A 144,179-nucleotide genomic window follows, 5' to 3' on the forward strand; every position below is an offset into this window, starting at 1 on the left:
CTTTGAAATTAAAAGCTAATTATGCATATACAAATAAGATCCATATTCATCAACCACTGTTAATGTTTCATTATTGATCTCTAGCAAATGTTTCAAACAGACAGAAGGCTAAAAGTGACCTCATGAAAATAAAGTTAATTTCTGGAGAAAAGAGGGCAGCCTGAAACATAGTCTAGCCAATTCTAGAAAGCACGGAAGAAGACTTAAGTATGAGTTTTTCAGAATTATCCCCTGAAAGGTGAACTGCAAACAGGGTGTAATAGCAGTTGAAATCACAAGGGCAACCGTAAGAATATGTAGTATTTAAGGAGCCACTTGCCTTTGCATCCATGAAGGTAGAGTGAATAGAAATTGGATATAAATGATTGTAACTTGTGTAACACTCCATTACCTCAACCACAAACAGAATGACCCTACAGAAAACTGTTAAGGATTTCCTGATGTTCACAAGGATTTTGATATCGCCCATATTGCCACATACACACTTTAAAATAAATGATTTCCCAAATTGCCAATGGTTAGGGCTGAGAGGCAGGGGAAACAAAAGCATTAGTTAAAGCTTTGTATCACCTTATGTTGCCATGTAAAGTGGAACAGAGGTCTTGACATAAGAGATAAGAGAAAAAGTGAAAAAAAATGGGGTTTTAATTTATTGTACAATTTTATAAATGATAAAACAATAACATCCAATTGCTATACATAAACAATAGGGAAACAGTGTTGAACAGAATGAACTTGACAGAATAAACCTTTCACTTCCACAAAGGATATAAGAAATACTCAGTAGCAATTATCCTGTGCAGCAATGCTATCTCTGTAAACTCTTTTTTTTCCTGCTATATACAGTTGAAACACTTGTGCTTTTGCCTACACAAAGAAACAGTATTTATTAAAAGGTGCTACTTAAATGGGGAGACACAGGGTCTGGAGCCACAATCTGAAAACTATAATTCAAATACATTGCCAGCTTGAAGACTTTTTTTTAAATTTTCACTTTTTTTTTTTTTTTTTTAAGATCTGGATAATACACTAGACCCTTACTGTAATTCTAGATATGAACAACGTAGGATTCAGTTATAAAGTAGATCCTTTTAAAGCAGGTTAGTAACTGAAGTCTCAGAAGAACTTCTTTATTCTAAAATGGTCTTATCTCCGAGGGCTCCACAGGGAAGCTCCTGAAGATGTTAGCATAACACAAATCTAGTGTGTGTATATTAGAGACTCACTGTGTATACACATAGACTCACATATATAACATTGTATATATGCATCACACATGTCTATCTGTACTATGTAGATATATCTATAGCACATATATAATAAAATATCTATTTCTAGGTGGGCCTTATTTGGATTTTCTTTCATCAAATATGAACAATAACCCTCTCTCACTCAATTTGTAAAACATTGGTATATTGATAATGTCTGATGGGGAAACTCTCAAACCTGTAGAGGTAACAACTAACTATACATAACTCTTCCTACACCCCTTCCATGGTTATAGAAACTCCCAACAACAGCCACATGAAAACAACTCTTTTAAGAACCAAATACCACACTGTGTGCATTGTGACTAACTGGCGCAAATGATTACTTTGTTCACTTTTTTTTCCTGTGTAGTAGCTTAATAACTAGTTGGTATGTACACTGCCTATAGCATTATTTAAATAAATTGCTTCTGTGAGCATACATGTAGAAATTCCCATTAGCAACAGATATACATTTCATATGATGTACAATACATAAAGACATTTGAATGTCCAACACCTTCTTTCAGACAGAAAAGCTTCCACAGTCATTTCATCAGTCCTGTAGGCTGAATCATTAGATTTGCCCAGAAAAATCTGGTACCAATTTATTTTTTCTTTCTAGCAATTTTATATTAAGTATAGAACAGGCTGGGTAATAAAGATGAAAATGTGTCCATGGCCTATTCATGTTAACAGCACAGTAACAGCCCTGTTCAAAGGACAGGTGTATTTCACCATCAGCTGCCTGAACAGTGCCAGGTACAGGTTTCAATCGTGAAAAAGAAATAAAATATTAAAGCTATGAACATATGATAGTCTCAAAAGAAAAAAACCCTAGATATTTCCATTAGGTATGAATAATTTGATTTCTTCATTATGCCTTTTTGCCCCCTTAGTGGTTAAATCTCAATCCTTTTTCTTTTTCTTGCTGTTAGCCTTCTGTGATTTCCTTGCCCTATCCCTATGAGGAGGCCACAGTGGATCGTGAAGGGGGAGGGAAGATGAAAAGGAATACAATAGGGAATGAATTGGTCTTGTACAGTTTGTCTTCTTTGAACACTAAATGCCTTTAATTGAATTCATTCTTGAGTATTGAAAGTTCCCTGAGATGAACAAAAGTAGTCTCAGTCGATGCTGAAGCCCTTTTTATATGCTGAGCATTTTCAGAACTGGGCAATGTATTTAGAGAACACAAAGCATAGGGTAACAAAGCAATGCGAAGCTAAAAAGGCACTACTCAATGCATCCATGGGATAAACAGCAATGTGCAGAACAGTGAATGTCTGGGATGCTTTTGCTGTGGCCTTAAAATTGGTTAAATATGTTTGTTGCAAATGCAGTGAAAACGGCAAGGTACCTTGCTGCTGCTTTTTAAGACATACTTTCAATGAATTCTGCAGTGGATTTTATCTAGGAGAATTTACTTGTGACTTCAAAATTTCTATTGAATTCAAATTAAAGGCTACTCAAACAACTTGTCTGCAAATAGTTGAAATTAAGTAATTACCTACTTTTGATTCATTAAGTAAATCACTTTTCCACTTTAAATTCAAAATATGTACCTAATCCTTGAAAAACTTCCAATAAATAAGAGGTTCAATGATAAAAGTACATCATGCTCTATCCGTTTTTAGCTATGCATCTCTTTTATGGATTCTATTTTGTTTTCTTAGAGATACATGAATTCTCAGAAAATAAAATCTTCTGTATCCCAAAGAGCTATCATATTTTTAAAAGAATACCATATATTATTAATATATTGAGAACTGTACTACTGTGAATATCCTTTTCCTTGATTATATATATATTCTCCATGCTAACATATACATACATATACATATATATGTATATATATGTATATATGCTCCATGCTATTTATTCTTTCTTCAGACTGTCTTCCTTAAGAACCAAAACACATATTCCTCACACAATTTCTTCTTTCCTCAGACTGGCTTCCCTAAGAAACAAGAAGTAATCTATGTTGTTTCAGGTTAAGAGTAGAAGTGGGAACACAGAACTTCTGCTTTCTAAAGAAACAATTTATCATCAGAATTACCTACCAGCCTAGTAGTAATTACCAGAAATTGGCCTATTGGTCAATTCTGTGATATGTTAAAATTAAAAAAAAAATCAGTATTAATTATTTCATGTGCTTCCTTGAAAACACATTGTGATAACATGAATAAATTTAATTACAGAAAAAATATTGCTCAATTTAATTAATTTGAAGTGCAAAATACTGGTATATATTTTTGTTGTTAAACCTCTTAATTTTTTTTCACCATCTCTGTGATGAAAACAACACTGTAGTAATTGTATTTTTTTCTGCACTAAGAAAACTGAACAACAATCTAGAGAGCATGCCAATCTTCCCATTTGAATAACAAGAACTGGAAGTCACGTTTCAGCCCTACCGGTCAAACATTTATTCTAAAGGGCAAAATGCTTCCACAAATTATGAAATATAAAAGCTATGGAATCTTCCCTCAAATAAAAACAAAGTTAGAATTTGGAAAATTTAAAATACCTAGAGATAACTTTCATATTAGTAGCATATTTTCATGAAAGGAGAATGGTCTATTGTGTAGAGATATCAATATAATCTTTGGTACCAAAAGTACTTTTTTTTTTTCCTGTTAATTTTACCATCTTAGATTACAAAGAGTAATCCTATAGAATGGCTCAAGATTACTGAGTGATACAGTTTAGTTGGTACCTTCTACATCAGTGGCATAAAATCTAGAGGTTTAGAGTTATGCAAAATAAAACTTTTAAAAAAAGTCATTGTGTGGTAACCCGTAAAAAATAGAACTTTAAAAATGATCATTTGAATGTTATTTATCTCATTCATATTTATCTCAGAAAGGATTTCTAAGCACCCCAACACCCAAAGCAAAAGAGATTCCAAAAGGCAAACGAGAACAGAAACAAAAACATAATATTCATGATCACACTCGGAGTCCTGACTGAAGGCATTTACTTGAGTTGTTTCATCTTATGGATTTCACTGCTCAAACTGTTTCCATCTTGATCTCTGCTGACAGGACGGTTCACTTTCCCCAAGGGCTGAGCTGTGTTCCCGGGTTGCTCTTCTCATGTGCTTGGCGTTGCAGGGGCAGCCCAACAGTGATGAACATATTTGCTTGGTTAACTAATGACGAGGGCATTGTTGGATCTTGTAAACACTACTGATTATACATTCAAACTGTGTTCTTAGTGGAAGTGGCACTTACTAGGACCCTTGAAGTCAAAATACGTAATTTTTTAGAGCACTTCGCAGGTATTTCATCGGCTGGTAGTGGATTTCTCATGAATGTCCTTTATCACCTTTCAGATAAGTGGTGGATGCTGAAACCCAGTCTTGTTTTGGATCCTATTTTCAAATCTTAGGAAGCATCTTCAGAAAAGAAGTGCATATCCAGTTTGTATGTTTCGGATGTGCTTTATTGCTTTACGCACTTTCCTGTTGTCAGTTTCAGAGCGCCTCTATTATGCAGCACATTTAATGTTTTGAATTCTAATGGCATTCTATGAGGACTTGCATTGGAAAAGTACCTGTATTTTAAGTCATCATAGTAATGATATTTGACAGCTTTTCCATTCAAATCCTTAGGGAACGGCCAGAATCCATACAGGTGAATTTCATCACAGAATCTCGTGGCAAGTGTATACATGAGCAGACCGGTGCTGGGTCGTTTGATAGGAACTTTGTTTGTCAGCCAGTAACTGGGGAAAAAAACACACACACACACAAGAGAAGAACTTAGAGAAACATTCAACATACCCTGTAGCAAGTATACTACGTATTATTAAAGTAAATGAAATTTGAAAAGTAATTATACGAATGACATTCAAAAGATTGCTGAATAAATATCTCATAAGCACTTAGAAAACTGCATGCATTTATCCTTTATTTTTGTGCTTATTTGTGAGGTCATATGAATGTCCAAGGGACCTGGATCATAGATAAATATTACTGAGGAATCTCTCATTCAAAATGAACTAGCAGCAAACATTTATATAATCTACAGAGTAGAATCTTCTAAGAAAGTGTTAAATATAATTGCAAGAGGGACACTAATTGGACAGTGATTAAGTAATTTTCCTAGAAAAAGAGGATTTGAAACTATGCCTATAGGTTTTTAAAATCTTTAATATTTCAAATAAAAATATAAATAAATGCTTTGCCTATATTATGCTGATTCAACTCCAAATTCCAAATCACATTTATTAAAGCTAATTAAGAATATTGCCTCAACCCACAGAACAACAACATAAAACAAATAACATAATGTACATTTGGTAAATAGTTCACCATTTACGCAGTTTAAAATTCTGTTAAACAGGTAAAATATATTTCAATGCTGGTAAATATATTCTACTATTCAGTAAAAAGGCAAAAAATTACTCCAAAATGTTCGCTTCACCATTGTTGCCAAACTTTGGGGAAAACACACACACACACACACACACACACATGCTTTTTCACCTGAAAAGCATGCACACTCACAAGTTAATCATCACTTTTGGCAAGGAAGGAGGTTTCTAATACTTCTTGCCATATTCATTATCTTAAGTGGAATCAGCTAAAAGATGAAGAATGTGGACTCTGTCTTACCTTCAGAGTTGTCCAATTGTAAATAAAGTCAGTGAACTGGATTTTTATTTTTTTTATTATTATCTCCTATTCAGGGAAATATATGCCTTAACCATACAAATACGGGGTGGCGGGGGAAGATTGCTAGACTCTGGTCATTCTGTGTTTAAACACTTGCCTTAGATTTTGCACTATATTATTTCCTTTTTCTTTATTAAAAAAAATTTTGTGAACCTTTCTAGGGTAGATCATATACATCTTGACTACTGAATATGCAAACAAAATTGTTTTATTTCATTTGGTTAAAGAACTATTAGTCTTTCAAACTTCACTGCAAACATCCACAACAGGGAAAATATACTTAGCCATTATTAATGTTTTTTCCTTCTTTTTTCCCCCCTCCTTTAAACTAGGATTGACCTTTCACATTTTTTTATTTTTCTTGTCGAGGAAGGCTACATGCTGAATGTTGACAGCAATGTGAAGTGCATCATAAACCTTTTGTTATTACAAGTGTTTGGAGAAAGCATATTCTCAGTAAAGAAGATTCATAAGAAATTTTCAGAGAAGAACATCTAAGAATTTTCTTATAACCCAAAGATATGAGCAAAAACTATAGCACGAATATCATGAAGAAACCACAGACAAAGATTTCATGCAAGGACCATAGTTAAACTACAGTTTGAAGGCTTTGAAGAAACTCTGGTATAGACTGAAGCTCTTGCAGCTCTGAGAAAGCAGGTGTTCTTAACATGATTATTATAGGAAAGTTTTGTGAGCACAATCTGTGCGTGGTTACAAATGTCAGCTGATACAGTTGGTTAGTTTAAAAACTGTTTTTATTTATAAGTATTTTTTGGCCACACCCGCAGCATGCAGAATTTCCTGGCCAGGGATCAACCCATGCCACAGCTGTAACCAGAACCACAGCATTGACGATGAGGGAACTCCAATTTATTTATAAATTAAAGTGGGTGAAGCCAATTCAAACTCAGTCAAAAGAATGATTATTTCCATTAGGAATGACAATTATCGGGAATAGTCATGAAGGTCATGCTGAATTATCTTGTTTCTAAAATGAGGTGAAAAATAGCTAGAAGAAAATAATATCATGCTATATTATTTTATGGGATTCCAAGGTCACATTATTTATAATTACAAGATGACACTATAAAGAAGTTTTGTAATGTTTGGCTTAAAATAATTTGAATAATTTCACAGGGAAATAAACTACCCATTCGTCAGGATATTTTTGGAGAAACAATGCAACATAAATGAGTCATTAATTTCTAAAAAGAAATCACAGAAAAACAGGCCTTAATAAATGGTATCAATATGTAACGGGTAAATTAAAACAAAACCTTAAAGCAGGTCAAGAACTAAGGCCACAAGTAGTAACATTCTATGAAATTAAGAGAGACAGGAGCTAATCCAAATACAACCAGTAAGAGCTTACTATGTGCTTTATATAACTCTTATGTCACGCTTGAAATTTTTAGGCCAACCTATCAAGATTCAGTATGCCCAGGAACATACGTTTTATTTATTTATTTATTTATTTATTTATTTATTTATTTATTTATTTATTTATCTTTTTGCCTTTTCTAGGGCTGCTCCTGCGGCACATGGAGATTCCCAGGCTAGGGGTCCAATCAGAGCTGTAGCCACCGGTCTATGCCACAGCCACAGCAACGCGGGATCCGAGCTGCATCTGGGACCTACACTGCAGCTCACGGAAACGCCGGATCGTTAACCCACTGAGCAAGACCAGGGATCAAACCCGCAACCTCATGGTTCCCAGTTGGATTTGTTAATCACTGAGCCACGACGGGAACTCAGAACAATTTTAAAGTATCTGAAAATATCTGCTTATATACAAGCTGATATTTAAAAATGACAAATGTCTTGTTAAGGGTTTATCAAAAATATACTAATAAGGAGTTCCCTTACATCACAGTGGGTTAAGGATCCAGCATTATCACTGCAGTAGCTTGGGTCATTGCTGTGGTGCAAGTTTGATCCCTGGCCCAGGGGAATTTCTACATGCTGAGAGGAGATGGCAAAAAACAACAACAACAAAAAAATAGACTATTATTAACCCTGATTAGGAAAAGAAAAATAATGCACTGATAAAATAGTGAACTATTCATACTCTAATTCAGTATCAATTGCTGTAATTTTTATCTCAAATTCATATGTTCATAAAATTCAGCAATGTTTTCAATTTAGAAAGTAATCTAGTTTCCACGTATGTATTTCTTTTTATGGAAATTGATTTTTTTAAATTATAAAATCAATGCAGGCTCTTTGAATAAGATTTGAAGGAAAAAAATAGGGAAGAAAAATATTGCCTATAATCCAACCACATAGAGATAATTAGTGCCATAATGTGCAGTTTCCTCTTGTTTCCCTAGTAGTTTTGGATCTTAATATAAATATTTCAATCATTCACAGATATACCTATAATATTTTCTATCAGCTAGGCTAAATTTTCTTTCAGTATTATTAATTTCCTCTCCCCCTCCCTTCCTTTCTACTTCAATATTCTAATACTCTGTCTCGTATGAAACAAACTCACCTTGCATTTGCTATATACGTTTTCAAATATTTCTAATTTTTTTTAACAGATGCAATACTCTCCACGAGTCTCACTACTTCTCATATGGAAACTCTGTTCTTGCTAATGAGCAAGGCGTCTTACCTATGCCTTCAACATATCTGTCCCATTTCTTACTTCAAACACACTCAACTTGGAATGCCTTTACTCACCAAATCAGTGTGCTATAGAAGGCCATATTTACGATCATACAATGTGAGTTTGAACCTGTCATATAATGCTTATGAGTCCTTGGGAAAGCTACTTCACCTCTTTGGACCTTGGGGTTAATAATATTTCACATACAAGATTGTTATGATAAAGTAAAAGAGGTAGTAAGTATGTAAGAATATAGTGTAAGTCTCGACATGTAGTGAGTAAGTAACAGCAGATCAATTTTAACATATCCCACGCAATCCATTCTTCAGTGCCATTCACACATCCTACTTTTCTCCTGGCACTTTCTGTAACTGCATATTGGCTGGACAATTGTGGTCATGTCATTATACCTCAGTGGTATGTTTCCTTAGTTTAGAAACAAAACCGCCTGACTGTTTGGCTTTGGGGTTTCCTCTAAGACTCTACTGCTGTTTCAAATCCAGTACAAAGGACCCATTTTTCCTACGAACACTCTCAAAACTGTTTGAAGCTAGAAAATGATTTTGTAGTTTCGATATGTAACTTACTTAACCACATTGCAAATGCCAAAGGCAGTGACATTGAATCAAAGGGTAGGGATTCCCATGCAGATGTGAATAAGGCTTCTTAAGGTATTTTGAAATGTCGCTAAAGTGAAAGCAGGAATTTGTAACCTCAAGAGGTCAAATTTATCAATACTTTTTTTCTGTCTGTCCTTTATCTGCAGAGCTCTGTATTAAGTAGGTGATAAAAAGAAAATAGAAAATTCTTTCTGCTGAGGCCCTTCATAGTATACATATAGAAAATGTTTTACCCACCTTCATAAGCCTAATTCATTAGAGGCATAGAGGACTCAAGGCATGGGAAAAGGATCTAGTGATCTCTACAGTCTCCCTGATGTCTACTCTAGGAATCAGAGTTTGACCTTAACTCTGAATTTTACCCTTGTTTTCATCTGGCCAGGTACATAGTCAGGTTGAGTGCAAATACATTATTAAGAAACTCTAGATCTGTTTACGCTACATTGCTTTTGCTGAGAGTCTCATATTTTACAAGTGAATATATAACTTTCACTATTGTGATATTAGTAATTTCACTCATACTCACAATTTCAAAATACTGTTACACAATCTTCATACAATCCTGTGATGTATGCCCTAGTAAATATTACCATCTCTACTTCACGGAAGGTACAGTTAATAGCTCAAGAAGTAAAATAACTTGTCCGGTTTTGCTCAGGCAATGTTGGTGTTGTACATTGGTGTGTTAGTGTGTAAGTAAATGTTTCAAAGCAGACACTGGCTTGGGGAAAGAGAAAGTTGCATTTTTGTAGCATTTGCCAATTTCTATAGTGTAAACATTTCCATCAGGGCTGATTTAGAATGACTAACTTGACAGTAAGCACTGAGCTTGAGGAGAGAAGGCAAAATCAGCTCTGGCAAGCAAACACAACCCAACTTCAATACATCACTGGCTATAGAACAGAAAATATTCCTTTTGACCTGTAGCCCCATTCAGTGTGTACAATAAAACTCAACATTAAAGAACTTTGCCTTAGAAATATTCCCAGGTAGTTTATTCATATCTTATTTGCAAAGTGAGAAGATGGGGGTATAACTTGTGTCTGTGTAAAGATAACTTCACTACATACTAAGAGAGAAGTTTAATATTATGTAATGAAAATAGAGAAGAATGTTGCTTCGATTTTTGTCATAAAATTTAGCTCAGTGCTAGATACCCAGTAGGTATTTAATAAGTACTTATTTAATTTATTCTTGCTGGCATCTTAGAGATTTGTAGTGATAATGAGACGGCTCATGGCTTAGCAATCTCTGAGGGACAAGTCAACAGTGGCAAAGCACTAGATAAGCTGGAGTCTTGACTGTGCTTTACCTTTAGTGAACTATGTGGTCTTGGCCAAACCACTTAAAATTATTCAGCCTCAGTTTATTCATGAATAAAATGGGATTCTAAATATGGTTTCTACTATACTTAAAACTGTCATTTATAAAAGGTCGCAAAGAATCTGAATTCAAGTGAGTATTTATCCAGTTGTAGCAGTGGTCCAATTTTGATGTTTTGTGACTATTAAACACTCCCACTTTTATAATGTATCATCTAACATAACATGCAGCCTTCCTCTTCAATAACATTATAGAGCTGTTTGATAAAAACCACTGCTGATGAAAAATATCATTTCTAGCTTCTCCTAATAGTTGTGACTATTACATAAGATTGTTTCATAAGATTTTCCTTATGTTAAAAATCATAACAAACTGATAATTGGTTATCTAAAATTATAAAAAAAACTCTTCATAATTTCAAAGATATAGCTAATCAAAAAGAATGATATCACAGGAAAAATAAAATCTTGTGGAGAAGTGAGAACAATTGAACAGAAAGAAATAGAAGGAATCCCTTTGACTTTATATACTATATCAGAAACCTGAGTTTCACTCCACATATACATCATCATACAACATACATCAAAAGTGGGTTAGATTTTGGCAGCAGAATTTAAAAAATAATTATGTAGGTGGATTCTACCTGGATTTAATAAAATCTCTTTGGGGACTTCCTGAAAAAACATGTACTGGTGCCTGGAGGCTCTCACATACACACGAATAAATAAAGTAGATGCAATGACATAGACTTTATTGAGTTTCTCATTTAACCTCACTGAATTCTGAAAGACAACTGAAGTTTATAATCTGTAACATGATAATGAAGAAGTGGTGACCTCCAAAAGGTGAAATACTGGAAATAAAGTAGGGGGATGGTCCCTTAAAGAATGATGGAGGAATTAGATGAGGTTAACACTGAAGTACCTTGTGAATGATCCTTTTTATGAGATCGGGTTACTTTTTGAAAATAAAAAATTATGGAACCATTACATTTTTTCTTCCTAAGGTTAAAAGAAAGTAGTGAAAATCATTTATTGTAAGACATGAAGTCCTACAAAAGAAGAAAGAATTAAGGTAGGATATCAAAAAATGACTTAGATATTGGAAGATGATAGCAGTGTTTTATCCTTGCAGTTTTTTTCCTTTACATAAACATTTATTCTAAGGAGGCACTTACATGATATTCTTTCACATTCCCCAGCCAACATAAGGACAGTTTCCCAATAAAAGTCCATTTTACTATAGTAACAAAATGTAAACAACTCTTCTAATGGCCTGATGATCTTATTTTAGCTTCTTTTGGACTATTTACAAATGGATATGCCCAGTTTACATCAATAAGTCAAGTTACATTAACTTTCCAGATCGGAGTTGTGCTAAAAATCTATTTCATGAGGAGCAGAACCAGCAAATGCAATCTATAATCCATTCAATAACAATGTGATCTACAACCCATTCAATAATGAAAAATGCTTGCTAGCAAAGAGTACAAACTAAACATCAGTCAAAGATCAGAGTTCTTCTCAGAGCCCAGTGAAGACACAGAATCAAGGCAGTCAGAAGTAAATTAAAAATAGTTCTTTTACGCTTTCTCAGCAAGTATTAAAACAATAATATTTGGGGAAGTTAGTCACATATAGATCATTATTCTCCATTTTTATTCTTGTCATAAAGTGTGTGATGCTGAAGATACTGCCCATTTAGAAAGTAGCTTTGTCCTTGGTGTGAATTTAAAACTCAATAAAGGGCTCTCTGAGCAAGAAGTTGAGAAAGGGGAGCAGAGGAGTTGAGAAATGGCTTTAAGCTGAGAGAAAAGCCTCACGAAGAAATATCCCTGAGGCAATGCCAAGGATGCAGGTTTTAGGATCTAGATCATATGATAAAGCTGTCACTAGAAATACTATTGGTGTAATTCTGTTCCACAGAATTAAGATTAAGGGATAATTTAATTTTTTTCAATCTTTAAAACATGGAAAGACCATAAGGTGATAAATAATATTTTTCACTATGTCAAATGTTAATATATAATTGTTCTTTTTCCTCTTCCAGATGTCAATCTCCAGTTGATGAAAGTCCAACCTAATGGAATCAATGCTAATTTTCTTGCCTTTTCTTTTTCTTAGTCTCACCTAATGCTGATAACTCTCAATATATTTGTAGGCAGAATCATTTAATTTATATGATTTATTCACATTTATTAAGTAGTTTCTGAATGGAAGATGATTAGTAGATATTAAAAAAATAATATTCTTCTGAGGAGACAAAACAATAAAAAGCTAGCTATAAGCTTACAATTATATTATGTAAATACTATTCTTTATTATGGACAATATGAAGGTAAAAACAGTATTACAAAATCAGACTACTGTGTAACAAATTATACTTTGCCTAAGATTTTCCCCTACTATGATGTTTGTCATAATATTCAGTTAAAGTGCAATGTTGAAAAAATGAAGTTGGACCTCTCCATTTTCATCAACCAATTAATGGATAAGTAAAATGTGGGTATATCCATACAATGATAATTAAAATGAAATGCTAGTACATGCCACAAGGATGAACCTTGAACACATTATAGTAAGTGAGAGAAGCTAGTCAAATAAGAGCAAATGTTACATGATTCCATTTATATGAAAGTCTGGAATAGACTAATCCATAAGGACAGGAAGTAGATGAGTGGTTGCCAAGACCCGGAGGTGAGGGCTTGTGGGGGGCGGGGGGAGGAATAAGGAGTGACTGCTAATGAATATGGGGCTTCTTCTTGGGTGAAGAAAATATTCCAAAATTGATGGTGATAAAAGTTGCCCAACTCTGTCAATATACTGATTTAACTGTATACTTTAAAGAGTGCATTCTATGGTAGGTGACTTATGTAGCAGTAAAGTTGTTACATGTTAAAAAATGTAATACTGAACGTTTATACCTCACATTGGTAAGAAGATAAATTCCTAAGTCAAACATATTATTTTCTTTTAACATTACACATTATTGACGACTCAAAAATTAGAGAGAATTATAACTCTATAGAAACTAAACAAATAATTTTAAAATTAGGCTATCTCTCATCTAATTATCTATCCATATAATCTATTATATACATAGTTGTATGAATTACTTTAATATTATGTTTTTCTCCAAAAAAGAAATGGAAAAAAATAATTCAGAAGCAAGTATGAAATTGGCTTTACCATGCTGTACAACTGAGCAGTTTAGGTACAATGGAAAATCCTAGGATTTAGAGTGGAGTCAGCTATCAGAGTGAGCTCTGCTCAAATTAGAATTTGCTTTGTGAGACTTGGCTGCTCCTCCTCACATCTGTGTTTAGTTTCCTGATCTATAAACGTGAACTGAAACATCTTATCTTCTGGGAGGAATTTAAAGATGCGATACAAATAAGAGTTCACTGTGAACTAATGAATTTACACACAAATAAAATTTAATGTATTATGTTGATGCAATTGTATTAGGTAAGGTCAATCACATTACCTATGCACATGTCTATATAATACTCAACTGGTGAATTTGAGTTCAGTTTAGTTCTTTTTTTTTCTTGTTGAAAGAACTTGTTGAATTATTGCCTGCATTACACAAGTAGGGCTTAAAAATCATCTAACAAAACAAAACAAAAAACAAGTGAACAAACAAACAAAAAACCCAGTAGTTACTTCTTTTAAACTTGATAAATTTTAAGAGGCAGAGAGAAATGATCATTAGGTTTTCATCTAGAATATAAACTATACAATTCAACTGAATATAGCAATCATGAAATTCACATAAATTTAGAGGCACTAAGACAAACATTTATTTCATAAGATTTGTTTTCTTTTACCCATACTGATATAATACAAATTAAAAAATGAGTCACAAAACTTTCTTTCCAGACTCTTTGAACAGAATATAAGTTGATGGAGATAATTAGCTCAGACTTCATAACAATAAACTTATCAAGAGGGTGAAACATAACTCTCTTTAAAATGAAAATGTAATTGAGATGGCTTTTTGTTGCTGTTGTTGTTCAAGAGGAATATTTCCATAATAAAGCATCTCAAATCACTTGCCTGATGATTGATTCTACTTGGGGAAAAAAAGTCTGAAGATAAGCAATCTGTGGGAGTTGGCTTACAAAGCATGTGTACCGTATTCTTGACCATCTGTTTCTCTTTGTGTTAGTATATTCACGTTATTATTGTTTTGTATGCTGACTCATATAAACTTCCTTAATGCATGAAACACAGTGCAGAAAACAAGAGATGGATCTGGGGGATACAGAGGTTCAGAAAGGGACTATACCCTGCTGGAGAATAAATTACATTTAAATTTTGGAATAAGAGTGGCCAGGCTTAAAATATTGAGAAATCTCACACTGAATCTCTAATGGTCTTGCTTAACATCTCTGAAATGTCTCAGCTGCTATCTTACTATTCATCCTTTCAAATATAGAGGCTAAGTGAAATGCAACACCAAAAAGGCTGAAAATCATTAAAATTCATGGGCACTCTGTAAGAGCTGTCCAGAGGGTCCTTCATTTTGTACAACATGAAAACAAACCTTTTCGTCTCTGGCCTAACAACTGTGTATGAAAGCAAACTCAGGAACTCAGGGACTGAGTGATGTATCTGAGGAACGTTAAATTATAAATGCTAAGAGAAAAAAAGAAGTCAATGGAGGCTATTCTGGAGACTTCCTCAATTAAATAAGAAAAAATAACTACTGAGTTTTTCAAAATGGCTGCCTACATGAGACACTTGGTAAATAAGATCTCTAACCAGCTTATCAGAACCAGTGATTGTTCACTGAGGAAGGGGAAACAGGTAGATTTCTGGAGTGAAGTGGAAATAGAAGCTTAATAAATATTATTGTTGATTTGATTGGGTTTAAGTCACACTATTTTGAAATTCCACATATAATTAAAGAGGCGCATGAAATGTGATGATTTTCATGAGGGGACATGGTTTAAAAATGCTTTGAGATGGCTTATAAATTCTACTTAAACATATTTAATAACATTAAACTTTCTAAGTCAGTGATGCTGAAGTGTAATAAGCACGGACACAAAAAAGCACTGATAACTGTCTTTCATAGTTACATTTTGGTTATTAAATTCTGTCACATATGGAGTTCCCAAATTCTTAAGTGTTTCAGTATTCTTAATTCTGAATTTTCTAATCTAGGACAACTGCTAATTAATTTAGTCTCACAGGCCTTCAAGAAAGCTAAATATACTCATTATGATTGTTCTTCCTGTGGCAAGAATTATCAGGTCAGAGACAGGCTCTGGAAGTACATGGAAGTGACTAAAGAAATTAAAATAACTTTTTAAGCCTGGCAACTGATATGGTAAGAAAAATAAGTTGCATTGTTTGCAAATAGATTATTAATGTATAGATAAACATGCATTTTATTATTTATTTATTTATTTATTGCCTCTTTAGGGCCATACCTGTAGCTATAGAGGTTCCCAGGCTAGGGGTTGAATTGGAGCTGCAGCCACTGGCCCACACCACAGCCCAGCAATGAGGGATCTGAGCTGCTCCTGAGACCCCTACCACAGCACACCACAACGCTGGATCCTTAACACACTGAGCAAGGCCAGGGATCAAACCTGTGTCCTCATGGATACTAGTCAGATTCTTTTCCACTGAGTCATGATGGGAACTCCTAACATGCGTTTTATAGCTATAGAATTAAGATCTACTTGTCTTAGGTAGATTTTTGAATGTAATGTTTTAAAAACAAAAGTGTATTTAACTAATTTACAGTTTGTAGATAGCTTTCCCGGAAACTTAATTGCCTGTAATTGCCAATTTAAATTGACTATATTAAGGTCAAAAATATAATTTTAATTTGTACAATTTACATCAAATATAATTTGTCAGAACAAATCCTTGCCAGAATAATTCATTTCCTTTTCTCTTAACATTTCAACAGCACTTTCTGCATTTCTAGAACTCTAGTTCTTTGAAGAGTATTTTGTCCAGAGAGCAAAACAGTCAATCAGATAATTACACTAGTTAAAAACCCTCTATTCAAAATGTAATGGAGGAGTTCCTGTTATAGCTCCAGTGTAAAAAACCTGACTAGTATTCATGAGAATGTGGGTTTGATCCCTGGCCTGGCTCAATGGGTTAAGGATTTGGCATTGCTGCGGCTGTGGCAGAGGCCAGCAGCTGCTGCTCTAATTCAACCCCTACACTGGGAACTTCTATATGCCACAGGTGTGGCCCCAAAAAGCAAATTAAAAAAAAAATTTTTTTTAAAAAGGTAATGGAAGTTTGTTTGGTTCAGAATGACCTAAAACTACATTTTACATGTGGTTCTACTGACTAAAGAAATTGGGACTGCAATGTAATGTTGAGTGACGATCTTCCAGGGTTTATTGTCAGATGCTCTGGCCAGTTTCTGACTGTCTCTTCTCTTGTCCATATTTAAGAAATGACTACATATTTTGATGTGGGAAAACATTACTCCTGTTCAAACTGAAGTTCTACGTTAAGTTTCAATTTCTTATTGATTCATCAAAACAAAGCTGGTTCAAAAAGGAAAAAAAAATTATAATTTGGTTACATCTGTCCATTATTCATAATTTGAAGCTGATGATGGCTAAGCCATTGGGGAACATGACGGATATTTGGGGGAAAAAATCTGTCACAGTGCAATGAAGAAAGAACAAGTGTATAAGTCACAGTGTTATTCCATAGTTCAGTGATAGTTTTCAAGAATTTTGAAAAGACAAGTTCTGAATTTTTATACTTACAAACTACAAACATTTATCTACTAAATAATTGTACACAGTAAACACTGGAATATGGTTAAATAAAACAATGAGTTATTGGATGCAAGAGTTTCTGGAATAAATAAAAGAAATGACTACAGGTTATGATTAGAAAATAAAACATTTCATTCTAATTAATAAAGTGAATCTCTATATGAGATTAAGTATGTCTCTATAACATGTAGTAATATGTTACATACCACATTTATATATGTAGTTATATATATTAATATGTAGAAATACATATTTGAACACATATAATGTATATGTTATCACTAATTTGCTATGCAAATATATAGACACACAAATATCTCACAGACTTGGTCAATATCAGAATACACAGTTGACAAAATTGCCTTAAAATCTCAAAAATAGTTTGGGATAGCAAGATTTTTTTAACTGTAGTGTTAGTTGAATCAAATGTTTCTCTCTCATTTCCTTTTTGCTATTAGAATGAAGTTTTGGGTTGACAATGAAGATCTGTACAATTCATGATAAAACTCTACCTAAAATGAGGTAGTTTTGTTATAAGACTTACTTCAGCTAGTTTGATCAAGAACGTACCAAATTCACCTGATCCTATTTCCTACTTTTCAAAAACTTTAAAAATGAAATTAAAAAGAAATTTGCTCTAAAACTGATTTACTGCCAGTCTATTTGTCATACCTGAGGGACTCTATATGTTAATTTCTCTATTAGGAAAATGCTTATATAATCACTAATCTCATTCACCGAACTTCTCTTGACATAATAGTATAAGTCAGAAGTTTTCAAACTCAATTATAAATTTTGGTTTTAGTGCTATAAATTGATAAAAAATGACTAGAATAAGTTCAGTATCAAGGAAGAAATATGAAATAATTCTTTTAAATCTGCGTTATGGAACCATCTTTTCTTCAAACACCTTAAAAAATACCTTGGGGATCTTAGAAATTTTGCCTTCATCAAAGAAAGAGAAGGCCAATGTTGCATGTTTAAAATCTTTCTGGCTTCCATACAGCCCCTACCCCTCTCAAATATGGACCAAGAGAAATACTGAACAAGTGTGCCTTCAGAAAATGCTCAGCAATCAAAAATGAGAAGAGGTACTGGGGTCACTTCTCCGTTATTTAGTGTAGACCTTCCTGTTGTGGAAAAAAAAAAAATCACACACACACACATATTCAAATGTGACTGGTGCTGTGCATTTGTATTCATTCCACCATGGAAACAGCTTGAATGCCTTTCTCTGGAGACTTATGTATCTCACTGACAGCTGCATCGCCACAATATGCTGAAGTGGCTCATCTTGACAGGTCATATCCTGGATTTCACATTCTGAATGGCAGCTGGGATACCAGAGAGCTTTCTCACAGTGGGGAGGCCCTGTATTTAATCAGGCTCTGCCAGGCTTCAGAGGCAAGCTGCACGTGTGACTACAGGCCATTCTAAGAAGTTCAAGATGTACCTTTGTCACTTCTTAAATAGCAGTGACATTCACGGCAGCAATTTCTGCGGCTCTGTAAGAACAGTGCTAAGTGCCTTTTCAGATCACAGATTTCCTGTGTCCTGTTGTGGCACTTTTCCCTGATTCCACCACATGCAACATCAGCCTCATGGACACTGTTGGTAAACACCGGATGAATGATTCAAGTTTCAAACTGAAATCTATATTGACATCATTCATCTGTGTCGGTACAGATGTATGAACTGAAATGAAAAATAAAACAACTTAATCTAGTTCTGGGACATCTCGTCTGTGATTGTAACAACAAAACATGAGTCCCCTCCCCTTTCACCCCTGCTCGGGGTGAATTTTCACTCCTTGAATCCATTATCAACTGGAGCCTCCATAAACCAGCCACTTTCTGCAAAATCCTACACTTAATATGTGCTGACATAAGGTGTATTTCCCTCGGCTTTTTAGTCCCTTTGTGCCAGACAAGCAGATTTCCAGGGCATTTGCCCAGAGCACCCGAGAGGGCAGCTCTCTGCTACTCCTTTTTTATTTCCTGAGACCTCAAAAAGAAGTGCCTCTTTGACAACTTTCCTGAAAGTGGCTTGTAATGGAGTAAAAAAGTTTTGTGTTCAATGGGAACATAGGTTGAACGGCGGATTTCTAAGCACATCTTCGCAACAGGACTCCTGTCAAGCCAAAAGCCTATGTTGTGCCCTAGAATTTCTTACCTCTGGGACTCCAGAGACATCTAGGGCTATGCTTCAAGATTAAGCATGCAGTTTGCCTGTGAAAACCTAGGTAGAAAGTATTCTAAGAGAGGAGGATCAGCGGTTTGCATGGGGTGTGGAAGATCCTTAATTCACAGTTGTCAGTTCAAGTCAGAAGAGGAAGAGGCCTTCTGTTAAATATGACTCCCTCATTGAGGAAGGGCTGAGAGCTTGGGAACCAACAGCTCTGGCCCAAGACTGTCTCTTCCCCTCTCAAAACAGTTACTTTAGACTAGATGCCTTTCCTGTCTGGTTTTCCTCTTACAGCTTAGAAATTAAACCTTCATATTTTTTCAAATATAAGCACATATATCCTTTTTGATCCATTTTCCTTAACTCCTCCCAGATATTGCCTAAATGCTTTGATAAATCTTTTCATGTACATCATTTTTTCTTTGCCTTAATGCTATTGTAGAGTAATAAAGAAAAGGCTGAAAAACAAAGAACACTGAAAGTGATACATCTCTAATAGGGAAAGTCAAGTCATAAGTTCAATAGAAAACGGACATAATAAATTACTTGTACTCCTAACCTCTAAAACATTAACTCAAACATATCTTTTAGAATCACTGCAGTGTTTCTATCTAGCAACCTATTCTCTTCTAAGCAAAAGTGATTTTTCTGAAGTACTATAAATAGCATAAAGAGATATAAAATCTTATTATTTATGCTGTACTATTACGAGTGCACTAGTGATATTTTTGCATTCTTTGGCCATGCATGTGCTACATTAAAGATAAGGGCTTGTGTGGTTCAATCTGAGTGCTTGGTTCTTTATAAAAATTTTAAAAACATCTAAAACCTGTTCCAAGGAACAAACAAGTGAAAGGCAGCAGAGTTTAGCAAGAGGTATCACTGTGCAGTAGTTATGGGCACACTGGAGCCAGACTGATGGGGTTCAATACCCATTGCTACCACTTACCTTGTGAGCCTGTATAAGTTATTTAACTTTGTTATGCCTCACTCTGTCATCCATTAAATGGGAAAAATATTTATCTTATGATTTGTTATAGAGACTAAAATAAGTTAAATAATTTGTAAAGTAGTGCAAACAATGGCTGGCACATAGTACTATACCATTTATCATTTAATATAACATCCAATAAGAAAGCAATTTCTTAAAGCTCAACCCATTCTAAGTTAGAAACGGTGACTATGCAGCAAATATCTATATAAAAGAAAGATTTGATTCTTCTGAAAGTAAGGAACCTCTTCAAAGCCTCAACAGACCTATTTTATGTCTTATAATATCTCTGGGTGGTAATATAATAATGCTTGTGAGTTTAGGCAAAGAGACAAGGACAGTTCACCAAGAATGATATGGCAATACTGCTACGTTATTTAGGCAAAGATACCCTTTAGAATGGTTGTGCCATATTTGTCTAGGTATGTGTACGTGTGTGTGTGCATATGTGTATAGACATGCAGAAAGCATATGTCTCCAATACAACTACAATGAATTTTAAACAACGATACAGATCAATGATTTCTACAAAGTACACAGTCATATCTTTTTATATAACTATACTTGCATGTCTTCAAATCTAAATATTATTTTTATTACATTTGCTTAGGTTGTAATTCTAAGTACAGTATTTTAATAACAAATTGCTAAAATCTACTATGACCAACACAGTAATTCTTAAAATGTAGACCCACAGTTTCTCAGAATAGGTATTACTGTGAATACATATAGGACTTGCTTTGAGGATCCACAGACAACTTTCTTAAATAATATAAACTGAAATTGAGGTTGCCGATTTTACCAGTGGATCATTAGTTACATTATATAATTATATTTATCTACATAAAGTACTTCTGGAAAAGTTACTGTTTTTTTGCATTTATGCTCCACTTCTTCAGCAATCACCTAGTTTTGAGGGACTACTATCTGCCAGGCATTCTGCTGGGGAACAAGTGCAGAACAGGACATGCTCTTGTCTTTAAAAGAGACTTGTAACACCCACCTATTATGAGGATTCAATGAGAAAATAAATGTTCGGTAAGTGGAGTTATTCTTTTTGCCTTTGTCCTTCCTCCCATGCAGAGACATACAACTCTTCTCAAGCGTATTTCCCCATCTCCATCCTGCTTCACTGTATTCATATTTCCTTTATTCTCCACTACTTCTGTTTTACCACTTAACCTTTCATTGGAGGTGGAGTCCAGTTCTTAGCTAGGTGAAGTACTCCTAGATGGGTCAGGTGGGATACTTTATGAAGGGACCCCCAAAATAATTTTATTTAAAAATTTTTCATCTGACATTTTTTTTTTGGAAGCACCTGTGACATATGCAAGTTCCCAGGCCAAGGATCGAATCTGAGCCACAGCTGCAATCTATGCCACAGCTGCAGCAATGCTGGATCCTTAACCCACTGTACCACAGCAGGAACTCCTCATTGATCTATTGATTTAACTTTTCTACATTTTTTTTGGAGGGGGCTATGGATGGGTGACATAGAAACTGAGATATAGTAGGGATCTACAGGTGCAAGTGAAAAATATTTGAGTTAATTCTCAGGTTCTAGAACCATAATTTTATTTAAAACGTTGATTCTTGAAAAGACAGAATTTATCTATGAGTTCTAAACAGAAACTACTTTGGCTTAAACACAACATTACTTATATTGGTGTAAGAAGATACTAAGTTTCAATAACAGAGAATTCCTATGTAGATAAGTTAAATGTGCTGTGTTCATTTATAGTTAGAGCAAGAGTTCTGATACAAATCAGTCATGCTTTGGGTTTTATCATTTTTTTCTACTTAACTCCACATGGACCTAAAATGTGCTACTGTATATCTGGGACATATGCCTGAGGGAAGCCTTCCCAACTCTTAAAAAATATTGAGGATATTTCTGTATCACAGATGTTTCATTATTGAAGATATTTCAGTATCACAGATGTTTCATTTTCAAACATGCTTCGGACCATGGCAACTATAAAAATAAGAAGAAAGATTTGCTATTCCCATCAATGAAGTGAAGGAAATTGTTCTTATTTTCAAAGTATGACTCTCCTTCTTCCAGTTAATGTAGGTTAGTGCACTAAAACTTGTCACAACATTCTAAAAATGCAATATACCCTAACTTCCATGTCTTTCGGCTTCCTTCTCATCTTGTTTTTATTTGCCTGCTTTAGACCATCAGTAACTTGCACACAGTCTAACAAATCAACCTTTAAGATATTCTTATAGGCTCCAGTTACCTAATACAAGACTAATACAAATACAGTCCTGATCTTATCACTTCTTGTTCACAGACCTCTCTTGATACTTCACTTTCAAAAGAATAAAGTTCCTTGTTACATCATTCAAGGCGTTCTAGAATCTTACACTAGTCAAACGCTTTAGGAAATTGTCTCACTCTCTTAATTGTTCTCTGTTTTAAATCAGTTATTTCTCCTCTAATGATGTTGTTCATCTTCTCTGAATTGCCCTGGTGATCAATGGGACGACAGATGTCAGAGCCAGACTGCCCTCACATCCTCATCTTCTCCTCTCCGTGTCAAGCAAGTTTCTTTTACCCAGTTTATCTTCTATCTTCGATTACGGAAATCCAATCCACATTTCACAGCTCCAAATGCCCCCTCTAAATGAAACAACTCACAATTTATACTGATGAAAGTAATTTTTCCCTTTATAACATACTGTTATATTCGTTCATTCCATGTTAAACAATCATTAGACACGGCCCAATGAAATCAAAGGTGAACAAGAAAAATTCTTTATGCTCATATCACAGAGGCGATTATTTGGTTGTATTTGTTGTAAGTTTTATATACTGTTTTTGGTTAACATCTCACCTCAACAGCAAAATTGAGAACCCCTCGAGGGGAGAAATTAAACTAATTGATTTTTATGTCCATGGGTTCCAGCAGGGAACTTTGCATGTAGAGGAAGACAGCTAATCTTTGTTGCACTGCAGTGAATTTCTGGTCTGTTGTGGACTTCGGATTCATGGTAAATGACATGCAGGGTTTCTGGTAAACCATGTTATTTCAGCTATTGTGAGTTTGTCTCTAAAATTATTTTACTTTTATTAGACTCCAAAATGAATACCTAGCATAATAAAATTTTACATGAATACATTTCCAATGTAAAAGGCACTAAAGAGTACTGATTATGGAATCAATGTGCATGGCTTTGATTCTGTCTTTGTCTTTCACTAGTTGTGTAAACTTGGGCAAGTTACTTACTTCCTCAGTTTCTTTATGTGGAAAATAAAAGTAGCAACAGAACTAGCTCACTGGGTTATTCACATAGTGTGAAAATCATTTGTAATAATGACTGGCACATAGTGTTACATGAGTGTTGTAATATTATACAATGAAATGACGACAAAAAGGCATCTGTCTTTACACATGCCATTTTGTCTGCCAGAAACACTTCTTCCCCATTCTTTGCATTAACTAAAACACCAATTTCTCTAGCAGGTCTTTTTCTTTTAATCAAGCAACCATTCTCACTTCTTTTAGAAGTCTCCTCAGCATTCTTTCCTCCCCCATCATAGCACTTGTTAAACTGTCTTATAATTTCCTACTATTAACATAATCAACCAGTGAAAGTGATAACTGTGTCTATTTAATCCTAGTTTGCACCCCAGACATAGCAAAGTGCCTGGCACATGGCATATGTTCAAGAAAAGCTGAATGAATAGATGAAATTACTAAAGAAAACTGAAGTTTAGGGAATTATCTTCCGTAAAACTGTAAGTCACGATAGTATAAAATGAAATCTAAATGTATAAACATACATAAAATGTATGTGTGTATATGATATTGAGGCCTATTTTTAATAGAATTATAAAAGGAAAAAAAAGAATAGTAAAAAATAAAACATGAAATCCTACAGTGACAAGGGAGCGATTGTTAATTTGTGAGGTACACAAAGAGAAGAACAATTTAGGATTTAACATTTCTTAAAAGTTTATCTGGATAGTAAAGACAGTGACCTCATGGTTATCCATCTTACATTAAAAAAGTCTTTACTATTTTTTTGGCTGCACCTGTGGCATGCAGAAGTTTTCAGGCCAGGCAATGAACCCATGCCACAACAGTGACCCAAGGCTCAACAGTGACAAATTCAGATCCTTAACCTGCTGGGCCACAAGGGAACTCTGGAATGTCCTTACTTTTGATGATGCTTGTAATCTGGTACCTAACAGGGACATTAAAACATATTTGTTGGAAGAAATTATTGTGTGACTGACTTTAATTTGATGGTTTTGAATTTCTGAATGCTTAAAAAACTTTTTTTTCTTATTCTCAGGTTGTCACTCCAGGTTGCTGTTGTTGCTTGTTTTTGTTTAATTCAATTTAATTGAATTAAATTGTTGGACATATAGTTGGTGTCTAGAGAATTAGAGAACTGGCTGTTGGGATCAGAAAATACTGAAATTGATCTATTCTCTTTTTTTTTTTTTTTTTTTTTTTTGGTCTTTTTGTCTTTTTTTAGGGCCACACCTGCGGCATATGGAGATTCTTAGGCTAGGGATCCAATTGGTACTGTAGCCGCTGACCTACACCACAGCTCACAGCAACGCCGAATCCTTAACCGACTAAGCAAGGCCAGGGATCGAATCTGCCTCCTCATGGATGCTAGTCAGGTTCACTAATCGCTGAGCCACAACAGGAACTCTGACCTATTCTTCTTGAATTAATTTTTTCAAAGCCATAAACAAAGAAAAAAATGGGAAGAAGTCTTCCAGTTTATATTCTTACATTTATAGCTTCTGCATCCTCAAAGTGATACTAATGATACTAATTCAGACTTTTCAATTTGTACACAAAGTTCTCATCACATATTCTAAAGAGACCCAGAGATTCAGCTCTATTAGCAAGAGGTCATTTCATTAACTACAAAGTGACATCTCTCCCTTTGATTATATAGCACAATAAGAAATATATTTGGTCTCTGCCTCCCAGTTCCAGGTATAGAGCTCCTAACCTTTGGAATTTCCTCAGTGATAGGAGTGTCTTTTGTTCTTCATGAGGTTCCTATCCAATAACACCTAACTTTATATGAATGAGGTGACTAGTGCTGGTGATGAGAAAGATCAACTGATTACAGGGTGAAAACTTTCAGCTCACTCCCAGTCTCCAGAAAGGGGAGGGAGACCGCCAACTAGGGTAAAAGGCCCCTCTTCAGAGAGCTCCCTGACTGATATAATCCAAGGTGCTGAAAGCTTCCAGTTGTCCCAGTTTCCCCGCTCCCCACTTCATGCCTTGCATGTGTATCTCTTCCATTGAGCAGTTCCTGAGTTATATCCCTTACAGTAAACCAGGAATAGTAAGTAAAGTGCTTTCCTGAGCTACATAAGTTGTTTGAGCAAATTATTAAACCCAAGGAAGGGGTTGTGGGAACTCTTGATTTACAGTGAGTCTGTCAGAAATACACCTGCCCAAGGACTTGCACTTGATGGCTATAGTGGGGCAGGCATATGGAATTGAGCCCTTCAACTTGAGGGATTTGATGCTAACTCCAGGTAGGTGTGGTCAAAATTGAATTAAATTGTTGGACATATAGTTGGTGTCTAGAGAATTAGAGAACTGGCTGTTGGGATCAGAAAATACTACAAAGATTATCATGTGGGAAGTTAACAAATTGTTTATGGAAATGTTAGATATTTGACAGCTAAGCGTGGTTCTCTAGTTATCTTGAAAGATGTTTCCATTTCCCCAAATATAACGAGAAATAGGAAAATCCATGGGAAAAGCATTAATTAAAAAAAAATTTTTTTTCAGTCACAAAAATGTGGCCACCTGAAATTGAAACATGAATGATGTTCCTGAAGGGAAACAGTGGACAATTTGTTTCCTGCAGTATTTAAATTACTGGCAGTTGAAGTATGTTTCATATTGATTCTTACAAATTTCTCATCAGAAGTTGTACTTGTCACTCATGTGAAATGTTTAGGATGAAGTTTAGCATGGAAAAAGACATTATGGATGCTGTGGTTGCCAATTAGTATTTCAGCAATAACATAGTAAAATATAACAGAGATTTACTAACAACTAATGCAGATCTGTTTCATCTGCCAAGTTTAGAATAGACATATTTCCCATTTTAGTGATGCAGGAGACATATTCATCCATTATTAATATTGACCAGTATGGAAAGATAAACATCAGTTGACTTCAAACCAAATTGAGGGAGATGGCAAAGTGGAGAGGAAGATAAACTCAGACATCTGGAGTACATTCTGTGATCTGAGTAAGGCATAAGGTCTAACTACTGCTCTCCCATTAATTTTTCTAGCCAAAGTTTTTATTTATTTCAATATATCTTACTAGAAGCAATGTCTATTAATTTAAACCAGCTGAAAGAAGGGGAAGTTGAAAGAGGAATATCTGAAGAAAGAAATAAGCTTTTTTTAATTACCCAAAGCATAAGTTATTGAACCTGTTTTTCAATGATGCATTAATTCAGCTCAACTTTGTTTAGCCCTATAACTCAAATGATCCTCTCAGCAACCCTACGAAGTGTATATTCTTTTGCTGTTGTTGCTTGTTTTTGTTTTTTAGGGCGGCATCCGAGGCATGTGGAGGTTCCCAGGCTAGGGGTTGAATTTGGAGCTACAGCCGCCAGCCTACACCACAGCAAAGCGGGATGCCAGCCATGTCTGTGACCTACACCAAAGCTCAAGGAATTGCCACATCCCCCACCCACTGAGCAAGTCCAGGGATGGAACCTGCATCCTCATGGATCCTAGTTAGGTTCATTAACCACTGAGCCGCGAAGATAACTTCTGAAGGGTATATTCTTAATAATCCCATTGTACAGATCAGAAACCTAAAACATGATGAGAAAAAAGTGGCCTAAAGTCAAAGAGTTGGTAAATTGTAGAACTGGGAAATAATAAAGGATCTTCTCCAGGGTCTATGCCCTAAAAATTATGCTGAACTGAATCTCAGTAATGCTATTAATTTGGCAATGTCATTTTAGTTGGAATTACATCAATCAATTTCAAATTAAAAAATCAAATTACTAAAAAGTAAAATGCAACCAAGGGTCCAATAATCCATGTTATAACTTTCTCGGGTATTATTCTGAGATTAGTTATTAGGCATGTTGTATTAACTGGAAAAAAATGCAGAGAAATAGAAATACTTCTAAAATCTAATGTAGAAAATAGCATTAGCATGCTTTTCTCAATTAAATATCTGGTACTCCTTATTAAGTGTAACCTGAAATTAAGCAGCTTCCACTTTTCTATGGCAATCATTAAATCCCAAGCTGACTTCTGAACTTGTCATATCAAAGTTATTATTCTATATCTATGAAGGGAACAAATCATTTTAGGAGTAAAAAATAATTTAGAGGAGGGACGGACTGGGAATTTGGGGTTAGCAGGTGCAAACTAGTGTATATAGGTTAGATAAACATCAAGGTCTTATTGTATAGCACAGGGAATTATAGCCAATATCCTATAATAAACCATAATGGAAAAGAATATGAAAAATAATGTATATGTATAACTGAATCACTTTGTTCTACAGCAGAAATTAACACATCATATGTAAATTATACTTCAATAAAATATAAAAATAAACAATTTGAACTATGCACAATTAGAAAAAAATTCTAGAAAAATATTTTATCATCTCTGGATTCTATTTTTACTTACATTTGGCAGAAATAACACTGATACTTGGAAAAGAATAACACCATCAGAGTAAATTGCTGCTGTTCTGTGCTGACATTAAAATGGAATACTTTGGAGACTTAGTTTCCAATTCCCAGGTAAAAATACTTCCATGTTCGTTATTATCACTATTGATTTTACTCGCAGGAGCTCTAATGGAAGTTTTGGGAATTTTCTTATTAGTTCTAAAACACACACGCACAAACACACACACACACACACACACACACACACACACACACACACCCATTGTATCTGAAGGAAATAAGGGGCCATTCTGATTATCAGCTCTACTTTCATTTGTAAAATCTGAGTCACTATAAAGCTCAGAGGTACTTCAGGTAGTCAATGTTGAATTGGTTTACAAAGAGAGAAAGAAAAAGATAAAGACAGGATAGGATAGATAGATTCCTGCAGCTTTATTTTCCATATTTTCTTTAATATGTTATGGGGAGAATGGATAAAATATAATCATAAGCCAATTTATATTTTAGTCGTATGTAACCACTTCTGTACCTAAAGTGTCTTGAAGATAGTTCTAGAATATTAGAACACAGGCAGTTTTACTTTTCTCTTAATTTTTTTATTATTTTTTTATAATTCTTTCACACAGAGCTCATCCCAACTCAAAATCCTCACCTATTCTAAACCATCGGGCAAAAGAGATGGTTTCCTTTATGTGATAGGTGAAGAACTATAAACAGAGGATAGATTTCAATAACCTTGCCAAGTGATATGATTCTCTCAACACAACACACATCCCCCCAACCCCAACCACACACACACTCTCTTCCATTTTGCCAGTCTTCTCACGGACAAACTAAAATATATGGTATTCACAGATTCTATAAGCAGCAGGAACCCTCTACTAAGATTTAAATGTTCATCCTCATATCTTAAATTTCTTTCTTTTCCCAAATCAAATGCTAATTTGCTTGTTTCTTATTGCTTCTCTCACCCAGGTAAGACAATTAATGGAAACAAATGGCATGGATTTGCTGTCTGTAACACTTACTGGTTCTGTGGCATTGGGCAATTTAATTCCTCGCACAGGGGGTGAAAGAGTGTATGAGCAATGGTTAAAATGGAAAAATATTCAACCATGGAATGAATTTAAGAGATATTAAATGAAACATACACTGTATTATTTTGCCAGTAGAGCTCTATAAAATCATTTTTCTTGAAAAAAAATCATCCTGTTCAATTATAAGGTTAAAAGTGCTATAAAACAGATTAATGATGAACTATTAATGTATGATCTGAAGTACCACTGTAAAAGATTTCATTCTAATTCTCTTCGCTGAGACACTTTTATTATGGAATGAGGAGGAAATGATATTTCAGCTTCTTAATCTAAAATATCTCTGAAATAAATAAGAGTTATAGTAAAATACAGGTTAAATTTTTTCCTACAAATCTGAAGTGCTACAGTACATACATATTTTTTCCTATTTAAAAATGAATCTATATTAACAATTAGTTCACTTAGTTCAACAGGTAGGTTATTACCATTTTTATACTTATTATCTTGCTTTTTAGTTTATGTTGTTAAGAAATCAAAATTTTCTAATTATGTGAGGAAACATTTTGAGAATTAATTAATATCTCTGAGAATTAATATCAAAGTTACCAAGTTGCTAGGATAAAAAAGAAAATTTTAACTCCTGCCAAAATGCTTTCAATCATTTATAACAGAGAAATTAGAATATAAGAATTTTCCCATATCACTAACTCTCATCAATAAGATTTAGGAGTTCTTAAATTTTAGAAAAAAGAATAATACATAGGTAAATAATCATACGTTTAGAGTAAAAAGCCACTGCTAACAAACATCATAAAATTGAAAGCCATTCAGATGCATTGGGCCAGAACAAACTCAATAGCAGGGTAAAGAATTTGAGTACTTCTCCTTCAGTCAACAATATTCAGAGACTCCCTGTTAGGGACTATGACATAAATTATCCATTATGCATGCTTATATTTGATTAGAATAATAAACCAAAGGAATAAATTATACAAAAGTGATTGATTTTGCTTTTATATATATATTAGTGCTGTCAGTGTGTTTGCATTAGGTGATCTAAACTCTAATGACAGATATAATTTAAAAAACATTCTAATAAGTTAGAGATATTTATGATAGAATTGCTAGTGTGATAGTAAGGATTTTGTTTAACAAGCATATTAACAGTTTGAATTTCTCTGTAATATGCACAAGAATCTCCCTGAATCATACATGTATTCTGGGGGGTTGGAGCTGGCTCTTAATCATTCACAAGAGCCACTGTTAAATTTTCTTGAATTTTATAATTCATTTTATGACATCTCATCAGTAACTTGAAATTGGACATGGTGGGAATGTTTACACTATATGGAAATTGGCAAATACTATAATCCAGGTTTGTTTGTTTTCCTAAAGAACCGATTATTAAACATTTATTAGCACACACTGCCTGAAAAATAACCTCCACTAGTGAAATGCTGAGTAATTTTCTGCAACTATTTCACAACCAGTTTCTCAAAACAGTGAAAGGAACATGACATCTGGTATCAGAAGATGGATATTTGAGACTAAGCCACTGTATATAGAGTCTTAGAAAGTCACTTAACCTGCCCAAATATGCCTTAATGTCATTATTTTCAATGAGACCTTTGATTAGATGATATGCAAAGTTTTCTCCAGTTCTAAGACTGTTTAAACCAATTACGATATGTGTTCATACTTCACTGTCCTCCCCCAAAGTAGAATAATGAAACTAATGGTTAAGAACTGGATAAAGCAGAAAACTAGGATGAGTGAATCAGGCTAATTACCAGGAAAGAAAAGACAGAGGGGTGTGTGGCTGGGGAAGGACTGGATAATGATGCTTAGACCTAGAAGACAGAACAACTCAGCTCTGCTCACAGTTCTCTTGAAGAAATGAAGGTCCAGGATCACCAGATCTTCTATTTTTTAAAAAAAAGAACCCACAAAAATTAGAAAATTTATTTGAAATCTCTTAAATATTTTTAAATATGGAAAACAAATTTCATTTTCAAATATCTGGGCTGTTAAAACAGGACATTGACCTGGAATCAAATTGTTTGTCATCAGTTTCATAGCCCTGTTCTGTAGTCAGGGAAGAGAAACAGAAACAGCCATAGGGTGTTTCTACCAGAGAAATGAAAGAAATAAGGTATTTTAATGAAAACCAACATTATATTACCTATACTACCATAAGAGACATGCCAAATAGACACTGAAAACAATGTATTTTAAAAATCTGTCCTGATTTACCAGAAATTATATCTAAATTATCCTTCTCTCATTTTAGTCCAAACATTAGTAACTAATTACATATGGAACACTATAGGGAGCACTAGAGAAAAAACCTGTTAAATTAAACATTGAAAAGTCATGGTACAACAAGTTGTTTGCTTATTTATCTATAAGAATGCAATTAGTTTAATCTGAATTTAAAATACTTAGAATAAAGAATTGACTCCAGAGAGTCAAGGATAAGTCATCAACATTGTAGGTACTTAGAATGTATTTTCTGGCATTTTCTCAGGTATATTTTCATGAACATTTGCTTTGTATGGAATGATAAATGTCTACAATAGAAAACACAATTGTCACTAGATAATTTCAGTCAATTGTAAAAGTGATATTCTGATTCTAACCCTGTGTCATCCACATCAAACTTCTCAGCGAAATTGTTTAAACTATGTTGACAAAGCTAGTTTTAAAAACAAGATTATTCTCTATTCTTTTAAGCTTTCACCAATTTTGAATGTGTAGGAATTAATATTTTGTTATGATACAAATTTCACTTGTTCTCTGGTCAAGTAACTTTTAGAGTTCCTTATCGTGTTTCAAATTTGACTTAAAATATTTCAAATTTAGATGGTTTGAGCTTTACAAATAACATGGCACACCATCAATCAATTTTTTAGAAGAGATCTTGATTTTGTTCTGCAGATGTCAGCTGAAAGCCTGAGTAGATAAATGAACTGAAATTTAATGAAATGCTTCAGAACCCAGCTACAGGATTTGTGTTATCTCTTTTAGAGTTGGAAAAAAAAATGAAATTCTATTTTAGAATTACTTAAAAACTTGTGTCTGAAGTTTGGGGTATAAATCCTTAGCTATATAGGCAGTTTATTTAGTTGTTTCCTCTTCTTTTCTATGAAAAATAATCTTCTTTTATCTCTGGCCAGGAAACTCAAACCAGAAACAGCTCAAGATCTGTGATAACTTATAAAAATAGGAATGCATTCACATTCTGAATATTATTTTGGCAAAGAGTACAAAGCTACATAAGATAATAGTTTTATTATACTGAAAAATCATATATCCGAAAGGAATGATAAAATGGCACAAAAACTGTCATCCTAATATAAAGCCACACTCTTCTTTAGAGGTATGATAGAAAGTGAGCTTCTGGAATCAGCAATTCTGGCTCTGCTGAAATTAAACTGAATGTCTAGTCTTGAAAGAGACTAGGCTTTAACGGCCTAAACTGAGGAGGTTAGTTTTATCACATCAAAGGATCACTAACGTCTCTTCTATATACTTTAATTAGCTATGCATAATATATTTGCATATTTAAAAAATCACATCATTTAAATATTTCCCTATATCTCAAATCTTTTTTTAACTATTCCTGATCCTGAATTCTTATATTATATATAGTTTTATCAATGAGACATAGCAAATTTTTTTAATGTACACAAAGACAATCTTCAATGCTTTTCAAATGGGTTAAAATTTTTAAACAGTTATGAATTTCCTTCAGACCTTTTTCAACATTTAAAAATATTTTCTACTTATTTTAGGGAGAAATACAGTGCTATTTATATATATAAAAAATCCAAAGCAGAGGATACAGTTGCTTGATGAACACATATCAATACATGACAATTTTAGAGCTTGCTTTAGGGCAAAAGATGGGGAAGTTCAATGAAACTATAAAACATATTTTCAATATATTAGTATAATGGAATAAGGGCCAAGCTATGAAAATGTTTCCTAATCTCATCAACCCTCAGCTTGTTCAGAAAGTCCCCAGTCAAAGGTAAGTGTTAAAAGGTCCAGAACATCGAGTGAAGATGCCAAATTCCCCAGACAGTTCATGTCATTGTGAGTCACAAGGCTTAGGCAATGCAGAGTCATTTCCTAGCACACTCACTGCTGGAGAGGAAACTGCTTGCCTCCATCATCTCCTGGCCAGTCGGGGCAGCATCACATTTGAATAGTTTGGTCTACCTTTTAGTCTCCTTCCCAGGGAGCCTATGCTTGCTCTTGTAAATTTCCAGTCCTCAGATTTCTTAAGGATAAAACAATCTCCAAAGTTTTCCTATTACATAGATCCAAAAGAATAAAGTGAATGAAAACAGTTTGTCCAGCGGTGTGTCACATTTTTGGGGTAACTGTTTCTTCCTCTTTTATTGTCCAGTAAATCCCTGCCCCTCACTTAATCTCTTTGCAGTCCTGTATGCCTCGTCATCATTGTATTCAGTGTCTCATACACTGTTAGAAATCCAGGGACTTCGTTCCTGTGCACACCAAACAAAGTGAGAAGACTGGAACAAGGGAAATGTCAAACCCACCATGTATCACGGTAAAGAAAGGAGAGAGATTTATAAATCTAGTTGAATATAATTTTGTTCTGTCACCTTGAATTATTTCTAAACAGGTTTACTCATTTTCAGTAGTTATGTAATAGTTTCCTTTTACCAACTTTCACACCTTTCTAGAAGAAATTTTAGGATGTAGAATCACTGGGATCCTGAAACTTTTTGTAAATTGGGAGTCTGATTGATATTCTTTTATTAAAAGTTAGGCCCATAATATATCAAAGCCATTCTATTCAGTTCTTTCACAAAAGGACTATTATGCAGTATTTAGCTATGATGCAACCTGCAAATAGGCCCTACTGTGGATTGTTGGTCTATATTAGCTAACCTTTAATCCTGCTTGAAAACTCTTGCACATCTCTGCTCACACTGGAGGTATTCCAAGCATTTGGTAAATCCTTTGGACTACCATTCCCAAAATACCTTGTCTCTTCCTTATATGAATCTCTGGATTATAAAGGAGGGGATTACATTACTGGAGGAAGCCCATGTTTTTGTTACCTTCTTTGCAACTTCTGATCTAGCCCAGATCCTAGCACAAGATATATCTAGAAGGGTTGAAGGAGTAAACATGCAGAAACATATCTATTCATATTTTCCAAGTGTGGAATTATGTGATTTAAAGTATTCTCAGACAAAAAAAAAAAAAAAAAAAAAAAAAAAAAGTTAAAGTCTTTGGCGCTCCCGTCATGGCTCAGTGGTTAACGAATCTGACTAGGAACCATGAGGTTGTAGGTTCGGTCCCTGGCCTCGCTCAGTGGGTTAAGGATCTGGCGTGGCCATGAGCTGTGGTGTAGGTCGCAGACACAGCTTGGATCTGGTGTTTCTGTGGCTCTGGTACAGGCTCGTGGCTACAGTTCCGACTGGACCCCTAGCCTGGGAACCTCCACATGCCACAGGTGTGGCCCTAGAAAAGACAAAAGATAAAAAAAAAAAAAGTTGAAGTATTCTTGCCACTTTAATATAAACTTTTTTAATGAAAAATTTTATATTTCATTTTTTATCCAGTTTGACAGAAATATCATGCTTTCTACACTACTAAAATATTTGTTTGAAATATATTCTGTGTTAATTGCTTCCCATAAAATAATCAGCTTACTAAGTTTGAAACTGACAGCAATTCTGTTGTAGGCATCTGCTTTAGGGAAAAAAAGAAAGAGAGAAAATATTTGCCAGCTGAATAAACTACAAAAGGTGCTCAGCAGCATTAATTCTTCCCACTAGTGACTTTTATTATTAATGGAGACTTGCTGATGGGTTATCTGATTACACTATGAATTCTACAAAGTATCAATGTCTTTTTTTTAATGGTGATCACAAAGAAATAAAAACAAAGGTGGGAGTTTGGGAAAGTGGTCACCTTCTACTCCAATACTATTTGTTTAATTTTTATTACTTTAAAATATTTACTGTCAATTTGTATGACTGTACAATTTTCCCAAACAGTACCAAGAAACAGATATCTTAATGTAAGACCATGCTGTCATATTGTGAAAATTTTATATATGGCTGTAAAATAATTTCTGAGAAAGTTTATAGAATTCTATTGAGAGGAGTAAGATGATCAATGGAATGAAATGCAGAATTATGAATTTAGCTACATAGGAATGTTACTTTAATTAAGATCCACTGAAGCAAAGAAAAATATGAAGTTAGATCCTATTAGATTAATTATTAAAAATATTAATAGTGTAATATAGAATCCCTTGCACTGTAGATTATGTCAGAATATGCAGATGTCGCATGATTGTTTTAGCTACTTAATTCCATCCAAGTTTGAAACAGGTGGAACTATCACTGGATATCTGAAACAAGGAAGCTCTAAATCTAAACTCAGATGCTTGGTACTAAAGCTTAATTAATTTTGGCAAATTTCTCTAATTTTGTTACTGAGGCCAAGGAACTCAGTCCATATGGAATCTATACAAGCTAAGCACCTATGAATTTCTTATTACTTTATTATATTATCACTTTATTACATTTTATTTTTTTTACAGAAGGAGAAAGGAATTCTTTCACTGACTTGCCTCTCCAGAGTGACATCAAAAGGTGATATTTTTCTTCAAAAGCTTGCTTTAAATGAGTAATTAGAGAATGGGATAAGCAATATGATCTATACTTTCATTATGAAAACAATTTGGTTTTGACAATGAAAATGTATACTGCATGAAACAAAATTTATTTTTGGTAAGAAATTAATGATCAGATGTCAACTGCCAGCCCAATCTCTCTGCAACACATCACTTGACTGCCAACATGGCCGCTGGATGATGGTTTGGAGGATAAAAGTTAAAGCAGGGCAGGAAATGATGACTGATTGTACAGAGTTTTTTTTTTTTTTCTCCTTTTGGCCATGCCTATGGCATGCAAATTGAACCCAAGACCCAACAGTGACAATGCTGAATCCTCTAATGTAGGTCACCAGGGAAATTTAATCAGGGAATACAGTTAAATAATATCATTGTTGAGGTAATGAGATTTTGTGGTGAAATCTACTACAGTTAGAATGGATAAGCAATAAGGACCTACTTACAGCACAGGGAACTATATCTAATCTCTTGGGGTAGAAGATGATGGAAGATAATATGAGAAAAAGAATGTATATATACATATGTACTACTAGGTCACTTTGCTGTACAGCAGAAATTGGCACAACACTGTAAATCAACTATACTTTAACTTTAAAAAATTAAGAAAGCTCATGTAAAAGCAAGAAAGCAGCAGGCATTTACCCAATACAGAGCCATGACTTGTCACCTAGTTTTTTGGTACTGACCTTAACTACGAGACCTAAGCTGATGATCCAGTTGGATAAAGATGTATAGGGTACGAGCAACATGAGTACAGAAACTAGCACTACTGCCGCTCCCAATGCATAGTCATTGGGTTTTTAAGATTGCTTTCCTTTAATCCTGACAACTTATGTGCCATTAAGTAAAAATTAGCTATCAGTTATACATATCTCACTGTTTATCTAAGTTACTCATTCTCCTGAATATTTGAGGTCTAGGTGTCTATTTCTCATTGTGACAAAAACCAGTTCAAATTATATAAAGGTACAGTCTTTTGAGGAATGAAGAATCCTATATGGCATATACAAAACTTTAACTGTATACATGGAACTGTATACTGTATACTACTTATGGACAAGTAGTAACAATGGTGCATTAGAAGCTTAAAGTTCTTAACATATGACAAAATCTACCCTTCCTTAAGAATTGAGAAAATACTTTCAGATTTTACTTTCGCTTAGGCCCATGAAGTAAAAGCCCTAGCATAAAAACCGTTGCAGAAAGTGATTGTGACAATGAACACTGATCAGAAAAAAATAAGTCTAAGAATTTGCAGCTTACGTAATGTGATTTGACTGGTTCCCAAAATAAACTATTGAACAATATTTCTCAAATATATTAACAAACAAACAGTGTGTTTAAATACTGTATTAAGAATACCATATTTAACCACAAATGTCCTATCTTGAAGGGAGAGTACATTCACTTACTAATACATAGAAAGGAATACCATTCAGCATATTAGTGGAGAACAAAGAATGGCCCTGGCTTTTGGGGATGCACAGTGATGAGGACAAACCGGCAGAGGGATCAGACTCAGACCATTGCAATGTGGTTTCCCTTCCTGCCACTGAAGATGAGTTTTTACTAGAGTTCTATAATTTTGATTCTTTTCTTGGCTGAATATTTCCCTTTGCTTATGTCAATGTCATGTCTGAGAAGTCAATCCAAGGTATTTGGCTCCAACTGGAACCCACAGGAAACAGCTTCCAGACAGCCCTTGGCCAATGTGCTTTCCAATTCTTGGTTGATATTTAAACACAAAACTAGAAGGAACTGTTGAAGGGACTTTAAAAATATTTCATAGTCAAAAGTCCTTATTCTCATACAATATCCTTACTTATTCAGATTTTTAAATGATTTGAGGATAAAGCTGTTGAGAAGAAGACAGGCAAAGAAGAGACGCTTTTTTCCTTAATCTCTTGCCAATAGGAATCACAGTGTGCTGGCACTTGAGCCACTGAAAAGTAGAGCAGATTCTATCAACAACTTGTTTCCTACATGACCATTTTAGTAGTCAAGCCCCAAGTTGTCCACCTTATTCTTTTTGTATATATTACTGTTACCTGGAATTGGCGCTTCAAATATCAATAGCCATAAATTTGTAAGTTGTGGTCTAGGCTCTGATCATGCTGATTGACTATGACCAAACAAATGGAAAAAAAAAAAAAAGCCAAGTTAAAATTATTCTCTTTAAGCTAAATCATATCTAAATTATTCTAAGAAGTTAAGAAATGGTGAACTTTTAAAGACTTATGAGATAATTGATTCAATACCTTCCTCAGCAAACTCAGACAGTATTTGGTCATAACCACTGTTCAAATATTTACTATTAAAAATTTGCCTTTTATTTTAAATTCACAACTAATTGTTTTAATGTACATAAATCTCTGAAAACAGTAGTTGCCAGGTCACTTGGACTTAAATTAGAATAGCTTTATGGAGATTAATTCAAGACGTATTTTGCATATTGATCAGTTTTTCTCTTTTTTCCTTAAATGTCAGAGAAACAATGGAATTTCTAAGGCTATTTATGTACTTTCTACCACTTGGTTCTTAAGGGTAGAAAGGCAATAAAGCAACCCAAAATATGTAATGAATATAATCCATGAAATAAATTCATGAATTTTTCTTGCAGTCTTTAAATATAGCAGTATAAACCTTTGTTGTGAACACTAAATGTCAGTATTAGAATTTTTTAAAATGATAAAAATAAATTTCTTTCCTTTGGCTAAAGTTTTTTTTTTTAAATAATCATCTTCTTCTAGAAAGCATCTTAATAAATATTATTTTTTAAAAATTAATATATTCTATATTTTGTGTACAGATACACAGATTTTGAAAGATAACAATCAAGTGATAATGCTAAGTTACTATGTTATGGAACTAAGGCAATTTTCCCAGGTGGCCAGGATAAATCTGCAAGATGTTCAGTGCGGATGTTCCCAAGTGTCACACTTCATTATTATGATCCATTTACTTTTTAATTGGAACTTATTCTCATATTTTTATTCTAGCAATACCTTAGGCAGGTAAAATTTAGTAAGCCTTGCTTTTACAATTTTGTGAATACTGGGCACAAGTTGGTTCTTTATGGGTCAGTTGATTAATTAATTGCTGGAAAGACAAATTATCCACATTCTATCCTTGTCATTTGAGATTCAAACTCTCCTAATCGGCATGTTTTCCTTCTGTTTCAACATAAGCTGAATGGTTACTATGATTTCCAGTGGTATCCAGATTTACAGGAAAAAAACCCTTTCCTACTTGGACAGCTTCATATAAATCAATGAAGTTAGAATACACCCTCGTACCATATTCAAAAATAAACTCAAAGCAGCTTAAAGACTTGAACATTAGACATAACACCATAAAACTCCTAGAAGAAAACACAGGCAAAACATTTATAGGCAAAACATTCTCTGACATAAATTGTACCAATGCTTTCTTAGGTCAGTCTCCTAAGACAACAGAAATAAAAGTAAAATAATCAAACTTAGAAGCTTTTGCAGAGCAAAGGAAATCTTATACAGAAGCAATTGAATGGGTGAAAATATTTGCATATGATGTGACAATAGGGCTTAATTTCCAAAATATACAAACAACTCATACCACTCAACAACAACAAAAGTCCCAGTTGAACAATGGGCAAAAGAACTAAATAGACATTTCTCCAAGACTTACAGATGGTCAATAGGCACATTAAAAACTGCTCAACAGCATTAGTATTAGAGAAATCTAAGGCAAAACTACAATGAGGTACCGCCTCATGGCAGTCAGGATAGCCATCATTTAAAAAGTCTGTATTTTCTCAAATTATCATGCTCCATTTGGGTCATCATGCTGCATAGTAAAAAAAAAAAAAAATCATATTGGGGAAATAACTATTAAAAAGTAATAATAAAAATTTTTTAAAAATTGCTTTAAAAATTTAAAAAATTTTTAAAAACTCTATAAATAACAAATGCTGGGGAGGGTTTGGAGAAAAAGGAACTGTCCTACACTGTTGGTGGGAATATAAATTGGTGTAGCCATTATAGAAAACAGTATGAAATTTCCTCACAAAGCTAAAAATAGAGTTGTCATATGATCCAGTAATCCAAATCCTGGGCATATATCCAAAGAAAACCATAGTTCAAAAAGATACATACACCCTAATGTTCATTGCAGCACTATTCACAATAACCAAGACATGGAAACAACATAAATGTCCATAGATAGATGAGTGGCTAAAGAAGATGTGGTACATATAAACATATATATGGTACATATATACAATGGAATACTACTCAGCCATAAGAAGAATGAAATAATGCCACCTGCAGTAACACAGATAGACCTAGAAATTATCTTACTAAATGAAGTCAAAAAGACAAAGACAAATACCATATGATATCACATACATGTGGAATCTAAATTATAACACAAAATAATTAAGCTATAAAACAGAAAGAGAGTCATAGACATAGAGAACAGACTTACAGTTGCCAAGGGGAAGAAAGGTAGAGGAGGGATGGAGTGGGAGTCTGGGGTTAGCAGATGCAAACTATTATATGTAGAAAGGGTAACAAGGTCCAACTGTATAGTACAGGGAACTATAGTCAAAAATTCTATGATAAACCATAATGGAATACTGAATGAGGTATGAATATATATGTAAAACTGCATCACTTTGCTGTACAGCAGAAATTAACACAAAATTGTAAATCAACTATACTTCAATACAAACAATAAAGTATCTTAAAAAAAAAAATACCTTCTTTCCATTCTGTTTGCTGCCCTACTTCTTTGATTGCTCTAAAAACTAACCCTGGAGTTCCTGTCGTGGCTCAATGGTTAACAAATCTGACTAGGAACCATGAGGTTGCGGGTTCGATCCATGACCTTGCTCAGTGGGTTAAGGATCCGTGTTGCCCTGAGCTGTGGTGTAGGTCGCAGACGTAGCTTGGATCCTGTGTTGCTGTGGCTCTGGTGTAGGCCGGCGGCTACAGCTTCAATTAGACTCCTAGCCTGGGCATCTTCATATGCCACGGAGCGGCCCTAGAAAAGGCAAAAAGACAAATAAATAAATAAATAAATGAAACTAACCCTACCAAGCTTCCAAGTCTTTTTTCATCAGAACTTTGCCCTTTTTTCATGACTCCATTCTCTACCCCCTTCCACCTGGGCCCGAGCCCTTACCCTAACAAGTACCAGGTTTTCATACTTTATTCTTAGGTATATAAAAGGATGAATAAATCTACCTTTTTTTTCTCAAGAAATTTACAATATAAAAAGACAGAAAATAAAATGAACAATAATCATACATTATGATGACTGTTCTATTCAAAACACATCCCTTGTGAAGAGAATATAGAGAATGTATGTTCACAAGGGATATATGTTCTATTCAAATCATATATCACTTGTGGAGGTCAATTTCAGAGAAAGGGGCAAGAGTGAGCAATTGTATCCAACAGGAGCTTAGCTTTAAATGGAAGAAGGAGTAGAAACGATCCAGGTGGAGAAGAGGAAAAAATGCACATCAAGGAGAAAATCCAGGTTATGTCAATGTCAACTGAATGCCAAGAAGTCTTCCCCACTCCTCAGAAGATACTCTAGATACTTAAAGGTTTTTAGTCTCAATGAGAGAAAACCAAGAATTGGAAAACATGTTGGCTAAAGACAGGCTGGCAGCTCTGTTTCCCATGAGGTCCTATTTGACTCATACATCTGTGAATGACTTCTCAGCTATAAGCCATTTATATTTTCACATTCTAGAATGAAATATGAATGATAGGAGCTGCTAGGAAATACTACTATGACTCAAGGTTAACTGGATTAAGATATCTAGAAAAAGTGCAATGCAGAAAGATATCAGAGGCCCCGGTAAGGGAAGAAATATTCCATCATGGAAATATCATGAGGTTTAGAATACCTATTATGCAGCTAGACAGCTACTCAAAAGCATTAAAGAAGGACACATGTTTTATAAAGAAATATTACAGCTGTGTTGCTCATTAGTCAAAATGGAAACCATATGGGAATGTTTTTGGCATAAGACTAAATTTAAAACAAGTAAGCCATTTTCAGAAAGCATTTGGAGTGAATTTGTTCATTTTCAAAGTTGTTCTTTAAAATTGTTTTTCCTTCTGCAACTTTAGTTGATTCAATACTCCAAAACAACCCGTTTGAATAACAGAGATAAACTCAAATTTCCTGAAGTCTATGAGTGGTCTATTTCAGCCTATACTTTTACTGGGGATTCTGTTTGGAGCCTGGTCTTATGCAACCTCTTCTGCAAGCAAATTCCATTCACATGAATTCAGCTTGCAGAGGATCACCTTAATTTTTATAATTCACACTCATTTAAAATTGACAAACTTTCATACCTGAAAGATGAGTCAATTAACTAAGTTCTGAAATATGGTATTTTTGTATTAACCTTAAAACTGGGGGAAAGGCTGATGCTGGAAATGTATGAAAGTAGTCTATTTATTTGTAAGAATCACATGAAAAATTATGTCTTTTCTTTTAATAGAAAGATATACTTGACCAATGAAATATTTTACAACAGACTGACAGTACAGATATAAGAGGTGAGCTAGTGATGTCACTTGATATAATTTCTGTAAGGCTTGGCATTCATTCGTGCATGGAAATACACAACTAGGAATTATGACCTTGATCATGACATTGTGAATTAAGCATACAGTTAGTTTACAGGCTGCATGGCAAAAGAAAATGTCAACGATTCAGCAAAACCCTGGGAAACTTAGGGGGACATAGTAAGTGCTATCTTCATTGTTAAGCATAATTTTACTTAGTGACAAAAACGAAAAAAATAAGTATATTGGGCATGAACTATATAGATTAGAGTATATTATATTTTGAATAAGAGAAAATATTACAAAGGTTACTTAGTCACAGTAATAGTGTAAAGGAATAGTCTCCAAACACAAGATGAAATTACTAGAACTAAATCCAAAATAGCAAAATAAAGTGGGAGAGTTCTGCTGTATAGTAAGCATGGCAAATTTGATTTTTGAAAATCCAAATGAGGACAAGTTGAATATAAATCAACAATGTATCAACATTATAAGTCAATATATTATTGGTACTGTGTTTGACGTGCAAAAGGTCTAGCAAAGCAATTTGCCAACTTGCATGGAATAAATTGTTAAGCATATAATAACAGTGTATTATATTACATTATATTATTTATATATGTGTATTTTACCTTATATAGTTTATAAATATAGATTAGGGTATTAACAGCATAGTAAATGCTGTGTTTTGAGAGTATATATAGCATATATGTACACTACTTTTATTTTTCATATATGCAACAAACTACCCCAGAAATAATTTTACATAATTTGCATTTATAGAAAAATCTATGCTATTTAAAAATTTAATAATTATAGAAATACAAAGAAAGAATAATTCAATAGAATAAATCACCCCATGATATATATACTTATCACTTCTATATATCTTTCTATGTTTGTAAAAATAATATACACATGCAATACACATATTTGTGTGTTTGCATGTGAGTGTCTTCTCCTATGAATAGGAAACATTTAGATGAGGGTGGGTTAGCTTAATAATGGTCTTGAAGTATATCAAAATTCCCAGACAAATGACTTTCAAGCAGGAATATTTTAGTAAGCTGCCTCAGTTATCATGATGATCAAAAGTTAAATGAACCTACTTTAGATTATAGAAAAGATATTCCTGAGGATGTTTATGAAAATTAAGTACAAATATTTGTTGTGATGTTTTGAATATTTATGTAAGAACAATTATAGTACAGAATCAGTGAAACTCAGAGTCCAAAGGAATCTAAATGACTATTTATGTCAATACCCACATTCTAAAGGATACAAATCTGGGACTCAAGGATGTAAACAGTCTTGTCTATGGTCAGAATAAGAGGAGTTTGTTTTTACCTTTGACCTTTGTAAGCCAGTATTCTCAGTTTGGATCAATATAAAAACACATTTTAAAGAAAATAAGAATACTTTTTCTCAGTATCTGCAAAATACATCTGTGACCTCCAGTTTGAGAAACATTGTTATAGGTCATAAGGGTACTGAGCATATCAACTGAAACTTCTTAATTCCAAGCAAATTTAAAGCAGCTGCATATAGTCAACTAATCACAGTCTTGCACATTTCTTTTGCAGCCATTAGATTATCCTTCAAATAAAAAACACTTCAGAAGATCTGTGAAATACAAGGGTAGCACATGCATTCTCAACTAAAAGATAAAGTCAAAAGAAGGACTAAAAAATTTTTAAAACCTATATGAACTGAACTTATATTTCCCTTAAAAATCATTTTGGTGAAAATGTTTGTTTATAAGATTGTTGGACAACTTTAGAATTATTAACTATGAAGGTAATATTACAGAATGCTACATATTTTCATCAGTCTCAATGATCACCAGTAAATCCTCAATCCATGTATATATCTTGATTAATACAAAGTTTATTAGATCATCAATTAAATGAGCATAGTCCCTATTATATGAATATTTATATTAAAACAAATTAATAATTAGAGTGTGATGACAAACTAGGGAAAATACATCATTTTTGTTAAAGTAGAATTAAAATAATAAAACTAATGGATCATAAAAATTTATAAAATGATTAAGGCAGATAGTTTATTTTTGGTTTCAATACTTTAAGAGTAGTTTATTATATTTGCCAAGAGGCAAAGGATTCAATATAAGTGTTTGAATATTTTTTCCAGAGCTAATTACAAACAAATACGAAGTTTAAACCAATTAAGCTTTTGAGTATAAATACTGGGATGGAGAAAAGAGTGTTAGAACATAGATGAGAACTATGAAAACAAAGCCCCCAAAGTATAAACTTCAAAAAAGCATGCATTCTGTGACAAAAGAAGGTACCAATTCAAAGGAAAATGTCAATGGTTTCATTTTAAAATATTACTTTCTATTTTCCTAAATTGATTGTCGTTTTTTTTGATTGACAAGTAGTTCACCCTAATCAAAATGTTAAGTGAGAATACAAGCTGATAAATCAGCCACCCATGAATGTACACTCCTGCAAGCTGCAGTTCTATATGTACACAGTCTACAGAGATTTCGGTGTAACACATCACACTCAGGGAAAGGCACAATCTAGCTCGCACTCACTGAGTCCAAAGACTGGCTTAGAACCAAGAGAGGGTTATGAGATTACTGGATTGAGGTTGAAATCTAAGAATCAACATTTAGAGTTTTGTGCTTTTCTCTCATTCCAACCCCCTGTAGTGCTGATACTCAGCATAAGCAGAGTGAATGACAGGTACTGACAGAATTCAACATTAAGGTACAAATAGCCAGTTGTTTCTTGCCAAGGAACAATAAAACCCTGAGAAATAAAATCAGAATCAAGGTTTAGTAGTGACCCCAGTACTCTCTAGAAAGCTTGATATGCTCTGCTACAAAATACTCTTTCAGGAAAAGGATTCATCAATAAGGTAAGAAAAATCAAGGCCGGTTAAGACAAAATGCTGTGAATTTCAAACTCTCAGATAAACATCAGTTTGGGAGATAGGTCTTCAGGTATTTGAGATAGAGTCTCATGAAAAACCTGAATTCCAGTGATCTTGGGCTAGGTTACCAAAGAAAAAACTAGAGAAGGAAAAAAAAAATTAAAGCTTAAATTCCACCTTTCTTGAGCTCTTGGATTGTAACTATATAATGATCTTGTTGACTTTCATTTCTGTACCCCGGTTCATTTAGAATTTAGTGCCTGCCTTCCCTTGTTCCATTTGGATCCAAAATTCTCTTCCTCCTGTTCAACTATGTTAGAAACTTGTTTCCCCATGTCTGTGGCACCTTATTCTGCTCTTCTTTTCCCTTCCTGTCTTTTAGTTCCTTATCCCATATATTTAGTTAGTTAAATTTTCCTAGCCTTCCTGATGCACTGAGCAGTGCTGTGCAGTGGATGTGGATATAGATACCAACCAGAAGTTGTGAAACTTGATGGAGGACTTAAGCACATTTTGAGGAGCAGTTAGTTGTCCCACTGGAATTTCTATGAGGCTGGGAAAGGGCTATCTGATACTACCAATAAAGTTACAGAATTTTAGGTGCCATCTCTAATCTATGTTGGAGGAACACTCAGCTCCATGTTGCCCACAAAAAGAATCCTCTGTGTCCATCAGGGAATTAGAGATTAAGATTTCTTCATTACTTTTAGCCTATGGGGCATTGGTTTTGATTCTAGCCACAGGGGGTTCCTTGCAAAAGCTGGAGGAGAGGTGGCCAGGAGTATACTTCCATGTTATTTAATGTTGATCTTGCCTCTCCAGCTTTTTCTTTCAGAAGATATATCTAAAGATACAAAGTCTGCCTTTGACATAAGGCTCTAATTATTGGGTCTACAATTAATGTTGACTGTTTTTGATTAAGCTCCAGGGGAGCAGTTCTGGTGTAGCAGGAATGTTTTAACAGTGTCATGTGCAAAAAAAAATCAATAAATATTTTGATTTTGTGATTCTAAAAAAAAAAAAAAAAACATTGTTTTTCAGATTCTTTTCCCATGCTGTACACCTGAAATTAACATGACATTGTAAATCAACCATATGCCATAAAAATAAATATTGTAAAAAGGAAAGGAAAAAATACATAAGAGTACATGGTTCTAATCTAGAACCTACAGTTTACTTATAATATGTTTATGCACATAAAGTATAATTTTAAAATATGCTCATTTATTTATCTATGTCCTAGAAGAATTCTTAAGAAATTATCTATGGTAATTGGTAGTGGAACTGAGGATCTACCTGGTGTGCTGTTTAAATTTTTTTTACTCCATGTTAAAAAAAATGGGAAAATAAAATATAACCATCCCATTATGAAAAATAGCAATGGCTATTATGAGTCAAATTACAGTAAATATAAAAAGAGGATTTTATAAAAATATATTTAATACATCTTATATAATAATTTAAAATTGTTTATTAAATTGCCATGTATTAAATTTTTTTCAGATTTTAGATTATACATTGATAATTTTGTTACTAATGTATAAAGAATAAATATTCATTTTTATATCCTGTAGTTACATTTTTAATGTTTCAGCAAGTCGTTTTAAAGTTCCAAAATTCCATCTTCATTCTTAAAGTCTTATGAAATTTTTTATTTTTCACAAGGAAATTTTAAAAATAATAATAATATTAGACATGCGAGACTTCTGAATAAATACCAACTAAAAGCTAACAATCCCAAGCCAGTGTAATACATTCATGTATTCACTTTAATTTGTAACTATACATTTTATTTGTCCCTGTTAGATTACCTTCTGATTATTTATTAAGATTGTTTTAGAAGTAGAATTAGCAATATTTTACCCTCTTGTTTTAATTAATATGGTTTGGGAAGAATCACCATATACTAAAACATAATTGAGTTTTGTGTTTGATGGTTATATTTTTAGAGTTTAGAAAAACCTACAATTAAATGGATGCTTTAAGTTGGTAAGCCGCCATAATTTTCAGGAGGAAAAACTTTAAATAATGAAGCTTGAGGATATGAAAACTAAAGTATTCTTGTTGTGTTCAAGGACCTTTTTGCTCTCCAAATCATTTAAACTTTCTACCTCTAACTGCAGTATTTGGAAAGGGCTTCACATTTTAACAGTGTGATTATCTGCACCCTAAAACACATGGATTCCATGAAAGCCCTTTCGTGATAGACAACAAACTCTAGTAATCAACAGAGGAGATGAAATTTTCTAAACTATTTTCCTGAATTGTATTAACCACAGGGTTTCAGAGATATGTAAAAAAGACACTTAAAGAATAGATCTTTGGGGAGTTTGCTTTTGTTTTCATATCTTATGAATCTTTGTTTCATCAACATTCCCACTTCCTTATTTTCTTTCTGAGTTGTAGTAACTTTGTACAGTAAAAACATTATGTCAAAATGCTACATTTGCATGCATTACTGTATTAATTTCATTAGTTCCATACATGAAATTACCTTCCACATACACTACGTGTAAAAATTTCCAACATATTTGAAAGGGGAAAGGCAAATCTAGAGCTACTTTTATATCCCGGGCCACAGTTGAGAACTCAATCACTTGACCTTGAGGGGAAATATGTAGAAAACATGGAAAGTAGCAAGTTAAGTTCTCTCTGGAGAATTCAAAGTAAATCTTGTCAAAAACACCTAAAGTACAGTAATCAAGAGAAAGCATATCACTACCCTCACCAGTAGACAGAAGTTTGGCTTTGCTCTTTGGAATAAAATGCTTAGGAAAGAGTAAAGTTGTTTATATTTATAAAGGTCATGGAAGAAAAGACAAAAAAATAAAAGGAGAATATTGATAAACTAATTAGTAAAAGCTTCCGGACTTTCTCTGTTTAAAATAAATGTGAAAAGCCTATATGAGTTAATATATAATACTATCTGGATTCTCATTTATTGAAAATCCTCTATTTCAGCCATGCTTCTTACTACATATTTTGCTATTGTTAGTGAATGGAGAAATATAAACCAGAGTCTAAGGAACAAAAGTACTAATTCCAAAGTTTACATAGAGATATAAAGATCCAGAATAATTAACACAATATTGATGGACAGAAACAAAGAGGACCGACATTACTCAACTTCGAGACTTAGTATAAGGCTACAGTAATCAGGACAATATGGTGTTGGCAGAGAACAGACAAACAGATCAAACAGACAAACAGATCAAACAGATAAAGAGCCCAGAAATAAACCCACATAATGAGTCAACTAATATCTGAGAAAGAAGCAAAGGCAATATAATGCAGCAAAGAGTCTTTTCAACAATTGGTACAGGAACTACTGGTCACTCCCATTAAAAAAAAAAAAACTAGGCACAGATAGTTCACAAACATTAACTCAGAATGGATCACAGATCTAAGTGTAGAATGCAAAACTATACAACACTTAGAAGGTAACATATGAGACACTCAAAACTTTGGGTTTGGTGATGACTTTTTAGATAGAATATTTCAAAGGCACAATCAATGAAAGAAGAAATTGATAAGGTGGGCTTCATTAAGATAATGTCAACAGAATGAAAAGACAAGCCACAGTCTGGGAGAAAATCTTTGCAGAAGACATATCTGTAAATGACAGTAATCCAAAATATACAAAAAAAACCCTCTCCAATACGAAAATCAACAACGTGATTAAAAAAAAAAGAGCCAAAGACTTCAATAGACATCTCACTAAAGAGCTAAAAATGGCAAATAAGCATATTAAAAGATGCTCCAGATCATGTCATCAGAGAAATAAAAAAAAAAAACCCATTAAATATCACTATATACGTATTAGAAGGATCAAAATCCAGAACACTGAAAACCCCAAATGCTGCTGCTGATGTGGAACAATAAGAACTCTTATTCATTACTAGCGGGAATGTAAAATGTTACAGGCACTTTGGAAAATAATTTAATTTTTTTTTTTTTTTTAATTTTCCCACTGTACAGCAAGGGGGTCAGGTTATCCTTACATGTATGCATTACAATTACAGTTTTTCCCCCACCCTTTCTTCTGTTGCAACATGAGTATCTAGATAAAGTTCTCAATGCTATTCAGCAGGATCTCCTTGTAAATCTATTCTAAGTTGTGTCTGATAAGCCCAAGCTCCCAATCCCTCCCACTCCCTCCCCCTCCCATCAGGCAGCCACAAGTCTCTTCTCCAAGTCCATGAATAATTTAATTTCTTACAAAACTAAATATACACTTATCATAGGATCCAGCTATCATATTCCTTGGTATTTACCCAAATAAGCTGAAAACTCCATCCGCCACTAAACCTCCACAGAGATGTTTCTAGCGGCTTTATTCCTAACTGCCAAAACTTGGAAGAAATACGTGAGTGAATAAACTTGTACACTCAAACAATGAAATATTATTCAATTCAACACTAAAAAAGGGAATAGTTCTAAAATATACATGAAGGAAATGAGAAAGAAATTCAAATGTTTCAGCATACACACACATGCACAAAAACCTAAAAAAAAAAAAAAGATAATAATAATATAAGAACAGGAGTGGTTAGACTAACGTCAAACAAAATAAAACATAAGTGGAAAAATACTATAAGAAATAATGAAGGACATTATAACAAGTGAAATAAGCCAATCATAAAAAGATAAATACTGTATGATTCCACTTATATAAAGTACTTAGAGTAGTCAAAACCATAAAGACAGTAGAATGGGGATTGCCAGCAACCTGGGGAAGAAGGGAATGGGGAGTGATTGTTTAATAGGTAGAGAGTTTTGGTTTTTCAAGAGGAAAGAGTTGTGGATATGCATGGAAGTCAATGAGTGGTAGTTAATACCACTAAATTGTACACTAAAAAAATGGTTGAGATGGTAAATTTTATATTAGGTGTGCTTTGCCACAATTTTTAAACATTGAAGAAAAATAGCGACCAATTAGATTTTGTTTAAAATTAAACTCATGCTTATCCAAAGACACCATTAAGAGAGTGAAAAGCAAACTACAGATTGAGAAAAATATTTGCAATACATGTAGTCAAAAAAGAACTAAAAATAAATGAAAAATAAGATGCGTTCCTAGCACAACATGTTATGAAGTTATACTCTAATAAGAATATACCTTTCTTTTTTCAGACTCAAATTGTAATTATCAGGAATCTGTAACTTACAAAATTATTTATCCCCCAAATGAATATTTTTATCTTGCTTTGTTGAAACTTCATGTTAAATGTCAAGAAAATGAATGTTGAATAACCATGATTTAATTATTAGAATGAAATTTGTGTATAGAATAACAGCCCAAAAAACTGTCTCAAGGCTTAAACAAGGAAACGGTAAAATCCCTGAAGGAAAATACCTCAATAATAAAACAAAACAAAATGAAAATATATTAGCCCAGTCCCACTTACAGTATAAGAAGCAAACAATTTATAAGTCTGGGTTTGGAAAGCTTTTTCTTTTAGGACTTCAAGCCATTGTATTTAATCGGTCCCCTTAACGTGTCCATCCTTTCCATGTCCACTGATTTTGCTCTATATCTTTATCATTTTATGAGTTAATTAATCAAAAAGCTCAAATGGTCTTCGTACCTCTCCTTTGTCAATACTATCTGTATTTATAAGATTTACTCTCCTAAATCCACATATCTAATTGTGCTTCATAAAGGACAAAATTGATTATCTTCCTAACCAGATCACAAATTATTTTTTCCCGTGCTCCACAGTGGACTCCATTATTCCACAAATTCACAGTGTACTTAATTATGTCCTTGCCTCAGTTTGCTCTAATGAGGCAAAAACATTTCCTTCTGGTTTCCCCTGTCCCTCTTTTCCCCGACAATCTCTTTGAAATTTTAAAAAATGGCTTTCTGCTTTTAGAGTTTAGTTCAAATATTAGGTTTTTAACATTTCTTTGCCAACCTAAGGAACCAATTTTACACTTCAGGCTATATCCCCTTGTCATTTATTTATGCCTTAGCTAGCTGTTCATGCCTCAGTTTCGATCATAAAGCTTGGGCATTCCTTTAAGGCAATGATCAGCTCTGCTTGGTTTGTGAATCTATAGTATCGACAGTCAGTAGATTACATTATTGCTTACCTTCATGTTATGTATTTTACACAGTCAGTAGATATACATTATTGCTTACCTTCATGTTATGTATTTTACACATTTATATGTATTCATGATGGAATTTGGCGTTTTAGTCACTGCCACTTTTTAAATAAGAGAGTCTATTTCTTAGGTCGTCTCCTTTTTTTTTTTTCTTTTTTTCTTTTTAGGGCTACACCTGCAGCACGTGGAAGTTCCCAGGCTAGGGGTTGAGTCGGACTTGTAGCTGTCAGCCTACACCACAGCCACATTATCGTGGGATCCAAGCCACATCTGGGACCTAGGCTGCAGCTTGTGGAAATGCTAGATCCTTAACCCAGTTAGTGAAGCCAGGGATTGAACCCCCATTCTCATGGATATTAGTCAGGTTCTTAACCTGCTGAGCCAAGATTGGAAGTTCTCTTACATAGGCCTTACTTCTGAGTTTGTTTTAATTTCAGAGAAATGTTAACTTAATCAAAAATGGCACCTGTGGCTCTGTGGGGCAAACATTAAGGATTCTTCCTCAGTCAGCCTTTTTTATCACTAGGAGGCCTCCCAACTACATTAACATCTAATCTTCCATGATATTGTCCACTAGCCATTAATACTTCTATGGGTAGTGTCCTCATCCCAAATTCATCAATTTTACTATAAATTATTACTATTCTTTAACACAGCAAAATATAAAAATCAGGAGTTCATTCCTGAGCAGACATAAGTACCAAGTTCAAATCAAATATTTGCTTAAGAAAGAGAATGAGCTAAAGTAATACAGCACATAAACAAAATTCAAGTTAATGAACAGTGTAGCCATTATAAAGCAACAGAAACATATATCCATTGGGAAATTGCACCGAAGCTTCTCCCTGTCTAAGGAAAATTGTTATGTGTTCCACTGTGCCAAGGACAGACTGGTCCTTTCCAGACACTTACCCTCTGACAGCATGAATAAGTCTCAGTGATGGATAGGCAGTTCGCACTTTCAGTTTATTCTTAAGGATTAATGCATTAACCCACTCCACATGCTTCTCTCCTCCTTTGACCATGAAAGCAGGGATCCAAAGGACACTGTCATTCAGCATGGAAAGTCTGTGCACAAATTTTTCTCTGTCACTTTCATTCCGAAAGCCTCCAAATGCTCTTTGTACAACTGATGGATTCATGGTAATAAAATCTGATTTAGTTCCCACATCTGCAGCAAACTCCACCACAGGGGCTAGATTACACCTAAAGAGGAAAAAATGAATAGACAAAGGAAAAGTAAATATGAAACATTCACTCCTAACATGGTGTGCATGAAAAAAAAGAACAGAGAATGAACATTTTCTTGTATTTTGTTTTTTTTCACCAAGTAGGGGGAAAAAAAGGATAATGCGCCTGGTAAAATTACACTTTCTTTTTACTTTTACTTTTTAGGCCTGCACCTGTGGCATATCAAAGATCCTGGGCTAGGGGTCAAATAGGAATCGTAGCTGAGGCCTGCACCATGGCCACACAGTGCGGGATCTGAGCTGCATCTGCAACCAATGCCACAGCTTGCAGCAATGCCAGATCCTTAACCCACTGAACAAGGCCAGGGATCTAACCCATTTCCTCATGAAGACTACGCTGGGTTCTTAACCTGCTGAGCTACAACAGGAACTCCGGAAAATTACATTTTCAGTAAGTTACCACACATTCAGGAATACTGTCTTCAATAAGGATGTACACTCCTAGGAATGGAGCTCAAATTGGCATCTATATTAATTCAACCTGTTGTCTAAGAATATTCATAGCTGTTATCTTCATAAAAGCACATGATATGAAGTCCTAATAGGTGAATTTATGATGGTAAATTCACAAGAACTCTGCCATGCAGTAAGCAGTCTAAACCACATGCTGTCTTAAAGTAAAACACATTACACCTGATACTCTAATCCACACCATTTGTCAAGCTTAAGTCATTTTGACAAGTTTATAAACATAAGTAAGTGGAGATGGCTTTTTTGTACCCTGAGGTTAAGGGGAAAATAGAATCCATTATAACATTTTCCATTAACATATTTGTAACTGCCTTCCATAATCCTAAATGGGAAAGAAAAGTAAGAAAAGGGAGTTATCAAATTTAATATGCCTCTTTGAGATGCTAACTAATGCACAGAAGCCTTTACCACAGGATCAGATATCTTTCTGTTCCTTTTGAAGACATCCTCAAAAATGCCTGTTTTCCCTATCAATAGGCCGTGTGCCCTCTGTGGTGTGGGGGACAGAATTTGTTGCCCTGTTCTTGCCACTGAAGCTCCAGGGCCTTCCAAAGTACCTGGGTCTGATTTTATTCTTGTAATTTGATTTCATTTCTGTATCACAAGAAAGCTTTGGAAAGCACCTTGAATTTTATCTTCAACTAACTTGTGACACTTCTCGAATTCTGTCACATAGACCTTTGGATTTGACATATAAATAGCTTTTTCATTTTACAATATTTTAATTTGCTAAAAGGCAAATTTAAATTAGTTGGTAGGTGAAAATGAGATTTTTTAATAAACAATAATTTGCTAATTTGGAAAAAATGATTTGAATCTTTTCAATCTATACATTGCTGAAAACACTCACACACACAAGCACGCACACGCATAGAATTTTTTCTTTTCTTTCTCTTTGTCTGTATCAGCCTTTCAAGGGAGGGAAAATAAACCAGTTGCCTCTTTCTGCATTTTTGCAGGTTTGACTGCATTATGAAAGTTTCTCACATTTCTCTTCCTTGTGTATTTTGCCATATTAAATTCTCAAACAAGTTAAATTAGAAAGTAAATGTGCCTTGCTATTAAAATTACTGGCTTAAATATCCTTTCTTATCTCTCTTAATTAATATATCTTATTGCTTCCTAGATCTCTGACAACATTTATCTAACACAACAAATATCTTTCATCTCACACAATTAGGCAAAGTCTATGTTATCGAAGATGAGATAACAAAAATTAACACATCATATTATTGAGAAATGAATAATATCAAGTTATAGGACTTTAATAACACCCACTATATTATATGATAGAGTATTTACTTGTCTATATTCATGATCCATGCACTGATGAAGATTAGTTATTACTCATGCCCCTCATGGTAAGACTATTAGGAACAGTACTGCCCTGGGAAAGAACAGCTACATGTGAACAGAAGCAAAGTGAACATCTGACAGTGGAACACGTGGACGATTGAGGACATAATAATCTTTAAAGTCCTAAAATGTGCTCCACATCACCTTCCAAAAGAGTCTGCAATTATAACCCAGCTGATCACAGGATGAATTTGGATACTGTGAGAAAATGCATTCTGACCAACATTAGTACAGACGCTTCTTCCTTAGGTAAAAAATAGATAACACTTGTTAACATGACAGTTAACATATTCCTGTCATGGGAGACGGTTTCAGATTCATCTCCCAGCTGTAACAATTCCTCAGCAATTCTTTCAGAGGATTTCCACCATAGAAAAACAGTATTTAGGCTTCATTTTCTCTATAACTTCAAAAATAATCAGAGCCAACTCTGTTAAAGAGAGCCAAAATAACATCCTACTGAATATTCTTTTCAGGGAAGAAAACCACTTCATTACTTTATGCATTTTGTCACTTTTCCTTATCACATATTTAAAAGCCCCTCCACACCCATGTTTGCTAACATTTAGGACTGATTCAGCATGCTTCTGAGACAGGGCTGTCTGGCCACATGTCATTTAAGAGCTAATAAGATAGCCATCAATAATGCTGCGTATTGAAAGTCAGGGACTTTCCACCTCAGAAGCAAAAGGAAACTAAGAGACTAACAATATATTTCTGGAGAATAGGGTTGATCCAGGGGAGGAACCAACATATTTGGGGCAAAGCATGCTAAATGGCTGTGATGCAAACTGAAAGAGCACCAGGAGATCAAAGAGTAATCGATCCATCTGAGATTTACTGTAAAGTTTCTATGATATGACCTAAGCATAGCCCAACCAGGCTTTGTGAGGGACAGAAATAGAGGTATTGAAAATAGCACAACAGAAGGACACACTATAAAATATAAACTATGCTGGTTCCACAAGCCTCCCTGTTCATTTTCCTTGGAGTGACTATGGCTCCTTTTTCACTAGAAGGAAAGATTAACATCATGTCCACATGTGGCCAGTAAATTAACTTCTCTGTGGTTGAGTTAGATATTTAGTCATATAATTAGCTGAATGTCACATAATCAGGGCAAGCATTAAGGAAGCCAAAATAGCCAACCAGCTGTGTTGCACTCCAGCAATTCAGTAAATTTGTTGTGAACTTCATAGCATTACTAGCAGCAATAGTGCTGATTGAGCAAGATTATGAATAGATTTGCAATCACATATTCTTCATCTTCCTTTAAAAAAAAATCTTCTGAAGGATTATAATACGCAAAAGTAGCCACAATGTGTAGCAAGAATTTATGAAGTAATACATTATTTCACATGTTATTCTAAATCTCATAAAATTGAAGACTGCTCAGCTTTTAAATGGTGGATTTTTATGAGACAAAACTTCAGAGCGCATGAGAATATTTAATATACTCAAGTTTTGCTTCTTTAGCCAAATTAAATTTTTCGTACTGTCCAACTATTTTGACATATCAAAAACATGAAAACATATACACAGAATTAAGCATGTTGGCCAAACTTCCTGTCTACTCTGAGCTGCTCGATTTTCAGTTTGTGTTTATTTTCCATCGCTGATTAAAAACCTTTGGGACTGCAGCTAGCTCTGCTCCACTTGCACTCTAGACCTCTGAAATGTCTTCTCTGTTCTCAAACCAGCTGCAGTTGCCTCTCAACACTCTTGTTATGCAGAACTGACGGTACTTACATTTACTTCACAGCTGTATACAATGGGGTTTTTTTGAAAAAAAAAAAAACGTTCAATTTTATTTCAATTAATTTTTAAGGAGAGAAGTGTCTATTATCTATGTAAAATACCTCAAGATCACTGAATTCCTCAGTAAGACATACCCCTTAGATTTGCCAACATTCTCCACATTTCCCTAAAGTTATGGCTCAATAGTCCAAGAAACTAGGAGGACCCTCTTTGAGTAGCTCAGCAGATATGCCTTCAGAGTTCATTGTTTAAATATGACACTAAGTGCTCAGAACATTTTCCCAGCTATCTTACTATGTGCTATTTTACAGTGATACAATATGACCAGACTATAATCTTGACAGTTATTATCAGTAACAGAAATAATGCCCTTTCAATTAACCACATGGTTATTCACGTCATGGTGTGTGTTATATGGTGTGTGTTTTACATTTGTGCTATCTATGGAACTAGTCATCTGTGCTACTACGGTTAAAGAGCATGTATTATGATACAGGAGGTTATTGATAACTTCTTTACACATATAACATAGATTAAATGAAAAGGAAACAACACCGAGTGGATTATAGACTAACCGCTCTTCTTTCTCACCATTAATGTTCCGACAAGTTCCAATCACATGATTTTTCCAAACACGTCCTTTCTCTTCATGTATTTATCTGCACTAACGCTGAAATCCCTCAGTCCAAACCGTCATTACCAATGGAACCACATTTGTCAACTGACCATGAAATAGCAGATAACCTCTTTTCTGCCCCCAGAGGAAGCTCATGGATGCTATCTGCTCCTCTCTTGTTTTTGAGCTTGAAAAGCTGAGAGAGCAAAGAATCTCTAATACCAGGGTTTGCCTTAGGCTTTGTGGTTACCCTCACAAAATTTCTAGGGGAAGCTGAGACACGCAACCTCTCAGTCTCTCTGACTTTCTTGAGGCGAGGACAGCAGGCCCCAAACAGACCTGAAACCAATAACTTTTGCAATACTTTGAGATAAACAGTAGCATTATCTCCACTTAGAGGTGAGAAACTAGGTCAAACTTTTAAGAAACATGTCCAAGGACATAGTGCATATAAAAGAAAAGCACAACTATTTTGGAATGACTCCAAGTGTTTGAATTGACACTATGTATACATTGATTTCTTTCAGAATCAGAGAAAATGTCTATGTTCCTCCTTCACCCCAGCATTCCTGTAGGAGAAAGGATGCCTTATCCTTTGGTCTTAAGCGTTATTAATACAGGGCCACTCAGTGATGACACCCCCAAACTCTGAGAAATAATTAAACAAAGAGTTTTAAATGCCTAAAATATAAAAATAATACTTACACCTCAGATCTCTTGAGGGAAATGGTTTTCCAAATGCTGGTAAAAGGATTAAACAGATAATTGATAGGACTTTTTGAAATATGAAGGACAGGGTTAAGCTGATTTATATGTGGTATACCAGTATGTAGTAAAGTGTAAAAATAGAGATGAAGCATCATGTTGAAGATCTGCATTTTTAGTAAGGCACATGAACACAAAAATACACAAACACACATCTTTTCTGCTTGCTGATAACAATAAGATCCTCAACTTGATAGAAATAAATACAAATGACACACGCCATGAAAAAACTAAGTGACTAAACAGAAGAGAGGTTTTTTTTTCTTTTTTCTTTTCTTTTTTTTTTCCACAAACCCATTTTTTTTTTCTTTACTGGCAAGGCTGGAAAGAACAGTGTCATATTATTTCTAGGGAAATCACAGAATGAAAAAAAAAACAAACTCATTCTAGAACACAAAGATCTGAATAACAAGAAATATGCTAGACTATGTCATTCCCACACTTCAGTCAAAATCAAAATACAGTCATTGGGTAAAATTTGCTACAACTGCAAAATATTATTCAGTAACTTAATTTGGAGGGGGGAGTAGGGGAAGATATGCTGAGGAATGGATATATTGTGCTTAAATCAAAAAAACTTGCATGCATGTGACTGTTTTCTTTCTCACAAAAAGTGAATATATATAGTAGCAAGACTAATATTTATGTGAATTATTATAAATGTTAAGTTCCTTGAAAATGCATAGAGAATGAACATTATTAAACAGACCCTCTAAATCCTTCCTTTACAGTAACAAAAAGGATCATTTTAACTTTTCTGAAGGGTGTGTGAAGAAAAAATAATAGCAACTGTTTAGAAATTCCCTGTTTATTCTTTTGGTGTAAAAATTCATTGCTAGCGTATTTAAGATAAGTGGGTGGGAAAACAAGCAAGATTCTTAGAATGTATTTTCAAGTACTCTTGTCCTAGTCAGGGTACTGGATGACTCCACTGATCAGGGCTTGCTGAGCAGTTACTACTCTCTTATAGGGGGAAGAACTGATTCAGCATGGAATTTATGTTCTTAAAAATTATGTTCTGCATTAAAAGAAAAGAAACAGCATTCATGTAATATTTTGGCTTATACCTTAATCTCCCACGCCAGGAAACCAAGGCAGAGAAACCTTAACTTTTTCTCTCTGCAATTCATGGTGTTAATAAACTATGTACGATGTGGTCATTACAGTGGCTGTGGGAAACATGAGAGTTTTCTAACTTTTAGTGATTATATAATCAAACTTTTCACAGCAACAATGCATTGACATTTAATTCTCTTGTTTAATAAAACAAAAATATTTTGATTTATTAGCTATAAATATATTTTCTCTTAATTTTTTGGAAGTACAATGCAAGGCTGAAAAATGATTTTTATCTTAGTATATGTGATTTATTTGACACTTGGTCCTGGAAAGACAGTTGGCATAATGCTCAGAAGAGTTAAGTATTCTGATACCCATCAAGCATTCAGAAAGTATCATATGATGAGTAAATAAAAATGAATGTTTTATCTTCTAGTATTATAAGGTAGGCCAAGGGCAACTTCACATTCATTATATCATATTTATTCTAAGTGGATCTTTCTCATAATCTATTTGACAGAAAGTCACATTTTGACTTGACTGAAAAGCTTGATCTCCATAATTCTTTTATCCTCTATATCTGATTCATCACACAGCGCTGAAAATTCATCTCAAAAAATTTCTCCCAAATGTATTCTCTTTTTTATTTCTATTGATGTTTTCTCAGCTTAGCCACAACCTTTTTTTGTTTTTGTTTTTGTTTTTTGAGCTACCATTGCAATAATTTCATAATTGATTATTTTTCAAACTGTTAGCTAAAACAATTGCTGGATCATAAATTTGGGGACACATCAGCAATTTTTAAAGAATGAAAAAGTATCGATTATAACAGAAAATGAATGCAGTGTTCCATACACAAATTTTTATAGGAACTTGTTTCAAATTTACATGAGTGTGTAGTAATGGTAGCTGGGGAAGAAATGGTAGGAGTATATCATGATGTAAGTCATATTTCTTGCTGTGCATCTTTATTCAATAGCATTGAGGAACATTGCTCTAACCAGTTCTGTGACACAAGGACTCTGGGTTGATCCTTCTGATTCAAGGATAGTATCATTCTGTTAATATTCATATTTGATCACATTATTATTCTAACTAACCAAATCTTCAGTGATATCAGGCCAACTTGACCCTACCCTTACATTCTTAAATTTTTCTCTACACATGTTCCTGTCATAGATCCCAGTGGCATCAGACAATTCCACGTACTTTGCTATGTTTCTTTATTTATGATGATGATGCCTCTGCCTGAAATGACCTCCTCAAGACATCCTAGGCTCCAACATTAAAAAGTCATATTTTTCCCTTAAAACTTAAAGGTTAATACCCACTGCAATGCTTTACATGATTTTTTGGGCAGAACGAATTACTTCTGCTGCAATGTTTTAAATATTTACTTAGATCTTTATTCTAACAGGAATGGAACTTGAGTATATTTAGTTTCTTGTATGGGGCTGATACTTTAATGCAAGCAAACCATAATCATAATGATGGTTACTCTGTGTATGTGAACTGAGGACCTGTTTTAAATGGTACTTGATCTCTCAGTCTTCTTGGGATGCTGCTTAGGCTTCAAAACAAGTCCTAAAAACACATAGGCCTCTAGGCCAGATGTTAACTCTGAAAAATGGATAATTTTGCCTGGCTATTTCCTCGTTAAAAGGAACAGGCTCTCCTGGGCTTGTGATGATAAATATCGAAGAAAAAAAGCAAATCTACCACCTGATTTGGGCCCCCAGGTAGTCAGTTTGTGAGCTCTGCCCCAAATCTTCTCATTCCCTGTACAATCACCTCAATTTTTATTTTTAACTTGTTCATTCTGTTAAACATATTAAAGCTGTATCACTAGAAAGTAGATGTGGTGTGTGCTTTAAATGAAAGAGAAACGTTACTAATAAATACATGTTAAATTAAAAACAGCATTTAAAGCATAGCTGTTAGAATGTTTAACTCTCAGAAGGTAATTACATCAAAATAAAAAAATCATCCTAAAAGTTAAAAAGTTGGAATTATTTAAATTAAAAAAGAAATACAATCTGTTTCAATGATGTCCCTATTGTAGGTGACCAGTACTTTCTGTGAGCAGAGACATGCTCATTTAAAACAAATTAGGGAAGATTAGAGAAGTTTTCATTTGGATTTTTTTGGTCACACTCAAGGCATATGGAAGTTCCTGGGCCAGGGGATGAAACTTTGCCACACCAGAGACCTGAGTCACTGCAGTGACCACACCAGAGACCTGAGTCACTGCAGTGACCACACCAGATCCTTAGCCTGCTGAGCCACATGGGGACTCCTCGTTCTGATTTTTAAAACCACCCATAAGTCAAAAGTCACCCATAAAAGTATTGGTACACCATAAAAGTATGATAAGTAGAAAAAAAGATATAACACTGTTTAGCATTCTTCTAATTGGTAGAAACCCTCCCCTGTTTATGTTACCAAAGTATTACAGTTTCAGTTTGTGGTTTGTATAAATGAAACTCCTAGTTCTTCCTTAACCAAGACAATGTTCTATTTTTGGTCAAACATCATATAAAATATTGAGATATGCTGAAAAGTTTCTTACATATTAAAACTAACTATGACAGAAATCTTCTCAGCAGATAATTAAAGAATAGATCAGAAATATCTTTGTACTGAAGGAACCAAATTAAGTATTCCAAACATTAAAAGTTTTCTTAAGTTACCTCTATAGAGGATCATGTCTAGGAAATTAGAAAAATTAGAGTGAGGAGCAAGGTATGTGTAGTTACATGTTTAAAAGTGAAGTGAGATTATTATAAAGGATTACAATCACTGAGGCTAAAAAGCATGAAAAACACTTCCTCACAATACCATGGTAAGATGATGTAGGCAAAGAATAAGGGTAAAAATATCAGTTAAAAATTCAACAATCCTGGAAAGGGAATTATTTTCCCATCCCAAAATGAACTGCCTTAAAAGTTAGTTCCATTCATTTGAATACTTAATTCCTTCTGTCTTCCTGGCAGTAATGCTTTGTTCTTGATTCTATTATTGTTGTTAATGTACTATTTTGTTGTTACTGTACTGTTTTAGTGTTCCTCTCTCCATGTTTATCTTCTCCATCAGAATGCAAACTCCAAACACAACAGGCCATGCCATTTATCTTTATATCCTAATATCTACTAAAGCCCTCAGAACTTGTCATGTAGTGGCTCTTCGATAAATGTTTGCTGAATGAAAAAACACCTGTTGAATTAATGTGACAACAAATTAATGGAACCACTGTTTCTATTTCCACTTTTAAGTTCCAAATAAGTGTTCTTTTATTTTTAAAATAATCATATCTAGGGGCCATACATTTATGCCAAACGTGATACTAATACTCAACAAATAGTTATGAGACCCTAATTTTGAACTTCTTTCCTAAATAATTTTTAATCATAATAGAAAAATTCCTCTCAGTTCTTTAGAGGATAACCATGCTTTTGATTTGAGACTGTGGTTTTTCAGACGGATCATTTATATAATTCACTAAGTATAATTAGAGCTATCAGTTACTACCTTATGCCAGATACTATACATATCTAACTTATTCAAACTTTAAAGAACATCTATATAATTAATCACAAGTAATCATATTTTACAAATGAGGAAAAAAAGTTTCAGCTTGGACACAAATCTTCGGAGCTGGAATTTAATTCATCTTTGAATCTAAAGCACTAAGAATCCAAAATTTACTTCCCAATATGGCAGGTTCAAATGATTTTGATTATCCAAAATACATATTCATTGCCCTCACACACACTACACCTGACACGAACGGCAGAATACTCTGAACTCTAGACTACAAAACTCTATAAGTTGCATTTTTATGTGTTTGTTAAAAAAACATATTTCATTCTAAATGTCATGTAGGTAGTGCTGGAGCTATAATCTGACCCCACTGTATCACTCTTCCCATTTATACTCCAGATTTTTACTATAACTTTCAAAGCTGAAACTGTTTTCATTCCCAATTTAACAACGGTATGTGTGTTCACGTCAAGGGGAAATACACACACACACACACACACACTCACACACACTGAGATGGTAAGAAAAACAGAAGTTAAGCTCCTTTTCAAATATAAAACACTTGTAAGCCTCCCTCTAAAAAATAATCACTATTAACATTTGGTACTATACTAAATTTCTACATTCTAAAAAAAACGTTTCTAGCAATGGCGTAAGTCAACATGTGGTTCCAAGAATTTTGATCGATGCCAGTGAAGTAGCTATGGGAAGTGGGAGGTCTTTTCTCCAGAAAAATGTCAGAGTCCCTTCCCCAAAACTACTAAATGAGGTTTATGTGAAACGATTTCTCTCCCTTTTGATAATGCTTGCATACACCAGTTCTTCTTTACATATTTTATACATACCAAGGTCTTGACATCATCACACTTACAATAATCTGTAAGAGTCATTAAAATTTAATTTTATTTTTCTTTGGCTAAGAAGTGACACTTTTCCCCTAATTTTAAGACTTAACACCAGCTTGCATACCTCAGGAGGAAAGTCAATGCTCCAGGACTGAAGGAAACAAAAACCATATTAGAAGATACAGTATTAAGTGGAAAATATTATTTCCACAAGTTGACTGATGAGAAGGAAGTTTATTCATACAAGAAGGCAACCAGAAGGAAAAAAAATAATTCAAACAATAATGCAAGTTGACAGGATCTATTCTAAAGTTGTCTACTGAATCATAAGAAAATAGTTATAGAGTTTCAGAACCAGATAAGAGTTTGAGTCCATCTAGTTCAATAACTACATTGGGCACATCAGGAAACTGACACCCAAAATGGTTATATTACTTGTTCAAAATCACACAGCTCTACTTAGTGGCAAAGGCCAGCAAGAGGACCCCAGTTTCTAAATTCTCGGATGAGTATTATATTTTTTTAAGGCCACATCCACGGCATATGGAAGTTCCCAGGCTAGGGTCAAATTGGAGCTGTAAACCACTAGCCTGCACCATAACCACAGCCACACTGTGGGATCCAAGCCGTGTCTGTGACCTACATCATGGCTCACAGCAATGCCAGTTCCTTTAACCCACTGAGCAAGGCCAGGGATCGAATCCATGTCCTCAGTGATACTAGTTGGGTTTGTTACTGCTGAACCATGATAGGAACTCCCTCTGATGAGTGTTATTTCAATTACACTTCAGGGGAGAATACATACTGCTTAGCCAGAAAGACAATTTAATTCCAAATATTATATCTTCTGTGTACCTGGATCACAAGACATAATTTATCACCATGAATGTACTACCAATACGTTAATTCCAAGCCATCAAAAGGAAGAAAGATTTACAATTTACTGGTAACTGATTTGTGTTTGGGTTTATTTCAGACAACTGCACACATACTATTTCTATACCCACAAAAAAGGGAAGCTTGAGATTATTTTCCTTGTGTTACATGTAAAGAAACTGGAGATTAGAGAAGTTAATCACTTAAGAATTAATATATACTAGATGGAAAAGATGGAACTTGAAATCAGATTTACCTGACTTAAAAGCTTATTCATATTGGATTAAGATATCAGCCCCCATTAGGGAAAGATCGCAAGTATCCTGCTTGTTTACCTGTCTTTAGAATATTTTGACATATTTTTGGCACATAATAAGTGCTTAATAAAAGAAAGTTCTCACAGCATGGTCCAAGAACCACAACTGGAGAAAATGCTAAACATCATAAAGTCAGCTTGGTGTTTGCTTGATTTTTAAATTGTTTTTTTCCTTTTAGCTTTATTAAGATATAATTGACAAGTAACAGTGGGTATGTTTAAGGTGCACAGCATGGCTATTTATATATGTACATATTATGAAATGTTTGCCATGACACAGTTACCATTCACATAGTTACCACTGTGTGTTTGTGATTTTGTTATTCAGTGTGCTTTGTTGGTCTATAGTTTGAAGAATGGCTGGTACCTTGTAGAAATGTCACACATTGAAATGACATTCTCTCTTTGGTCTTTCATGCTAAGTCATCAAAATTAGAAATGTAACCTAATTAGACCATTTCTCACTGGTCTTCATGTTTCAGAGTAAACATACAACAACAACAAAAAAAGAGGAGTTCCCGTCGTGGTTCAGTGGTTAACAAATCCAACTAGGAACCATGAGGTTGCGGGTTTGATCCCTGGCCTCATTTAGTGGGTTAAGGATCAGGCGTTGCCATGAGCTGTGGTGTAGGTTGCAGATGCCTCTGGATCCCGCCTTGCTGTGGTTCTGGCGTAGGCCAGTGGCTACAGCTCTTATTAGACCCCTAGCCTGGGAACCTCCATATGCCACATGTGCGGCCCTAGAAAGACAAAAAAGACAAAAAAAGAAAACAACAACAACAACAAAAAACCTCAAGCTCAAGTACAGTACTGATTGTTATTTCTCATCGAAAAAGTTATGTGTTTCCAACCTTCATTTGAAAAATATAGTATTAGAGTTTGAGTATGCAAGAAAAAAAGCTCTGTTGGTGCTTCCTTCTTCAACTTACTGTTTACACTCAGCAGGTCACTCAGACTCTGTTCTATAGAAAACAGTGTTTGTTCATTGAAGGCTTAACGTCCTCAGAGGGACCAATTGGAACCAATCTGAATTATTCAACATTCATTTTCCGTCATCCAAAAACTGCTACATTTTAAAACATGGCGTATTCACATTCACTATCATTTTCCTTTCCATGAATTATACAGCTCATATATTCCTTTATTTTCTCAGACTGCCTTCCATCATCTATCCCCCCATAACTATCTTCATTATCTTTACCTTTAGACTATTTTCAGTATTACCATCTTTGCCCCTGTAATTTATCACCTAGCAATCTTCCTGAAATTGAAATTTGATCATGCCATTCCTCTACTGAGTGGCTCTATGGACTACCTGCTAAATTAAGTCTGATCTCCTTAGCAAGATACAATGGACTCTGCATAACCTGTCAACCTCCGTCTCCAGCCTCACCTGCTTCCATTGACCCACACAACCTTCTCTCCAAGCATACTGAATCTACTCACACATCCATAAAAGCCACTCATTCCTCTGCCCAGGTTCTTTGGCACATCATAGGTCCAGTTTGGACTAGTCTCACTCTCTTTTCTCTCCCTGCTATACTTACCTCTTCAGTTGTTATTAAAACTTAACTCAAGTGTTGCTTCTTTTAGGAAATCATCCTTTATCATCCAGCCTATGTCTCTTATCTGCCTCATTATCAGTGCCTGCTTCTCTGAGTACTTCTAATACAGCATTTTGAATTATCAATTCATTACTTTATTTCCTTTACTAGACTATAATCATCTCAATATAAAGAATTGCTCTCCATTTATCTATCTTCCTGAAAAAACAGGTGAATAAGAAAGTGAAAGAGTTAATAAATAAACTATAAGACCAAAGCTCTGTTATGCATCACTTGAAAACAATAAATACTGAAAAGTTTAGTTGTGTTTGGCTCTGGAGTACATATTTTGGGCCAATGTCCACTTACAGATGAATAGTAAAAAATTACAAATGATTTGAATCCCAAAATAAAGCCGTAGTTTGAAAATCTATGGAATGACCAATTGCTGTTGGCTAATGCTCCTTTGATGTCAGGGGAGAATGATTGCTGTAATATTTTATATTAACATGAACCTTATCATTAAAGCTTGGTTTATCATCTTACTCTGTCCTATGATTTGGATGTCATTGCATTTTGCCTCTTCTAGTATCTTCTTTATTGAGGGCTTTTTCTTCTTTTTATCTTTGATTTATTATTATCATGGTCCTCCATCTGCAATATGTTCATACTTCTATACCACTATGTTCCTTTCCTGCTTATAACAGGAACAACAACAAAAACCCAACATGGAAAAACAAACCAACAAACTATAAGGACCTCTCTTGAATTACAGGATACCATGTAAATCTTTAACATGGAGAAATGATCCTTCATTATTTAATGTCAACATATGTTGCCCTTTCCCCTTCCACATTGTCCCTTGTTATGAATCTAATGGTAGAGTAGTCACAAACTCTGTCTCATCCGAAGACCATTGGAAGAATTTTTTAATAGCATATGATATCACTTATATGTGGAATCTAAAACATGGCACACATGAACCTATCTACAAAACAGAAACAGACTCACAGACATAGAGAATTTGTTGCCAGGGTGGGGGTTGGGGAGGAGTAGGATAGACTAGGAGTTTGGGCTTATAGAGACAAACTACTACATTTAGAATGGATAAGCAATGAATTCCTACTGTACAGCACAGGAAGCTATGTCCAGTTTCCTGGATAGACAATGATGGGATATGGTCTAAGAGAGGAAATGTAAAAAAAATAAAATTAAATATTTCTTGTCCCTAAAAAACAAAACAAAACAAAACAATAAAGAAGTATTTGTCTTTGTGTTTACTGGTCCCTTTGCCTGAGATTCCTCTTTCCCATGTGTTGAATGACTAATCATCCAGATGTGCAGTGATTTACTCATCCTTTCTTGCTGTGTGTTATAAATGCAATTATACTTAAACAATTGTTCACATTTGGACAGATTCCTAGAACTGGAAATGGTGAATAAAAGAATCCACTATGTTTAAGGTTTGGTGGACATTATCAACTTAATTTTTAGAAAAGTTATGTCAATTTACATTTTTTAAAAAGCATTTCACGGAGTGCCAATTATCAATATAACTTTGCACTGATATTAAGGATTTTAAATATCCTTGTTAATTGATAAATGAGACATTGCATTTGCTTATAATACTGCATTTTTAGCAAATGAAGCAGGTATTTTAAAATAATGTTTTAAAATTTAAAATACTTTGTTAAGTCATTGTCATTTCCGTTAAATAAAAGTTTCTTGTAGATAAAATCTTTTTAACCAAGAAGTGATAGTTTTGGAAAATAAAAAGTTAGAGCCTTACCTCACATCACAATCCATAACAAATCCTCTATTTGGTTTTAAGTTAAATTTTAAAAATCATAAATAATTAGAATGAAATAGAAATTCTGATTTCTACCAGAACATGAATTTATGGTTAAAATCAACAGAAGTCACAAAAGATAATTGTTTTCTAAAGCTATAAAATTTCAAAGTTCCAGCAGTGGCGCAGTGATTTAAGAATCCCACTGCAGTGGGTTGGGTCCCTGTGGAGGTGCCAGTTCATACCTGGCCTGGCACAATGGGTTAAAGGATCCAGCATTGCTGTAGCTGAGGCACAGGTCACAGTTGTGGCTTGATTCAGTCCTTGGCCTGGGGGATTTCTATATGCCATGGGTGCAGCCATAAAATAGGAAAGAAAAAAAACGCACAAAATTTTCATAGATCAAAAACTATGAATAAAATACTAAGTAAAAATAAAGTACAAACTAATGCACATATCACATAAGCAATGTTGCTATTTCTAACACAAACTAAAACTTTCTAAAATATAAGATGATTATTTTAATCAATAAGATCTAAAAAAATGTTTATAATGCACTGCTCCAGGCTCCATTACCAGAAATGTAGTTGTTTTCAGTTGAACATTTGAGTTAAGGACAAATAATCTCAGTGAGAATGCAAGGGAAAAAAAATAAGGCCATTTTTTTGTGAACACATAGAAAAGTAAGCATTTTTCTCTCCAGAAAGAGTATATTTTGCTATAAAATTAGCATAGAAGGTCAAAGAGGATGATTTAAAGTTAGTTAAAATTATCCACCAGTGGAGAATCAAACATTGACTGAGTTATAAAAATGCATTGTATCAGTCAAAGTAAGTCAATTCTTCCATTTTTTTCTTTTATGAAATATCTCTTCCCTTCTCTTAGGAAGCTATGTTATCATAAAGTAAACATTTTTATCTTATTATTTTAGTTTCCTGAAGAAATATATCTCTTCACTACAATTATTTCTAATTTTATATACTTAGACATTATAGACACTCTATCTGAGGCATGTTCCTGTGTCTTCCATTCATATTATCTAATATGTTTTCAGTGTCAACTATATGTATATTTGATAAATTTGGGGAAGGTTTTTCTCTTGTTATATAAGACAATGAGAATTAGCATTTTGCATTCTAACCATGGTCATGGCTATCAAAAATGTGTTAAATTAACTTCCAACTACAACATTTAAGCAGATATGCTTAGTATCTTTCATCATTAGTTTCAATTACAGTTTACGCATTTCTTTACTATATTTTCCATGTGATATTTAGAATCATTCAAAATGATGACCTATTATTATTATTATCACTGGATATTTGGAATATATTTAAAAACTAAGCTATTCACCCAACAATGTACTTCCTGGCTTCATATTTTTCATTTTATTTTTTGTCAGTATATAGTTGAATTACGATAGTATATTCGTTTCAGCTCTACAACACAGTGATCCTAGTAATTGTCAGGAATCAGCTTTCGATTCCAATATTAGGACACTCCTCTATACTATTCAGCATAGTATATCATGCAGTATATCATCATAGTCCATATATCATCTGTATTTCTTTCAATGTTAAGGGTTTAAGTGCCATAAATGACCTTACATATGACTCCTCTTACATATTCATCTTGGAATTCAATGTTGTGTAAATTTTAAGAAAACAATACATGAACACAAACTAAACTTCTGAAATCCTACGTTATTTCATTCAATAAATAAATAGCTCATACTTCAATGTATCAATTTGATGCTAGATTCTGAGATACAGACTAAATAAGTGAGACATGTTGGGAGTTCTGGCTTCTCTAGAGCATTCATTCTGAGAAGTCCTGTACTTAGCAAACCTTAAGAATCACCTGGGTACTGTGATTAAAGGCACATTCTAACTCGGCAGGTCTGGTGCAATTTCTGACATTCTGTATTTCTTTCTAACAAGCTCCAGGTGATGTCAATGCTGGTAATTCAGAAACAATCTGAGTAGCAACAAATACACACACACACACACACACACACATACATACACATATATACATATATATTTAAATGTATATTTTAAGTGATCATTCATTGCTGTTCCTGTATTATTTGGGAAAAAATATGAACCAAGAGGAAATTAGAAGGGCATTCATCAAGCATGCAGGAACTAAGGAGGTTAACTAACAAAGAAAAAAATGAGCAAATAGAATATAGTTGTCTTGGCTAGAGGAAGATGAGGACACGATAGAATGGAGAAAAGGAAGGTAGAAAGAAATAAACAAAATTAAATTTTAATTCCAACCAGCCAAAACAATGACCAAAAGTGTTTTGTAGCTCTTAATTAACCATTTCGAATCACTCAAGTCATATTCATTATGTCTAGTATCTCTGTTTAAGCACAGTGGGAAGTGGCATTTGATGGTCAAAAACATCAGTCACCAATTGCAACTGTTAATTCCTCTCCAGTGTCCTCTGTATAATATCAAAGAGAGTACACTGTGGGACCAGGGTGACTTTAGGATCAGGCTGGACATGGTCTTTCTTCTACAGAAAACCAGTACTGACAGGCTGCTTGACACTTCTTACAATTCCAAGTTAGCTCAAAGAATGGAAAGAATGTACTATCACTTTTCCACACCAAGGTGGGGGAAGAGAAGACCAGGGAAGATGGAATGAGGACTTGTTTTTCCACCACTTTCAGCATTAATATCAGGAAATATCTTACTTTTTTTTGTTTTCAATAGAAAAGTACTACTGTTAAGTTTATGAAATTTCTGGAGTTCCCATGGTGGCTCAGCGGAACAAATCTGACTAGGAACCATGAGGTTGTGGGTTTGATCCTGGCCTCACTTGGTGAGTTAAGGATCCAGCATTGCAAGAGCTGTGGTGTAGTCTGCAGATGCAGCTTGGATCTGGCGTTGCTACGGCTGTGGCATGGGCCAGTAGCTGTAGCTCCAATTAGACCCTGAGCCTGGGGATCTCCATATGCTGCAGGTGAGGCCCTATAAACCAAAAAGAAACAAGAAAAAATTTCTGAGTATTGAGAATACAAATATTAGAACATACATTTTTTTTTGTAAATATACATGGGACTAAATTATTCAAAAAACTTAAAAAAATAATGTGGGAAAATTTAGAGAAATTTCAATATCATTTTGCAAAATCCAAAAAATTTTCACCCCTAGTTTTATTATTTAATGTAAGATATACACTGTTATAATAATTTTATTCCTAACAGAAAATTTATAAAAGGCTCAAGTAAGGATTCAGAGATAGTTTTAAAAAGATGCATGAAAGGAGGTTTCTAACCCTGTGTTATTTTACTTCTAGTGATATATAACTTATCTTCTAAACTCTAAATTCTTGAAATTTACAGCATACCTTTAGATAAATAATTATATATTGGGTAAACTTAGGGCTGATTTATAAAGCAATCTATCACTCGTGGTTCTGTGATAGTAACTGTCACATTCTAGAATAGAGAAAAACATACAATAATCTTGTTCTAAAAAACTAGAAAATAAATAGAAAAAGGCATCAACTTTACTCCAATATCACTACAATGAACTCTCTTGACCCTATACTGGTAATGTTTTCTTCTGCACACTGACTACTCTTCCATATTTAACATCTCAGGCCATCCAACTATCAATATAGAATTAGTATCATAGGACAGTGTTCATATGTTACAGATTAGGCAAGGTTTATAACATATCAGTACCAGGTTAAATTAAAATCTTGCTTATTGGAGCTATATGACAAGATCTTTAACATCGCCAGAATTTATCATCTTTTATGAATTTCCCTATAAGAAGATACCAAGTCAAGAGAACCAAATATCTTCAATCTGGAGTGACAGACCACCCGTGTTCTCTATCCTGACCTCCTCGCAACATGTAACTCACAGATTGAGGAAATTGACTAGGTGTCTTAGCGACATGCACATACCATAAAAAAGGATACGGTATCCGAGTGGACATTACACATACTATTGAATTATCAGGCTCCTATTTTGTGTAATATCCTATCAAACCCAGCATTTATTTTAATAGATTAACTTATGATACAAACAGCTACTGGGGAGAATCTCTTTAGAAGAAAAAATGTATGACCGTGTGTGTGTGTTGCTACCATCATATGTGCACTCATACAACATGAACACTTTCCACAGGCTTATTTAAAAACATTGCAAAATATTAAAAATAACATTCTCCAAAACTACACTTCAGAACAATAATGCCATGTATCTGTGCCTTGCCCTTCTCAATAGGGTAACTGTTTGAAGCAAAAGATTCCTGTTTGCATGTAACAATGCAGTCCTCACATCATTAAACAAAGAAGACAGCATTTTATTTCCTTAAAGCACTTTAAAAAAATAAAGTAAAAGTTTACATATAACCAAGGCTGAATGAAGATTTTATCTAAAAATGATGCTTTGCTTAATAAAGTTAGCGGTCAACTTGAATGCTAATACCTGGGTAAATCTGATCCTTGAGGGGTCAAGGAACTAATAGTGCACTCTGTGAGCAGACAGGCTTAAGAATATCTTTCCCATAATAAACATACTATCCAACAAGAAAAACGGGAAGCAAACTGGGAACCATAGGCTATTCATGCAAACAAACAAAACTCTGTATAGTACGCATACACACAATACAGCTCTGGGAAGGTTAGAAAGTTGAAAGATTTTAAAGACTGTTACTAAAATTTGTAACAATTTTAACCATTTTGATATAGAAGAAAAATATTTCAAGGAATGGGCTTTGAGTTTTAAAGCAAAAATCCTTTTTAATGTTCTAAAGTAGAGGAGACATTTGAACAGTTTTTTTTTTTTTTTAAAAAAGGGCACATATACTCAGGGAAAGAAATATTTGGCACACAAACGAAAGCCAGATGCCATGAGAGATGAGAGTTTTAGAAAGGATGGAAGTCTGGTATAATGATATGTCATTGAAGTCCCCTGTGTCCATGAGACTCAAAGGAATGAGTTCACCAAGTAGATATTGTTACAAGAAAAGTTTTTCTGCAGGGATTATTTGGTTTTAATGCTAAGGATGTTCTTGTCAAAGTTTTTTTGTGGAAAATCAAAACCTAATCCTAAACAGCACTTCCCTAGTATATATTTTAAGCTAGAACATTTCAACTTCTACTTTTCGAAACCAGTAAAAGAGAAAAAAACAAAATAATTCTGGCAGTAATTTTCATACCTTCATTAATATGCTTATCCCTCAATGTCTTTAATACTTCTTGGTGTTCTAGACTCTTAGGTTTGGTCACTAATATGTTCCTGTTAAGTAAGTTTTTAAAATAACCGTAGCTTAGAAAAGTATAAAGACCTCTTGGCTTTCTACTGCTAAAAACACTACATTCACTACCAGTGAATGACTGGTAGATAAATAAGTTCTAAAGATCTAACGCATAGCATAGTGATTACAGTCAAAGACACTGTACTATCAACTTCAAAATTTGATGAAATGCTAGATTTTAACTGTCCTCACCACAGGAAAAAGAAGAGAGAATTCTGTGATCTGACTGGTGTGTTAACTGACACAACAATCTTAATTTCAGAGTCAGAGGTGAGGCTGAAACAAATGGGTTCTGTAAATCCCAGTGCTAAAGCTTAAAGGGGTACAGGAACAGAATCAGATCACATTTGGATCCTGTATCCCTCCAGCACTAATCAACTTCACTAATTCTCTCCTTTACATTGCAACTATTTCTACTATGTTCTAAAATGTTTCCTTCTTTATTTCACTGGCCCTCTAATTTTAGTCTCTTCAGAAATTCCAGAAGCCTAACTTTTTCTCCACAACCATACTTCACACAGACCTCAATGTTTGAAGCTCATTACTTCCACTATCATTCTCTTACCAAATATCTTTGCTTCCTTTTTGCACACAATTTTGTTGGTATATCTCTATGCTGACAGGGTCTTTCTCTCAGTTCAATCAATTTAAAAGTTGAGGTTTTCAAAGCCTCAACTGATGTCAATCATCTCTGACCCCATATCCAACTGAGAACAAGGCAAAATGTTTGTAGTTATATTCATTATTATGAACTGTATTCCCTGAGAGTGTTCTCTTATAATTTTTTTGTGGCTACACCATTTATAAAAGCTGTTGCCTGTTATGATTAATACTTATATAATTAATTATATTTATTTTTAAGATTACATTTCAAAAGATTTCTTGAAGATCTATACTTTCCCAGAATAGATTCCAGAATATCTTCAAGATTTAAAATTATTTATCAGCCTGAAAAATCAGTGTTTCATATCTATTTTTATATCATAGTATTCCATATTTCAGTATATACATTAATATATTCAGTAATTTTTTGGATAACTAAATTAAAGTAAAAAAACTACTCAGATAGAAGAATTGAGAATTAAAGGTGCCAACTAATACCTACATTAGTTGCAGTCATCATAGTCATCATAATCCTATGTTTGTGTTTCTTACAGTTAATTAAAATTATCCAAACACATGACTCATCAAATATCTGCTGACCATCAGTGAAAATCAACAGGTATGCTTAATTATGTGAGAAAATTAAAAAACGATATATACTAATATATACAAATACCATGTATAAAGAGTAATGAAGGCAATTTGACCCGATATCAAATAAAACCTATTAAACTGTGTTCTTAATAATATGCTAAGTAGCTGTCATTCCAAAAGTAAACTTACATGTTACATCATATATACAGCAATGTTCATAATTTTATTAATAAGTTAGCATAATTTATTGCATATAAATAGGATTTTTAATATAATTAATTACATGAATTCACTCACCATAGAAAAAATAATTCTTTCTTTTAGTGAATAAAATAGTTTTCTGTGTATTAAATTTAATAAAATTGTCATTTGGCCAAAAAAAAAAAAAAAAGCTGGTGCGAATCTTATTGCCACAAATCACCTTTTTTTTCAACGATACAATAATTTTAATTTTATATTCCAGGGTAAATGTAAATTTGGATACTATACATATAAATAATTACAGAAAAATATTCAGCTTTCAGTAATTCTTGAATAATATTAGATTCAAGACATTTCTGCTAGTTTTCTACTCCTAAGTATAATCTTGACAAAATTACAATCCCCAGGAAAGAAGAAAGCTCACCTTATTCAAATTGTGATTGTCAATCTCTTTTCCCATTCACTATCTAGCAGAATGCAGAATTCCCAACAACTGCGCAGGTCTTAAAATCTGCGATTTTCATTGGTGAAACTTCAGGTAGGAGGCTGTGCAGATCCTGAGAAATATTTAGTGTCCGGCGCCTATCCAGAACATGTGTATGACATCACCAGGCTTAAAACTGCTCTTGACCACAGGACATCGCGTTCTGCATCAAGGAACGAAGAATGTTCTTCCCTATATATGAAATACAAGCAAAGTTTTTCATTACGAGAAACATATTCAAGACTGGTGATATCATTTACAAACTATTCACGATAAAACGCAAGTTGTAAATCTAATGTTTAATTTCAGGTGATAGTTAAACCAATCAATTAAGTATATTCTACAGGAAATATTTTAAAAAAATCATTTGCACATAGTTTCTCAATGGTTTTGTAAACAAATACAGAGCATACATACCAACTTGCAGAATGAAAACCCATCTATCAAAAATAAGCGAGAAGTTCATTTATTAAATAAAATTGCCACAACCTGACTTTGCTTAATTGGATAGTATTCTGCAGCCTTAATTATCAATATCATCTATTTTGTTTCATGTTGTCTAGTTAGGTGAAAGAAAAAAACTTGAAATTGTTGGAATTACACCTTAGTTATAACTCTATTAAAAAGACTGAATTTCCCAATAAATTAACACACTCAAATCGTGTGTATGTTATAATTATTTGAAAAAAAGTGTAAAACTACAGCATGACTTATATGAAGGTTTTCTTCTCCAAGCCCAAGAACCCGCATGTAAGACAGATACAATAGAGGAAAGATGGACAGATAGACCCTGGGCCATGCATGGCAGAGATAACTAATTGTTCCTCAATGTCCTTTCCTCCTTCTGTTTTTCATATTTGAATCTTCTAAGTTTTACCTGGGCACATGGATGCTCAGCTAGAACATTTCCAAATTTCCAACCATGCAGCTGCATTTGGTCATGTGCATTCTTTCGTTTCTTAAACAGGATATGAGTGGATCAGGGCATCGCCATAGAGAAAGAATGAAACTTCCCAACTTGTTTAAACTAATGTATTTATTTTTTTATGAGAACTTACAAATATTAGGCACTATTTTTTAAAATTTTATTATAGTTGATTATACAATGTTGCATTAGTTTCATATGTACAATAAAGTGAATCAATTTATACATATATATCCATTTTATTTCCCTATATAGGTTATTACAGAACACTGAATAGACTTCCCTGTGCTATATGGTAGGTCTGTTAGTTATCTATTTTATTATACATTAGTATGAGTTAATCCATCTTCCCAATTTATCCCCCCCACCACAGTTTCCTCTTTGGCAAACATAGTTGTTTCAAAATCTGTGAGTTTGTTTCTGATTTATTTATTTATTTGTCTTTTGTCCTTTAGACTGCACCTGTGGATATGAAGGTTCCCAGGCTAGGGTCCAATTGAAGCTGTTACTTCCAGCCTAAGCCAGAGCCACAGCAAATGCCAGATCCGAGCCACGTCTGTGACCTACATTACAGCTCACAGCAATGCTGGATCCTTAATCCACTGAGCGAGGTCAGGATCGAACCCGCAACCTCAGGTTCCTAGTTGGATCGTTTCCGCGCACCATGACGGCATCAGTTTTATTACTCTTCACATATAATTAATATCATATGATATTTGTCTTTCTCTGTCTTACTCACTTAGTTGATATAGTCCATCCATGTTGCTTCAAATAGCATTATTTCATTCTTTTTTTATGGCTTGATAAGATTTCCATTGTATAGATATATATCACATCTTCTTTATCCATTCATCTGTCAATGGATATTAGGTTATCCCTATGTCCTGATATTGGATAGTGCTACTATAATTCACAGGTTAATTATCTTGGAATTACAGTTTGTCTGAATATGCCCAGGACTGGGATTCTAGATCATATGGCAACTCTTTCTTAGCTTCCCTAAGGAGCCTCCAAATACGTTCCATAGGGTTACCACCAACTTACCTTCCCATCGACACTGTATGAGAGTTCTTCTCACACCATTCCAGCTTTATTTTATTTATGGACATTTTAATGATGCCATCCTGACTGGGTGTGACATAGGTACTTCATGCAGTTTCATCTAATAATAGTGATCCGAGCATCTTTTATATACTTTGCATCTGTATGTCTTCTTTGGAAGTCTATTTAATTTTTCCGACCATTTTTCAATCGGTTATTCTATAATATATATAAAAGTGTGTAAGTTTGTATATTTGGAGATTAATCCTATGTTGGTGCTCATCATTTGCAAAGATTTTTCTCCTTTCTGTGAGACTCACTTAATTTTAAGTCTCAATGGAAGCTTAGCCTATTCATAACTAATAAATTTATACAAGATGTGAGATACTAATAAACAACATCCATATGCTAAGTTAATAATGGAAAATAAGAAAATTTCTACACTATTATCTACTATATATATATATCAGATAGTAGCTAGAAATAGTGACCCTTGGCTAGTCACTTTTCTAGCCTATCTGATATATATGTATGTATATCAGATGGGCTAGAAAACTAGTGACCCTGCATGACGTGGGATAACAGGATACACCTAATAAAACTGTTGCCTTATAATAATTTGAGGGTCATATCCTATATGTTTAAGCCTATTGTTCTTTTGGAAACTGCTGACAAGTGCTTTATATTGTTTTATGTTGGTTGCCCCTTTATCAACATCCTAAAAGAGGCAAAGTCAAGCATAAACAGCCAATTAGAACCTGAGATGGAGAAAATATCTCTGGCAACAGCCTATAATTTAAACTGTGTGAAAGTCCAGTAATTGGCACTCAAATGTTTCCAATAACCCAATTAGCAAGGATACAACTATAAATCAGGGTCATCTCGGTGCCTTCTCCTTTAGTCTACAGATTCAAATGACTTAAGAGTAGCTGTCAATAAATTGAGGAAAGAAGAATAGACAGAATAATTAGGGAGAATCAGAAGACTAAAGAATTGTATTCAGAGTTCTGTTGTGGTGCAGCAGAAACTTAATCCCACTAGTATTCATGGGATATGAGTTCGATCCCTGCATCACTCATTGGATCAGTGTTGGGGATCTGGTGTTGCCATGTACTATGGTGTGGTCGCAGATGAGGCTTGGATCCCGTGTGCTATGGCTGTGGTGTGAGCTGGTAGCTATAGCTCTGATTTGACCCTCAGCCTGGGAACTCCATATGCCACGGGTGCAGCCCTAAAAAAAAAAAAAAAAGAGAATTGTATTCAGAAGAATTGGGTGTGGTATTTATGTCAAGAACTAACTACAAGGAAATATTCAGGAGCCTAGTTAGGTTTTTGGAGAGAACTTATATTGATATTAACATGTAAATCTATGACCTGCCCTTACAAAAAGTCTGGGACTGCTTGGTTCTCAAGCTAGTAAATATATATATCAACTAGAAGGCAATCTGAAGAAATACTCTCTGTTGGGTTGAAAGTTGGATTATATTATTGAAGTGTTTACTACAAGCTTGTATTTTCAGAGTGCTAAAAACAATGTCATTATTAACATCAAGATGTGATAGACATATTTTTTTCTTCTAATGCCATTATTATTTAGCGTCACCACTATTGTAAATTTCATCACTGAGCACAAACTATCATCTCGTTCCCATCACTCCCACAAAAGTAATTCCCCAAATCATACTTAGAAGCCAGAATTATGACTAGCAAGGAGGGATGTAAAATAACGTATCTTTCCTTTTTTTTTTTTTATTTCAGTTGCTTCAAATAGGTCCCAGTTTAACATGTGATCTAATTAGGAAAACCAGATGACTGAAATTAATTTGATCAGATTTTATACACAAGGAATATGCCTATCAGCCTTCTGAAAAAGAGAATATTTTTTGAATTTTTTTCTCAAATATCTGGAGTATAGGTTTGCAAGGGGGCAATTATACAGGAAATCTATATAAATGCCCTACAAATGAAAGTTTAAATTAATACAGGAGTTCCCACTGTGGCACAGCAGGTTAAGGATCTTTCAGTTGTCTTTGGTGGTGTGGTTCTATCCTTGCCCTGCACAGTGGTTAGGATTTGGCATTGTTGTAGCTGCAGCTTGGATTCCATCCCTCACCCATATGCCCTGGGGGACAGTCAAAAATATACAATAATCAGACAATTAATAGTCATCTCAACAAAGTACAGACTACTAGCAGAGAATTGCTGTGAAATTAGCAAACATATAGTATGAAATGCAGAAAACAGAAGTCTTCATATGTTTAAACACAGAGGTTTTCAAAATTAACAAGTAGGCAAGAGCAGCAATCAACTTTATAATTAACACCGTTTAGTTGTTTGGTGAAAATTTAAGCAGTCCTGACATCTGTATTTCAAAAATTTATTTTCCATTTCCTGTGAAAATGACAAGCCTGACTCTAAAAAAGACTCAGATGTGGTCAAATCACCAAACTAGATGTGTTATCATTTTGAACATGTAACTCACAAGTAGGCAGTTGCAAGCATGAACAAAGATTTAGAGTCCAGATTGAAAACTCTTTAGTTGAATCCAAGAAATCTGTTATTCATAAAAAGTAACTTAAATCTGTCAACTGATAGCAAGAGGACTTTCAATCAGCACCTTGCTTGTATGAAAGTAGCACAAAAATATTTACAAACATAAGTCCTCTAAATCCCTGAGTGTAATAGTACACCTTAATTATTCATTGTTAGGAAAGACTGATATAGCAAAGTGTACTATAAGAGTTCAACAAGAATATAATGCTTTATGAGATAAATAATCATTAAGTGTACATGATACTATTGTATGTATTCTTCCAACGCTGCGTTATAAGCTCAAGAGTAGTTTATTTTTTTATTTTAATTTTTGAAATATTTGGCCATGCCCATAGCATGCTGCTGTAGATCCCAGGCCAGGGATTGAACCCACACCACAGCAGTGACCAGAGCCACAGCAGTGACGACGTTGGGTCCCTAACCCACTAGTCCACCAGGGAACTCTATGAGTAGTTTTATTTTTAAATGGAAGCCATAAAGATAGTAAAAATCTTTCCAAGACAGAATGCAAAATACCAATTCACAGAGACTAATCACAACATAAAAAATGTGAGTTCCTTAGGCAAAACTTAGAACAATTTTAGTGTAGAATTGCCTTTTTAAACTAAAAGAGGGGGAGGGGAAGGAAACCTTGAACATCTCTAGTGTGATCTTTTTCTTACATTTAACCACACTTTAGTTTCTATTTTAGGGCCTAGATCTAGGCATGGAAAATTATCTGAGCTAAGATTCCTGGGTAGGATGTAAGAACAACTGAAAACAATTACTATGAGTGAATAATATTGTGACTTCAATGCTTAATATTTTTCTTTGGAAACAGTAAAGAAAAGTTAGTTTTATTTTTGTTTTTGTTTTTTTTCCTCTAGAGCAGGCTATAGGCATTTTTTAGATTATTGGAATAAAGGACTATAAAAGTTCTATGGATTTGTTTTAGTTGTTGTCCAGACTATAAATCTATGAGAAAAAAACAAAACAAAACTCTAGTGCTTAAAATATAACTAACTAAATGTCATTGGAAGCATGAAAAAATCTTTCTTATGTTGAACTGAAACCACATGTATCTCTAAGGAGCACATATTCATTTTGCTCAGATGATAACTGACACGAATGAAAAGAGTAGGTTAAACAAGATTACTTTACAATGAGAGAGAGAGAAAAAGGAATTTATGGGCTCTCAAGAAACACGAATCAACCCAAAGCCAATGCTTTATACAAAGACTACCAGCATAAGTTTTTCCACTATGTGGTCGTTATTACCAGATATTTAAAGCAGGGGATTTTATTTTGTGTGCGTGACTTAAAAGAACAAATCTAAGATTCTTTACAGGTCTTAACTGTCATTTTGTAAGCGTAAGTGAACTTTTTGAAACCCTATCAGAAAAACAAACACCCATATTCAGCAACTGTTTTAAAGATAAAGATAACTGAAAGAATCAGAAAAAAAGCTTCACTTTTAGTAAGACTAAAAACTTAGTCATAAAGATTATTTTTTGTTAGGCAATGTCAGCTTAAACTGAAAGGTTGGTTTAGACTGTTAAACTGACAGGAACAGATTCTAAATAGAAACTTTTCAACTGAATTTTCAAGTAGAACTTCCCTTTCAACATTGCCCATCCCTTGAAAGAGCAGCTGCAGAGTCCTGGAGAATTAATTTACTAAACATTGTTTTCACTTGTGAAATGTTAAATATAGCTAACCTATCACCAGGTGCCACTCTTTCTTCTCTGTAGGTTTCCTGTCAACAACAAGCACACGTGCAGTGGCAACTAAAACTTAATCTAAATGACATTGTTGACTCCATCAGCAAGTATTATGAGGAAAATTTTATAGCTGGATTGTATCACAAGTTGAGAAACAAATTAGGTAATGATACAGATATTAGGAATCAATTTTTATAAACTTTTGACTCTAGACAAAAATCACTGAATCAATTCAATTGTTATTGACATAATTTGTTTAAAAAAAAAACAGCTTAAGAAATGCCAAGTGTTTCATTATGGCTATAAAAAGCAGAAAGAACACACAATTTTTTGCCTCAAAAGATTATTTCTACAAGGCAATGTGCCTCAAAACACTGGGGGAGAAAAATAAAAAGCCTGTAGTCTTGTTAGGGCTTCTGACCTTAGAATGTTAGCTATTATAAGAAAGATATTCTAGTTAGTATCAAAAGAAAAATCGTAAAGACAACCAAATGAAAAGGCCAAACTGCCTCAAAAAGCTTGAAGAAAAGCACTTTTTGGTTTAATTTACACTTCAGATGGCCATTTGATATTTAGCCCATTTGGTAATAGAGAAATACTACCTTATATTTTCATTAGAGCAAAAAAAATACAACCCCTGTATACTTCATAAAGATGCATTTTAACAGTATGCTTTTTTAGGATTAAAAGATAGTCTTCCAAAAAATTTGTCTAATAAGAGCTTTCGTTCTACAGTCAGACAGGCCTGGCTTTGAGGCCTGACTTTAGGAAAATCAAGCCGTGAGACCCAAGATGTGCTCCACTGAACAAAGTAAGCAGAAGAACTGTTAAGCAGATCTTTTCTAAAGTAAATCAATGCAGGCAACAGCAAATAGTTTTTGATAGGGGAAGTACATATAAATTTGCAATTATGTTTAGTCAACCTGCAAACCTTATTTAAGGACTTTAATATATGATGACACTAAGAGTTAAAAATATGTTTACTGACTAATTAATTATGATGTGCTTAATCTTTCCTTATGAGTAGCTGAGCTCCCATATTTCTATACTTCCATATCTGGTATTGTCGTTCTTTAGGTTTCTATTTAATATATTAAAAATGAGAAAAAAAAAAAAGACCCAAAGATAAAAAACGTCAAGTCACAACTGTTACACATGACTAGATAATCTCTCAGTACAAGGTTCACAAATACACTCACAACATCTCATGTGTCTTAAATGTGTCTTTTTTTAGCTTACAATAATAAAAACAAACTACTACCTATAAAATTAAGGCAAGCTAATTAATTTAATTGTGAAGTTAGCTGTGGAATGCATAAAGTTTCCTAAATCTTTTTTTTTTTCTTTTTAGGGCCAAGTTTCCTAAATCTTGATGAATTTTCAAAGTGCAATGAGCTAACACATAGAACTATCTCTCAAACAACTCCCCACAGGTACAGTTGTTGGATGAATACATATGAATCAATTCTTGATGTGATTGTGAAAGCAGCAGAGTGCATACAGGGCTGGAAGAATTAACAATAAGAAAGAAAATCATTTCTACAAATGGAGGGAAAAATAATTTATCTTCAGGGACTGTTTCACATTTTAATGCAAATAGATAAATAATTTATTAGGAATGTCACAAGAGCATCATAAGTTTAATGCTCATTTTAAAAATGAGAGATTTGTAAGTGTAGTTCAATCATGTAAGATCAAAACTGATTAGTTGTAATGTCTTAATCAAAACTTCAAAGTAGGATTTTGAAAACACTTGTAAAATACACCCATACCCACTCAGTAATATGCTTCTTAATAAATGCTATAGACATATGGGAAAAACAAAGGAAAATAATAACCTGAAATACTTTATGACTAATTTCAAATATAACTTTAAAAAAGGCCAAGCCAGAAGTTCTCTTGTCACTCAGTGAGTTAACCTGGCATTGTCACTATAGCAGTTTGGGTTCCTAATATGGCACAGGTTTGATCTCTGGCCCAGGAATTTTTGCATGCCTGAGCATAGACCAAAAAAATAAGCTAAGCCAATAATCAGATATTCTTATATTCTAATTTTTTTATTATAAATGTCAAATGGATTGATACTTACTGGTCACTACTGCTATAGGCAATAATAATTTTTATGAACTGTTTGTACATTTTACAATGATTGTTTTAGAAATTGTTATTTCCTTGTAAAGAAGTGACCACTTTGGATGTATTATTCAGTATTTGCTCATTATTTTATTGTTTACTTCTTCATCTGTTAAGGAGAACCATATGAAAGGAGTACCAACATTTCATTCATATATATTAGCTATTATAACTGAAAATCAATCACCCTCAAAGATATGAATGCAACCTTCATCAATCTGTGAATGTGCAATAATGAATTCCCTGTGTCAATTTATGTTAAATACACTTAGCTTGAATAGCTTAATAATAGCAGCAGACGTAGCCTCACACACATCTACAATTTTCATTTTTTCATAGATACTAGGAAGGCATGGCTAGTTATATTAATTAAACAATTATCAATTATGTATTTATTTATTAAACTTTATCTAATATATTACCTAGCATAGCTAGATATATTAAACTATTACAACTTCTTATTTGACATTGCTTTCTTGCATTACTTTCCTTTACTTGATCTATGCAGCCTTAACTGACACCTTTTTTGCCAAATCATCCAAACTTGAACATTCTCTTTCTAGGCATCCTTATAGATCTAATATTTTCTTTCTTAATCATCCATATTTCTCTTTTTCCAATCTACTTCTAAGAAACAGTAATCCTGACTCTGTTCTAATCTTAACCATACTGCATTTAACACCATCTAGTCCTACCTTCTGTAGTTTTTTTCCTGATAATTATCTCATCTCTGACAGGGTTTCTAAATTCAACTGTGGGTATAAGAGGTTGAGATACTGAGGAAGATATCAGGTAAGTATCATGAGAAAAGGGAGCCCAAGTGTAAAACTGTCAAACTGGAGAGATCATGGTTAGTGCTGGCAGCAGCCATCGGGTTCTCAGGCAGAATCTGGATCCAGAGTTGTCATGTTTTTCAATTTCTCAAGAGCATATAAAATCTGTACTTTTATAAGGACTCCTAATTTTTACATACTGCTTTAAGTCTCTTTTTGCCCAGTTGAAATAAATATTGTTTGCTAACCATATTCTACTCAGATGATATCAATGTATAAACTCCTTCAGAGGTGCACTACATCGTATGTTACTCTTCTCCTTGTTCTTGTACCCTGCCTACAAGTATACAAAGTTAACCCTAAACCAAAAACAACCATACTCCACCTGATATTGCCATGGTTTGATTTCTGTTTCCATTCCAGACACCTGGAAAGCTTTAAAACAAAGTAGTCTAACCATTCCTTCAGTTTCATGGCACCATTCCTTTTTTTTATTTACATTTTTTTAATTAAAAAAATTATAGTTGAATTACAATGTGCCAATTTCTACCATACAGCAAAGTCAGTCATATATATATATGTTCTCTTTTATATTATTTTTCCACCTCTTTAATTTCCAGACATTCTTTCAAGTATATTTCAACATTCATTTTGCTGCAATGCCTACTATGAATTGCTATGCACACTTTAAAAGAAGTTAGAGATAATTCTCAAAATATATGTCTATCCTGAGTAACAAGGGTAAAGTATGTTAAATATTAGGACTCTGTGGAATATTTTATTCCATTAGTACAAAGATAGTATATTTAAATTCACATACTCATCCTTAAATTTCTGACTATATAATGATTTCAGTTTTATGATTTCACATCCTTCAGTGAGCAATATTAAGTAGAGACGGTTCACTCTTATTATTCATACTTAAACTATAAATCAAGCATTCAATATATTTGCCAAGCCCAACGTATTCTAGAACATAATGTGAAATTTATTATGCCTTATTAAAGAAACTTACCTTATCTCCAGGACCAAAGAGGAATTGATTTTCCAACCTTCTACAGAATGCTGGAAGATTGAAGAGCCAGCCTTTCGAATGATTTTATCTGAACTATTGACAAGTGATCGACTCAAACACAGCTCGCCATCTCTGAAACAAAGCAAAAACGCTAGGTTTGTGAAAGTAAGAAGCATTCTGTATAAGTAGCATAATGCATAACTTGATTGAGATTACTGGTGACAAACCGTAGATACAACTTTTCCACATGTTGGAAGGAGAAGTATGAGCATGATGAAAGGTATTATAAAGATTAGGTAAATACAACTTTATCAGGACAATCATTTGCACTTACTATATTTGAAAAAAACTATTTTCATATAAAGAAAAGACCTTTGTGTTATTTGAAGGAAAAAAAAAAAAAACTCTTCAAAGTTCTGTTCCCCTTTAGTCCCTCCCTCCCTACTGTGTTTGGACAATAGAGACAGGATGTTTGGTCAATTCTCCTGCATCTGTAAAACAGTGACTCCTAAGATTGTAATGTTATTTGCACAGAAAAGGTAGAGAAACAATGGAGATAGCTTTTGTTCTGGAGTAAGAAGACTTTGGATATCAGGTGATCTGGGCAGGTCTGGGATTCTGTCACTTGCTAGCCTACATGTCCTTAGACAGTATTCTCTTTCTGGGCCACCGTGGCCTTATCCTTAGCTTGAAAATTACAAACAAAACAAAACACCCCAAAACAAAAAACAAGTTTATCTAATATGCTTTGACTTTGTGAGGATTACTTGAGACTCTGCATATAAAAGTAATTTATACAGCACAACTGAGGGCTAATTTCTAAAATTACATTGGTTTTAAAACATCTCAATGGCACACGATGCTTTCCTGACAGTGATGGTGGTGAGGTAGAGATAGGAATGGGGAGAAAACTCAGGCAGTAGCCATTATTACTGGTATTTCCTATTATAAAAAAAATTAACTGTGCTACCCCCACCAATCAATATCATCAGGCATCTATATCACGTGGCATCCTAATAGCAGGGGTGCTAGTGGTAGACAGATACCTATGACAGCATTTAGACCATTAGGACCTTTATACAGGAAAGTATTTATTGTTTAACAAACTATTTCTTGGTTTATGGCATTGCACTTTCAATATCTAGATTTCTTTACATGCCACCTTTTAATTTTTTAGACTCTCAAAAACATAGTTAAAAAGTAACTCAGCTATTTCCTCAGTCACAAAGTCTAAATCTATGTCTATTATGTAGGCAATCTTCCTCTACTATCAATGGGAACATTGCCTGTGAAACAGCTGCTAGATGAATTCTGTAATTGGAGGGTTATTGTTTGGTATTTTGGTTTGCATTCGTTTTTAAACATATAGTTCCAATTTGAAGCAATTTAAAGCATCAAATGCAACTACTCCCTGTGAAATTTAGAACTGTATAAAAATTAATACGCTTTAAGCTGCCTACTGATGAAAATGATATACTTGCATACCTATGCATGGTTAATAACAGTCATTTTAGAGAGGTCATTTAGGATGCAAAGAAACATAGGATGCACTTACTACTCAGTGGCCCAGGGTCAATTTTTATACTACATGTCTAATGGTAATAACTACATATGAATGAAAATGTGGACATACACAAAGTTAACCTTCACACTTTTGGAGATGTGTCTTCAAGGATATGGACCCAAACACTCATCCTTTCTAGGGGTAGGGATCTTTCCAATTTTCATCTCACTAATTACTGCCCTGTCAATATTACCTTTTTCTAACACATTGTGATAATTATTTTCACCAACAATAAACTCCAATAGGAGAAATAAACTGGCATTTTAAATATGTGCGGAAGATTGCTTTACTGACAGGTAGATAAAGATACATTTTTATAAGGCAGAATGATTGCTATGATGTATAGAGTGTTTTTAGAAACTCTAAGATTAAAAAAAACTGGTTTAAAAGTTTAAATTAGTTTTATATTAATGAAATACTACCATATTACTCTTCTGCTCTTTGAATTATTTTCATTGAACTGGTGATAAGTCAAATTTCAGACTTTTATCACTGGAAATAATTTTGAATGAAAATAGCTACAACTAGTCACACATCTCCTTGAAGTCAATGGAATTTACATTTACGTGTAAGAAGGCCAGGCTTCCTGAAATCTGAGGCTCTGGGCAAACTTATTTGTACAGAGTTAAAGGGGTCCCGAGGGATCTTTCCCTTGTGACCTTGGTAGTATTCAGTCTTAGAAAAGGTTTTTCCTTCCTGTGAACTCAAGGCATGAAGGATGTTGCCACCGCCTACCAGTTTCTCATTCCAGATCAGACAGGACTGCTCAACAGCTGCACTGAAAAACATTTCTGGCATGAGACTATAGGCACAGGAAGATTCAATACATATTTCTAAAGGAAAAATTACAGCACATATAAAATAAATAATGCAGCATATAGCAATATATAAATTATTGCTCCTTGTGTGGAACTAGGAAAAACCCCACTTAAGTGGTCATCTATGTGAAGCTAATCAGCAGTTATGTTACTAGTCTTCACATATATTTTTCCCTTTGAAATGAGTTGCAAGTCATCACTAAATTTCTTCTATTAATTCTGCAGTATATAATCAGCAGTTATGTTACTAGTCTTCACATGTATTTTTCCCTTTGAAATGAGTTGCAAGTCATCACTAAATTTCTTCTATTAATTCTGCAGTATATAACATATATGATTAGTTTTGTTTCATGAATCAGGTCCCCCAAAGCCCAGCATTCAACCCTACTGCAAACTCTTCTTGACTTGGCTTGGGAATGTAAGTGTTCCCTTAGGTTAAATTTCCTCTTTAATATAAAAATTGAAGTCATTTAAATGAAAAGAACTTACATCAACCTGAGCTAGAACACAAACAGCAGGCAATTTCGTGTTTCATTATCTAAGTGCCAAACAACTAAAAATAAAGATGAGATGTACTACCTTTACTGCCTATGGCTTTTAGTAGAATTCCAAATTTCACCTATGAAATAACATACAGATTCTGGTTTCCTGAGTTTCAAGAGTGGATTCTACCTTAGAACAAACTGGAACTAACTGCTGACAATGAAATACTCTTAAGTATGAGTGCTTATCTCCACTGTCAATTCTATCATAAGTTTCAGAACTAATACTGGTGATCATCTAGTGAGACAACCGAAGTACACAGTCAAATTAAAAAAGATCTCCAGATGATAAGAAAAGTAAGTTGAAGACTCATTTATGGTCAACCATGAAAAGAGTATGTGGCAAGTTTTAAGGAATAACAAAGCAAATGTCTATATGATATTAAAGTTTATGTTACACTTTCACAGACATTATTTCATTACATGAGAATACCCACATATTTTTATCTATAGGTTATCTGAAGGACTCTTAAATTAATACAATTCTAATTATGCCCACACAGAGCCAGTTAAAAATACAGGCCAGTGGTGAGGCAAGTGCCATTCTTTCCATTAAGAAAAAAATATCAGCTATGAATAGACCACTTTATAGCCCCACTGACCTTTGAGTTAAAATTTATTAACCAAACAGATTAGTCAATCTAATTAATAGGTTTGCTTCAAAGGAAATAATTTTAAACGTCCAATAATTACTTGACCTATTACTATTCTCCAGTAATTCTTTATTTAAAAAAAAAACAAAAAAAAAACAAAAAAACATGCCGTTAGTATTCCTCTAGAGAAATGAGATTGTGGATAATTGGTCGGAAAGTTGTGTTGTTCTTTTTTTTTCCTTCCGTGTTGAATGACTGCTCAATGGTGGAGATAAGAACTCTGTTCTACTGACTCTAGCCTGGACCTCCAGTGTTAAATAAGGAGAGAGGTCGCATAGTTGAAGAAACTGCCTGCCTACTGCAAATGGTAGCCAGAAGTTAAATATGAATCTAGGGAGATGCTGTAAGATGCAAGGACTAGGGAAGGCGGCCCCTTAACAGAATCTACTGCCCAGTCACAAGGCACGCAGTGCCCCCCAAAGGTCAGAGACTGCCGGTTACCTCACTGCCGATTACTGGCCTGGGTTCTTGGGGCCAAACTGCCACTCTAGTTTACTCATCTCAAAACAAGCCCCTCCACGTGTGGCTATGGCAGAAAGAGAGTCGCTGAGAAGACGATCGTTTGATGAGTCAATTCCTCCACCAGAAGCACTATTCGGGAGTTGAAACGAAATCATAAACTGGTATTACAAGCTTCTCTCAATGCTTCATCTGAGGGCAGGGGACGGACCAAGTGTCCTCACGTTGCCCCCGGCAGCAGCAACTCCCCAGTCCCAGGCAAGATCCGGCGGTGGCCACAGCAGCCAGGACTCTGCGGGGCACCCAGGGGGCGCGCGACGCCGGCAGCCGCTTCTCCGCCTTGCCCCGCATGGCCGTAATTGCGGGTTTTAATTATGGAGGAGGAGCCCGGTTGCAGACTGAGCAGTAAAAGTTAGTAGGGTTATTATTTGAAAAGGGCCCTGATTCCTGCAATAAAGGCTTCCCCCGTCTCCTCACTCATTCTTCCACCCTGTGGGCCACCTCTCCGGAGCAGGGGGTAGCCCCTCGCGCACCTCTCTTTCTGTTTGATGAACTCTCGCGTCCGCCGCGCGCAATCTCAGAGAAGGAAAAGCTGGTTCAGCCCGAAAAGGGTGCGAGGAACCTAGCCGGGCTAGCCCGATCGCTGCCGCGCCCCGCCTCCTTCCTCCACGCCCGGGGCAGCGCCCACCGGCCGGCTGGCGTCCAGGAAAGGCCACAGAAGAATTGTTACCCAGGAAATGGGGAGCATCCCAGTCTGTTAATTCCCCCGGAGGACTGGGGGTGCGTTCCTCCTCCCGGCCAGCGGTTTAGGGAAGCTCGGCCGCATGTGGCGCCTCCTCTCGCCTCTCTCGTCCCGCCCACTCTCGCTCTCCAGGGTTGCCAGCCAAGGGCCGGAACCTAAGAGTCCTGGCGAGGCTTGGCCGCTTTGTCCTGGCTCGCGCTTATCTTAGGAGCCCACTAGCCCAGAAGGGAACAAAGAACCTCGACCCCCGCGCCCCAACCTCCGCCTCTCCCCCACGCGCCGGATCACCACCTTCCTAAAGACCCCTTTGTCTGCCTGGGAAGCACAGATCTACCGGGTATGCCCACTCCCCCACCCAGAGTCCTTCTTTTCTGACAATCGAGCTAAGCTGAATTCTCAACCCACCCACTCCCTGTGTTAACGACCTCATACAGTTTGGCATTTTCCCTCGAAAATAGACCATTTAGAGATTTGTTGATGCATACCAATCAACCAGCCCATACCGTATTACCTTCTTCATTCTCTTCCAGTCCCTTTCGATTGTCTTAACTTAATCTATAAAATAACAATTTCTTCTGTAAGGATGAGCTAAGAGTCTTGCTCACCTAAATTCTCATTACTCAGGGAGGAGCAGGAATATTAAGAAATGGAGTGCCTGAAGTTTGTGTGTGTGTGTGTGTGTGTGTGTACGCGCACACACGTTTTGGCAGTCCTCTGCCCACCCCCACGCCCCAGAACACAATGGCAAGGGTTCTATCCCCGTTTTCATAAATGTCATCTTTGCCAGCGTGCAGTTTCTGATGGCGATAGCGGACGCCTCGGGATGAGGGAGGATTTCCGAAACAGGACTTTGTACAGAGTTGACAACCGGGTTCACATCCTCAGAAAACGCTTCCAAGCTATGTAAGCAACACAGAGTTACAGCCACCTCCTGGGTAAACTTCAAAGATACAGAGGCCAAAGGGAGGGAGGAAGGAAGTGTGATATTTAGAGAACTTACTGAGGTGGAGGAAGAGTCTGAACTCATCTAGACAAACTAAAGAAAGAGCAGAAATATAGTCTGTGTGAAGCTACAGTTCCCAGTTTCCAAAACTGTAACCATGACGCCCATGCGTTTTACCCACGGAGAGCAAATAAGGAAGTATGGTTGCTTGTGTCGGAGTTTCTAATTCGAATTATGATACACAGATCTACCCAACGCCAAAGAATTGTAAAGAAACAGAGACACATTTCCTGCTTTCTGGGCTTTAATTAACTTCAGCCTTTCAGGAAGCCAGCTTTTTCTAGTTATCTCCCTACCGTGATGGGGCAGGAAAGAAGGAAGGACAATCAGATGGTGAATAAAGACATCTCGATTGAGTTTTGCCTTGGGATTAAAAGGGCAAGGACACCCGTTCTTTGTTGACACTTCTGCAATGACTTGGGCTTATGAGCCCTGGCAGCACCAATACAACCGTCACTATCGCCGCACAGGGCAAGTTGAACTCATACTGGGAACCCACGTAGAGAGCATACACACCTCAACCACAGCCTTTGTTATTTAATTCATGAGACTAAACATTCAGAAGCTGACCCCAACGCACATAATACCCCAACCCTCACTCTATCGTCTATATTCACATTTCATTTATGGCTTGACTTTTTGACATATCCTAAAATGAAGCTTTGCATTTACCCGATGAGTTGCGTCTCCTGGTGCTCCTCAGTTCTTGCTATTTCTTTTGTCTTATAAAAGATCAGGAGCAGACTTATCGTGCAGATCGTCCACCTCTTCCTAATGGAGCGCATCTTGGGTGCCCGGGAAAGTCCTGGTTGCCCCAGCTCCCTCACCTTCTCTTCATATAAAGGCTCCGTTTTGGGGAGATGTAGTCACGGGGAAGGGGAATCTGTAAAACGCGAGGAGAGCGTGGAGCCGGGATCTCAGGGGCAGGTCTCGAGGGTCCTCTGCAGCCCAGCCGAGCTCCCGCTGGTCCTCGAGCAGTGCCCAGCGCACTCCCTCGCGGTTCCCGCCAGCCCTGCCCCGGTCGCTCCGCGCCGCCTCCCTGGGGCTCAGGTTTCTTTTCCGAAGAGACACCTTGTGCATGGGAGGTGGCGGCCGCTTCTGCAGCTGGGTTCGGGGGCGTCACTGGCCCTTCCCTTTTTCTAGCAGGGAAATGATGAGCAAAACCAGCCAATCACGGGACTGAGGGGGCGGAGGCTGCTGCTGCCTTGCGTTGCTGGCTGCTGCTAGGAGAGTAACGTCGCTGGCGCTGTCTGCACTGTGCTGGGAGAGGAAGCTCACAAGCTCACAGTCGTGTGTATACACACACACACACTCGCACGCATCAGGACTCGCATACCGTGGGAAGAGCAGTAGGAGGAAGTCAGGTCGCTCTCTCGGGACACCAAAGCGTTAGCTCTGTGCACAAGGAAGCACCGAGATAGTCCGTCCGCACCAGCGTGGAGAGGATACCTCTGCTGGTGACAGATCAGAGACGCGTCCTGCTCAGATAGAGCTTGGAGTGGGTAGCAAGAGGTGTAGCTTCTTCCACGCGTCTTTGCTAAATATACACACACTCGCACAAACAGGCGCGTGCACACACGCAAATGCGCGCCCTCCCAAGTAGAATGAATGGGGGAGGGAGGGGGGAGGAGTTGGAGAACGTTTTATATTCCGTGCACAGCTTAATCTGGAAAGTACAAATACACACATGAGCGGATTAGTCGATCGCCCACTCGGTGTGGGTGGTGGATGACCACCCGACTCAGAATCTTGCAGGAAACAAGTGATAACAGAGGTGTCATTAGGAACTTTGTGGATATTTATGTGACTCTCATTCATTGCCATTTGGAAACTCCTCACTCAGGAGTCAAGGAAACTCCAACCCTACTTAAACTTCACTGAAGAGAGAGAGGATTCTGAGAAAAGCAGGACCATGTTTTTAAACCCAAGTACACCTATACTCAGGAAGGAAGGAGGGAGGGAAGAAAGAAGGAAAGAAGGAGGAGCAAGCTGTTCTACAAAGTCTCAATGTGTCTTTAATCTGATTCTCACTCTCTTCTTCCCTCTCCTGTTTCTGTTTGCTTAGTTGGTTGGTTTTTATTTTTTACCTCTACTGTATTTAATGGGAGGGACACTTTCCCAGTCTTAGAGTCTTGATCAGAATACCTCTCCATGTCTATGGTCCTCACTCTCCTCACCCAGAGTGCTTGCTGCACTGGGTTGTACCAGTCCTGGTTTGACTTTTACCTCTGAGCTGATGGAGGCACCGCTCAGGAGAAATAATGCCTGGAAGCCAGGAGTTTCCCCCATCAATTTGAGCAGGTCCCAAGTTCTCTGCCTCCCCCTTCCTCACAGAGATTCTCTAAATTACATCACTTGTTCCTTCAGGTTGAGCAGTGTCTGCAGCTGTGGACCCCTGAGGTTTACACCTCCCTGAGCCAGTAATGTAAGGGTGAGGCTCCCTATCAACTCTCTGCTGGAGGGAGAAAAAGGTGGTTATTCTGAGTTTCTAGTCCTTTGACAGCTTAAAATAACAAGGATAATAGCCAAATCCTCTCCTTAAAAACCCAAGATGCCTGGCAATATTTGCCATTCTTCCCCTAAGATTTAGAAAGTGAAGAACCTCTCTGGTCTCCAGCCTCCTATTCGCAGTGGAGCAAATAGGAGGTTGGGTTTAAAATGCTCAAAGGAGCAAGTAATTATGAACCTTTATTGACACTACAAGTGGCCCACCGGGAGCCTTTCGAGTTTATTGATATCTAGGCAAATCCTGCCTGCATTAATGCATATCTATCACACAGACTTCTCAACAGGCAGAAACTCCGAGAATAAAACAGCTTCTTATTTATGTTAAAAGGGACTGGGATGCGGAGGGGGTGGGCAGTACATGGTTAGTATGCTAACTTCTCTAGGTTAACTTTTTATTTTATTTTTTTTTATTTTTGTCTTTTGTCTTTTTAGGGCTGCACCCACAGCATATGGAGGTTCCTAGGCTAGGGGTCAAATCTGACCTGTAGCTGCCGTCCTACGCCACAGCAACAGCAACATAGGATCCAAGCTGTGTCACAACCTACACCACAGCTCACAGCAACGCCAGAACCTTAACCCACTGAGCGAGGCAAGGGATTGAACCAGCATCCTCATGAATCCTAGTCGGGTTCATTAACTGCTGAGCCACAAAGGGAACTCCCCCTTAACTTTTTATTGTTAAGCAGAAAACAAAAACATTCTGGATTTCAGATAAACACTACTCACTGATGATGACTGAATAATATGTATCACCTAATTAAATTTACCCAACATTTTTTAAGCAATTACTGCGGGCCAGTATGTAAGGCTTTGGGAACACAGAAATGAATAAAATACAGCATCTGACCAAACAGGGAGATCACTTACTTAGAGGTGGACAGATATGAAAAATAAATAATAAAAACAAATTGCAATATGGCACCATGAACTAACAGCACCATTTGAACTATGTACCTTGTATTTGGGTGAGCTGCTGGTTGGAAGCAGATAGCTTGTTTAAACATCTGGGAGCAATGAAGGTGAGCTTCCTAGGAGCGGCGCACAGAATAAACTGGGGTTTGCAAAACTAAGGGGCAAACCAGGCAGAGGGAGAGTAGAAGGGTGGAAGCAGAGGAAAGAGTAGGTGTGACTCCAGAGAGGAGTAAAATGCTGCTGCTCTGGGGAATTCTGAAGTAGTCTGTACTGTTGGAACAGGAAGTGGGAAGGGGGAGTATGAACATAAGTCCTCAGTGTGATCATAATAATCTAAAGCTCCACAATGCCAAACTCTCTTCTCTAATGGGCAGGTTGAAATATGAAAATTTAAGGGGAAAATGGTTTTAATTCATGTGTTAAGCTCGGGTTAAATTTGGGGACACCGTTCACCTGGCCCAAACAAGACAAAACAAACCCACGGACAGCAAAACTAAAGCATACCAAGAACCAGTCATGGCAACACATAAGACAAATGTCTGAACTCTCAAGTGTGTAATGCTGCTGTTTTGGAATTTGTTAAGCATAGTACTTTTTAGATTGAGGTGAACACTTCTGAATGATAATGGTTCAGTGAAGCTCAAGAAATTCCCCTCTCCATATTTGAACAATTCAGCATTTAGAGTGTAACTTAATATCATTTGTTTGATATTATTAGATTCATGAAATATGTATCCAAAACAACTTGCCAAGTTAAAATAAACATATAGGCCAACACTAAGGCCAAAATTGAGGACAGTCTGGTTTTTCGTAATATGCTATAAGGTATAAGAACTATAAATATAAATGTTGGGTAAAAAGTCTTATCCATGGAAGAGTCTTTTGAACTTAACCCCCTCCATTAGAATGCCTGTTTTAATGATCCTGAAAAATTAAAGTTGTTCCTAAATTTCCATTCTATCTTTGGACTGTAAGTTCTTCAATAAAGAGAACACATTTGTCTTTATTCAGCACAAATCTGCAATTACACAGTACCCTATGAATAAATAATGCAAGTAATGGCAGTTAGCTTTAAAATGCTACTTTATCCTTTAACTTAATGTAAATCATGTTTTAATTGCTGGCTGTGCCATCAACTTCAGCTAGAAAGAAATTAATAGATACTTGCAGTCTCATAGTGGGTCTTTTAATAACCCATAATATTTTAATAGACTATTTTTTTAGAGCAGTTTTAGGTTTTATAGCAATATTAAGTAGAAAGTATAGACTTTCCATATACCCAGTTGGGAAGTTGAGATATTGAATAAAATCCTCTGAACTGAGAAGGAACTTTGAGACCAAAAAAACAAAGCAGGCAACTCCATAATATGCAATTATGAAGTTTGTTGTGGGTACTTAACATATAGGCAGGAAGGATCCCACACACAGATGATCCAGGGGCATCCACATCTGCACTCGGCACCACGGAGGGTACAGGGGGATTTAAAGAGGCCAAAGCTAAAAATAAAATCTGAAAACCAAGTGAGGAACACATCTGAAGCAGCTAGAACCAGGGGGTTTTCTGTCCCCGAAGGTCTCATGACCATTAAGCACCTGCATTAGCAAAAGGCATTCTTCCAGTTTTCATATCAGATGAAGGCAAGGGTAAAGTGGATGGGGAATCCATCTGGCTTGGATGCATTGCTTATGAGTAGATTAAAGTTCAGTCATGAGGCATGGGCGGTGGGTAGGACTGTGGACCTAACATGCAGCTGACAGATGGAGACAGGTTGGGTCAGACAGGTATACCCTCACCCTCAAATGTTCACAGCCCCCTGACTACCAGAGTCCCACACCAGAGTAGTATATATGTTAAAGTCAATGAAACTACACTACCACATTATTGTCATCCACAGTCTATAGTTTATATCAGGGATCACTCTTGGTGTTGAACAGTCTATGTGCTTTGACAGACAATAAGGTCCACCACTATAATGGTGGTATAAATATCCAACATTATAGTATCATACAGAGTAGTTTCACTGCCTTAAAAATCCTCTGTGCTCTAGCTATTTAGCCTTTCTAACCCCAGCTAGTGCCAGGCAGCCACTGATATTTTTACTGTTTCTATAGGATTGCTTTTCCCAGAAGTCATAGAGTTGGAATAATACAATATGTAGCCCTTTCATATTGGCCTTTTACTTAGTAATATACTTTAAAGATTCTCCCATTTTGTTTCATGGCATGAAAGCTCATTTCCTTTAACACTGAATGATATTCCATTATCTGGATATACCATACTTTATTTATCTGAAATCCAGCATCTTAGTTGCATCCGAGTTTTGGCAATCATGAAGCTGCTATAAACGTGTAGGTTTTTGCGTTAGTGAGTGGACATGTTTTCAACACCTGGATAAGTACCAAGAAGCTCTGTTGCTGGTAAGATTGATGGTAAAACTAGGGTTAGCTTTCTGAGAAATCTGAAGTGACTTCCAAGTAGCTGTACTAGTTTCCATCCCACCAGCAAAGAATGAAAGTTCCTGAGGCTCCACATCCTTGCTAGCATTTAGTGTTTTCAGTGTTTTGAATTTTGGTTCATACTGGTATCTCAGTGTTTTAATTTGCATTTCTTCAGTGACATACAAGATGCTTATCTGTCATTTGCGTATCTTCTTTTGTGAGATATCTGTTCAGATCTTTTGTCCTTTTTAAAATCATTTTCTAGTTGCTGGGTTTAAGAGTCTTTGTATATTTTAGATAACAATCCATTATCACATAATTCTTTTGCAAATATTTTCTTCCAGTTCAAGGCTTTTCTTCTCATTCTCTTGACCTTTACAGAGCAGTTTTAAATTTTGATTAAGTCAGGTCCAACTGTTTCCTACATTGATCATGCCTTTGATGCTGTTTATCTAAAAAGTCATCATCAAACCCAAGGTCATTAAGATTTTCTCATGTGTTATCTTCTAGGAGTTTTATAGTTACATCTAGGTATATTATCTACTTAAGTTACTTTTTGTGAAGAGCATACATAAGGTATGTGCACATATATATTATATATATATATTATATTTTTGCATGTGGATATCTACTTGTTTTAAAATTTAGTGAAATAACTATCTTTTCAGAATTTTGTTGCTTTACTTCCTAGTCAAAGATCAGTTGACTACATTTGTATGGGTCTATTTCTTGGTACTTTATTTCTTCTATTGATCTGTTTGTCTATTCTTTCACCAATGTCACATTGTCTTAATTATTACAATTTCATTGTAAGTCTTGAAGTCTGAGAGTGTCACTCCTCAACTTTGTTCTCCATCAATATTGTTTTGGCTATTTTGGGTTTTCTTTCTCTTCATATAAACTTTAGAATCAGTTTGTCAATATCCTTGGAATAACTTGCTTTGATTTTGAATCTGTAGAAAATTGGGAAGAATTGACATCTTGACAATACTGACTTTTCCTACCTGTAAACATGGATCATGTCTTCATTTATTTAATTCTTTTGTAATTTCTTTCATCAGAATTTGGTAGTTTTCCTCTTATAGATCTTGTACAAACTTAGATACATACCTAAGTACTTCTTTTTATAAAAAAAATGTTTTATATCACACCCATGGCATATGAAAGTTCTCAGGTCAGGGACTGAATATGAGCCACAACTGTGACCTACACCACAGCTAAAGCAACGGAGAATCCTTTAACCCACTGTGGTGGGCTAGGGATTGAACCCACACCTCCACAGTGACCCAAACCACTGCAGTTGGATTCTTAACCTGCTGAGCCACAGCAGGAACCCCAGTACTTCTTTTTTTGAATGCTAATATAATTTTTTTTTCATTTTGAATTCCAATTGTTCCTTGTTAGTACTCATGATATTTTGATAATGGGAATGCTGGTGTAGTAGTCAGGAATCTCCAGAGAAAAAGAACCAATAGAATATGTGTGTATACAGAGATAATAAGATTTAACAAATTAATCACACGATTGTGGAGGCAGGCAATTTCCAACTCTGTTGGATAAGCTGGCAGGCTGGAGACTCAGGAAAAGGGAAGAATTGACATTGCAGCTCATGTCTGAGGCTGCCTTCCCTCTTCCTTGGGGGGAGATCAGTCTGTTTTTCCTTAAGGTCTTCAGCTTACTGAATAAGCCTTCCTCACAGTATGGAGGGTAATTTGCTTTACCCATAGTTAATTGATTTAAATGTTACTCTTATTAAAAAAAATACTTTCGCAGCAACATCTAGACTGGTGTTTGATCAACTCTATGGGTGTCATGACCTAATCAGGTTGGCACATAAAATTAACCATCACAGATAAGCTGACTTAAGTTCTTGTTAATGACCTTTGCAATATAGTTAGAATCATTCACACAAAGTCTTTTAACCTGTGAATCAATGATCAAGAAAAACAAGAATCGTATTAATGAGAAAATTCATCTATTCACCACTAGACAATTCAATATCTTTATTTGTTTCAGACAAATTATCTAGTTTTTAAAAATGTATTCTAAATTAGGAGTTCCCATTGTGGTGCAGAAGAAATGAATCCGACTAGCATCCATGAGAACATGGCTTCAATACCTGGCCTCACTCATTTGGCGTTGCCATGAGCTGTGGTATAGGTGGCAGAGGCAGCTCAGATCCCATGTTGCTGTGGCTGTGGTGTAGGCTGGAAGCTACAGTTCCAATTGGACCTCTAGCCTGGGAACTTCCATATGCCACGGGTGCTGTCCTAAAAAACAAAAATAAAATACAAAATAAAAATAAAATACCTAGATTGCAATGCAGTTAAAAAAAGATGGGTTCTAAATTAATTCATTTTGCCCATGTTAAAATTCATAAAAGCTTCACAGATTTTTTTTTTCTGTATTGTATATTCATTGTCCTTCTGTTACTTTTATTTTTTTTTCTTCATCCATAATAACCAAATATAGTAAGCTTATAGCAGAAGGGTGATTTTGATTTAGGTACAAGATACCATCATGAATCTAATATAATTTCAGGAACAACAGGACAAATCCCATCATTGCCATTCTCAATTCTTCCCTGTTATTTAACTAACCTACATCACTTACATTATCCTTTGCATTTAATACTTATCTCTATGTAAATATAAATGTCCTTAGAAGAGACAATCCTTATGTACTTTTAGTCAAATATCTTTTAATTTGTGATATCCAGTTGAAATGTTTCTGACATCTTTTAACTACTGCTAGTCAAATATGCCTCAATTTGGAATAAGCACTTCAATTCCTCATAGTCCACATTTTAATTGTTTATAAACTCTTATATCTTCTAGTTCTATGGACCTAGGTCTTGCTGTTTTATTTCCTACTGCACAGATCCCTGCAATGTTAAAACAGTCATACTATCCCGTACATGTTTTGGCAAGTCCTAGATGCCCTACCTTACTATCTAGTAATATTTTTGTGTTCTCCTTTTGCTGTTTTTCTGTGCTTAATGGTGAAGGGCAAAACTATCTAGGAGGAAGAGAATAACCACCAGGCTAAGTATTACTCCAAACTGCTCAGCTATTGTGTAGTGGTCACTTAACAGACAATTTTGTGTATCACTCTCTAGGGAATTTGTTTGGGGCTGTGATTTCCTTAATCTTTGTGTACCTTCTAAAAATCTCTCGTATATAATTTAACCAATTTCTTTTGACTCTATTTATTTTCTTACATTGATTGCCCAATCTAATCACCCACTTGATATCTTTTTTTAATGTAACTTTCCTTCCTTTTATATTATTTTCAATCCATCACCATAAAAGCAAAGGAGAGATAGTAGTAAATATTATTCAAGGCTAAAAAATCATTTGCATAAGTCTATCTCTTTCTAAATAACTTTATTTATGTAATTGATTTTTTTCTTGGCCATGCCCATGGCATGCTGAAGTTCCCAGGCCAGGGATAAAACCTGTGTCATAGCTGTGAATGACCTGAGCCAGTTTTGAAAATGCTGGATCCTTAACCAGGGAACATACCAGGGAACTCCTATGTAATTGCTTTTATAGTTATAGTAGTAGACAACAAACATCTATGGAAAATATTGCTTTGATGTACATATTACAACATGGGACAGTTCTTTGTAAATTAAATTTGTGAAGCAGACATTTAAAATTATTTTTATTTTTAATGTTTCTTATTTGAAGGTTTTAAAGAAAAATAATCTTGAAGTTGTTACTAAGTGGCAAACTGGGTGATGTGTGTAGCCTGTAGAAGACTTTTGTTTTCTTGCAAAATGGACTGAAATAAACACAACACACACACATACACAATTAGTTTTCAATATTTCAAATTTCATTTCAAAAATATAAAACCTGTTAATACCAAGTCCACCTACTCTGATAGTAACAGTTAAGTGAGTTAAGTAGCAGCTGTTTCATCTCTCTCTCTAATTTGTGTTTATTCTAGGATTTTTTTTTTATTCCCTTAAGCTTGAACTTCTTGGCCTTTGCCATTTGAGTTTGCAATACTTCAAGTAAAAATTTTATTAAAAGATATACACTTCATGATTTACCGAATATATTGAAATTTAGATAATATCAGCTGTTGTAAAGTGAATAGTTGATCAAATAACTAAATAAAACCCTTATGAACTAAGATTTTGGATTCCAAATCAGATATGCCTAATCTGTGAGCAGGAGAAAGTTGCTCTAGGAGAATGAATCAATAGAGAGATCCTCTGGGAATAAAGGAAAAATAATGAGTCTAATTCACATATGACATGTGCCCCATAATATGAATAATGATCTGGTCTTATGCATTACCATAATCATATTCCCCTACATTCCACAAGAAAGCTTTATGTAAAGAACTGTGGATATCATTATGGTATTATGGCTAGCCACAGGCTCACAAATACACAGCTTATGTAAACTGCGAGAGTTTATTTTAGTTATAATTGTGATCTTCTCATTAGAAAAAAATTATTTATTTATTTATTTATTTTTGTCTTTTGTTGTTGTTGTTGCTATCTCTTGGGCCGCTTCCGCGGCATATGGAGGTTCCCAGGCTAGGGGTTGAATCGGAGCTGTAGCCACCGGCCTACACCAGAGCCACAGCAACGCGGGATCCGAGCCGCGTCTGCAACCTACACCACAGCTCCTGGCAACGCCGGATCGTTAACCCACTGAGCAAGGGCAGGGACCGAACCCGCGACCTCATGGTTCCTAGTCGGATTCGTTAACCACTGCGCCACGACAGGAACTCCATTAGAAAAAAATTTAAATGTGTTTTAAAATTCTACTGAGAAGAACAAAAATATCTGGAGATTTTACACCTCTTGTATGACCCAAATGTAAAACTATTTTCCTTTTGACCACGTGTTAGAAATATAAAGAAGAAAGTAGACTGGATTTATCCTCATAATCTTTTTGAAGAGTAAATTTACAGGGAATCCTCAAGAGGAGCGGATTATGATTATAACATTTATGATGTGTAAAATTCCTGTGGAGGCTATCCTAAAACCTATGAAGATTTTGAATGTGTGTCCTTGGTATTAAGGACACCTGTCATATCTCTGTTGAGGGGAGCAGAGGTGTTCGGGAAGTTGATGATTCTTGTCTACAGATGTTGAGATCCCCTTTAAGGTGAAGTCACCTACAGGAAGCATTAAAACTAGCCTTATATATAATTTCTCTAGTGACAATCAGTAGAACCGGCACAAAAACACATGTCAAACTAGGAGATGATTCAATTACCCACTTAATCCCATGATACAGTTATTCACACCTTACAATTAAGGGGTTAAAGGGATGACTACAGGAGACTTCGTAAGCCACGTACTTTTAGGTTCTCACTTTACAGATTTAAAAAATGAATTAAACTATTATCAAGTGATTTATATATGGTTATTCATTTATTTATTCATTAGTCAAAGTATTTATTGAATAATTATGTACTGTGATTAGTTGTGAAGGAGTTGACAGGGCAATGTAGCAAAGTGTAATAAAGGAATTCGTCTTTGAATAAGATGGTCAGGGATGAGCTCTCTGAGGAGATGACATTTGAAGTGAGGCTTGCAGAATATGAAGGATATTGCAATACAAAGAACTGGATAAGAACATTATAGGATAAGAGAATAGCAAATCCAAAGGTTAGGAAGTAGACAATGGCTAGGTAGAAATGTCAGAAAATAAAGTATACAATGGGAGCCATTATATTGTGCGTAGTATATTAAGTGAAATAGAAGATACCATTTCAGAAGGCATTTGAGGAAAGAAAATTTCTGACATATTTACCAAAGCCTGTGAAAATAAATGTATTTAGGATCTGTTGTATTATCTTTAGGCCATGCTACTTCTCTATTTGCGACCTGAGCTCATGAATTTAAGTAGACCTGTCAGTATGGTTATATGGCTATTTCCACTTGAGTTGAATTACACAGGTTTCAGACATGGAATGTATGTGCTTGAGGTCATCAAGGTTGAGGTTCTGCCTGACGAGTGTGGCAGAGGGAGAAAGGTGATGGTGCTTAACAAGAGTTGAAAGGGCCATCAAATCTAGCATAGGAAAAAGGAGAGTCAAAACAGAAGGGCACAGAGGCATAAAGATAAAATCTACACCTAATGGGATGAAATTTCAATATAATTAAATAAATTTAAGGGACTATAGAAAAAAGCTGAAAAGGTGAGAGGTCATATTTAGAGTGAGATACTTGCAACTAGGATTTCAGGGGAAAATAAGTTAATGGCCACACAAGATAGAGAATTTCTACGGAAACGGGAGACTATTGGAAAATTAAATGGCAGTAAACCAAATTTTGCTACAGATGAGGAAAAAACTGCAAAGAAAGACTAGGATTTTGAATGGATCATCTATGTGATTATTTGAAAGCACCAAGAATGACAGCAAGATTAATTGAGTTGAGCAGGCCTTTAGTTACTGGGAGTACAAAGGTGGTTTGCAGATGACAGCATGACGGTTTGTAGAAGAGGATACTACTGAGGGCATAATCTTCAAGGAGATGAAGAGAGATCTTGTATATGTAATGGAGATCCAAAAAGGATATCTTTTGTATCACTGGGCATGGTTCCTATGTCACATCAAAGAAGAACAGCCTTCACTTGTGAGGGCTTGTTGGAGAAGGAGAGATCTCTCCTCAAATACTCAGAAGTGATCATTAAGTGATGAGAAGACTAGTTACTTAACCTTAAATTATTATAACCAAAGACAAAGTATTCTGAAGGTAATTCTGGATTGCAGCTACTTCCATATGTAAATTTTAAAAAAATTATTTGTATTAATGTAATTTTAAAGTAATATTTATTTTTGTTTAAGCCATGTTTTCTTCCCTCTTATTTGATACATCAGCTAAAATGGATTCAAATTTGCTGTTAAAATATTTCATTTTGTTTATTTATTAATGAGCATATTAATCTTATTAGCTTTATTAATAACAAATGACCCCCCCCCAATCACAGTGGCTTAACAATAGCACACATTTATTTCTTGTTCATGATAGATGTCACTGGCCTTTGATCAGCTTCTGTGGCTCTGCTCCATATGTCTTCTCATTCCAGATTCCAGCCTCAGAGAGCTGGCCCTATTTGGGACATCCGGAAAGACAGCTGGCAGGAACTCTTGCTGCCTCCTCAAGTTCCTTTTCAGATATTTCTGTACATTATGTTCCCTCACAGTCCTTTGGCTATAGCTTGTATTGTAGCCAAGACCCAAATCAGTGAGATATAGTACTATAAGGCCCTGCATGCCATGTCTCCATAAGGAGGCCAGGTAAATTCCTGACTAGGAAGAGAGTTAAAATTTAGCAGCAAAAGTAAGATATACCATTGGAAGGTGTCACTAGTATGTTACACAAGATATAATAGATGAACCATTAAGAGAGAAATACTCTGGAGATAAATCCACACTGGGCAGATAGAGTATCTGTTGTGGATAGAAATCCAAGCAGAAAAAGTCGGTAGTGTCCGAAGGGACAGGTGATTTAAGGACAGAATAAATGTCAACAATATTTTTTTTCTGTAAAAATCACGGAAAATAAAAACACGCAAGCAATGAGAATTATACTGTTAGAAAAGAAAGGTTAGCTAGTCCAAATATTACCAACCCTCACAAAATGGCAATTCTGCCATGGTAAATTTTCCATGATCCAACATCTTAACACCAAATTTACTGACTCTGATGTTTAATTTTTGTCACCACTCCACAAGTGCTCCATTATTAAGGCCTTGAAGCTAATAACTTGTTTCACTCATCTCAACATAGGGAGGGTTTTGCCAGTGGGCTAAATGTGTCCGAAGGCTGATAGCCAAAGCTCTCTTTTCATAAGACTATGCTTGGCTAACTTGAATCTTCAAGTTTCTTTTCTATAGTGTTTCTGGTTTAATTTTGACCCTTTCTGAATGGTATCTTTATCATTTAGCATTCTTATTCTGTTCAGGTTCCATTTATGTATTCACAGCTATGTAGCTATCCTGTAATTCCAGAACTAACATGATATACACATATTCCTAAATCTTAAACTTGGAGAAGGTTTTCCATTTATTATTATATTACCTTACTAGATTAATAATGTTTATCATTGAAAGATAGACTTCAAAACCCTGGAATAGCAAAAGAACAACCCCAAATAGTTATCAAGGCAGAAAGACTTAAACAAAGGAGCAATTAGCTATAAGTACTGAGGTGTTCAGGATTTCCCTCTGTGGTGCAATGGGTTAAGGATCCATTGTTGTCTGTGCAGTGGCCTGGGTTCGATCCCTGGCCTGGCTCAGTGGGTTAAAGATCTGGCCTTGCCTCAGCTGTGGCATAGGTCACAGTTGAGGCTCAGAGTCAATCCCTGGCCTGGAATCTTCCATATGCTGCAAGTGCAGCTGAAAAAAAAAAAAAAAAAAAAAAAGGAAAAAGAAAAAGAAAACCCTGACGTGTTCACAGAGGCATAAGAATGAGTTAGCTATTCTTTCTCATGGTCCACTGTGGGCTTTGCCAACACTCATTTTAATTTCACTATCAACAAATATATCATAATAATGACATTCAGTGAGATGTACTATATGAAGGTTGGAATTGGAAGAGTTTGGTAAAGTCTCTAAGCAGTACCTATCACTCTGACCATAGCATAGAACATTTCCTTCATCCTGGAAATTGTCTTCATTCCTCTCTCCATCTCCCATGATCGATGATTCTTTACGATTTATCTCACCGTACATAAGTTTATCTTATTTTTGAGCCCCATAGGGATGGACTTATGCAGTACATACTCTTTCATGACTTTGTTTTGAGAGTTTTCAATGTTGTGTTACAGCAGACTGTATTCTGTTGGGCTTTTAAATTCCTGCATTTTAATCCAGAAAGCAGCATGCATTTAGAAACCTGTGTGAACATGAGGCTCACCTCAAGCATTTCCCTTCTCTTAGGGATCACATATGGGTTAGTTCATTTCCTTTGAGAAGTAGAAGCCAAGACAGGATTAGACATGCCAAAGATGTACTGGAGGAAGGGACTATGAGGATAATAGGAGGCAGCCGGAGGAGGCTGGGAGATTCATCAGACTGCCATGCAAGTGTTACCCCTGTGAAAGAAGAAGGAAGGATGGAGGGCTGTGTAGGAAAATAAATGTCAGCTTTTAATACAATTCTATGAGCATTTCAATCAAGCATATGGAGAATACTTAAAATGAAGTTTCCCATTGGAAGGAATTAGTAGTTCTGCCATAATCATTCATTAGCTGGGAGCAGTTCATTGGGAGTGTGGTCTTGGCAGGAATGTGGCAGTGAGGGCAGAGGTCTTCTATTATTTATCCTTTCTGCAGCAGGACGTGTTAGGGAGTTATTTTCAGGGATACCCACCTCTACCCATCCTTATCTATGACTCTGTCCTATATTTACTTCTCAATACATGTTCAAGAAGCAGTTTTTCTATGATTCTCATGAACCTCCCTTTCTGAGGGGAATCTCAGAAGATTGTGGTTCGTTGAACAAATACAGCCCAACACTGCTGCTGATCACAGGCCCATATCCTCTACTCATTGTTTCCCTCTTCCTCTCATTCTTAGCAGGCACCCACCTATCAAAGTCCTGGTGGCTTACCCAGTGGTTTGAACCAAACCTCCCTTAATGAGAGTTCCAAACCCTTGGTGATCATAATCTTCCTAGGACAGGGTTGTTGCATGTGTCTCTTCACAATTACATCAGAAGAAAAGAACAACAGAAGTGTCCAAGTGGGTCCCATGAATTCCACATTTACTCCTCTCTGCCCCCAACAGGTATATTATCACACCTGCAAAGGTATTCTCTTTGGCCAATTTTGCAGATCACCACTGGTGAAATTCTTAGGAATTGGACCATAGCTTGCACCCATGTCCCAACTTCCATTCACAATTGCATTTTCTTTGTTTGCTATATAGCAAGTGAGCCAATTCTAAATCTTGGTCTTATCATGTGGTTTTTGGACTAATATCAGTACAACTTACATTATTTCACACTGTCTGAAAGGAACTCTCTGAGAAGTAGTGCCTGGGGGAGCCACTCCAACATGCTCCTCATTGTGGCAACTGCGTACAAGTTGCTTCGGACAGTTAGGTGCTACTTTTGACCTCTATACTTGCAGGGGTCCATCATCCTTCTCACCCCAGAAGACACAATCTTATAACAGCATTTATTGCCATGAACCCTACCAATGGACAACAGCTGCCCTTGAGCCTCTCAAGGATGGTGTTCCTCTCACCAGCTTATTGCTATTGTTTTTGTAATTGAAGTACATCCTAGACTCTCCCTCAGGACACAGTTAACTTGTGAGCTTCCTGGCCTTATATCCAGCAGCTTGCCCACTTTTGGGGCTAAAAGGGGAGCTACAGCCAGGTGCCAAGGGGTGTTCATGTTGCCTTCTGAGTAGTGATCACTTACTGTTTTTAAGCAATGGAGACATTCTAGCCCTATCTAGGAAGGAGCATGCTTCTTCATCAAGGCCAGAGGAGTCAAGGGATCTGGAGATATAGTGAGTTCATCAACCCAAATGTCTCCAAATCAAGCCTCAGAATCTCGCTTTTTCCAACAAAGAGTTCCTCAATGGCACAGCCTTGCTGTAAAGACTGACAATTCAACCTCTGGGGAAGGAAGGTTCTCTGCTATTACCGTAATTAATTCCTGGGCCAAATTCTTCTCAAGTTTTTTCCTTTTTCCAGCTGCAGGATATGAGTCTCTTTATAAGCTGCCACAGAGGCCCTCTGATTTTTACACTTTACCTTCAATTGGTGGTTAATCACCCACAACCTTTTATTGGTCGTCTCTGATACATCAGAGTCATTGAGTAAAAGACATCTGATGTGATTTCCTTATAACTACTATTTCTCTCAGCCACTCAAAAGCCTGAGCTATTGCACCTGTGAGTGTGTTCATTTGCATCAGCATACCAAGCCAGTTCACCCCGGGTGAGAGTTTTGACAAATGCACCGCTATAACTGTAGGGCTGCACTTACTACCAGTGATGGAGTCGTTCTTTCCAGCTTGCTAGCAGGACATCAGCTTCAATATCCCAAATTAAGAACTATTTACTTAGACCACTGCTGAAACTAGTTGCCTTAAGTCAGGATCTCTGGCAAACAGACTCTGAGTTGGAGATTGGCAGGTGGAAAGTGTTTTAGTTAGTACCCTCAGCACTAACATTCGTAGAAGTAAAGATATTAGAACCAGAAAGAGAGAGAAGCTGCATTTCAATGAAACTCATATAGTTTTTAGGGATGCGCTAGAGTTGGGATGGCCCTTGGGAGTGGCCTTGCCTTGAGACCACTTTGGGATGGGACCTGACCTGAGTATAGATGCTCTCTTGAATTAAAGGAAATTTCTAGAGAGGGACTCAGCTGTAGGCATTCCCAAAAGGTGGAGGGATGAGTGTCTCAGGTCCTGCAGGAAGATTCTGGACACAATCATATTATCCACTACAGAAGGGACTGAGAATGACATTGCATTGGTCACTCCTTCTTGGTTTTGCATTAATAAGAATGTTAGGACCTTTATTACTTCCTGTTTTTACTGCAATTTCTGGAATTATTACATAAGTTTATTTGGGTTTCATTAGATTTATTCTGTATCATTAATATTGACTCATATAACAGCTATTTTAAGTTATACATGTTAGAATTTTGTTATTTAACATTCTCTGCAAATGACAATAGAATTCTTTACAGAAACCCAGGATTTTAGAGCAAAAAGGCAGCTTATGTATGACACTTCTTACAAAGGCTAACTTCAGCAAGCGCAATAACTCTGCAGGCTTTAGAAAAAAGGGCTGTTTATAAATTCATGGAGGCTCAAAGGAAAATAAAAAGAAGTGAAGAAAAAAATAAATACCATCTACAGTTTTAAGTGGATTTTGTTCATCTTGCTATTTGAAGTAGCCCATTGTTAATTTTGAAAATGCTTTACAATATTTAACTTTCAGCTCACCCTTAATGCCACTGAGATTTATTGTCTAAATGAAACAAAATAAGAGATAGTCATGTAAGTGACAAGCACCTCTGCTCTACTTCTCTCTGCAGTAAAATAGAGCTAAGGTCCACCGATTGAGGCACCAATGTACAGGAGCTTCCCACGGCTCATGGCACAAAATTCCAAAGATAATATGTGCAGAATTACACTCTAATATGATATTAAAAGTCCTGTGGTAAAGTAATATATACCATTATGGTTTGAAGAAAGAGTATTTTTTTGGTGAGAGATTGCACATTCAAACATTGCTCAATGTGGCATTTATTTGGATGGGCAATGAAAGATTCATATAAATGTTCCTGAATGATCACATGGTTGCACAAAATGTTCAGCAACACTTACCTAAATGTTTTCATATTGCTGAGGGAGAGATTCACATATAAAGCCTGAAAGTGCACATTTGAATGTATGATTAATAAAAACAGATCTATTTGATATTACTCCAGCATCACCTACTCACTCTAATGTTTACACAGGTCTTTGCATTGTTTCCAAATATCAAAATAAAATGTTGTATGAGAGCTGAAAGAACACTTTATAGGTTATTCTTAAAAATAAAGAAATTAAACTACGAATGAATTGGGAGCTATTTTGCTATATTTTCATAGATTCAAGAGAGAGTTTCTGAATGAGTGTTTAGAGCCTTGTGATAATGGAGGGGGCTCAATTATCCTTGCTTTCTTGGGACAGTCCTGTGTTTGTGCTTAACACAAAAGGTACAAGACTCTGTTTCTTTATTCCCCACTTCAGTCAGTGTGACCACAGGGTTGAACCGAAATATTCCTAATCACTGGAGAGAGCACTTATCTTTGACAGTGGAGGTTAAGAATTAAGGGAGTGTAGGATTTTTACACATTCTAAGTATTCTGGGAGAAGAAAAAAATAAAGGAGCCAGGGGAAATTCCTCACAAATCAGTAAGAAACACATTAATTATGGGGTGCCTGCCATAGGACCAATAAGAGAGGTTCAAGAAAGTAAAAAAAAAAAAAAATCAATCTTATTGCTATGGATTGGGAGACTAGGAACTCCTTTAACAAAGTTTATTTAATTATTGCTTTGTATAATATTGCTTTCTCTTTAGGAATGTTTACACTAAAGGCTAAGGTTAAAAAAAAATCTCATAGCCCTTATGTGATTAAAATTACTAATTAATTATCACATGAATTAATTGTAGGGTTTTCACTTATGACACTTTGACGTACCTACAGTCATTACTGCTCATGAGTCTTCACAGCTCTCCATATGCCACTGGCATGTAAGGCTTTGGGACAACAGTAGATAATTTAGAGATTCAGTAATTGAATACAAAAAATATACCACTTTTTCCTTTATCCTCAACTTTATTTCCACCTCTTGAGTACTTCCCATTCCCTTAAACCACATCTCTTTCTCCTCCTCACAACACTTCTCCACTTCATCCTATAAAATGAGCACGTCTTACATGAAAAGATGCTCAATATCCCTGACAATTAGAGAAATGCAAATCAAAACCTCACACTGACCAGAATGACCATCATTAATAAGTCTACAAATAACAAATGCTGGAGAGGGTTTTCAGAAAAGGGAACCCTCTGACACTGTTGGTGGGACTATAAGCTGGTGCAACCAATGTGGAGAACAATATGAAGTTCCCTCAAAAAACTAAATATAGAACTATCATATGAACCAGGAAACCCACTCCTGGGCTTCTATCTGGAGAAAACCATAATTCAAAATCATAGCTGCACCCCAATGTCCACTGCTGCACTATTTACAATAGCCATGGAGGCAACCTAAATGTCCATCAGCAGAGGACTGAATAAAGAAGGTGTAGTATATTGTACATTGGAATTCTATATGTTGGAATATTACTCAGCCATAAAAATGAATGAACTATTGCCATTTGCAGCAATGTGGATAGATCTAGAAATTATCATACTAAGTGAACTAAGTCAAACAGAGAAAGACAAATATGAGATCACAAATATGTGGAATCTAACAAAAACTGACACAAAAGAACTTCTAAAACAGAAACAAATTCAAAGATTTTGAAACCAAATTTATGATTACCAAAGGGGAAATGTAGGGTGGGAGGGATAAAATAGGGTGTTGGGATTGACATATACACACAACTATATATGAAATAGGTAAAAAGGACCTACTGAATAGCACAGGATAAACCACCCTATAATGTGTAACAACCTACATGGAAAAAGAATCTGAAAAGGAACTGATATATGTACCTGTTTAACTAATTTACTTTGCTTTACATGTGAAAATAACAAAACTTTCTAAGTCAACTAACTCCAATAAAATTTATTTAAAAATAAGCATGTTTTTATTTGCTTATCAAACATTTCACTGTAAGTTGTCTCTATTCCATTGGCATTTTAATAAAGCCTAAAAGATTAGTATAAATGTTATTGTAATGGCTACTATTATGTGTCAACTTGGAAGGTGTTTGGACAAAATTAACACTTCAGCTAATAAACTTTGGGTAAATCAGACTGTCCTCTATAATGTGGGTGGGCCTCATCAAATTCACTGATGCCCTGAATAGAGTAAAAAGATCAATCTCCCTGAGCAGGAAGGAGCTATTTAATAGACTGCCTTTGGACTTGATCCATACCACTGGTTTGCCTATGTCTTGAGCCTGCTGGTGCACATAGCAGATTTTACACTCACCAGCCTCCATAATTGTGTCAACCAATTGCTCACCATGAGTCAACCCCTTCCCCAACCCTGGACATACACATCTTATTTGTTCTGTTTTTCTGGAGAACTCTGACTGATAACAGCTATCATATTAAATTTGAATATTCTAATTTAGGTAAAATGATATTTCAGAAATTTAACCATGATTACATTGTTAGCTTCTCTTATGATTATATATAGGTCCTTAAATACTGTATGCTTGGATAGCAGAGCTCACTTAATGGGAAGATTATATCACTCACTGCATTGTCAGGGCAGGCTTAGGAGTGTACACCGGCTATCTGTCTTAAGAAAGTGACAAAAAAAGCAATTAACTTAATATCCGAACTCCCCCAAAACAGCAGCAGTAAACGGAAAAGGAAAAAAAAAAAAAGAAAATTAGAGAAAGAATGCTAGAACTCTGCAGAAGGATCTCTTGTCATCTTAGGCTGAACACCTATCTGCATGTGTACAGGGAAACTCCATGAAAGCAGGCAAAGAAAAAAATCCAGAGAAAATAATTGCCAGGTACCTATAAGCCAGACAACAGCTATACCTTAAAGAGGGTCACAGATCCTTCCAACAACCAGCAACCAAAGTGAAGAAACCTCATTAGGTACATGAGGCATTTAGTAGAGATCCCAGAAAGGCCACACTTTAGTAACTGGCCTGAACTATTTCTACAGAATACTCTAGAACAGGGGTTAGGAAACTAAGAACCGTATCTGACCTACTGCCCTATTTAGTAAAGTTGTATTGGAACACAAATCTTCCCATTCAATTACATACTATTAAGAGGGTTCTGTGTTTCAAAAACAGATTTTTTCAGCTGAGACAGAGACCATAGGGTCTGCAAAGGTTAGAATAGATGCCATCCTGCCCTGTACAGAAAGTTTTCTGATTGATTCTTCCTCTAGACGCACTCTGATCAAAAGAATTTTCATGCAACTCGGCCTTTGAGAACAAAGTCCAACATTGTTAAAAGTGAGACAACAAAATTCAATAACCAGAAATTTGAAATTTATAATGCCTGTCATCCTGTTAAATTTGTTTACAGGTGTTGACAAAGATGGCAACACGAGAAGCTCTGTCCTCCCATGGATGAATGAGGAAAAAACATCACAATAGGTAGGAAAGACTGAGACATACTCTTGCCATAAACACCACCCCGGCAGAGCCTATACAATCAGGAAGGAATTCTCAACTCCCAGTTTCACTGAGGGTTGTGTCCCACGAAGCCCATGAGACTATAGCAAAAAAGGGAGCAGCTGGTAATGAAGGGAAAGGCACTCCCATCCAGTGCTCTTCCTGATCTGACCATGGCTCACTGCCCATCTCCCAGTCTTTTCCTGAAAGGGGTCCACACTTCAAAAGCACTACCCAAGGTTTGGGCTTCTAATGTGTCATACATCTAGAGATATAGACATGTTTTGTTTCCTATTTCTACGTTTAGATGTTAAGGATTTTATGATTTTTATTCTTATTTATATGTTCCATAGTGACTTTTAAATGGAATTTGGAATATAGAGGATGAAATACTTTTAGGTGAGTATTTTACTATATACCTTATATTTGAGAGGTTTTGCTATACATATGTATATATATGTATGGCAATTGTTTTATTGGCATCATCACAGGTTTAATGGTTACAGTGTTATATTCATCTCACTAAGAACTGTTTTCAAGTTAATTGATAAGGCCAGTCCCATTAAATAGAACATTTAAGATTTTTTCCCATTTTCCCATGATGTGTTGGAAAGGTAATCTGCATATTCTGGTTGAATATTATTATTAGAATTTCACCCTCGGATAGTTTTATATACTTAGGATTACTTGTATTATGTTTATATTTACTATGACATCCTACATTATAATTTGCCCTAGATTATATGAGTCATGTATTCTTTCTGGAAAGATTAGCCATATATATATATATATATATATATATATATATATATATATAAACTTTCGCCATGATTTTACCAACTCGGTGCTGTCTTTAAAAATTACATAGCTGGAGTTCCTGTTGTGGCTCAGCAGGTTAAGAACCCATCATAGTATCCATGAGGGTGTGGGTTAAAGATCTGTCATTGCTCCAAGCTACAGCATAGGTCCAGATGCAGCTCGGATCTAGTATTGCTGTGGCTGTGGTGTAGGTTGGCAGCTATAGCTCCAATTCGACCTTTAGCCTGGAAACTTCCATGTGTGCAGGTGTGGCTCTAAAAAGGAAAGAAAAAAATTCTATGGCACCTAACTGGTAGATGATACATTAAATGACCTCAGACCCTAGTATGGAAAACATTTTTTTTGAATCAAGTTCTAGCATTTTGTCTGAGCTATAACAATGCAAATTATAACACTGTACCACAATCCTTAGATATACTAAAAAAATAAGAGGCATAACAGTAATTGTGCCAGGTGGTGCATTTCATTTGCAATGACAAAGCTTATTACTGTACAAAATGAGTCTGCTGTAAAAAATGTTAAAAATTCTACCTAGTGCATCATCAATTTCTTTAATTGTCTCCTGTTAATGTGCCCTCAGTAGCACATTCTTGGTGCAGACAAGCCACCAAGAATTAAATATTTAAATGATATTGTGCATTTTTTATTAAAGGGAGTATTTAAATAAAGCAAAAGCAACTTTACATCCAATAATCTCCACTTATGTGAATGAAGAATAAAGCAGTGCATTATCTCTCTTAGGAACTTGATAGTAATCGCTGAGTTTCCTTAATAATGAAAAATTGGATTCAACAAAATTTAAACAATACAAATAATCATATATTTCACTGGTTCAACATTTCAGTGTGTTAATTGCCTTTAAAGATATATTCTGCCTCAAAGCCTCTTTACACGCTGAGGAACATATTGAAGAATTATAAATGTGTCGTGTAAAATATGCTGTCATGTATTCTGCAGTAACTGGGTTTCAGAAAAATCTGCCCAAGGCTTAAGGAAAAAAATAAGAGTTTAAACTATTATCCATCTACAACAAAAGCAATAGTTTATCAGTTAAATGTATTATGGTAATTTTGTGAAATGTAGATATTAAGGTACATCTGTTTAAAAGAATGTGTAATCAGAACAATAGTAAATACATGAAGTTATTAAAATGTTCATACTATACTAAATAAAATGCAGTTGTTATAAAACAATATATATATTATGGTAAAAATAATACAAGTAAGTGTAATATAGTGTATATATGTACATTTTTAGTGTGTAGAAAATGAAAGGTTTCCCAGCAATGTTTGCTGAAAATAGTGTCTTTTTCCCATTTTATACTCTTGCCTCCTTTGTAAAAGATTAACTCGCCATAGGTATCTGGGTTTATTTCTGGGTTCTCTATTCTGTTCCATTGGTCTGTATGTATGTTTTGGTACAAGTACCACACTGTCTTGATCACCATGCTTTGTAATATTGCCTGGCGTCTAGGAGAGTTATGCCTCCTGCTTGGTTTTTGTTCCTCAGAATTGCTTTGGCAATTCTGGGTCTTTTGTGGTTCCATATAAATTTTTGGGTTGTTTGTTCTAGTTCTGTGAAAAATGTGGGCAATTTGATAGGGATTGCATTGAATCTGCAGATTGCTTTGGGCAGTATGGCCATTTTTCGAAGATGGCTAGTTAGCATTTTGAAAGAATTATAAATGAACGGTAACGAAGCATCATCTGCGTAGTGGGATATATTCTTATTTTTCTTCATGTGTTTTCAAAACATTTTTAAAGTATTCACTATGAATGTGTATGATGATTATAATAATATAGTGATAAATCCAAGAAAGTATTCAGTAATGATTATAAAAATATTTATTATTTAATACATATTATACTAATAATTGCTTATTTCAACCAAGAAAACTTTGTTTTTTTCCTAAGATCAGACACAAGTATTAACCAATTATTATTAGTAGTATACCTCCTAGATTTGGTAATACGATATTATATCTTATAATTATTGTAACTCCTAGATCCATCCACTCCATTTTATACTCATTCTTCTATTTACCTCCAAGAAAGGTAAGGAATCCTATTCTTTCTTGTATATCTAATTTCATTTATCTTCTCTTGCCAACCCCATAAATGAGCATGAATTTGTGGTGGATGTTGGGGGTGCCCCAGGAGACTCGATCCAGGGTCTGGAAACAAGGGTGTTGCATGATGATGGCTGGAAGCTGAGTACTTCTCTCATTTGAAGGGAGTTGAGCTACCTGAGATTTGACAATCCCTCCCTTGGAGTGGCTAGTGCATAATGATGGCTAATGTGGGGCCACAGCTGGCTCATCCCCATGCTTTGATTCAGGTCTTTGCCGAAGGGCCACCCCATCTCAGGTCTCCAGAGCGGTTGTCCAAAGCCTCTGTTCCTACTGCATCCAGCTGCTCCCTCTTCTCTTCCCATCCCTACGTCACGCATTTTCTCACAAAAGTTGTCCCTGAGAATATGGACCAGTACACTGCCTGCATACACAGCTCTGTTTCTGGGTCTGTTCTGCACAGAATAAGTCAACCTGATGATACAAAATTGTTTCCAGGGAGTATTTACTGGGAAATGTAGGACCCTGTACAAGAAGGAGAGCCCATTTTCAGTTCAAACCGCGTATGAGACACCTCTTTCTCTTGCCCTCACACTTAACATAGCAAAGAACCCTGAAGTTAAGCAGGAGATTTTAGAAGAGAGACCTGCAGCCAAAGCCGCTAGACAGACACTATTCCTGTGGAAAACAAGTCAGGCTGTCAGTCAGCACATTGCAGAACATCACAGTGAAATCTCTGTGGAAATCAAGTGATGTAGATTCTACTTAAAGTTAACTGTGGTCGTTTATGATTTCAAAGGCTAAGTATTTAGTGGTAATGGCTCATAAAATCATTGTCAGAAGGAAAGGGATCAGCAGAGTTGAGATAATTGAATTCAATTAAATAAATACTTATTAAATTCTTACTCTATTTTTCTAGCGCCGTTCTGATGTAGCCAAGCACATAGATTTTTTTTTTTTTAACTACTTCATTACTGATGATGAGTATTAAGGCGGAAAACAAAGCCAGCAAGAGAAACACGTAGTGCTGGGTAGAGTGTGGGATTTAAATAGGATGAGGAAAGAAGAGGTAGGTGAAATTTGAATTAACACCTGCATAAGTTGACAAAGAGAGCCATCTAGTTATCTGGGAGAAGAAAATGTGATTTAGAAAAGATTGTAATAGAGATTTTATGGGGAAAAACATTTCTTTGCTTCCATGGTGAGGTGAAATGCAGAGCTTCTAACCTATCCATGCCTCACTCCTCAACATTCAAACCCCTTACTTGCTTAGCTTGCATTGTATCTGGCACTCCTGTCAGTCCCGTCAGGTCAGTCCCGTCCTATATCCCCACAATTCTTAAAGTCTTATAGCTAAATTTAAATATTACTCACCCTTGAAAAAAGAAACACATCCTGCCATTTCTGACAATGTGGATGAACTTGGAGGACATTATGCCAAGTGAAGTAAACCAAACAGAGAGGTATTAAATGTTATCACTTGTATGCGGAATCTAAAGAAATTAAACTTAGAGAAACAGAGTCTAGAATGTTGGTTGCCAAGGGCTGCGGTGAGCAGGGTGGAAATGGTGAGGTGTTGGTCATAAGGTAAACTTTTACTTATAAAATGATCTAATATAGACTATGGTAACTATAGTTAATTACTATATATTCGAAATTCACTAAGAGTAGACACACATACATACTCATAAACAGGTCTGAAATCTTCCTTTCTGTTCAACAGGTACAGCACGAATGTCAGTTGCCTTAAGTGACATTTCCTTGCTCTAAGAATAAGATGTCCCCATTGATAAATGTGTCCTTAGCATACTCGGTCTTCTATAATACTATGTAATTTAATTACTCTATTAGGCAGTGGCTCAATTGGGGTTAAGTCATTAGAAAAGAGTCTAATGACTTACATCTCACATCTAAATGATGTAATTTAATAGAAGTTTTGGAAGAGCCGAGAAGATAGAGGATAGATAGATATTAGCAGCAATTGTAATTTTGAGGAACACAAAGAAAATGTGATGCGGTGAGAGTCCAAAATCCAGGATGATTAGTTGAGAGCTGAAAACACGCATAGGATGCTGCTATGAATCCATGTTCTCATATGGGACCATATTTACAGTGGCCATTTGGAAAAAGTGAGAACCACTTAAGAGTTGCAGTCATTGTCAAAATTGTGACCAGAGGTAGAGTAAGAGGTTAAAGAATGTGTTAGCTCTTTCTCTCCTTCCTATAACCAGCAGTTCTCTGTGGTGGGACCCAGACTGGAGCCTGGTGATGTGGGGGCCAGGAAGATGCTGTCTCTCAGCATCAGCCCCACTGCAGTGCAGAGTAAGAGGGAGAAGGGGGAGACATAGGATTAGCACCGACTGCATGTTTTAGGAGGAGAAAGACTGTGTTTTTCTTGTTTAATTTATTTTCAGAATATGGCCTTGTGCCTAGTACACAGCAGGTGCTCATAAATATTTATTTGAAGGATTAATGATACCAGTGTCCCCATATATGTGTTTGTGTTTTATCACACACATATTTCTAGGATTTCAGAAATTCTCAATAACCTTTTTTCTTCATAGCACTCTGTTTAAGATATTCCTCTAGACACAGTTTGATAATTTCCTGCTCTATACTTGTCTAAGAACATTTCAAAATTCAGGTATCTGAAATGGATAAAACAAGAAAAGCACCACCCTTTCTATATGCGTCTTACTTCAGGTTTTTCTGCCTGAGTTCCTTATGTCTTCACAATTTTCTCCCTTCCAAATGCATCCTTCGCTTTCTTATTTCCTCTTTCATCTATTTCTTTGGGTAATTTTTGCATCCTTAGTGAAGGCCATCCTTGATACTTTCTTTCCTAAGACCCGTATTGGCTTGTGGCCCAGGAGACAAGTTATACTGGGTTTTCTAACATACTTCAAAAGCTCTGAATTGTATTTTGACATCAAAGAGGCATAGAATGATGGAATGACAGCCCTAGATTGTACTTGGAGAAATCATCTAGTTTAATCCCAGTCCTTCTAAAAGGTTTGTAACTGCAGTCTAGGCAGGTCTATTGTCTACATTTTCTTTTTTCCTTTTCCTTTTACTCAAGCCAACACGGATGGCATTTCTACCATCTCAAAAGACACCTTATTCCACTAATTACATATTGACAGAGAACTACTTTTTTTAAATCTTCCTCCTTCTTTAGGCATATTCACAGAGGATTTTCTCTTGTCCGAACATTCTGAAAACATGAGGAAAAACTTGTTAGTATTGCTGTCATATAATGGTACTAACTTTACAATATAAGATGCTCATTATTGTATTAAGAAGTCTTCATTGGTAGAACATGTACAAAGTTCATAGTCCGCAAAAACAAACTGCCAAAGTAAAACTTTTTTTAATAAATGCTTTTAGGTATTGCTTCCTGATTTCCGCTTTTATTAGAAAATTACTGTCCACTTAAGGTAAAAGCCTTCTCTCTGCCTCTGCCTTCTTCTCCCACCTGCACTTCTTCGTTCTATTCTAATGGTCAGATAATAGTCAATTCTGTATGTTCCCTTCTCTTCCATAATTTTTATCTCTCTTTTCTGAGTTCAGACAGTGAGCAAGGTGGGCCGGGATTTACAGGCCAACAGTTGAACTGTCTTCGCATTTGTCCCCCAGTCACCATGTCAGTGTGGTTACCTTTACCCAGTAGAGACGTCTCTTCATGCCTATTTTTTAATCTCGGCCACAGGTCCCGTAGATGTAAACTACTTGAGGATGTTCTCCCATGCTATTTCAGACTCAAAAAAAAAAAAAAAAAAGGTGATTGTATGAAGAGAGTGAATTTTAAAATTCCTGTGTTTGCTTTATTTGCTTTTGTTGTAAGTTTTGTTTCCTCAAATTTCAGATGGTATATGAGACATCACTTCTCTTTACACCAGAATCCTTAAAAATCATATAGATTTATCTCCTGACAACTACTTCCCTAAGAGCCCCATTAGACAGACGGAGATGCAAATTTGCTTTCTGTAGGAACATCCACTTGGAGCCTCAATCTTTTGCCGCACTTCAAAATATTTTCTCTTTGGGGGTTGGAAAATGACCTCACATTACCATAAATTCTCCCTCAGGTTATGGTCTGGAGTTGAGAAAAAAAAACTCTGGGCTGAGTCACCCAGATCTGAGAGGGATATAAGTATTGGCTAAGGTTCTGCTCCCAAGCACACTCCATATGGGTCCCACAGCCTCTGGTCGTGAGAGCTCCATGCTACCCTGAAAATACTGTCTCTTCTAGTTTGCTCAAAGTCACCTAACTTACAATCTAAAATCATTCTTTTAGTATTTCTTCTCTAAAGATTTTCTGTTCTCTTAGCCATTCACATTTTCAGACAGAAACTACACATCAGCAAGACTCAACTGTGTACTTATCTCTGTGTATAGAGTTTTTGGTTTTATTTTCCTGCATCTTGTGGTGAAGTTATGCTTTGCATAGTAATCCCTTTGAAATCTACTGAGTTCCATTTACGTCACAGTTTACATCTTACAGTGAATTACAGTGGCACACACTGAGGTGTACAAAAATGTTGTAGTCATTATTTCTATATAACTCAAATGATGGCTAATTATTAAGCCTTCATTTCCCCTAAAAGGAAGGGACTTGACTTTGCAAACAAACTAGGAAAACTGAAAGATACAGTAGTTTGAGGAAACAATAACACATTTGAAAACTTATTTTATTAAAATTAAAAAATCTTTTCTCTTTATTAGGCAAAAAGCTTTTTGTCATGCCCCTTTATTTTCTAGCTTTGAAAACATTTATTTAACATGAATGATATTTATTTTAGTTAAATAAATGTAATGTGTATAGATTTATCTATCTCTTTCAGTCTCTCAGCTCTGAGTGTGTCTGACTCTGATGGAAAAGCTGCAATCACTTTAGTTCAGTCTTGAGTGTGGTGTTGTCAAGAGAATGCCGGCCGGTTCAAAGTCATTTTAAAAACTTACATTCTTAATTTTCTTTTAATTTCTCAAACATGCTAGACGAAAAAACATGGTTCATGCTATTTATTCTCTTTTGTTTTTACTCCAAAGCTGTTCTCCGTCCTCCTACTTTTACACTTTTCCTTCCTCCCCAAAGAAGGAGATTCCAGCACCCACAACCCCAGCCTCGAGGGCTCAGTCTGAGGCCTTTGGGTTCTGTAGTCTGTGCTCATAGTATAACACCCTACTGTTTTTTGTACACATTTAAACATATATTTATAAAAGTTTTACAAAGAAAGTCCAACTAATGAAATGCATTTTTCTTTTCTGACAAAGTAAGACTAGGACGCAGGTTTAATTTTCAAAGAAAAATTTAATTTTGAAACAAAATAGTCTATTTAGCATATATTTGTAGGCAGATGACTTAATAATGATCATAGCTGGTCATTTGGTCCAGATTGTTTTATTCCAAGACAATTCTGGATTTCGATCTTATTTTCCTATGTGTGAGGTGCAGTCATGACTTACAGTGACATAACCTCTCACCAATGCCTCAGATAAAGTTCTGAATTAGAGTGAGAAAAGACTGCAAACCACTTTTTTCCCCACAGGTAAAATAACTGAAAGAGAGGGAAACATGTAAAAATTTTGGCACAGAAAATAAGAGATAATTTATCTTAGCTCATTTTAGTAAGTCTCTTCAGTTAGGTTGGTGTCAGTAGCTTGTCTATGTTGCAGCAAGATCTTGTAAAGATTTTTCTCTGATTTTTTTTCCAATGAATTTTCTTGTGAACATTGCCAGGAAAAGTGTGTGTGTGTGTGTGTGTGTGTGTCCCCACCACTGGTATTGAAGCTACTGATGTTTTCCTTATTCAATAGCATAGCATTTATAGGACTGTTCCTATCCCCTTAATATTTCTTCAAATATAATGGCTAGAGTTGGCATTCTGTCTACTTGTTTTCATTTTTATTACTTGTATAGCATCCCGGAACGTACAGAAGAGTATTTGTATATTATTAATTATCCGTATAATTTAGCTTAATATTAATTTTTATTCAAAAGTACTGCCAGGTACATCTTGATGTTCCAGGTATTTCTTAAAAATAGTTTCATAATCTTCTAAGTTTTTCACACAACTGTCCCTACCTAAGAACCCTTTTCCTGCATCCCACACTTTGACGCTTCTCATTCTCATCTAGCAACTCTGCTAGGTTGGCTGACAGTGTGATCAGACCTTCTCCCTCAGGTGTCTGAGAAATGACAAACTCATACCAAACCTGTTGTGCTTATCTATAGTAAAACTTGGACACGGAGGTAGAATAATGTAGCCCGAAAGCTATTTTTCCCTGCACTCACTATGTGACAGCAGCCCAACATTCTCCAAAGGAGCTAAGATGGTGGCTCCTTTTCTTGCCAACTTGTTTTCTTTGCACAGGAACCTGGAGTGACCAAGTAGTAACCATGGCTCAAATGTGGGAATCTTGCTGTCAACTGTTGAAAATATCCCCCCTCTGGAAAACAGTATCTTTAAATCCATAAAAGCCAATGTTTAGCGACAAGAAGCACAAAACAAGTCACCGGGAGTGATGCTAAGCACATCACAGAAGCAGTATTGTGGCCTCCATAATTTTCACCCCCTAGGATTATACCAAGAGTGATTTGCAAAGCAGAGGGTAATTAAAGGTGCAGATGGAATTAAGGTTGATAATCTGCTGTCCTTAAAATAGAGGTTATGCTGGATAATACCAGTAAGTTTCATATAATCACAGGTGCCTTAAAAGCAAAAGAGGAAACTGGAAGAGTCAGTCGAGAAGGTGTGATGGTAGAAGAGGCAAGAGAGACTTGAAGCATGAGGGGGACTCAGTCCACTGTGGCTGGTTTTGAAGATGGAGGAAGGGGACCATGACCTAAGGAATGCTGGTGGCACCTGAAACCTGGGAATGACTCTCAGCTCTCAGTCAGCAAGGAAACAAAGACTTGAGTCTTACAATGGCAAGGGACCGAGTTCTGCCAACAATATAAACAAACAAGAAAATATATTATTCCCTAGAGCTTACCAAAAGGAATACAGCCCTGCTGACACTGATTTTAGTTCGGTGAGAATTTTATCAGGATTCTGACCTACAAAACTCTAAGATGATAAACTTGTGTGCACGTGTCTTGTTAGTTTTTTATTTCCCTTTCCATGTTAAAAATAAATAGTATCATTATATACTTCATTTTTCTTTTTTCAAACAAGGGATAGAAGCAGCCTCTATAAAGACATAAGCTAAGTACAAAGCATGGAGGCTTCCTTCAATGAGCCTTTAAACATGCACAATTTAAAGCTAAGTACAAAGTTTTAATAAGTATTATTCTGATATAATCCACAAAGAAAAACTTAAAACTCAATAAAAACCCCCAAAATAAAAGTTTCAAATTATTACTTTCATGTCATGAATTTTTATAAAAGGAAATATTATGCAACTGTTAAAAAAGCCTTGCCAATTTATATAGATGGTGCTTTAGGAAGAATGAATGGCTAATAGATCTAACATTTTTTAGTATGAGTTGATATGTATCTGAATGTTTATATACTTAGAAACTTTTTCATTTCGTTCTGTATTGTTTGAATGTTTTGCACTTATTATTTTATAATAGAATGAAAAATCAAGGTTCTGTATAATTACACACAAGTGACAGAGATATGCACACTACTTTGAATGGGCTGTATATTGCCTACTCAAGCCACTTTTGCAAATTTTGACATGATATGCATATCTGATGAGTTTTAGAGGCACAAAAAGCTAATTCCTAAAGACGGATACAGTGAGAACTTGTCAGTAAATCTACATGGGAAATTTAGTCACAGGGTGAGTGTGGAAAGAGAAAAAAAATTAACAAGGATCTTAGTAGCCACTACCACTGATGGTGCCGTCATCAGTGAAGGGACAGACCTATCTTCCAAAAGGAATGTTTCTCAGAGTATCAATTCTACCAGGAGAACATAGAGACAAACTGTCATGTGCTGCTTTTAGATTCAAAATCACAGTTCTCACTCTTTCTTCATAAAGACTACAATGGAGTTATTAAATTTGGTTATTCTATTCATCTCAAGTGAGCAATGCAACTAATTACTACCAACATTTTTTTACTTTCAATTCATAAATTTTTCCTTGGAGAAGGTGATATCCATGAATAGATAGTATGCTTTTTTAATAGCTAGATCTCTATGAGCTACATACTTTCCCTGTCTTAGTGGAAACCCTTTATCAGACACTTTCAGACAAGCAGATTTTTAGACAAGTGTACTTGTTATTTGTTAATCTCTTCATCTAATTGTTAACTTTACTTATGTTGGCCTAGTTAATGAAAAATACTTCATTTTTATATAACAATACTTTACTTTTACGGTTAGTATTTTTGGGGGAATTTGTAGGAAGATAAACATGAAGAAAAGCCATAGGTTTTGAGCAACAGACAGTTTAGCAAATATTTAGTTCATCATTTGACCTGAATCCCATTATGAACACACACTTAAAATATAATTTTAAACAATCACCCACTTGGATGTGTGACAGCTGTTTGGTTTGTTTAAATATAAGTCTAGATGTTTCTCTACATATATTTCAGAAAATATCAATACATGCAAAGGAAATAAAAATAGCTCCAAATATTGTTTTGTGTTTTGGGTAGATGTCTATATCATGCTACATTTGTCTAGGACAAAAGTTAGTAAACAAGATAGGATTTTGGAATAACAGGTGAAAACTAGTAAGCCAGAACATATGGTCATGCTACCTTGAATAATATTCAAATTATTTCTGACTACATATATGATTGCTTTTCTGTGCTGTGTGTTTGTTTTCAGAACAGTCTATGAAATGTGGAGAATCAGTGGAAGAATTTAGCTAAAGACTCTCCAATTAGATCCTGTCTATGTGAAGGCTGGTATATGCTGGGCTCAACAATGACGGTGGTACTCTTGCTTGGTAAGCATTCCATGATTCAGAAGAATGTGAACTTATATATTATTCATTACTGAGAAGAGGTACCCAGCCTTCTCTTACTTATCAAAGCTTTTTGTGGTGTAATTTCTCAGCTTATTACTAGTACAGATGATATAAATCAGTAGATAATTCTTCTTGCCCATTCCTAACCAACACAGCAGTTTTTGAATTCCAGTGACAGAGATAAATAGGGAGGTGGAACAGTAGTCTTCAGAGCTGTTGTAAACAGTGAATGTAGCTCCTTTGCCCTGTCCAGTTCAGATTTGCTATTTTGTACCATTTAGTGAAAAATGCTTGCTGTGAGCCTTAAAACAAATGTCTGAGAAAGTCATTAGAGAAGAAAAGTTTAGAGATTCTTGGTGTACAGATTGTTGGTGAGCAGCAAAAACTCACTCTCTTAAGGAAAATGTACACAAATAAATCACAATTAACTGTTCAAGAAGAGTTTTTTTTTTTTTCTCTCCCCAATATTTGTTGTTTGGCAATTTGGTATAACTTGTAAAACATTTAAATATTTCAGTTTTAGGTAACACTTTTTTATTTTTTGCCTTCACACAAAAAATAAACACACAAATATGTGTGTATTCATTTACTTATAATTCAGCAGACTCTTTTAAGTCACTGAATTTGAGTAATAGCACCATTATGGGGTCTGCAAAACTCAATATAAATTCTCTAAAGAAGAGCTCACATTAATTTCACTGTTAAATCAATTCTTTTTTCTTTTTTGGTTGAGTAGAGGGACATTCACGCAAAAGCACATCCACCCCAGAAATTCTATGATGTGAGAAAAATCAACATTATTTCAAAATCACTCTTAGAGTTTTAAGAAAAGCAAACAGTATCCCCTCAGTAAAAACATACAGCTTTAGACTTTGCTAATAGTTTAGTACAGCTGAGCTTTGGAGAGCAAGCTGTACAATTTCTCCATGAGGTTAGAAGTACTTAAATAATAAAGATAAGATAAACAGGAGTTCCCGTGGTGGCGCAGTGGTTAACGAATCCGACTAGGAACCATGAGGTTGCGGGTTCGGTCCCTGCCCTTGCTCAGTGGGTTAACGATCCGGCGTTGCCGGAGCTGTGGTGTAGGTCGCAGACGCGGCTCGGATCCAGCGTTGCTGTGGCTCTGGTGTAGGCCGGTGGCTACAGCTCCGATTTGACCCCTAGCCTGGGAACCTCCATATGCCACGGGAGCGGCCCAAAGAAATAGCAAAAAAAAAAAAAAAAAAAAGATAAACAGTATTTAAACGTTTTCTGCTCATTTTTAACTTTCCAGCTTTATATATGTCATTTTATCAACCTTTTAATAGAAATGCTGTATGTATATATGCAAAAGAAGGATACTTAATATTTTTATGAAACTGCAATGAATTTTACCATTCTGCTTATACTTAAAAGATCTTTAATTCTCCAAGTTTTTACGAAAGTGAACTAACCTGACAATTAAGTTTGGTTAGTCTAAATCGTTAACTAATTAAGTTTTAGCTTTAGGATGTGTTCAATGCAAAATACTCTCATAAATTATTAGGGTAATTAAAGTTAATTCCATAACTTCCTAAATCTACAATTCATCCTATACTACTGAAAAACAACCTTAATGGTAAATACATGGTGTATGTTTGTGCAAAATGTCAAATGGAAGGAATATTCAAAGTTCTATTCTTATTGCACTAATATTTAATATAATTTCAAACTTGATGCTTATTATAAAAAATTTTAGTGATGGTCGATAATTTCATGTAGCTTTCATTGCTATTAAGTCGAAATTTAGATGAATATTAATATATTTTCCTTTTATTATTCAAATTCATCTATTTCTTGTACAATTATACTTTTTTTTTTTTTTTTTTTTTTTGTCTTTTTGCCTTTTCTTGAGCGGCTCCCGCAGCATATGGAGGTTCCCAGGTTAGGGGTCCAATCAGAGCTGTAGCCACCGGCCTACACCACAGCCACAGCAAGGCGGGATCCGAGCCGTGTCTGTGACCCACACCACAGCTCATGGCAAAGCTGGATCCCTAACGCACTGAGCAAGGGCAGGGATCGAAACCACAACCTCATGGTTCCTAGTCGGATTCGTTAACCACTGCACGACGACGATGGGAACTCCCAATTTAATTATACCTTTACTTAAAATTGTATTTCATGGGATGACCTCCACTCTGGAGTTTCATCTTATACTTTAATAAGCTAAAAAACATTTTGCATTGCTTACTTGTCTATAATACCCTTTTCAAGGAAAGTAGATTAGCATTATATTCCTTAATTTATAAGCTTCCTGCACTCCCCTCCCAAATACCACCACCAAGATTACTCTGCCAAGAAATCATAGCAAGGTAGAGATTTTAAATTACTTTCCTGAGTTTGGCAGCTGATCTTAGGAATAAAGGCAGAAAATAATTGGTAATAATCTGTACCAATTCCCTGCATGTGGTGTGTTCCACTTGGCATAGTCCCTTTTGTTGATGATGGTGGACACTGAAGAATATGAAGCAATCGTATAAAGAACTCACAAGTAATATTCAAACTAAAAGTCTTAGTATGGTCGTTAATATTTTTCATGCAGGTTTGTTTTTGGGAAAAACAGAGATGATATTTAAAAAAAAACACTATAATTTAAAAAAAACTATTATGAATAATTTTTATATATACTTTTTATTTTTATTTTTGTCTTTTTAGGGCAGCATTCCTGGCATATGGAGATTCCCAGCCACAGCAACATGGGATCCAAGCCGTGTCTGCAACCTACACCACAGCTCAAGACAGTGCTGGATCCTTAACCCACTGAGTGAGGCCAGGGATCAAACCCATGTCCTCATGAATACTAGCTGAGTTTGTTGACTACTGAGCTACGAAGGAGCTCCTGAATAATTTTTAAATCAAGTATTATATTCAAATACATTCTTAGTCAATGTGTAATTTGTTCCAGAGACTTTTGGCTCCAGAAGTTGGGTATGTCCTCTCTGCTTCTGTGATCATTATCCATTTATCTGAGTTTGTTAATATGTGTCTACAGTGAAAAAAAAATGTTAAGCTATTAAAAATTAAAATTAGAAAAAAATTCACCATGCATGTTCTGCTATTAGTTGATCTAAAATTAAAAGTAAACATTAAGTTGTTAAGATAAACATCCCATAGATAATACATAAGACTACCTATTCTATATGTAATGGGAATATTCACTGAATAAAAGGTAAAATTTTTAATTTATAATAAAAATATTAGTCTATTCCATAACTGAACATAGGATGATTATTTGCACTTAATAGTTACAAACTCAAAGAGGCCATTTAACAACTAAGCATAAATATAAATGTGATTCACCATAGCTAGGTCTGGCTGACCTTTGTGGACACATTAAAAATCACAAGTTCCAAAGATACACAACAGATTCTGGAAGAGTCAAATCACTGTCATTCCCTTTATTATCTAAAAAGTTCAGTGTACAGCAAAATGAAAAAATATAAACCACCTAGGAAAATCTTGCTTAATACACCTTTTATTTTTTATTTATTTTTATTTTTATTTTTTTGCTATTTTCTTTGGGCCGCTGCCGCGGCATATGGAGGTTCCCAGGCTAGGGGTCCAATTAGATCTGTAGCCACTGGCCTACGCCAGAGCCACAGCAACGTGGGATCCGATCCGCATCTGCAACCTACACCACAGCTCACAGCAACGCCGGATCGTTAACCCACTGAGCAAGGGCAGGGACCGAACCCGCAACGTCATGGTTCCTAGCCGGATTCGTTAACCACTGCGCCACCACGGGAACTCCCAATACAGCTTTTAAATGCTATAAAAATACATTGCTTTTTAGATGTCATTTCTTATTTTGAGAGAGATATTCAATCCCTTTACAATTAAAGGGTATGATTGCGACTGTAACCAAGATTTTTTGAATAGGCTCTGATTTTTAAATAAAAATTGATATTAAAGTAAACCTTTCATATTTTAACAGTTACACCCTTTTACCCTATTCTTAAAATATACATCTGTAAAGAAGTTACATACTTAAAAAAAATGACTGATGAAAATAGAAAATGGAAAAGGTAGTATTGCCGATATTTTGGTGTTTGATAGTATCTTTACTCTCTCTACATAAGTTCTCAGAATATTCTCCTTTTCTCTAGAAGCATTTCACACCATGCTTAGGTATTACAAACTTGCGATGGGCAAGACTAACAGAAACTGCTGCAAACCCTGCCTTCTTTAAACCCAAGTTCAAAATTTGGTGGGGGCAGTATGACCTCTCCAATGACAGATTTGCCCAATGCTCTACACGGAACTAAACAGGAGAAAAAGGCAGTTACAGGAAGTTCTCATTTTAACTTTTTATTTTCAAATAATTATAGATATACATCAAGAAGCTGAAACCATATCAGAGAGAAATTTCACACACTCTTTGCTCAGTTTCCTCCAATGTAGCTTCTGTTAAATAACAAACTGAGATACATTAAAATTTTCAAGAGTTTACTTGAGCACACATCTATGTTGAACTGGGCAGCACAGAACTGAACGTCATCAGGAGTTCTTGGTTGGCAGGAGCTGGGGGAAAGACTTTTTTTATACAGCAGACAGGGAAGCAAAACAAGGAAATTATTTGATTGGCTTTAGCTCTTATAAAGTTACTTTCTTTGGGAAGGACTAGTTGGCTGTTTGTGATTGGCTGTTCTTAAATTTTGTTTTCTTGGGAATGAGTGCACAGGCTCTGGCTTCGGTTTTAGTTTTCTTACATGGACTATGAAGGTAATAGAACCATCTCAGTCCAATAGCCTCTTAATTACTTCAACACAACCTACATAATAATAGAACATTATCAACAATAGGAAATTAATAATACTGTTGTGCTATTAACTAGAAAGCAGCCCTTTCTAAAATTTCACCAGTTTTTACGTGCACTCATTTGTGTGTTTCTAAGCAATATTTTCACATGTATACATTTATCACCACAATCAAGATACTGAACTGTTCCATTACCAGATAAGAAATCCAGATTTGCTTACAACCAGGTCCTTAAGATTTTCTCTGAATCTTTTTTTTTTTTCTAAAACCTTTATATTAATGTCTATTCTCTATTACAGATTAATTTTTTTAAGAATTTAGGTTTACTTTTTTCCATGTAAACAGCTGTATTCCATCATTCATTTCCCATTTCCCCTTCTGAATTACTCTGTAGATGCTGGAAATCCATTTATTTTAAATGTATGGAGCAATTTTTGGACTCTGTTCCATTCCACTGATCTATATGCATGTCATGAGGCTAATATCACATTATCTTGATTATGGAAGCTTTATCCTGAAATTAAGCAGTTTGAATCGTACAAGTATTTTTTACTTTATCAAACTCTTTTAGGTATACTATATTCTTTACAATTTACATAAAATTTTAGGTTCAGCTTGCCGATTTTTACAGAGAATCTGCTAGGATTCTGACTGGAATTTCATTAAGTCTGTTAGAAAATTTGGAGAGGATTAACAGTTTAACATTAAGTCCTACAATCCGTGAGCATGTTACATCTCTCCATTAACTTAGTTATTTAAAACATTCTATCAGCCATGTTTTGCAGTGGGATTTCACATATCTTGTGAAATACAGACTCAAGTATTTCATAATTTGGATACTACTGTAAATTATTATTTTATAAGTTTCACTTTCCAAATATTTGTCAAGTATATAGAAAAACAGCTGAGTTTTACAAATTGATCTTCTACTTTGTGACCTTGCTGAATTCATTAGTTCTAGTAACTTTTTAAATAGGTGCATCAAGATTTTCAACATATGCAATCGCATGACTTGTAAATAAAAAAAACTGCACTTCTTTCTTTCCAAAATGAAACATTTTTTCTTGCTTTTTGCAAATGGCCTCTAATAAACTATTGAAAAAAAATGGTGAGAGTAGATATTGTTGCTTTTTTCCTGATCCTAGATGGAAAATATTTATTATTTTATTAGTAAGTATGATGCTTCATCTAGATTGTTTTTAGATGTTCTTCATCAGAATGAGGAAATTCCCTTCTGTTTCTAATTTGCTGAGATTTTTTGTTTTTATGAATTGATGTTTAATTTTCTCAAGTTATTTTTCATTCATCTCTTTCTATCTATCTATCTATCTATCTATCTATCTATCTATCTATCTATCTATCTATCTATTTTGCTTTTCAGGGTCTCATCTGTGGCATATGGAAATTCCCAGGCTAGAGGTTGAATTGGAGCTGCGGCTTCTGGTCTACACTACAGCCACAGCAACTCAGGATTCAAGCCTTGTCTCTGACCTACACCATATCTCCCGGCAACGCCAGATCCTTAACCCACTGATAGAGGCCAAGGATCAAACCCGCATCCTCATGGATGCTAGTCACATTCGTAACCCGCTGAGCCACATCAGGAACTCCACTCTCAAATTATTTTTATGCATCTATTAAGGTATATAAATCTTTATGAATTATTTCTCTGCATCTGTTAAGTTACAGTTTTGATCAAAATTTGAAATCATTCACTTATTATTTTCTTTTCTGCTGTTTATATAGTGAATTGTATTCATTTATTCTCAGATGTCATATCAACCTTGAATTTCCGGGACAAATGTCACTTGGTTCTGATTTGGCATATTGATTATACTTTGCTAGACTCAACTGGATAAAATTTTGTTAATAATTTTTGCATATGTGTTCATGAAAGACACTGGCATGTAGTTATCTCCTTATAATGTATTTATTTAGCTATGATATCGGGGTGCTGGCCTCATAACATAAGTTAGCAAGTTGCAGGCATACACAGTTGATCTCAGCTTGCCTGCTACAACCTGTGCTTATCTCCTGGGCAACCTGAAGTCATAGTGCTAACCCTTGATTAAACTTGAAAGAAATGTACTATTAAGTGATTAATATAATCCTGTGTTAGGGTATGAAATAGATCAGGGACAATTTTATACCTTTTTATCAGCATTTAACTTATTGGTATTTTGAGCCAAGTTTGTTTTATGCATTCTTTTTTTTAAAGGTACAGTTTATTTATTTATTTTTATGGCTGTACCTGTGGCATATGGAGGTTTCTGTGCCAGAGATCAAACCTACGCCTCCCCAGCGACCCAAGCTGCTGTTGTGCCACACTGGGAACTCTTGTTTTATGTATTCTTGCTTCCTGCTACTGAGCCTCATCATGCAGGCTGGTTTTAGTTACATGACCTGAAGGGTATAAAAAAGCTCTCTTTGAATGAGACTGTTTATCCCATCAAATATGCCAGGCTAAAATGTTTACATGTGAATTAAAATAAAGCTGAGAAGAGTATAGTTTTGGGGACATATGTAAATCCCATATATAGAAGTATAAATTTGCTCCATCTTTTCTTTTGACAACTCTCAAAACTCATGAATTCTCAATATTATTTACAATGACCTTGGGCTATGATACATTCACTGTGGCTAATTTCCTTGGGCTATGACACATTCACTATGGCTAATTTCTTATGTTGCACATATACCTGATGATTCAAAATCTGAAGATAAAGTTGTCTTGTACAACTGAGATGGGACCAAGGGAGCTGCACCCAGAAGTCTAGGACCTCTTTGATGTTTGCCTGTGACTTCTTTTTCCTGTTTACCACATCTCTTACCTTTATTAAAACATTACATGAGTGTGCCCTGTTAAATCTTAGTAGTCTTTTACTTATGCAATGCTATGTAATTACTGAGGAAGTATTCCTTTCAATTCTGTTATCTGAAATAATTTTTGTAGGATTGGTATTATTATCTATAATTTACCAGTGAAGATATCTGTGCCTGAAGATTTTTTTTGCAGCAAAGTTTTACGCTATGAATTTGTCTTTAGAGTTAGATATGGCACTATTCTTGTTTTTTGTTTTTTGTTTTTTTTTATTCTTGGACCTGTTTTGGTAATTGTGTTTTTCAAGGAATCTTTAAATTTCATCAGATTCGATGGAATTAAGTTGTTTATAATATTTCCTTAAAATTTTGGAGTTCCTGTTATGGCTCAGCGCTAACAAATTCAACCAGTATCCAGGAGGATGGGCACACTTCAATCCATAGCCTCGCTCAGTGGGTTAAGGATCTGGCATTGCCTTGAGCTGTGGTGTAGGTTGCAGATGCAGCTGGGATCTGGCATTTCTGTGGCTGTGGCATAGGCCAGCAGCTGCAGCTCTGATTGAACTCTACACTGGGAAATTCCATATGCCATGGGTGTGGCCCTAAAAGGACAAAAAAATTTTCCTTAAAATTTTAATGTTTGTGAAACTTACAGTGGTGTCTCCTCATTTATTCATTATATCATTGACTTACATTCTTTTTACCTTGATCAATCTAGCTGGATATTTATCAAATTTTTTTATTTATCAAGTTTTATTGTTTGTCTGTTTGTTTGTTTTGTCCTTTTAGGGCCATCCTGTGGCACATGGAAGTCCCTAGGCTAGGGGTTGAATTGGAGCTATAGCTACTGGCCTACACCACAGTCACAGCAACATGGGGTCAGAGTGGCATCTGTAACCTACACCACAGCTCGTGGCAACACTGGATCCTTAACCCACTGATGAGGCCAGGGATCAAACCTGCGTTCTCATGGATACTAGTCAGGTTTGTTACTGCTGAGCCGTCATGGGAACTCCCAAATTTATAGATATTTAAAAAAATTCACATTGGTCTCTGAATTTTCCCTTCCTTTTTTCATATCTTTCATTATTTTTGGCTCACTTCCTTATTTTTTATTATTAATTTATTTTTATTATAGTTAATTTACAATGTACTGTCAATTTCTGCTATTAAGTAAAGTGACCCAATCATATATACATAAATATATATTTTCTCTCTCTCTCTCTCTCTCTCTATATATATATATACATTCTTTTTCTTACATTATCCTCATCATGTTCCATCACAAGTGACTATATATAGTTCCCTATGCTATACAGCAGGATCTCATTTATCCACTCCAAATGCAAATACTAACCCCAAACTCCCTGTCCATCCCACTCCCTCCTCCTCCCCCTTGGAAACCACCGGTACTCCATGTCCATGAGTTTGTTTCTTTTCTATAGATAGGTTCATTTGTGCCATATATCTAGATTCCAGACAAATGTCATATGGTATTTGTCTTTCTCTTTCTGACTTACTTCACTTAGTATGAGAATCTCTAGTTCCATCCATATTGCTGCAGATGGCATTATTTTTCTTTTTCTTTTTCTTTTTTTTTTTTTTTTTTTTGTCTTTTTTGCTATTTCTTGGGCCGCCCCTGCTGCATATGGAGGTTCCCAGGCTAGGGGTCGAATCGGAGCCATAGCCACCGGCCTATGCCAGAGCCACAGCAACGCGGAATCCGAGCCGCGTCTGCAACCTACACCACAGCTCAGGGCAACGCCGGATCGTTAACCCACTGAGCAAGGGCAGGGACTGAAACCGCAACCTCATGGTTCCTAGTCAGATTCGTTAACCACTGCGCCACGACGGGAACTCCTATTTTTCTTTTTTTATGGATGAGTAGTATTCCATTGTGTACATGCACCGTATCTTCTCAATCCATTCATCTGTTGATGGACATTTAGGTTGTTTCCATGTCTTGGCTATTGTGAATATCACTGCAATGAACACAGGGGTTCATGTATTTTTTTCATTGAAAGTTTTGTATGGATATATGCCCAAGAGTGGGATTACTGGATCATATGGTAATTCTATATTTAGTTTTATGTACTAAATATTTACCATACTGTTTTACGTAATGGTTCTATAGTTTACATTCCCACAAACAGTGTAGGAGGGTTCCCTTTTCTCCACACCCCTTTCAGCATTTGTTATTTGTTGACTTGTTAATGATGGCCCTTCTTACCTGTACCTCACTGTAGTTTTGATTTGCATTTCTCTAATAATTAGTGGTGCTGAGCATTTTTCATGTGCCTGTTGCCCATCTGTATATCTTTGGAGAAATGCCTATTTAGGTCTTTTGCCCATTTTTCAATTAGGTTGTTGGTTTTTTAAATTTGCTGTTGAGTTGTATAAGTTGTTTGTATATTTTAGAGATTAAGCCCTTGTTAGTTGCATTTTGTGAAATTACTTTCTCCCATTCCATAGGTTGTCTTTTTTTTTTTAATGGTTTCCTTTGCTGTACAAAAGCTTGTAAGTTTGATTAGGTCCTGGTGGCTTATTTTTATTTTTATCACTGTTGCTTTGAGAGACGGACCTAAGAAAACATTTGCTCTTCTGATGTTAGAGAACGTTTGCCTATGTTCCCTTCTAGGAGTTTGATGGTGTCTTGTCTTATGTTTAAGTCTTTACGCCATTTGAGTTTATTTTTTGTGCATGGTGTGAGAGTGTGTTCTGGTTTCACTGATTTCCATGCAGCTGTCCAGTTTTCCCAGCACTACTTACTGAAGAGACTGTCTTTTTCCCATTTTATACTCTTGCCTCCTTTGTGGAAGATTAATTGCCTATACTTGTCTGTGGTTCAGTTCCTTATTATTTCCTCTGTGCTCTTTCCTTGGCTTCTTAAGGTGGATGGCTAGATCACTTAATTATATTCATATGTAGATTCCTGAAGCTTCTTATAAGCATAACTACCCCATCTCTTGTTTTATGCTCTGGAATTTCTGTTTCATCCTCTTCAAATCCCATTGTCTTTTTTTCTCAACTCAGTGATACATGCATTGATTGGAATCATCATCCTAGTACCATGATCTGGAAATGCCTCTAAGAAGAAAGCTGAGGTGATAAAAGAGCTTCTTTATATTATTTCCTCTATCTGATGTATGATGTCTAAAATCATGGTTTCAGTTCTTTTGTCCATTTTGTTATTGCTTACACCAGCAGGGGAAATTAGCCACAGTGAATCTATCATAGCCAAAGGGCACTCTAAATAATATTTGAGAAACCATTGCGCTAGAGAGTGGCCAAAAGATGGAACAAATGTCTATACTTTTATATATGAGGTTTAGATACATCCTTGAAACTATACTCTTCTCAGATTTATTTTAATTCACATGTAAACATTTTAGCATAGCATATTAAACTGATATTAATATAGAAAAAGAAAATCACTAGGATAAATTCACTAAGGATAAACCAGGTAAGAAACTCATTTAATTTTGCACTAGAATTACCAGTTTTGTTGTATGTATATTCTATTCTGTACTTGTATCAAAGTTTGATAAATAATAAGATGCTTTGTTTGAGGGCATGTTGGAACAGTGCAGGGAAAATGATGTATTTTTATAGGGTTTACATCTTAAGAGCTGAAAATCACCTGAGGGAGAAGCTGATGATTATTAAATGTTTGGTTTTAAAAAATCAGAACTCTGCTATGTTGCACAGGCAAGCTAAGTGGTAATGGTGTATCTAGAGTAATTTTGAGAGGTTATATTTTCTGTTTTATGTTAGGGACAATTTACTTTCTCATCAACAATTTTCCTTCTATTGAAATCTTTCTTCTTCTGGGCAGGTTAGAAATGTGATCAGAAACTTAACTGCATCATATTGTACATAAAATATCACTCTTTCTATATAAAATATTCATAACTTTAAGTGCTTCAATGGTAATAGGATACAAGAAAGAGTATTTTAAGTTGAAGAATTATTCATACTGGCCACTTTAGAGCTATTCATATTATCAAACTTCTTTGAATCCTCTGAAAATATGCTGGAAAAAATGACACTTAGAAGCAACTATTTTGCCCAAGCAGTTCTGGCTGGACGTGAAAATGACAAAAAGGCAGTGAATAAATGATCATAAATGATGAACAGATATATTTTAGAAGTTATTTATGAATATACTCAGTCTTAGTATCCTATGAGTGAAAGTTTCCCAGCATAGGTTTATAACATGTGTATACATATATATTTATATTGGGATAATTTTTATAGTTTATGTCTAGTATATGCATATATGTAGACACTCAGCATACAACTTTACTAAAAATAGGCAATAAATTTTTATCCACTAAACTGTGACTTCAAAGATAATGAGTATTTTGGAGGCTTAAACACAAATGTAATAACAAAAGTCACCTTTGTTTTTAATAACCACTGTGTTCAGGTACTTTGGCAGGCACTTCATGGCCATTATCACTAACTGTGTCACTCAAACCTTTCAAACTCGATGATAATATACACTTTGTGCTCAAATGGAGGACTAGCTCACTTAGGTTAGACACCATGACCATGATAAAGTCAAGATAAGGATACTGGTCTCCCAAGGCTCTAGTTTGAATGTTTACAGTTGTTTTTTATCCAGATACCTCGGATGGGACATAGGTTGTTTTGAGTTTTGGTTTTCTTTAACCTTCCATACAGTTTCACAGTATGCTTCACAGAAGCCTGGTGGCTGTCATTGAGGTCAAGGGATTTTCAACCTATGATTCATTTGAATAAAGAAGGCTGTAACATAACTACTGCTTCTCTTAGAAGTTCTCTGCCACTGTTGAAATCTACCATGGCTACTTTCCTTAGATTTTTATCAGAACTCTTGGTCTGCTTTAAACCCAAGATTTTAAATGTGACCATCTCAGCCATACAACACTCAGTTTATGCACAGCCTACTGTGTTGTATCAATTTCTATTGCCTCTTGTAAAAATCATTTCATTTTTCTTTTGTCTGCTAAGACACCTACAGCTTTATTGCTATAAGAAGTCATGTAGCAATAGTTTGAAAATTAAGGAACTCTGAAGGTTATCACCATGTCCCTAATTTTTTCTGTTCTTCCTAATCTTAAAATTACCACAGTAATAGTAAAAAACTACAAGTTAGGATCCTGAGGAATTATACTGCCGTGGATCATTTCACATTTCAGCAACACTTCCCTATCTTGAAACCACTCATTTCATAAATATTTTGCAAGAACACTGACTGTGGAACTCTGATCCCTAGCCATTATCTTTAAGCTTTCTAGATTTAGCTGACATCTTTAGTTGTCATTATCAACCTGTTACCCAATGGTTGACACTAATAAAATTTATGGTGACAAACCCCCCAGCATTTATATCATCTAGCAGATGCTCTCTGTATTTCACATTTTAATGCAGTTCAGTGGATAATTCATTTTTGTGGTTTTGCATAGGATTCTTTTTTTTGGAACTATACTTCACTAAAAGTTCTGGTGGTTACAGATATGACCCTTGTTGGATTAAAAAGGTAGTTCTTTTCTCACAGTGATGAGCCATGGTTGTAATGTTATTAGTACTATTCCACATTGTTACACCTGATTGTAACAATTAAAAAATATCTGAGTTTGGACTGGGTATGGTGAGATTTATGTTCCATTCTAACTTATTTTTATATAGTGCCATGGTTTGATAAATGACTGCTTTTATTAACTATAAGTTACATTTTGCATACAATATAGGGTGATGTCTGTATAAACTCATCTCTGATTCTTTGTGGGAAAAAAAAACTTTGTTGGCATTGTTTCAAACTGATTTATAGGAGTAAAGAGGGTCATTTTTTATATCTTCATATTTATGCCTTACCTTTGCTTAAGATTTCATAAGGAATTTCTTATTTAGATAAATACCGGTAAAAAGAACATTCTAAAATCTATTTGCCTCTCTACTAGGAGTTTGATGGTATCTGGTCTTACATTTAAGTCTTTAAGCCATTTCGAGTTTATTTTTGTGCATGGTGTGAGGGTATGTTCCAGTTTCACTGATTTGCATGCAGATGTCCACTTTTCCCAGCACCACATGCTGAAAAGACTGTCTTTTCCCATTTTATATTCTTGCCTCCTTTGTCAAAGATTAATTGATTGTAGGTGTCTGGGTTTATTTCTCAGAAAGAGAAAAACAAATACCATATGATATCACTTGTATCTGGAATCTAATATATGGCACAAATGAACTTTCCACAGAAAAGAAAATCATGGACTTGGAGAACAGACTTGTGGTTGCCAAGGGGGAGGGAGAAGGAGTGGGATGGACTGGGAATTTGGGGTTAATAGATGCAATCTATTGCTTTTGGAATGGATAAGCAATGAGATCCTGCTGTATAGCACTGGGAACTATATCTAGTCACTTATGATGGAGCATGATAAGGTGAGAAAAAAGAATCTATACATGTATGTGTGACTGGTTCACCTTGCTGTACAGTAGAAAATTGACATAACACTGTAAACCAGCTATAATGGAAAAAAATAAAAATCATTATAAAATTAAAAAATAAAGAAAAATAAAATCAATTTGCAAATAAACTGGGAAATTTAGATTACAAATTACAGTTGTGTCATGTCAATAAATATATATTGACTTTGTAGATTTTTAAGTTCTGTGCAATTCACAGAGATCAAATTAGATAGCTATAATTTCTCCAAACAATCACACAAGCAATAATCCCAATAACGGTTTTGTTTAAAACTTTTAAAAAACATTTCTAAATGCCAGGAATTGTACTAAGCCCTTTGTATACATAGAACTCATTTAACTCTCACAAGTCCTATTATTATTTTGAATTCAGAGGAGAAACCCGGCGGTTGTAGAAGTTATGCTATTTGGCAAAGTTTGCATAGGTGAAAAATAGCTAAGAATCTTTGTAGGATATATTTAACACCAAAGTCTGTGGTCTTGGCCACTGGGTTAGTTAGATGACTACAGCTGAGCATCAGCAGATGTCTGGTAGATGTCTCATAATTACTTTAAATGTAATTGAAATAAATTAACTAGATATTTAAGAGTATTTCTCTACCCACTTTTTGTTACATTTATTTATTGCAATATGATTATAACCATAGTGTTTACTGACAGCTTCATCAAGTCATATAATTATCCTTGTCTATTCTTTTAACTATAAGTATTTAATTACATTTTTTACATAGCTTGCAATTGTTTTTCATTGATTGTCTCGTTTATGCAAATGATTTGAAAAATAATTATAGTTAACATATTTTTTATGCCCAGAATTTGAAACAAACATTATTTACTTTTGAAACCTTTCAGTGATAGTGATAATTCATTTGAAAGAATTAAAAATATTCATAAAAATATTATCTGTCAAACAAAGATAATACATAATTATCTTTATGAAACTTTCCAAACATTAAAAATCAAGGTATGGTTAATACTGTCCTTAAAAGTTGCTGTGTATTTAGAATATGCGTAATTGTTTACTGAGCATTTTGATTTTTTTTTTCATGATAAGTTAATTAGTATATTGTTTTTTCTATTGCAATAATTACAACTGACTCTGGCTAATTTAACCAAAAAAGGGAATTCAGTTGATGAATACGGGGTTGTCCATAAAGTCAAAGGGAGAGGAGAAAAGCTAGGTAAGATGGTATCAGAAACAGTGGCTCTGGGAATTTGGAAGCTGATACAAGTGAGTAATATCTTTATGGTAATGTCAGAGGATTTAATTATTGTTGAATATTTTAAAGACATTGTTCAAAATAGAACTTTCAAGAAGAGAGTGTCTGACTGGTATATTTGGAGCATATGCTCAGTAGCTGGCTATGAAAACATATGCGGTATTTTGATTGTTAGTCCCAACAAAACTGTATTTGTAGGGTTATAATAGTTCCCCAAAGGGTATCCAACTTGTTATCATGGATTGTGGGTAGAGACATTGATACATATCCATCAAACTAGAATAATCCATAACTTTTTCATCACTAATTCTCCAAGTAAAGAACTCCCAAATGTAACAGAAATGACTTCATCTAGTTTTAAAAACATCCTACTTTTCTGTAAGAATATATTTTTGGTCCTAAAATTTCCAGTGGTAATCATTATCAGCCATTTAGATTTAACTACATATAATTCAAGATTCATTACTCACCTTTCTTCTTTTTACTTGCTTCATTTCCTCTGTAATGAGGTCTTCTCTCTGAATTATTTAAATTTTGACTACAATACTTTTTCAAGTATTTTTCTAAGATTGAGTAACACAGTCTAAATCTTTTAACTGTGATAGTTGTATAATAGTTTGGCTGAGTACAGGATAGGGTTGCCGTCCTATCTTTTTAGCAGCTGGTACCTAGTGTTGCTTTTTGTTTTCAATGTTACAGATGAGAAATCTAAGTTCAAGACGTTTCCTTTTAAAAAATATTAAAAAATATTTAGGGGGGATTTCCTGTTGCAGTTCAGCGGGTTAAGAATCCAAACAGTATCCATGAGAATGTGGGTTCTATCCCTGGCCTTGCTCAGTGGGTTAAGGATCCAGCATTGCTGCAAGCTGCAGTGAAGTTTGCAGATGTGGCTCAGATAGGGCGTTGCTGTGGTTGTGGTGTAGGTCTTAACTCCTCTGATTTACCTCTAGCCTGGGAAATTCCATATGCCATGGGTGCGGCCCTAAAAAGAAAAAGCAAAACATTTTTTTTTCTTTGTGCTGAGTAGCTTGTGAAATTTTCCTATATAACCTGACTTTTCCTCACGTTTTGTACCAATCATTTAAATAGACTCCAAAATTATATAGATCATATATCATCAAGTAGTCAAAAGATGAAACACCTTCCAGAACAATAAAGACATTATTACTTCAGCCCCATGACAACTATAGCAGTACTGTGTAATGGAGAGGGTATTAAAACATTGTTGAATCTTAAATAATAGATTTAGATAAACCTTATTAATTTCCCATTTCTAATAGATTATTCACCCTTAAAACTGTCTTCAGCTAATTCAATATCAAGATTTTCTCAAAAATAAATAAATCTTAAAAAAATAAAAATAAAAATAAAATGGAGTTCCCATCGTGGCTCAGTGGTTAACGAATCCGACTAGGAACCATGAGGTTGTGGGTTCGATCCCTGGCCTTGCTCAGTGGGTTAAGGATCTGGTGTTGCTGTGAGCTGTGGTGTAGGTCGCAGACGCGGCTCAGATATCGCGTTGCTGTGGCTCTGGCGTAAGCTACAGCTCCGATTAGTCCCCTAGCCAGGGAATCTCCATGTGTTGCGGGAGCAGCCCTAGAAAAGGCAAAATAAATAAATAAATAAATAAATAAATAAATAAATAAATACATACATACATACATAAAAAATAAATCTGGTATTTAAATATCAGAGATGCATTAAAAAATTGGATATCTTCTACTTCGTTGTTGGCATATGCTAAGACTGTTTTCTTTCATGTTTCAGCATGTAAGATAAAAAAACCTGAATCAAATATGCCCGCTCAAATCTCTATCATACGGTCCTAATGTTTATTTTCACACAATTATTTCAACAAAGTAAATCGGACACCTCATAGAATTTATGCTACACTTGTGTTCCCTGTCCTTTAGGACTAGGAACGTCGCTTAAGAAAATACATAATATCATTGTGCTCCACAATGATGGTTCTAGTTTAGCATTTCCATCCACTTTTGTTTTCTCCTAGATACAATAGAATATATAAAGCTAAAAACTGTATTTCCCAGTTCCTTTGAGTCCAGGACTCTAGCTGTTTATGCAGTTTCTGCCAATGAGATTTATTCTTTTAAAGTTGGAAGTTGAAAGAAGTTTGACACCATAACTGTTCCTGTGTCAGCTGGCAGGCAAGGCTGGTATATGAGAGTTGGCAGTGGCCAGTTTTTGTGTTCCAGAGTCTAGTTATCAGCTCAGTGAGTCTGTGGTGGCTGTGGAGGCTGCAGTAGTAATAGCAATAGCAGTTTCCTCCTGTTACTTTACTACAGCATTGGCAATAACCAAATGCCCCTTACTTCTCAAACATCTCGTGATATCGTACGACCTAAAGTATTATGACTAAATTGCTTTTTATTGAAGAGTAGTTGCTGTTGCATAACCTGAATCCTGAAAGATATAAAATGTAGATGTCATAGAAATGACATGTGCAGGTGTATGTGGGTGCGTATATGCAAAGTAAGCCAACCCTGGAATTAAACCGGATTTACAACATATTTCCCACTTGAACTAGGTGAACTTCAATTTACTCAGCCTGCAATGTTTATAACACGCTTATTACGCATGACAAGAACTAAATGGTTGACTATATGTAAAAAATCTGAACTACATGACAACAGTAAATAAACTGTGATAGGCAGCAGGGGAGTATTTACTGCCATTATCTGAGAGTTGAAATTATGGAATTCTTTTCCCATCAAAAATTTTTTTTGTTTACATATTTTATTCAGTCTATTGGTATTCAGTAAATGGATGCATTGAAAAACAATGAAAAAGCCAAACAGATGTGGAATTTTCATGACTTCCAGAATATCATTATGACAGGTGATAAATAAACACAGTGAGCAGGCAGATGTACTTAGGTAGCTAAAAAGAATTGTGTATATGTGTGAATAAATGGCTTGTGTTGCTAAAGAGTGAATCACATTCAACGTAGATGTAATAATTGCAATGAATATGCATTGAATTCATGGAAATCAGACTAGTTTTATGAAAATGCTTTCATTTCAGTAAGACAGAAGCTAATCAAGGCATAGATGCTATTCTGAGGAAATTAAAATAAATTAGTTTAAATATTCAATTTTGTAAATATGCCGTTAGTTTGAAAAGTTTCAGGATTTTGTCTAATTTTAACAAATTTACCCATTATAAAAATATTTCCCTCCATTTGTATAATTTACATTTTCCTTCACTTTCTCCAAAGATTTTGAAAGAAAATCTGCATCAATTAAATTTCTTTGAATTGATTTCACTACAAGTATACTTTACAAAAGCTTTGTGTTCTTTTAAACATTTTCTTTACTTGAAAGACCAAATAAATGAAAACAAAATAACTTAAAAATTCATTGTATGCTATTGAAAGCACAGATGAAACTAGTTTCTTAGTTCCAGGAAATGATTATTTTACAGTGATTTTGAACGATGCAATTTTGAAAACATTAGGGTCTTTTATGATCCACTATACCCATAAATAAAACTAGGAAATAATAAAGGAGAATGTACAGTTTCAATCCACAATTAATTTTAAGTGAATTTAGTTCTCCCAATAAATATTTTCAAATATTGAGATTCTTATAGTTTATTAAAGTTGTATACACTCAACATTTGACTTGCAATTTAGTTCATAGGCTAGGATTTATAAAGTTTGAAAATTTTAACAATTCTATTAATTCTGTTAAAATGCTCTGTTTTCATTTGTTTCCTCACTGATAATATAATGTTATAACTTTCAAAATACTTGATATTAACCTTAATTTTCCACATATTTTTCACATTTTCAAGCTTAATACTCAAAATCTAGACCTTGTCTAATGATGGGTGTTTATAATTAAAATATATTTTAACGTTGTGATGCTTTGAAAGATGAGTGAAGATCCAGAGTTGAAAAAAAAAAACCTTAACATAATATTATACTATAGAATTCAGATGGCAGGGAACCTGGACATTATCATTAATGACAAAAAAAAAGAAGATAATGGAACTTGGCTCTATTTGTGGGTATTTAAAACACAAGCGTGTGTGTGTGTGTGTGGTTTATGACCAAACTGTTCAATTTGACAGATAATTTTAAATGTAGTTAACTGGTCTTTGTTAATTCAGCAACTGACTGAAATTGCAATTATCTTATTTTGGTAATCTGGCAGAAGTTTGCGTCACAATGATGACAGTGTAATGTTTACTTCTGAAATCTTGGTATATTCTGTTAGAGGCATCTACAATAATAGGTACTACATCACCATATCATCTCGTCCTTTAGTCACTTATAACTATTTAACTTCTATTTTATTTTAGCATTTTTCCCCCACATCTGTAGCATATGGAAGTTCCCTGGGCCAGGGATCAAAGTCAAGCTGCAGCTGTGACTTGTGCCACAGCTGCAGCAATGCCAGATCCTTAACCCATTGTGCCATGGTGGGTACTCCTCACCTTCTATTTTATGCAGATCTTCAGTTCCCATGAGTCTATGTAGAAAACATGAAAAAAAAAATCAAGAAATTGATGGAAATAGCCATTGTGAAAAGGGGATTAGGGACAATTTAGAACATCTCTTAATATTAATACCACAGAAGTTAGAGAATGTAGGCTCTCAGGTAGGATGGTTTGGGTATGAATTTTTTTTTTAAATCCTGGTATAATAGATTTTAATCATTCACCTTCTGTACTTACATTTATACTGCCTATCTTCATCTTTTTTATCTTATTTCCCTG

The 144,179-nt window shown here is 35.2% G+C and overlaps 1 protein-coding gene across 1 annotated transcript; it reads right to left on the reverse strand.

Moving 5' to 3' along the window:
- Positions 773-91,748, reverse strand: ST8SIA4 (ST8 alpha-N-acetyl-neuraminide alpha-2,8-sialyltransferase 4). Its single transcript, NM_001037322.1, is given in 13 exon segments — positions 773-4,976; positions 52,313-52,606; positions 74,694-74,699; positions 74,701-74,726; positions 74,729-74,747; positions 74,750-74,775; positions 74,777-74,786; positions 74,789-74,864; positions 74,867-74,905; positions 74,908-74,927; positions 74,930-74,944; positions 84,894-85,025; positions 91,347-91,748. Coding segments are annotated over 13 exon segments (1,059 nt in total). The 5' UTR covers positions 91,460-91,748; the 3' UTR covers positions 773-4,693.

Source organism: Sus scrofa, chromosome 2 (assembly GCF_000003025.6).
Source record: "Sus scrofa isolate TJ Tabasco breed Duroc chromosome 2, Sscrofa11.1, whole genome shotgun sequence".
NCBI lineage: Eukaryota > Metazoa > Chordata > Mammalia > Artiodactyla > Suidae > Sus > Sus scrofa.